This window comes from Gobio gobio (assembly GCF_949357685.1).
Source record: "Gobio gobio genome assembly, chromosome: 1".
Taxonomy (NCBI): Eukaryota; Metazoa; Chordata; class Actinopteri; order Cypriniformes; family Gobionidae; genus Gobio; species Gobio gobio.
This window is the reverse complement of record NC_137097.1, coordinates 79318261-79462439: the sequence shown is the minus strand read 5'-3', so window position 1 is coordinate 79462439 and position 144179 is coordinate 79318261. Positions and strand designations below refer to the sequence as shown.

General features: G+C 42.8%; 2 protein-coding genes and 1 long non-coding RNA gene across 10 annotated transcripts; 1 reads left to right on the top strand and 2 right to left on the bottom strand.

The window, feature by feature from the left end:
- Positions 1 to 25698: 25698 nt before the first annotated feature.
- Positions 25699 to 33390, bottom strand: LOC307126125 (uncharacterized protein). The gene is made up of 2 exons (XM_079816512.1): positions 33245 to 33390; positions 25699 to 33095 (listed from the first exon to the last, which is right to left on the bottom strand). Exon 2 carries the CDS (start codon positions 32396 to 32398, stop codon positions 26417 to 26419), a length of 5982 nt encoding a protein of 1993 aa, XP_079672638.1. The 5' UTR covers positions 32399 to 33095; positions 33245 to 33390; the 3' UTR covers positions 25699 to 26416.
- Positions 33391 to 36749: 3359 nt separating this feature from the next.
- LOC307126136 (uncharacterized protein) lies at positions 36750 to 123720 on the top strand. 8 transcript variants are annotated; one of them, XM_079816525.1, is made up of 10 exons: positions 36760 to 36819; positions 37153 to 37206; positions 64744 to 64859; positions 70743 to 70784; positions 80741 to 81292; positions 82380 to 83042; positions 83513 to 83548; positions 90247 to 90906; positions 101411 to 102082; positions 120095 to 123720. In XM_079816525.1, the coding sequence occupies exons 3-10, from the start codon at positions 64820 to 64822 to the stop codon at positions 122170 to 122172; spliced, it is 4743 nt and encodes a 1580-aa protein (XP_079672651.1). In that variant the 5' UTR covers positions 36760 to 36819; positions 37153 to 37206; positions 64744 to 64819; the 3' UTR covers positions 122173 to 123720. The 8 variants fall into 8 exon arrangements, with proteins under 8 accessions (XP_079672653.1, XP_079672652.1, XP_079672651.1 ...); XM_079816523.1 differs by lacking the exon at positions 64744 to 64859 and adding an exon at positions 63099 to 63464 and having other exon boundaries at positions 36764 to 36819; XM_079816526.1 differs by lacking the exon at positions 37153 to 37206 and having other exon boundaries at positions 36755 to 36819.
- LOC307126416 lies at positions 40733 to 41194 on the bottom strand. The gene is made up of 3 exons (XR_013816486.1): positions 41075 to 41194; positions 40879 to 40967; positions 40733 to 40786 (listed from the first exon to the last, which is right to left on the bottom strand). It is a non-coding gene; the product is annotated as an uncharacterized lncRNA (long non-coding RNA).
- Positions 123721 to 144179: the final 20459 nt, after the last annotated feature.

Below are 144179 nucleotides of genomic sequence, written 5' to 3'. Positions count from 1 at the left end.
AGGAGTACGCCCATTATTGCTTATTGGAGCTGACAATACTAATCTCATTACCCCCATATCGCCTGTTCATCTGGGTCCCTCTGGAGGTCCTGCAGCTATTCAGACAAGGCTTGGGTGGACAATGCAGGGGCCTGTAAGACTCTTGAAAGATCAGTTGTCGCCACAACAGTGCTTCTTCTTGTCCCTCACTCCTGTTGAACTAGAGTTGAAGAGGGATGTTGAAAGGCTGTGGCAGATTGATGTCTTACCTAACCGCTGTGAGAAGCGAGCTACCCGATCCAAAGAGGATCAAGAAGCTATCAGTCTCTTGGAGGCCAGGACTACTCGGGTCGAGGTTGATGGAATCCTCCGCTATGCAACACCCTTATTGCGCAGGAAGGATTTTCCCTTCTTTTGTGCTCCGAAGGAAGCAGTGATGCCTAATCTCAGAGGCATGGAGCGTAGGCTCGCTCGGTCACCAGGGAAGGCAGATGTGTATAAGTCTGAGATTAAGAAGCTGGAGGTGACTGGTGCTGCCATCAAGCTGCAGAATGAAGGAGAGGGAGCCACAGGAGAGAAATGGTATATCCCACACCACATGGTCACTCACAATGGTAAAAACCGCCTAGTGTTCAACTGTTCCTACGAGTATGGAGGGCTGAACCTTAATAACTCCTTACTACCTGGTCCAGTCCTAAGTCCCTCTCTTCTGGGTGTCCTCCTGCGGTTCAGGGAGCATTGTGTGGCCATAAGTGGGGATATACGCGGGATGTTCCATCAGGTCCTGCTACTACCTGAGGACAGCCCACTCTTACGTTTCCTATGGCGTGACCTGCGTCGAGATGACCCTCCAGATACTTATGAGTGGCAAGTCCTTCCCTTCGGGACTACGTGCAGCCCCTGCTGTGCATCCTTCGCCCTTCAGCGACATGTGGCACTGCACAGTACTCCTGACGAGGATGTAAGATTCTCAGTGGACAGATGCTTCTACGTGGACAACTGTCTACAGAGTTTGAGTTCTGTCCATGAAGCGCGACTGTTGGTGGATAAGTTACGTGCCCTCTTATCCTCTGGTGGTTTCGACATCCGGCAGTGGGCCAGTAATGCAATGGAAGTTGTCAGTCACCTGCCTCCAGAAGCCAGGTCCTCTAAGCTGGAGTTGTGGCTCTCTCAAGACAAAGCTGACCCAAGAGAGTCGACCTTGGGCCTAAGCTGGCACTGTGAGCTGGATCATCTTGGCTTTAAACACAGACCTGTCCCGTACAATGCCTTGACGATGCGGAGCATCTACCGGGTGCTGGCGAGTCAATATGACCCCCTTGGAGTCATTCTGCCATATACTACCCGAGCCAAGGTAATTGTGCAGCAGCTTTGGGTAAACCACCGGGACTGGGACGATCCACAACTCCCTGGTGAGCTTCGGCAAGCATGGATAGACTGGGAAGAGGAACTTCGATTTCTACCGCAGGTAACACTTCCTAGGTGCTATAACCCCCCCTATGTGGATCATTTAGATGTAAGCCGGGAGATTCACATTTTCAGTGATGCCTCCGAGAAGGCATATGGGGCTGTTGCTTACCTGCGGTCAGAAGGTTGCCTGGGGGAACTCCACCTTGCCTTTCTTCTAGCCCGATCTAAAGTGGCCCCACGAAAGCAGCAGTCAATACCGAGGCTTGAGCTCTGCGCCGCCTTGATGGGTGCACAATTGGCGAAGTTCCTTATCTCTGAGCTCACTCTGAAGATAGACAAGGTCACCTACTGGACTGACGCTACTATTGTCCTCCACTGGCTCCTTTCTGAGTCCTGCCGGTACAAGGTCTTTGTAGGCACCCGGGTAGCGGAGATTCAGGAGTTGACCAACCGGTCGGAATGGCGATACATCAACTCTGAAGGAAACCCTGCTGATGACCTGACTCGGGGCAAGAAACTGCAAGACTTTATTGGCCCCAACAGATGGCTTCACGGTCCAAAGTTCCTATTACAACCTCAGGAAAAGTGGCCCTCTCACCCCGCCTCACGCCTTCCTGACTCTGAAGACACAGCTGAGCTTAAAAGAGGAGTTTTCTGTGGTATAACCACCACTGTGTCTTCAACTTCAGATGGAAAGAAATACAACAGCTGGAAGGATTTGGTGGAGGCAGTTGTACAGGAGCTGCATGAGGCGGCCGCGCAGAATGAACCCCCTTTGGCCAGTATCTACCAAGAGGCAGAGATGGTTACTCTGAGGAAGATACAGATGGATTGTTTCCCTGAGGATTTCCAGCTGTTGAAATCCAACAAGCCAGTCCACTCTAGCAGTCGGTTGTTGTGTCTTGCACCCGAATTTGACTCAGAGAACCAGCTCATCCGAGTCGGAGGACGACTGAGGCGAGTAGAAGACCTTGATCCAGCTACACTGCACCCTATCGTGCTTGACTCTCATCATCCTAACACTCAGCTACTTATCAAGGACTATGACACTCGACTCGAGCGAGTGTTTGCTGAGCTCCGCAGGAGAGTGTGGATTCTGAGAGGCAGAGAGGCAATCAGGAAGCACCAAAGGGCATGCATTGAGTGTTGTAAGTGGAGGTCTAAGCCAGCGACACAGCAGATGGTTGATCTTCCCCCTCCGAGACTGAGATTGTTTAAGCCCGCGTTTTATTCAGCAGGAATGGACTGTTTTGGGCCATTGGTGGTGAAATTAGAACGCCGGACAGAAAAGAGATGGGGTCTCCTATTCAAGTGTCTCACCACCCGTGCTGTGCACATAGAACTGCTAACCTCCATGAACAGTGATGCCTTCCTGATGGCACTAAGAAGGTTCATTGGTCGACGTGGCCAGCCTGCAGAGCTGTACTCCGACCAGGGCACAAACTTCCGAGGTGGAGAGACAGAACTTCGGGAAACCTTCAGCCAACTCAGTCCGGATTTACGACAGCTGTTAGCCAAACAAAGGATCAGTTTCCACTTCAATCCTCCGGCCTCCCCGCACTTTGGTGGTGTATGGGAGAGGGAGATCCGGTCAATAAAGACGGCCCTTCGTACAACGCTAGGCTCAGAGACAGTGTCCGAAGAAGTGCTTCAGACAGTTTTGATTGAGATTGAAGCCATCCTAAATTCTAAGCCTCTAGGATATGTTTCAGCAGATCTGGCCGATCTAGACGCAGTTACACCAAATTGCTTGTTGATGGGGCGGCCGGATAGTTCCTTACCTCAAGTGGTGTATCCGGAGTCTGAACTCCTCACAAAGCGAAGATGGAGGCACTCCCAGGTATTGGCCGACAGGTTCTGGACGGCATTCATACGGCACTACCTACCTGCAATGCAGACAAGAGGAAAGTGGCAAAGACCATCACCTGACATTGAACCCGGCACTGTAGCCATGTTAGTTGACCCCCAATTACCTCGTTCCCTGTGGCAGATTGGAAGGGTTACGAAAGTCTTCCCAGGAGCAGATGGCCATGTCAGAACAGTGGAGATACAGATAAAAGACAGAACATATACTCGGCCCATAGTTCGTCTGATCGTGCTTCCCGAAATCCCTGAAGACATTGAACATCCGGGAAGTGAAGACCAGGAACAGAAACCCTGAAATAGTTTCCAACGGAACAAATTTACTAAATAAATTTTGGGGCGGCAATGTTGGAAAGGCGGGACTTAGCGCACCTGTCAATCACCGCCAGGACGCAACCGAATGAAGAGAGAGAGAGAGAGGCTTGCCCGCGATCGGGAGAAATAACTTCAATTTGTTTATTATAGTGTGCGTCTATGACTGATTAACCACACAACAACCTCCCACCTATGTACCTCTGTATAAGCCTCTGCAGTGTTTAATAAACCCTTTGATTGCATCCTATCGCCTTGATCCATTCCTGTGTCCTGATCGACACACCAAGAGGAAGGCTAGATACATTTGAACCACCTTAGAATGCAATCCTAGTTCACCTCCTTAACACTCTGTGTGTCTAAACAGCCAAGTAGTTCAAACCATCTTGTGTAGACTCTCATACTGTAAAGTTATAGTGGTGCTATAATCAATATTGTAAAAATAACACATCACCCACATAATCAGCAATTAGGTTCTGAATGCTACAATTGATTCAGGCCACCACATGGTGCTATAACCTTAAAAACCCAATTAAAGCAAATAATAATAATACGAATAATAGTAATATTAAAACATCAAGGTCACTGATCTCCATAATGGTGACTTAAAATTGTTTCTCTTTCGTCAGTGATTCTACTTGTTAACAGCAGGTGTTCATCACTAATGGTTGATCCTCAGTCAATTAATCACTTAATTATCTAATTAACTTATCACTCTTGACTATGGACTATGGATAGCAGAGTTCATTTAACACTGGGTATTTGCTGTGTAGAAATCTGATTCAGGTCATCAGCTCATTAGTAGAAACTGGGTTGGAGCTAAACTCTGCAGGACTCCAGGAGCAGGATTGGGCAGCCCCATCTTGGAGTCTCTACTAATGAGCTGATGACCTGAATTAGGTGTGTTGTTTAAGGAGACATGGAAGGCTCCAGGAATGTGGTTGGGAACCCCAGGTCTAAAGTAAATGTGGTCTACAATTTACAAATGTTTTTACTTCTTCTATCCATATTTTATATTAACTGCAGGTATAAAGTAAAGATTTACCCAGTGTTTTACCCTTTTTTTTTCAACTGGTCTTGATTCATCAGAAATTTTCAGGTGATGGCCTCCATTTTCTTTCACCATATTCTCAATGCTCTCCAGGAGTTGATGCACCTGTGATTTGTTTTCTTTCATCTTTAGATGGTGGTGTGGTTGTCTGCAAGTCTGCAGTAGAAACTTCACTGATTCAGTGTCTTCTATGCTGACATGCTCCTCATGCATGAAGACCACAATCACATACTTAGATGCACCTGCACCAAAAATGATATTAATGAGTTTGAGAGCATCCTTCTCTAGATCTGTAAATGTTCCAGTTTTGAGGACCAGCAGCAGGGCATGAGGTCCAGGACCAGATAGATGGTAGCTCTTCAGGTCTTGTTCTTCAGGAGAGAGAGCATTATTGGGCAGGTCAGGAGTGTTGATGATCACCACATGTCTCCCCAGCACCATCTCATCATGCTTCTCAGAGAAATGCAGGGGGGGCGGTGACTCTGAGAACACCTTTCTTCCAAAGATTAGGTTCCCACAGGAGGCTTGAACATCTGCGTGTGACCCCAGCAGAACTATTCTCAGCTCCTCTTTAATCACAGACACTGAAATTACACGAACAGGTTTTGTTTAAGCAGAAAGTAATCTTGTATATTCAACAGAAATAATGTGTCATTTTTCACAATCTGACCTGATTTGTTTAATTAAAGATACTGTAAATATTAAAGTTGGTAACTATTGCTGTTAGCCTCATCTTAAAGGAAAGATAAACTATACAGTATGTGCATTATGCAATTAAAGAACCAGTAAAACCCAGAGTACATATTGTAAAAATCTGCTGTATTTCTTGGGAGCTGTAGCAACACATAATGTAATAGGTATTACATTATTAATGTAATAAAATGTTTATGATTAAATCATTTTTGTTGAAATGTAATAAAATATTAAGATGATAATGTAATAACGAGTTTCCAATGTAATAATGATTTTTTTACATAATGTAATAGGTTATTGTATAATAAATGTTACATTTTGAACACACTGTAGCAAGTTGTAATGTAATCACAGTTCATATATAATACAAGCACATAATATGAGTGAAACAATGTTTACAATAAAATAATTATCTTTCAATGTAATACATTTGAGCATAACATGTAATAGTATATTTATTTAAAATAAGCTATTACAATAGGCCTGGTTTCACACACTGCACTGTAAAACCTTACTGTAAAAAATGGCAAAATTCTGACAGTATCATGTTATTTTCAATGAAAACAGTAATATGCCATAGAAACAATGCATTCTAGGTAATATTTGTTTTTGAGAAAACATAATAAAGGAATATACTGTGAGTTAGTAGTGCTCAAAGTTGACAGTTAGAGGCTGCGTTCTGAATCACACCCTATATCCTCATTCACTATTTCTATAGTCCACATGAAAAGAGTGAATGAAAAGAAGTGAGTGAATTCAGACACTGATGAACAACTGAAAAGCAGAATCACAGAAGGACAGAGAAACAAGAACAGAAAAAAGAGAAGATACGAGCAGAAACACAAGAACTTCAACTGACTTCAACGACATTGTCAGTTTGACATTATTTCTTTCAAACATGTACAAACGTTCTTGTTGATAAACAATATTAGTCACCATTATGGTGATCAATGTTTGATTTAGTTGGACTCTTGACCCTTGAGTCTTTAACATTAGTTTTTATCTGGCTGCCATGAAAGTGAGTTTATAATGCACATTTGTTATGACAAGTAAAAGCCAAGCGAAAGCTAATCATGTGTTTTTGACTGTTGTGACGATATTTATTGATTATAGTATTTCTCTGATTCTGCAGCATGATATCCAGCAATGTTTCAGTAATTAGTTATTTTGAAGAATATTAAATTAATACCGTGCTTAAACATTTTGAACTTCTGCTGTACTTGGACACACACAGACATCAAAAATCAGCATATGAATCTCAATAATGGTGACAATCAAAGGTTTCATGTTACAATGACGCCAGCAAAATACAAAACTCCCACCATGCATTTCAGATTGAATAAATTATGCAGTTGATGATCTTTTGTTATTGCCACCATTGTTGTGATTCATGTGCTGATTTTTGATATCTATGAATAATGCAACAAAATGTTGCTTGTTTATATTCTTCATTATAACTGATTGCTGCAGGAGCTCTTGCTGTAGTTTCACAGTGGTGGTAGTGTGACGTATACGTTTGTTAATAATGTAACACTTTTGATGCAGGATTGAACACTGTATGAGATCAGTGAATCAAGAGACTATTTGATAGTTGTATCATCAATGCATACCAATCAATCAATTGTTTCTCTTTTACTATAACAAATGTGGTTTGCAAAAACACAGTTACTGCAGCCAGAGAAAAAATGATGCTAAATAGTCAAGGGTCTAGAGTGCCACTAAAGCAAACACTCATCTCCATCATGGTGACATAAAACTAAACCTTTTCGATTAAACATCAACATCTAAACCTCTGTTAATTCTCAACAAGAGCTTCTGTAGATGTGTGACAGAAATAAAAGCAAACTGGTTAGTAATAAGTGTAATAATGTGTAATGACTGGAAGTCAGTTGTAGTTGTTGTCAATTTTTTTGTTTTTCTTGTTTCTCTTTCCTTCACTTATTCTGCTTCTTAACAGCAGGTGTTCATCCATAATGCTCAATCATCACTTAATGAATCACTTAATTATCTCATTAACTTTAACTGATTCAGTGTTACTTTAACTTTTTGTAGTGTGGATGTTCCTGTGGGGTTTAAAGGGTTAAAGATTTAAGATAAAACAACACACCCACAAAATGTATTTTCACAGTAATAAACTGTAAGTTAAAAAACAGTTATATAATGGCAACATTGTTGCCAGTAGTTTACTGTAAAATGTAATTGTGTGTGTCACCATTGTGCTGAAGAGTAGGGCCTGTGCTTCAGTCCAGCAGAAGGCCAGAAACACTGATGATATGCTGCATGTTGCGTTATTTAATGTCAGTAACTCTGTAGTTGCTGATTGAGTGAAAATTTGTTCATATAAAATATTTTTGTGGACTCAAATGAAATAAATTCACAGTAATAATATGCTCACATTACTAGCGCATTATAAATACTAGCTTATACATTTAAATTGCAGTTGGCCAATTTAAGGTTTCTGCAAATAAATGAGTTAACTCGTTTTAATTTAATGCATGGTATTTTTTACAGTAACATATTGTACAATAGATTACATTAAGGTAACACTTTATTTTAAGGGTCCAGAATAATGCATTAGTTAAGCATTAATTAAGGGTTAACTTGTTCACAACTAAGCATTAGTTAAGCATGAACACACTAGTAATTAATGATTAACTTTACATTTTTAGGGCCCCGTATTATGCATTGGTTAAGTGTAAATAAATTAGTAATTACTCATTAACTTGTTTACAATTATGAATTAGTAAAGCACGAACACACTAGTAATTAATTATTAACTCAACATATAGTAAGGACTTATTAGCCATTATTTATAATTTATTAACATTTGAATGATACACATTTATGGTCTAAATAAACTAAAAATAAACTATAAATTAATTATTAACTGAATGCACATTAAGTGACTTTTAGCCACTATTTACCACAGGATTAGCCATATATTATTTTTGTGTATTGCTGTAATTATATTTCTGATGCACCATCTATCAAGTTAAATGAACAATAAGCTAGTAATTATGTTTAATTAGCACTGGTTTTGCAGTTATACATTGCTAAAATAGTGTAATAAAGGCCATTTGACCCCCTATTCTAAAGTGAAAGTTTTATCCTCATTAATTATGGCACTTATTGAGTGATATTCAACTTTATTTACCAGAATAAGCCAATAATTAAGCCTAACTACCCTTAATACAGTACTAAAAAAGGCAATTTGACCCCCTATTCTAAAGTGAAAGTTTTATCCACATTAATTATGGCACTTATTCAGTGATATTCAACTTTATTAACCAGAATAAGCCAATAATTAAGCCTAACTACCCTTAATACAGTACTTATAAAGGCAATTTGACCCCCTATTCTAAAGTGACAGTTTTATTCTCATTAATTATGGCACTTATTCAGTGATATTCAACTTTATTAACCAGAATAAGCCAATAATTAAGCCTAACTACCCTTAATACAGTACTTATAAAGGCAATTTGACCCCCTATTCTAAAGTGACAGTTTTATCCACATTAATTATGGCACTTATTGAGTGATATTCAACTTTATTAAACAGAATAAGTCAATAATTAAGCCTAACTACCATTAATACAGTACTTATAAAGGCAATTTGACCCCCTATTCTAAAGTGACAGTTTTATCCTCATTAATTATGACACTTAAGGTGATATTCAACTTTATTAACCAGAATAAGCCAATAATTAAGGCTAACTGCCACCAATACAGTACTAATACAGGAAACCTGTCCCTTCTTTCTAGTCTTTAGTAGTCATTTTGTATTATAGTTTCAGAAGAAAAAAATGATACAAACAAAAAGTTGGACTATATAACATTTAGAAAAACATATAATACATTAAATCAATTCTTCATATATGTTTCTTTCTTCACAACCAAAAGAATAAATCCTTTGCCCTAAGATGCAGAGAATCTGTATTTTTTCCGAATATCATGGAACAGCATTCCAAGAGGGCCATCTCTGTGTGCTTTTCCTCTCCAGTAGGCCCATTGAATAACATGGAGATGGTCTTTGAATGTTGCTGAATTCCTGTTCCCCCTCAGTCTCCAGACTTCACTTTTACAAGCTGCCCACAGTCTTTCGATGTGTTGTGTGTGAGCCCCTGTTGCGGGATCTACGAACCACAACTGATGGTTCACAGGCAAATGATTGAACCCGTGATCTTTGAGACAGTTATATGCTCGCCAGTGGTCACTTGCAATCGTGGACCCACATTTCACATACTGCTTAATGTGTGGAAGGAGTTGGAGTCGAGACCTTTTTTTCACAAGTTTTAAGACCGGTCTTCTGCGTTTTCCACGGATTCCCAGCATTCCGAAAACCCAGGATGGTCGATTGTTTGACCTTGGGAACCTTCCTCTGTTGTACTAAACACACAGAAAGAGAGAGAGTAATGGAGTACTTTATCACTACTAAACAAACTGTCAAATTACTTTTATATATACAGTAGTTATGTGACAGAATAACACTTACTTTTCTTTTGTGCCTAAATTTACTTTCATCAATTTCCACAAGTTCTCTGTTACCACCAATTTTTAAAGCACCACTTTTTTTCCAGACGGTTGATGGCCGATCTGCAAACTCTTCTCAACTTGTGAGCAAATTTTGTTAGTGTAGTAGAACTACCACTGACCTCCTCTTTGATCATATCAAGTTGTCTGAGTCTCAAACCTTGGGCAAATCCAAATAAAAAAACAAAAACAAATTATATATATATATATATATATATATATATATATATATATATATATATATATATATATATATATATATATATATATATATATATATATATATATATATATATATGTGTGTGTATTTCAGTGGCGAGTGGTGACTTTTTTAACTGGGTATGCTGCCTGATGTGTCATGTAAAGAAAATGTGACCGACGCAGTTTTGGTTTACAGCTAATAATCGAGACCCTCGCGTAGACAGTTTACTTATTTGCTTGCTCATGACAATTAGCAAGACATTTTATTGAGAGTAGCCCATATTTACCTGTTAAGACGTGCCTTCACAAGCACCTGTAAGAGCTTTTGTGACGCTTGAGTCGATGGAGGCGCAACATGCGAAAGGTGCGTTTGCAAAATACGCTGTATTTGGGTAATCTGCTTGGTGTCACAGAAACTACTTCACCTTTAAACATATCAGTTTAGGACAAGGATCTAAATCAGACACGACAAATAAAAAACACCATGGTGTCAATTTTAATGTATGCCAAAAGTACTTTTTAAATTAATAATTAAAAATAAGTACAAAATAATTAGTATAAAATATTATAGTAAATATAAGTAGGCTATAATAAATAAAAATTGCAAACTGATGACTTTAACAAATGCAAAAACTATCGATTAACATCCTCTGATATGCCTAGTTACAGTAGGACTGCCATAAACAATTGATAAGCTTTCCTAAAAAATTCCCTATGGAGAAAATTAAATAATATGATAGTTTGTTATGATTTGCCCCCAAAAGATGATGACGTTCCATAAGAAAAGCGCGAAGGCGCAAAAGCTGCTGAAGATCAGCTTACCCGGAAGTGTCCGTAACTGGCAGATTTAAAGAAAATTATCGTCGTTTGGCAAATAAATTAATTACGGACAGTTACATATGCATTACAAATCATATAGGCTTTAGAACTCAAACAAGGGATTTAATAGTAATTTATAATGTTAATATTAATTGCCGAGTCCACAAAAGGCTTGGTGGGTATGCAGAGCATTCGCAGCTTGTATGGACCGCACGCCACTGATTTATATATATATATATATTATTAGAAACACTTTTATACATGTATTTTAATTTAAAATATGGTTTACTGTAAATAGCTAACCTGTACATGAATAACATCCATGACTTAAGAGGTGCATGTGAATTTGCAAAAATGGATCCTTTTAGAAGTGACTTTGTTATTTTTTTCCCTTTGTGACAAGAATCCCGACACAACCTGTTGGAGAGAAAAAAGCTGAGTTAATTTTCTCAAATAATTAAAAAGTTGTAATATAGTACAACTTTTTTGCGTAATATCCCCCATCGCACGCACACATACACACACACACACACACACACACACACACACACACACACACACACACACACCAATATGAACTTATAGTAACTTACCAGACAAGTTGTTTCACACTCTTTTTGCAGAGTTTCATTGGATGTTTACATTTTGAGCAGATCCTTTTTCTTTTAAGGAGTCCATTCTTCATCATCCATTTTACAAGTTTTTCTTGTTTTTTTGGTGACCACTTGCCATACAGTAGGTTGATAACTTTGTTTTCTAGACTCATGATCTTGTTCAAACTATTTTTTCTCCGCAAATTAATTTCGTCCCGCCTTTCATTTCGTCCGCACTTGCCCAATGAAAATCAACTTCCTGTTCAAACGCGCGCTTTGTAATATCAGAACCGTCCACAAGCTACGCAGAAGCATCGTCATCTACATTACTACAGTCCTAGAGAAGTTTCCGGACCAACAATGGTAAGAATAATGTATTATCAATTTGCTTTTCTTTAGCGTAATGCACTTTTGAAAAAAATATATACATTTATATCGTAAGCTGGTACAACTGTCATCACTGAAATAGTAGTGCATTACAACAGACACATTTCATTATTGGCCCAAGCTGACGGTTAACTTTCGTAGATCAACGAGTCGCTTGTGACAAGCAATATGAGAAAATTTTAACATGAGTAGTGTCCTCATACTTAATAAGGACTCATCTAGGCCATTCATCTATTAAATGTGTGTGTGGACTGGTAATCCCTACGTTATGGGGACAAAATGTCCCCACAAAGATGGCAATATCCAAAATCCTCGTCCTTGTGGGGACATTTTCTGGTCCCCATGAGAAAAACATCTTATAAATCAGACTATGTGATGTTTTTTGAAAATGTAAAGATGCAGAATGTCTCCTGTGATGGGTAGGTTTAGGGGCAGGGGCAGTGTAGGGGGATAGAATATACAGTTTATACAGTATAAAAACCATTACGCCTATGGAAAGTCCCTATAAAACATGAAAACCCAACATGTGTGTGTGTGTGTGTGTGTGTTGGGTGAATTCAAGTTGGGACTCATCTCAATGGCAAAAAGTGTCCCAATCACCCTGATTTCCCCCTACACATACATACAATAATTAATACATATACTTATTTATTATATACATATATATATATATATATATATATATATATATATATATATATATATATATATATATATATATATATATATATATATATATATATATACTTGCATCTTTTTAAATTGAGTGCACTTACAAAAGGTAACCCTTGTGAAAAAAAAGTGCTCTTTAGTGTACTTTTTTAAAGTGTACTTATTGCACAAATAATATACTTTAAAGGTATACACTTAAGTGTGAATTAAATGCAATGTTTTCGGCGCACTGAATGCACATTAAGTGTAATTGATTTCAAATGTATCACATATTAAGTTGAAATAAAATGTAATAAGTTGCCATTAAGAGTGATTTTTTGGCACAACTTAAGTGGGACTTTAATACAACTTTATATGTACTTTCATAATTGCTTCTAATGTCTTCAAAATATAGTTAAAGTGCACTGCTCAATCTATTGAAAGCAATTAATGTGAACTAAAATATACTTTAATGTCAGCTAAATATACACTTAAGTGTGAATTAAATGTAATTTTTCACCGCTTAAGTGCATTTGATTTGTAATTAATTTCAAATTTATCACAGCTTAAGTTCATGTTAAAATGCAATTAGTTGAGACTTTAGTATATTTTTATATGTACTTTAAAATATGGTAAAAGTGTACTTCTGAATGTACTGACAAGCAATTAATGTGAACTAAAATATATTTTAATGTCAGCTAAAAATACACTTAAGTGGGAATTAAATGCAATGTTTTTGGCGCACTGAATGCACATTAGGTGTAATTGATTTCAAATGTATCACATATTAAGGTGAAATAAAATGTAATAAGTTGCCATTAAGAGTGATTTTTTGGAACAACTTAAGTGGGACTTTAATACAACTTTATATATACTTTCATAATTGCTTCTAATATCTTCAAAATATAGTTAAAGTGCACTGCTCAATATATTGAAAGCAATTAATGTGAACTAAAGTAAACTTTAACGTAATTTACATATACACTATTATATAATTAAATACATTTGTAATTACATTTTTCTAATAATACAGCTGCAATTTATTATAATAAACAAATCCAAATTGAAACCCTCTACATTTATTGACAAAACAATCTGTAAAACAAATACACAAACCTTTTTGTTGATGCACAAGAAAATCCCAAGAAACAATTCACAAAAACACAAATTCATTTAGAAAGCGTCTGGAGGACAATGAGGATTATATGCACAATCTTCCTCATACAATGGTACTTAAATCTGCCCATCACAGAAAACATTCTGCCTTTTTACATTTTCAGAAAACATTATTCTGTATGATTTATAAGATTGTTTCCTCATGGGGACCTAAAAAAATGTCCCCACAAGGTCAAAATTTACTGGTATTACTATACTTTTGGGGTCAATTGGTCCCAATAACATAGGGATTACCAGTACACACACAGAAGCAAACACACAGTACCTCACACACACACAACACATGAATTAATACAAACAAAATGTAAAGAAAAGTATCATTCCATGTACAACACTAAGATTCAAAACTTTGGGTAACGCTTTACAATAACGTTTAATTAGTTAACTACTTCATTTAACATAAACTTAGAATGACTAATACTTTAAACAATTATTAATCTTAGTTAATGTTTATTTCAACATTTACTAAATAGCGGTGTAACGGCAAACGTATTCGTAATTTCGTACGGAACCGTTTCGGTACAGGACTTCCGGTGTGGTGCACGTGTGTACCGAACAGTATGATGGCAATCTTTAACAGTTGGCTTGTTTTACGCACAGAACACACTTCAATCCAAATTCCTACACAAACATATTAAGTATTCAGTCCATTTTATCATGAAATTCGAGTGATAAATGCCATTTTGATGCTCTTTAATGTGACGTGACAGATCACTGTACAGGCAGGTCAGTTCAAGCGGCAGCGCAGAGCGAGTGAATGCAATCATCTCATTATAGTCAAAGAATAAACATGAATTAACATCAGAAGGTGTGTTGAGGATACATTACAACTTACTGAAAGATATCACATGTTGTGTAATCGCTCAATCAGTGTTTCAACGGCGGAAAGACGTCAGTAAAACAGCTTGTAAACAATGTCACGCAGCATAGTATTTACTAGAAGTCTTTCAGTGTCCACAGCTGTTAGTTCACTAGAAAAATCTACTTTTTCACTAAATATATGACCTATATTAGCCTTTATATTCATTATAGTCTACTGAACCTGTTAGTGATGTCTTGATTATTTAATGTATTGGAGTAATGTACGTAATGTTTAAATAAATCTGTCATGAAAATGACAGCCACTGTGTATAAATGATTATGTTTGTGTACTGTGCAAGTGCAAGTGCAAGTAAGGGCTTCCTATATAGTCTTGCAGAGATAATTTGTATGTCTTTAAGAAACTTTTAGATATAATTGAATTAATTTAAGGACAATGACAATTTGTTCAGTAAACCACTTTTTAATTGAAAAAAAAAGCAATTTTATATTTAGTTTTCTCTCCCTGCTGTACCGAGCCGTCAGTTTTGTGTACCGTTTCACCCCTATTACTAATGCAATCTTAAAATCAAAAGCTGTATATGTTAATTAGTTAATGCACTGGTAACGTACATGAACAATGGCTATAAATGTAATTAACTAGCTTTGAACTATATTTGATTAACTAAGGTCAACAAATATTAATAAACACTGTAAAAAAATATTGCTCATCACTGTTAGATCATGTTGGCTAATACATTAAATAATGTTAACAAATAAGATCTTATTCTAAAGTGTTACCAAACTTTTAAGCTCTTAAACCTTGACTAGCACCAAAGTTAGGACCAAAAGGTTTATTCTAAAATCTTATTCCAGCATTACGGTGAATGAAAGTAAAAAATAAAAATAAATAAATAACCTGAAGAACTCCAAAGGCACAATTATTATTTTTTTTAATTGTTCATCACCAACTATTTTGAAGTTGTTGGAAAGTGCTGTTTATGTCAATGTTCCAGAAGCTCTCCATCGGCAGAAAACTTGCGCACCATCTCTCCACAGTAGATGAGAATGGACATGTTCCAAAGCAGGAAAGCAAAAAATATATACCTTGAGAAAAGAAAAAGAAAACAGAAAGAAAACAATTGTTTATAAATCAGATCTATCGATTATTATAATTGGCTCAATTAAATGAAAGCGATAGATGTACAGTTGCGCTCCAAAGTTTATATTCACACTGCTGTATCTGTTAAAAAAAAAATATTTTAGCAATAAGAGGGATCATAAAAATTAGCATGTTGTCTTTTTATTTAGGACTGCCCTGATGAAGCAGTTTATTCTGCAAGGTGTGTGTAAACTTTTGACCGCAACTGCATCACCTATGTGATGAATTACCTCAGTCATCAGGGCAACATCACAGTAGAAGCTGGGAGAGGTTCCTTCACGTTTCCCACAAACACCAGATCCCACGCACCACATCATCTTCACGGACACTGGGCCTTAAAAATAGAGGACATTTTAATAATTGTTTTTATTCCCACTTTACAGGGAATTAAACATAACTTAAATATATATAAATAACCCAAGAACCATGCAAATTGAGAAAGCTATTCTTCCATTTGTCCTCATCTTGCCTTGCAAGTTTCATCTGACCATCTCCATGAAGGATGCTCCTGTATTTGCCACGGCTGGCACAGCAATGCTGAGGCCCCATTCCTTTGGGTTGTTACCAGTAAAATATATAATGATTCGGGGTGTAAATGCACAGGTGGGAATTTATTACTTACAAATGGACAAGATGCAAAGCATTTAAAAGCTAAAGCTTAAAAGACTTGATAGCAGTGTTTTAGCTTGTAGTGTGTGGTCAGTGTCATGGCTGGGAATAAATTCATAATTAACAATAACTTCACCTCATCAATACGGCTCTGTGATTCCACACAGCTTGCACTGGATCTCCAATAACACATCTATACTGATCCTACAAAATAAAAAAAATTAAATAACTCCAGATAAGCACAAAATATTACAAAAACACAAATAGTAACTTAACATCGTACTCTCCAAATGCAAAAAAATAATAATAAATAAATACATTACAAGCATTATTTCTAGAGGTGGGTGATATATTGAATATTACTGGTCGTTATAATATGGATTAATTGTATATAAATGTCTAATGTTACTATAACTTTAAGTCATTTAGTTCATTTAAAAATTCTGAGTTCGATTAAAATATTGTATTTTCAGCAGCCAAATTCCTCGAACACGCCCACACACGAGATCACATTCCGAAATAATAAATTATTATAATGCAATCATAGATACATGATGATAGGAAACATGATTCATTCACCTCCCGAGTCCATATTGCGTCTATCTGCGATTAAACTAAATACACTCTTGACCGCAATAAGAACTGCCATGTTATGGTGAAAATTAAAAATCAAGAAAGCTTAAATCAAGATATACTTACTTGACACGTTTGCAGCACATAACGTCTCATCTGTAATCATCCAATGATCCAAAAGGTTCACTCCGTTGTTCTCGTTGAAATAATGACGTAGTATTTTTGGCGCATGCGCATTAAAATATTAAATAGAAATATTTTGTGCATTGTTAAATGTTGATTATAAATGTTTTCCATTTCTGTTCAAGTTGAAGATGTTCTAACTCACTGTGTAGTTGGACTGTAAGTTAAAATAACTTGACTCATTGACCTAACTAAAAGTCAATTATGTTTACAGTGTAGTGTAGTCTGATTAAAATTAAATGTTTTTTAACTGAATTTGAATGCAGATTAATTTTGTTTAGATTTGTTCAACTTTTGCTTGCAATTAAATGTGTGTTTAATCGGCGTAGAACAACATAATGATATTGAAATTAATCTGTACACACAGTACTACATTGCTATTACATTAAGCACAAATTAGCTAAGCTACTCCTCTCATAAATTACACTTTATGTCAAATATTATGTAAAAAACTGACACTTGTAGTTGAGTTCATAGAGCAGGAGCTAGTGATACAAATTTTAAAAAGTGTATTGAAGCTAGAAGAAATTTATTAATACACGCAGTATACATTATAGACTAAACACATTTAGAATACATTAACAAATGTAATTTTGGACATTTTTTTTCCATGTGCTTTAGTATGTCAATATAAAAATAAGTGTACTTTATAAAATGTAAATAACAATAATTATTTTAAATATGTTTAAGTAAAATATAGGTAGACATTATTACAAGGTGCATTTTAAAAAAGTGCACTTAAGTGTGCTTATAAATATTGTCATGAAAGTGTACTTTTTAAAGTAAAAATTAATGACATATTATTACAAAGTGCACTTATTAAAAGTGCTCATAAGTGTGTTTATAAATATTGTCATGAAAGTATACTTTTCTTAAGTAAAAATTAAATACATATTATTACAAAGTGCACTTATTAAAAGTGCTCTTAAGTGTGTTTATAAATATTGTCATGAAAGTATACTTTCCTTAAGTAAAAATTAATTAGATATTATTACAAAGTGCACTTATTAAAAGTGCACTTAAGTGTGTTTATAAATATTGTCATGAAAGTATACTTTCCTTAAGTAAAAATTAATTAGATATTATTACAAAGTGCACTTATTAAAAGTGCACTTAAGTGTGTTTATAAATATTGTCATGAAAGTATACTTTATTTAAGTAAAAATTAATTAGATATTATTACAAAGTGCATTTTAAAAAAGTGCACTTAAGTGTGCTTATAAATATTGTCATTAAAGTGTATTCTCTTTAAGTATACTTAAGTGGCCTTTAATTTTAATTATATCATATGATCTGCAAGTGCACTTTTTAAAAAGTATACTTTTAAGATTTTAAGTACACAAAAAGTACACTTTCAATACAATTAAGCACACTACTTTTTCACAAGGGCAAATAAAATGTAAAGGTCAGTAATATACAGTACCTACATCTCCTATGGATCTAATGCATCCATTTAAGCTATTATATCCTGTATTTAATGGTTAAACATGAATGGGATTATCATTACTTATTGGTTGTAGCAAATAAACAGTTTGAAAGAATAATATATACAGTGAAATCCCCAGTGTTAAATTAACATTCCTCAAGGGCTGTTTTGACAGCTGGAGAGAGTGAGCACCTTCAACGAGAGTGGCTTGCACCTTTCGTCCTGTTTGTGTGTCGCGGTCATCCCTTGCGTGCTTCGGCACTAGAGAGAGCAAGATCTCTAAAAGAGCAACACTGGTGTGAGCTTGTGTCTTTTTCAAGATGACATTCCGGCCGTGTGTTTCTGGGTGCGTTCAATATCTGCCTCCGGTTGATGGCCACGTTCGCTGTCTCTCGTGTTTGGCCGTTAAGCACACTGAGGCAGAGTTTGGGCAATGGTGGGAACATGACCATAGCGGTGTTGAGATCGAGACTTAAATCCCTTAAATGAGGGGAAGTCCCTCTGTCTATTCCCTGACTTTGTTCCTCCTCTGGGGGTCATAAGAGGCCTACTTCGGTTAAGGATCACAGTGCTGGCTTCCCCAACAAGTGAAAGTCCTCCTCGGGTTTCACCGCAGCCAGTGGAGCTTCCGCAGGAGCGCGCTAGCCTGATGATGGGTACCAGCTGTTTCCTTCGGAGCTCTGCCAGTAGACAGCATGTCCATCCCTGCATCGAAGGATGAACGTATGTCATCTGAGAATGAAGGTGAGGCTGAGTTGCCCCCTTCGGGTGTGGTAGCGATGCCCGTGTCAGACTCAGAATTGACTGTGATGCTTTCCCGGGCCACTGCGAGTGTCTGGTTCAAATGGAACCCTCCACCATGTCCTGAACCCTCAAGGCTGGATGACTGGTTTCTTGGGGTGTTCCAGGCCCTGGCAAAACCTGCCGGTAAGATGAAGAGCAAGTGGCCCTGAAACGGGTGACCCAGATGTAGAAGAGACTGCTCTACGTAAAATGGTGACAGTGTGCAACACTATGCCTCGCCGCTCTCATTCCCTTCTCCTCACGAGGCTCTCATCCTCTCCTTCGGACAGGGACAGCAGCATGTGGCTCTATCCAACTGTGGAAGCAGGTGGGTGCTGCTTTGTGCACTCACACCCCACTTCGGGACACTATGCCTATCGAGTCAGGTCCCTTACCACCACCTCGCTTCTACTGGTGAAGGACGCGATCGAGCTGTTCCCTCCAGCCGATATGAAGGCAGGGTTCTACAGCCCCTGCTTCATTGTACCCAAGAAAAGGCTGTGGGTTACGGCCTATCTTAGATTTGTGAACCTTGAATCGGGCCCGTCACAAGCTCCCGTTCAAGATGTTAACGCAGAAATGCATTTTCAAATGCATCCGTCTCCGAGATGGGTTTGCAGCGATCGACCTGAAGAACTCATACGTTCATGTTTCGCATCAGCAAAATAATGCTGACATCACAGTAATTTACTGGTCTTGTTTTACTGTGATTTCACATTATAAAGTTGTCTTTAATCATGTCATTGTAAGAAATTATATTGTTTAGTACCGTAATTTTTTGAAGTCACCATAATCGTGATCAGTGTTCCATTTGCTTGGGATCTTGGACCTTGTATATTCATATTCAAATTTCTTCTAGCCAAGTCAGAAGCGTGACAAATGAAAACATTTGTTAAAACCAGGGCCGTGCACAGGGGGGTGTCCCGGTGGCTAGAGCCACTGCCCCTCTGCCCTCATAGCTGAGGTGCCCCTCTCGCAGTCTATGGTCGCTACCCATCCCCACTAAAAGTGTTCTGTTTTCCCTCCGCTAAAGATCCACTGATTCCGCGAATCCGCTCCCGTGTTTTCTAGAGTCTGTGTGCGGAAATCTGGAAAGCGGAGACGACAGTTCCAGGATGTCGTCGCATTAACAATATACATTACAATCCATGGAATCAGTAATTTGGTAGTTTGTTTTGTATTTCTGTCGGTATTATTTTGCTCCTGATCTTCTAATAGTGCTAACAACTTATACAAAATACACATTCTTGGAAGAGAATTATAATTCTTGTCTAATCAAGTTTTTGTACCTGAACTGACTGTCGATGGCACACTTTGTAGAATATATAGGCCTAATTTCATATAATAACCCATAAACTGTTACAGAATGTATAAATTACTTTTGATATAATTCTTATTACTATTTATATATCTTTTAAAGTGTCATTAATGTAAAATATAAAACATATTCTCCTTAAAATCTTATTTTGACAATTTAGTAGAATAATTTAATAACTGATAACAGAAAAATCTGAATCCCATTAAGATATTTTTTATGGCTTAAGTACAAGCATATCAATATTTACTTATTTAATTGCCCATGTTTTAATTGAAGATATGTCATAAAAAAACAATAGATTTTGTCATAATAGAATTCACTCAATTAACGTATAGGTTTTAATGAAAGTGAAGATGCCTGAAATGAACATCTAATTCATGAAAATATTAAATAATGGCCCCATTAATTACAATAAGTATTACATTTAAAAACAATAACACCAGTAACAACATGCCACTTGGGGCCTGTGCCAAATATAGCTGGGTCATCTTACCCCAAGAGTCTAATTTTATCTTTTTACTTAAAATAAATGCTATAACATTTACTCCACAAAGCCAAAAACATTGTGTCCACAAATCCCTCATTAACAAATAGACACAAAAACTTTGATATTCAACATAATATATGTCATATATCACTATTTTCGACTTAAAAACTGTTTTGACTAACTAGTAAGAGTAATATGGATAATTGTATGGACAAGCACCCAATCCTCGCCCCAATGCCACCCCACCCCAGCGCCCCTTTTTTTAGTTTGGGCCACTGCCCCTCAAAATGTCTGTGCACGGCCCTGGTTAAAACGATAAGCTAGAATATAAAATAAGATAAGTGGGTGATTTTAAGTTAGTCAAGCTCTTCTTAGCATGAATATGACGCATGTCATAGTGTTATAATTTTAGCATAAAGATTTACCAATAACTTATTTCAAATTCATAACATTGTTTGTAGATTGATCTTTTACAATAGTGAAGCAACTGCTGAGATTTATCTTTGAATGGTGTGACATCATCTTGCAACACAAGACTTTTTTCTTCTTCTTATAAGCATCCCCTAATGATGCACAGACATCAATATGTAAAAACTACATAACACAACAATGGTGATTAAAACCAAGCTTTTTTTAAAGTATAATTGTAAAATCTTTAAAGTGAAATTAAGCAATAAAGTTGAAGATTTTAAAATGTATTTTTGAGAGGGCAGATACAAGAGAAGTCCAACTGTGAAAGGACAAACACAATATTTTAGAAAATTAATCAACATTTTATTATATCAGTACATTGTTTTTGATGTTTACAGCAATAACTTATTCATCAAGTTTTTTTCCCCCTTCATTTCCTGGTTTGAAAGACACTATTAAATGGGAAATGGAATCTACAAACCTACAAACTCAAAAACCCTTATGATGACAAAAAGAAGGAGGACCGTGACGTCGCCCGGTATGGCGCAGCCGGGGCCCCACCCTGGAGCCAGGCCTGGGGTTGGGGCTCGTATGCGAGCGCCTGGTGGCCGGGCCTTCCCCCACGGGGTCCGGCCGGGCTCAGCCCGAAGGAGCGACGTGGGGACACCTTCCCGTGGGCCCACCACTCACGGGAGGGACCGTAAGGGGCCGGTGCAAAGCGAATCGGGCAGCAGTCGAAGGCGGGGGCCTAGACGACCCGATCCCTGGACACGGAAACTGGGTCTTGGGACATGGAATGTCACCTCGCTGGCGGGGAAAGAGCCTGAGCTTGTGCGTGAGGTTGAGAGGTTCCGACTAGAGATAGTCGGAATCACCTCCACGCATGGCTTGGGCTCTGGAACCACACTCCTCGAGAGGGGATGGACTCTTTACCACTCTGGAGTTGCCCATGGTGAGAGGCGGCGGGCTGGTGTGGGTTTGCTTATAGCCCCCCAGCTCTGCTGCCATGTGTTGGAGTTTACCCCGGTGAACGAGAGGGTCGTTTCCCTGCGGCTTCGGCTCGGGGATAGGTCTCTCACTGTTGTGTGTGCCTACGGGCCGAACGGCAGTGCAGAGTACCCGACCTTCTTGGAGTCTCTGGGAGGGGTGCTGGAGAGTGCTCCGACTGGGGACTCCGTCGTTCTACTGGGGGACTTCAACGCCCACGTGGGCAATGACAGTGAAACCTGGAGGGGCGTGATTGGGAGGAACGGCCCCCCTGATCTGAACCCGAGTGGTGTTCAGTTATTGGACTTCTGTGCTAGTTACAGTTTGTCCATAACGAACACCATGTTCAAGCATAAGGGTGTCCATCAGTGCACATGGCACCAGGACACCCTAGGTCGTAGGTCAATGATCGACTTTGTGGTCGTTTCATCTGATCTGCGGCCGTATGTCTTGGACACTCGGGTGAAGAGAGGGGCGGAGCTGTCAACTGATCACCACCTGGTGGTGAGTTGGATCCGATGGCGTGGGAGGAAGCTGGATAGACTCGGTAGACCCAAACGTACTGTGAGGGTCTGCTGGGAACGTTTGGCCGAGTCTCCTGTCAGAGAGATCTTCAACTCCTGCCTCCGGCACAGCTTCGACCGGATCCCGAGGGAGGCTGGAGATATTGAGTCCGAGTGGACCATGTTCTCCACCTCCATTGTCAAAGCGGCTGCTCGGAGCTGTGGACGCAAGGTCTCCGGTGCCTGTCGAGGCGGCAATCCCCGAACCCGGTGGTGGACACCGGAAGTAAGGGATGCCGTCAAGCTGAAGAAGGAGTCCTATCGGGCCTGGATGGCTTGTGGGACTCCTGAGGCAGCTGACAGGTACCGACAGGCTAAACGGACTGCAGCCCGGGTGGTCGTGGAGGCAAAAACTCGGGCCTGGGAGGAGTTCGGTGAGGCCATGGAAAAAGACTATCGGCTGGCCTCGAAGAGATTCTGGCAAACCGTCCGGCGCCTCAGGAGGGGGAAGCAGTGCCCTACCAACACTGTTTACAGTGGCGATGTGCGGCTGTTGACCTCGACTGGGGATGTTGTCGGACGGTGGAAGGAATACTTCGAGGATCTCCTCAATCCCGCCGTCACGTCTTCCATTGAGGAAGCAGAGGCTGGGGGCTCAGAGGAGGACTCGTCCATCACCCGGGCTGAAGTCACCGAGGTGGTCAAGAAACTCCTCGGTGGCAAGGCACCGGGGGTGGATGAGATCCGCCCTGAGTACCTCAAGTCTCTGGATGTTGTGGGGCTGTCTTGGCTGACACGCCTCTGCAGCATCGCGTGGCGGTCGGGGACAGTGCCTCTGGGATGGCAGACCGGGGTGGTGGTCCCTCTTTTTAAGAAGGGGGACCGGAGGGTGTGTTCCAACTATAGGGGGATCACACTTCTCAGCCTCCCCGGGAAAGTCTATGCCAGGGTACTGGAGAAGAGAATCCGGCCGATAGTGGAACCTCGGATTCAGGAGGAACAGTGTGGTTTTCGTCCTGGTCGCGGAACACTGGACCAGCTCTATACCCTCTACAGGGTGCTGGAGGGTTCATGGGAGTTTGCCCAACCAGTCCACATTTGTTTTGTGGATTTGGAGAAGGCATTCGACTGTGTCCCTCGCGGTGTCCTGTGGAGGGTGCTGGGGGAATATGGGGTCCGGGGTCCTTTGCTGAGGGCTGTCCGGTCCCTGTATGACCGAAGCAGGAGTTTGGTCCGCATTGCCGGCAGTAAGTCAGACTTGTTCCCGGTGCATGTTGGACTCCGGCAGGGCTGCCCTTTGTCGCCGGTTCTGTTCATAATTTTTATGGACAGAATTTCTAGGCGCAGCCAAGGGCCGGAGGGTGTCAGGTTTGGGGACCACACGGTTTCGTCTCTGCTCTTTGCAGATGACGTTGTCGTGTTGGCCCCTTCTAACCAGGACCTTCAGCATGCATTGGGACGGTTTGCAGCCGAGTGTGAAGCGGCTGGGATGGGGATCAGCACCTCCAAATCCGAGGCCATGGTCCTCAGTCGGAAAAGGGTGGCTTGCCCACTCCAGGTTGGTGGAGAGTTCCTGCCCCAAGTGGAGGAGTTTAAGTATCTAGGGGTTTTGTTCACGAGTGAGGGGAGGATGGAACGGGAGATTGACAGACGGATCGGTGCAGCTTCTGCAGTAATGTGGTCGATGTACCGGTCTGTCGTGGTGAAGAAAGAGCTAAGCCGTAAGGCGAAGCTCTCGATTTACCGGTCAATCTATGTTCCTACTCTCACCTATGGTCATGAGCTTTGGGTCATGACCGAAAGGACAAGATCCCGGATACAGGCGGCCGAAATGAGCTTTCTCCGTAGGGTGGCTGGGTGCTCCCTTAGAGATAGGGTGAGAAGCTCAGTCACTCGGGAGGAACTCGGAGTAGAGCCGCTGCTCCTCCACATCGAGAGGGGACAGCTGAGGTGGCTCGGGCATCTGTTCCGGATGCCTCCTGAACGCCTTCCCGGGAAGGTGTTTCGGGCATGTCCAACCGGGAGGAGGCCCCGGGGAAGACCGAGGACACGCTGGAGGGACTATGTCTCCCGGCTGGCCTTGGAACGCCTCGGTGTCCCCCCGGAAGAGCTAGAGGAAGTGTCTAGGGAGAGGGAAGTCTGGGCATCTCTGCTTAGACTGCTGCCCCCGCGACCCGGCCCCGGATAAGCGGAAGAAGATGGATGGATGGATGGAATCTACAAACATTAAAAATAAACGAAAACGAAAACATAAGAGGTTCTGTTAATTGTTGCCCTTAGTAGGATTTCAAAAAGAAAAATCAGGGAAGAAACAACAAACTAGCATTTTAAATGTTTTGTGAATTCTTACCTGTACTGTCCGCCATTTCATGTGTCGAGTGAAGCACTTGCTGAAACACCTGGAACTTTGAACTCTAAAACACCTAGAGATAAACACCCGCTTATGGAAACATTGTATAAGGGCACATTTTTCTTTCATTTCATGACTGCTTACCAGACACTCTAACTATTGCATTTTATTTCTGAACATGCACGAACAAAACTACAAACATAACATGATCTGATTTTACAAAATAAAAAAAGTTTTAATTATTGTTTTAATGGTATTTTCCTTCTACATCTATAGCATCTAACCAAACACGATTAAATATCCTTTATTATGTACATAACTAGATTTCCATATTTTGTTCATCAATAATCCTCAGTTGATTGCCTCTGTTTTCCATCATCTCTATAACGGCTCCTGAATGTTTTCTCCAGACCAGAAAAACCACGCTTCAACTGATGCCTTAGATGTCTTCAATATTTAATGTCTTCAGGACAATCAACATCAGACACATCAAATGGACACCGTGAAAAAACTGAAAATAAATAAAATTACAATCAAATTCGTGATGAAATTGTTTTTCCATGACGTTGTTCGATTAAGCCCATAGCTTATTAAACTGAAATAAATACACATAGTACCTTAAATTATTAACAAACAATAACCAAGATATAAACAACGTACCGTGTGCTTTCCAATCAGGATTCAGGAGACATTAGGAGACATTAGGAGACATCTTATTATCAAACAGTCTTTTCAATCTTCGCAGCTCTCAATTCGTGTGCGCAACACCTCATGTTTTTTCCGTGTTCATTCTTATCAAGTCACATGACTGGTACGTCTTATGTTACTCATTTTCTCCTGTAGGTGTCACTATTGCCAGACTATAATTCAAAGCAAATATACAATTCTCAAACAAGTATTCATGAATTACAACATTTAAAACAAACAAAAAACAAAACATTCAAGAAGTCACCAAAATATTCAGAAAGAAAAAATTATTTATCTACGACAGCTACACTGCCACCAAAATTACAAGGATTTATGTAAGCATTCAGCAATATTTTGATAAACTCAATAAAGCCTGTAATTTTCCTTTAAGCTGTTACTTAACTTTCATTTAGACACTATTTTAGATGTCAAGACTAATTTGTCTAACCCCATTTTGTGGTTACTCTCATAAGTTTAGGAGTTTTTCTCAACTATTACTACTACCTTTTGGATTGGACGCTCCAAAAGGGACATTTGTGTCAATCGCTCTCCCTTTTTTCCTAACTTACTTTGTCCCATTTGGAGTTTAACCTTTCGCACAAGCCCATCATCATCTGCACTTGTCTCCACGACTCTAGCTAGCCTCCATTCATTTCTGGGAACATTGTCCTCTTTGACAATTACTACATCTTCAACGTGAACATTTCTTCTAGGCATGTGCCACTGCTGTCTGAGGCTTATGTTGGCCAGGTATTCTTTGCGCCATCTGCTCCAAAACTGCTCCGACAAGTACTGTACTCTTCTCCACCTTTTCCTAGCGTACAGATCTTCACGGACAAATTTGCCTGGAGGAGGAAGAGGCACTGAAGTCTTCATTGTGAGCAGATGATTAGGCGTCAAGGGCTCAACACTCTTTGGGTCATTTATTGTGTTAGTGGTAAGCGGACGACTATTTACAATTGACATTGCCTCGTAGAAAAATGTCCTTAATGAGCTGTCATCTAGTCTTCCTTTAGCTTGTGCCAGAACAGTGTTCATTACACTCCTAACGGTCCTTATTTGGCGTTCCCACACGCCTCCCATGTGGCTTACTTCAGGAACATTCATAAGGAAGTCACATTGTTTACTTGCAAGATAGGTAGAGATCCTCTCTTGGTCCAGATCCTTCAAACCTTTCTCCAGCTCATTCTTCGCCCCCACGAAATTCGTGCCTTGGTCGGATCTAATCTGTCGAACGGCTCCTCTGATTGCTATGAAACATCTTAGAGCATTCAGAAATGCATCGGTAGTGAGATCCTCTAACATTTCTAAATGTACAGCCCTGGAGCTTAAGCATGTAAACAACAGACCATACCTTTTGAATTCCTTTCGACCTTGTTTTGTGTAGAAGGGCCCGAAACAGTCAATGCCAGAATAAGAGAATGGGGGTGAGGGTTCCACTCTGTCAGCTGGAAGGTCAGCCATTCGTTGTTCTTCAACTGGTCTACGCAGTTTTCTGCAAGTAACACAATTTTTGATGTACTTGGCCACTACATTGCTTGCACCTAATATCCAATATCCACTGGCTCTGAGTTCATTCAAGGTCTGACCTCGGCCTTGATGTTGAGTTTTCTTGTGACAATGGTCAAGTATCAGCTGTGTGACAATGCTTTCCTTAGGAAGAATTACTGGATGTTTCACCTCAAATGCTGCATTAGATTTTCTTAAGCGTCCACCAACTCTGAGCAGTTCATTCTGGAGGATAGGATCAAGTTGGTATAACTTGTTATTCTTTGGCAGTTTAGCAGGGTTTTGACTGAGCCATTTCAGTTCTTCTTCGAAGGCTTCTCTTTGTGCTGCTCTGATGAGCACAAGAGCTGCTCTCTCTCTCTCCTCTACACTAATGAACCCTGAACTGTCTCTGTTTACCAGTCTTTTGATCCTTGCAATCGTATTGAGGGCTGTATTCCAATCTGAGAATCTTGACAGTCTTTCAAGAAAGCTGCTTCTTACACAAGCATCTATTTTCAAGACCTTAACCTCAGGGTCACCTACAAGAAGCTCTGGGGGATTTTCATGAGTGATAATCTCTCGTTCCCATAAGAACTTGGGACCTATCAACCAACTTGAGTCCATCAGGTCTGCCACCTTGAGACCCCTAGACGCGCAGTCTGCAGGATTTTGACTTGTTTCCACATAGAACCATTGCCTTGGATCCGTAGAGTCTCTAATCTTCTGGACACGATTAGCTACAAAGACATGAAAACGCCGGGCTTCATTCTTGATATACCCCAGGACTACTTGGGAATCAGTCCAGAAAAACTCCTCATTTACCTTCAGATCAAGCTCTTCTCTAAGAACATGACTTACTGCCGCAGAAACAGTGGCTGCGGTCAGCTCAAGACGTGGTATGCTGAAAACCTTCGTAGGCGCTACTCTAGCCTTACCCATAACCAGCGCACAATGCACCTGTTCATCAGCCACAACCCTAATGTATGAACACTGCCCATAACCCTCACTGCTGGCATCTGAAAAATGATGCAATTCTATTTTCTGGATTCTGCCCATATTTTCAGGAATGAAGCATCTTGGTATTTGAACCCTTTGGAGATTCTCCAAGTCATGGAGCCATGTATCCCACTTTGGCTTCAGATCAGAGGGAAGAGGTTCATCCCATCCTACCCCTTGTTTGCACATCTCTTGGAGCACTCTTTTCCCAATCAAGACATAGGGAGCAATAAAACCTAATGGGTCGTACACACTTGCAACTACTGACAGAATTCCTCGCCGAGTGGCAGCTCTTTCAGGAAGGTCAACTTTGAATGAGAACGTATCAGTCTCTGTATTCCACTTTACTCCCAGTACACTCTGCATTGGAAGCTCATTGTAGTTCAGATCTACATCCTTCACAACACCGGCACGTTCGCTCTCTGAAACTGCACTCAAGACTTCTCTGACATTGGACACAAACTTGTGCAAACGCAGTTTTCCTTTTGCCAAGACTTCTTGCGCTTCACTAACCAACTTGTTGGCCTTCTCGATGGAATCAACACTAACAAGTCCATCATCCACGTAGAAATTTTTGCGAATGAAGCTTGCTGCCAGTGGGAAGTCCTTTTCATATTTGCTGACAAGATATTTCATGCCGTAGTTCGCACAACCCGGAGAAGATGACGCTCCAAAAATATGTACTCGCATGCGGTATTCCTTGGGTTCCTTTTCGGTGTTCCCTTCTTCCCACCATAGGAATCTCAAGAAATCACGATCTTCTGGACTGACATGAAAGCGGTGAAACATCTTCTCCACGTCGCAAACAATCGCAATCTGATGCTCACGAAATCTACACAACACTCCAGTCAGAGCATTTGTTAAGTCTGGACCTGTGAGTAAGTGGTCATTAAGAGACGTACCTTCAAATTTGGCTGAGCAGTCAAATACCACTCTTATTTTTTCTGGCTTCCTGGGATGATACACCCCGTGGTGCGGAATGTACCATGTATTGCCTTCCTTTGGTGTGGCCTCTGCTTCCTCTGCATCCCCATCTCTAAAGACACTTTCCATAAATCTCACATAGTCCTCTCTGTACTTGGGATTTCTCTCCAGTTTTCTTTTCAAATGTTTCAATCGAACCGTAGCAAGCTGCTTATTGTTCGGTAATTGAGGATGTTCTCTGAAAGGCAAGGGCATTTCCACATGTCCTTCTCTGTTGTGTTGAGTTTTTTCATCCAAATGTTGAAGAAACTGAATGTCTTCCTGAGATATTGTCTTTTCTCTTGAGTCTGTATCCCGAAAGTCTGCTTCTAACGCCCTGATTACAGAGGCAGGCGTTATGGCTGGGAGTTCCTTCACAGAAATGCGATGACAGAAGCCCACTACATTTCTAGAGCAAGTATTGGGTGTTATGGATCCCACTATACTCCAGCCTAAGTCCGTCTTGACTGCGTATGGTTCGTGATCCTTCCCTGATATCACTTGGGTTGGTTTCAGAGCCCTTGGACAATCATAGCCAATTAGAAGCCCTACAGGACAATCCAACAAATCTGGCATCTTGTCTGCAACACTGAGCAGGTGAATCCATCTCTGAGCCTTTTTGCAAGTAGGAATGCAATCTCGTTCCAAGGGAATGTATTCTCGAGTGTATACGGGTGGCAACTCAATGTACTCTTGCAGATTATAACCTCTCACTCTTAACCCAATTGCTCTCTGACAATTCTCAATCGAAGCTCTATCAGTCATTGTGGACAGTTTTAATTTAACAGATTCTTTGTTTGCTTGCAGTTTGTCACAGATGTCCTGATTGATAAATGTATTACTGCTCTGCGTGTCCAGTAATGCGTAGGATAGAATTTCCGGGCTGTCCTTTGTTGCACAAGAGAGCCACACTGGAACGATCATCGAAGTATGATTGCCATTGTCTATCTCCACACTGCATAAACTAGTGGAAGCCCTTTCCTCAGGTGAAGCTTCTGGTTTTACTCCTTGAGAGCGTTCTTCATGAAGAGGAGAGGGGTGACTCTGCCTACAAATGTTGCAAGTAGCTCGCTTTTTACAGTTTTTGGAGATATGACCGATTCTGAGGCAACCAAAGCACATCTTGTTGATGATGACAAACTTTTTCTTTTCCTCAAGAGGCATAGCTGCAAACTTTTCACATTTGTATATAAAGTGATTTTGCTGACAGCAGACACATTCTATTTGTCTCTTATCCTGATTGGAAAAAGGGCTGGGTTTGGAGCCTTTCTCTCTTTCCAATGCACTCAAGCTCTTTGCAATGGGTTTAACATTTTGCACCAAAGAGCTGGCCTTGAGACGTTTCTGCTCCTTCCCAGGCTTTTCATCCGCATGTTTTAAAGCAAGGAGTGAGGAAACAGGATTACATGCAATACGTGCCTCCTCTGCCACAAAGTCTGAAAACTCAGTGAAATTTGGGTATGGCTTCTCTTCATCTAGTGCTTTCGTGACATACCTATTCCAGCGAGTTGTTATCCAGTCAGGAAGTTTCTGCAGCAATTTCTGGTTTTCTTCACAATCGTCCAAAACCCCCAAACCATGTACATGAGGCATTGCATTTTTGCAAGAGACGAGAAAATCACTAAATTCCCTTAATTTCAGTGATTCTTTAGGTCCAATATTTGGCCAGTTACTCAACTTTGCCCTAAATGCCCTTTGAACTACAAAGGGGTGCCCATAACGTTTGTTCAGGGCATCCCAAGCTTGCATGTATGCATCCTCATCACTCCTATAAAATGTTCCCTCTAGTACACTAAGCGCATCTCCACTTATGTACCTTTTCAGATAGAACAGCCTATGTGCGGGAGTTGTACAGTTCGTTTCGATCAAAGCTTTAAAGCAAGTGCGCCATTCAGTGAACTTGAGTGGATCACCTGTAAACGTGAATGGCTCTGGAGCTGGAAGTTTAGTCATTGCCAGGGATTCTTTTAGTGCTTTCACTAACAAGACCTCATCTACTCTTTTCTCTAGCTCATTTTCAGAGCAAGGTTGAGCTAAAGTTTCTGGGGAAACCTTGGCGCATGAAGGGTAATTGTGCTGCAGTAGATGCTGATGTGGAGGCAAAGTGCTTCTTTCTTTACTATCTCCTATTTCAGCATTCAATCTTGATTCCTCTTCTGCATACACAATGTATTCAGCTTCCATGACTTCAAAATCCCTTTGCTCCTCCAGCATTTTCAACCTCTCTTGTTGGGCTAGCACCTCTTTTCTTTGAGCTGAGATTTCTTTTTCTCTCTTTAGTTCAGCACGCTTTGCAGCTAAGCGTGCCGCTGCTTCCGCCCTTTTTACTGACATATGACTTCCATGCTGACTATCTCTTTCAGCTCTCGACACAGTTGATCCATAAATTGACCTGGCGTCATCTCTTTGCAATAACTGGACGAGTGTTTCTTTTACAGCTTCAGCATCAAACTCCTTAGTGCCAACTTCTGCGCAACGTCTTTTCAGTAGTGCAGTTATTTCACTAGTAACTGAAGTACAGCTATCCATTCTCCTTCTGATATCTTGAGATGGGACGTTCAATGCACGGATACTCTCATATATTTGTTTTAACTCTGCTTCACGTTTCTCTGCCGTTACCATCATGTCATCTAACGCATTTTTAGAGCACTCTTCTTTCAGTTTAGATCGGATTAACTGAGCTTCGGCTTTAAAGTTTAAGTATGTGAACATAAACTTCCGTTCTTTCTTTGCTAACTCGTCACGTCTCAACTCAAGCATTTTTTCTGTTGGACGCCTTTCTCTTTCTGATCGCCTAACTTCTTGCTCAACTCGTGATGATGGTTCCTGGAGTCTCGTCTTATTAACTTCCAGATCTGCATTAATTTCAGCTAAGCGTTCCTCATAGTTTTGTCTGTCTAAGACATCAATTTCAGTTTCTAATTTCCCCTCTAATTGTGCCTTTTCATCTTCAAGAGCTTGAATCACGTGGTCTAAGACATAACTCTCTGATCTATTTTGATCCATGTTGGTAATTTGCTTTACACCACACTATTATTCAGCTTTAAACCCTGATAACAAGCTGTAATACCATGTGGAAATTGCAAAATGTCAATTATTAAACAAGTTACACTCTTCTATCAACTTAGAAAAGTATCAAATGCAAATATTTGTGTCAACCATTTGCATACAATTTAAACTAGAATAAATGTTAAGGCAACATCCACCAAGAAATGAGATTTCAAACTGAAAAGATACAGTCTGACCTGTAAATCCAAAGATAGCAACTCTTATAGACAACTGAATTGTCCAACACGTCGCAACGTTGCCGCCTTGTGGCTATCAGTCGTCACTGCAGCACTATATTCTTGCGTTGCTTTTCTGCGCGGCAAGGAATGCAGACACGTGAAACGCAATGGAGTTTCAATGCAACGAAATCGCGTAGGTTACTTGAATGGCGACGTCTTCACTTCCACCAATGGCAACATTTTTCCACCGGCGTTGACTCTTCACATCAAGGACTGGCAACGATCTTTCCTTTTCCATGATGAACTCTTGCACTCTTCCAAGGGGTTGTGAATACACGTTTTTTCACTATAACGGCTCCTGAATGTTTTCTCCAGACCAGAAAAACCACGCTTCAACTGATGCCTTAGATGTCTTCAATATTTAATGTCTTCAGGACAATCAACATCAGACACATCAAATGGACACCGTGAAAAAACTGAAAATAAATAAAATTACAATCAAATTCGTGATGAAATTGTTTTTCCATGACGTTGTTCGATTAAGCCCATAGCTTATTAAACTGAAATAAATACACATAGTACCTTAAATTATTAACAAACAATAACCAAGATATAAACAACGTACCGTGTGCTTTCCAATCAGGATTCAGGAGACATTAGGAGACATTAGGAGACATCTTATTATCAAACAGTCTTTTCAATCTTCGCAGCTCTCAATTCGTGTGCGCAACACCTCATGTTTTTTCCGTGTTCATTCTTATCAAGTCACATGACTGGTACGTCTTATGTTACTCATTTTCTCCTGTAGGTGTCACTATTGCCAGACTATAATTCAAAGCAAATATACAATTCTCAAACAAGTATTCATGAATTACAACATTTAAAACAAACAAAAAACAAAACATTCAAGAAGTCACCAAAATATTCAGAAAGAAAAAATTATTTATCTACGACAGCTACAATCTCAGTGTCATAATTTTTAGGTAAACTATTAAGCCTGTTTAGCAAGTAGGCCTTAGTATGAAAGCCTTTTTGAAAAGTTTAAAATCTGGAAAAATGAAAAAAAAAAAAAAAAATCCCAAATAGCAAAAAAAAAATTATACAGCACAGAAACACTGACTGGTCTTATAACATTATTAAAGAGAGCCCATTTACAGGCTACATATTTCATAATTCTTACAAAATGTATCTGCAGGTTTATTCATCTAAAATGTGGTTTGTGTTTTAGTATCTTTCTTTTTCAACATATCAATTATATTTATACCAATATTATATTCTGATGGTTCACTAAAGAAACATTCAACACAATACATATCTGGTGGTTAATCTTGCATGCAATATTTGCCATTATATCACCAACACTTAAAAGCTCTCAAATTCAAAGGTCACATTCGATTGACATGGCACTAAAACAACCACATGACTCTTGGTCATGGTACATCTATGCTGGTTTTGATATTGGCAATACTGTCTGTATTTGGAATCTGAGAGGTGATTACAGTTTTTCTCATTTGCTAAGACACACACACTAAGAGCTTTCACACTGCACACGGATGCGGCCCAGCAGTCGTTCCAGGAGTGGTGCATCTGCAGCAGTGCGGCGATCGTTTCTGTTTAAGGGATAGTTCACCCAAAAATGAAAATTGTCGTCATTTACTCACCCTCATGTTTCAAACCTGTATACCTTTCTATGTTCTGCTGAACATAAAGATGTTTAACCCTTGTACGGTCTTCGTTTGGGAATTACACTCAGGGTCTTTGGGGTCTCCACAGACCCCAGGCAACAAAATTTAATTTTGTAACAAAACTTTTTTTTTTTTAGAACAAATGTAATTTTACTCTGTTTATTAATGGTTTTACTCAACATCTGTGCAGTTTTTGGAGTATTTATAATAATTGTTAAATTTATATAAATAAATTAAAACAGTTTTTTTATGGATTTTCACAAAAAATCAGTTAATGTAAAATGCACTTTATAAAAGACCCAAATTTCTAACTTTCATTCGTTGGGATAACATGGATAATTTGACATTGTTTAGTGTAAGATTTTTGCCCATCTTTTGGAAAATACAGTTTTATAATAATAATAATAATAATAATAATAATAATAATAATAATAAAGACTTTTACCAGTAAATGGCTCCACTATTTGCTATATGCTATTTGACTGACTGAAAGACATCTTTCACAAGTATTTTTCAGTTGGATTCATATCTAAATGTTATGAAATCACAATTATAACAATTAAAATTAATTAATTTTGTCAAAGTTTAGTATTTTTTTTGTACTGAAAAAAAATCTTTTTTTTCAATGTTACATTATGATTAGAATCAAACCAGAGTCTTTAGAGTTTATCATTTATTTAAAACATCTGATTTTCTTATAATTCTACAAATGTAATGTACACTTCAGTTACTAACTGTAACAGAACAACAATTAACAGAAATTAACAGTTATTTTACATATTGAGTAAAAAATACACAACATGAACATCAAAATGCTATGAACTGAACAGCAATAACAAATTGAACAGATATTCCCGTGTGTGTGTGTGTGTGTGTGTGTGTGAGCATGATCATTTTGCATTGTGGATGTTTTATGCATTGTTGGAAGTGTGCCACTTCATTTCTGTATGTGTGTTCTGTGTTGTTTTTGAGGATGAATTTTGTCCATTTTCTAAGCGGCCTGAGTGTGACTTTTTTTGTCACACGAACATAAAAACAGATATCAATCCAATAAATTTTTTTTATTTGTAGATTTAGAGAGTGTTGACAACCGTACAAAGTCTCATGCCATTTGGACAAAGGGAAAAAAATTTTTTTATTTGAGCAAACGTCCCTTGGGGTCAGAAAAGACCCTAGAACAATGTTTGTAACCAAGCAGTTCTCACCTCCCATTAACTACCATAATAATTTTTCCTTTCAATGGTAGTTAATGGGAGGCGAAACCATGGTTACAAACATTTTTTTAAACATCTTTGTGTTCAGCAGAACATAGAAATGTGGAATTCATAGGTTTGAAACGTGAGGATGAACTATCCATTTATATAATGATAATTCAGTATTTTGTTATTGTTATTTTAGTTTGGTTAATGGATGTTAAACATTAATGAAAGAAGCAAATCTGTGGCTGTTCAAAAACAATCAAATGTTTTGCTAAATCAGAACAGGCTTCTTTTTGCTTATGTCCACAAATGTGTTCTTGTTTGTGATGAACACGTGATTAAAACGTTTCATCGATGTTCAGGTCTGACTGGACCGATTTTGAACCTTTTTAGAACCTGTCAAGATGTGTAAACCAATACATAATTGATTGCATTTCACAATGGATGTTACACAATGGATGTGTGATTATTTTATATGCAGGCTAATATATACACACTTAAATTATGCAGCAACATATTTAAACATCCAGAAGACTACGCATTTAGACGTCCAAGGGACACGCAGAAAAGACGTGGTATTCACGGCCAGATGACGTTGAAGACGTCCGTTCAACTTTCATTTTGGAACTATTTTTCAACCATGACGGGACGTGTCGGAGGGACGTCTTTTCAATGGTCATTGGGTCTCCCCTATTCGGTTTCGAACGCAGCCAGTGTCGCAACTCTCTCTACCCACACATGGAATCCAAATATGGTCATGCTAAGCCTACAGACTATGGCAAGCCGAGTTGAATTTTATTCTTGATATCAGTAATTGTATTTTCACTTGTGAAATTTCACCATAGGTTGCCATTCAAATTAAATTGTTGATATCAGCAATTGAATTGCTACTAAAAAAATTATTTTTTATATTAACGATTCAATTGCCACAAATAAGTTACAATGTTAATTTCTGATATCATGAATGTGATTGTTACTAGTAAGAAAGTCATGTTAGATATAATTTTAGATAATATCTATTATATTGACACCAACAAATACATTGTTGATATCAGGAATTTAATTGTTAATAGTAAGAAAGTCATTTTATATATCATTTTAGATAATATCTATTATTGACATCAACAAATACATTGTTGATATCAGGAATTTAATTTGAATGGTAGCCTATGGTGACATTTCACTAGTTGAAATGAAATTGTTGATATCAAGAATTCATATCCTGTGAATGAATAAAAGACAAAACGGCTTGCCATAACCAGTGGAGATTTCGATTGGAAAACAAGACGTTGGTGATAAAATGGCGCACATCTCGGGTACGATGTTAAACATATTTAATACAACTCAAACCAATGTTTTGAAAGGATAAAAAGTGTAGATTGTTTTTAATGTTTCGCTGTCTATACGGACTTATTTTTTAAACATACTTTGTGCCTGTCGACACTGTGCTACTGCTGTGCTGCATGGTTTTATTATTTTGAAATATTTATTATTTTGAAATAATTTAATAGGATAGCATTTATGGATGGCCAACTTTGATAGTGAGATTTGAATGACATGAGCTGAATCAAACGTAGCTATTTCAGGATTTTTAAGCGTGTACTAGATGCACTTAGCATGGTTTTCTCTCCTTCGCTTTTTTTCCTCAGTCAAATTTTCACTTTGACTTTGAAACGTGGAAGCAGAGATGGCAAATACCCTTGGTAGGTATCAAATTAGAAATGTTTTATTCAAATACATGTGCTAATATAAACAATTGTATAAACAATTGTTTTCGTTTAGTGTATTACATATAGCTAGTAAATAAGGCCTATAGGCTTACTACATTTGTGAGTCCAACGCTTTAGAACATGTACAAATCAATAAGTCGCGCATCAACTGTAACCTCAAATGGATGACTAAAACCACAATCCTCGTAAGATTTTACGTAAATCTGCTGCTTTATTCAACATTATGAAGCTGCAGACTCAGAGCCTGCTGCAGCTGCCAAATCAGATCAGAGTAGCCTACTGTCAAAAAAGTTTGCGTTTGGAGCGCTCAACAACACCATTAATGAACTCGGTCAATGCTTTGGCAAGGTAACACTATTTTTAACCATACAATAAAGCTAAATTCAAACTAAAGGTACAAATCTGTATTTTGTTAGGGCAGTATTTGTGGCAGTCTAGAAATCACGCTGTGAATGGGCAGATAGCATTGCTCGGTGAGAGGCAAAATATACACACTCAGCATTTCATGATGAAGTGAGTGTGCAGTTATATTTAGACTCTATAAAGCTTTCTTCTCTTACTTACACCTCCAAAAGGTTTTTGCGCCAATGCATTGTTAAAGGAATCAGTGTGTTTTGTAATTGTCCGATATAAAACTTTAGCGGCTAATTTAAAAATGGTATAATAAAATGTGCAAATTCACAACATGAAAACATCCTTTATTAAATCACGTTGATTAATATAACTTATCTTTACGGATGGTGTTGAATCGATTCATTCAATTCTAATAGTGCTTAATGCAAGCAGTGTCGTACAGACAGAGGGCAAAGTGTTACGTTATTTAAAGGGGAAGTTCACGCATCAATGAGTAACAAAAACCACACTGAATCAGTATTTACTCTTATTACTTTCATGTGAAATGTACTAATAACACATAATAATTATGTAGTTATGTCTGAGAACAATTTCTTAGCAACTAGGGACTGCACAAATATAGGCTAGGGGAGAGCGGGGCACAACCTAACGCTTTTTGACTTTCTCAGTTTGTGTAAATCCACTTGGGGTTCAGAGTATTTATTTTTCCCACATTAATGTCACACATGTCTAGTACAATTATGTGGTTTTGTTTCATTAATACAGTGTATACTTTTTTCTTGATTTACCCCGAAAGAATGGAAGTGAAATGTGACAACATGCCCCAAAGGTGGGGTACATTATAACATGTGGTGGGGCACAATGTAACACGACCAAATAACAGCTTAAAATGTTACCTGATATAATCAAAAAAATATACAAGACAAACTAAAATATTTTGTCAACAAAATACAATTATTAACTTTTTTAAATAAAATAATGGCATTTTTTAATCATTAAAAATATAAGCATTTTTGAGTTTGACTACAAACACATCTCTAAATACAGCTATACAGCATAGTTCAAAACATAATAATAATTAATAATTTCTGAACATTAACTCAGTCATTATTCACCCTTTTCTCATGGTTTCTCAAAAGAATTAATAAAAGTATAGAATATAATATCATATTTCTAATAGGGGCTCATTGTAACGCAGTGTTAACACACACCCCGCCTGCACAACTAGGATTGATATCGCGGCTCGTGTCTTCTGCTGTTAGATCCGCATTAAAGAACATCTCAACTGTTAAATAACAGATATAAGATTAAAATAATATCGGATTTGTCTTATTTTAAATAAACACAAAAAACAGAGATGAAAACTAAACTTAAGTAAGAAATTTACTTTTGCTATGGTTAAATACATGTTCAGTAATATCTTCGAGAGATTTTTTAATTTTGGCGCTATTTTTTTCTCTAAATAATGTTGATATGGCAACTAGTAAATACAGAGCCCAATCTCACGAAAATGCGTATAAATAATACGAGTGTGCAATCTCGTGGAATGTATACGGAAAAATGAGTTTTGGCGTGCATATGGTACGCCGTTTTTCGCGTGCATATGATACGCACTTTATGGCGTATTATACGTACGAATTTGAATCCTTATTAACAAATATATACAAATATCATTTGGTATGTATTTGTTAATTAATACCAGTAATACCAATGTTGATTTTTAAAATTTGACTGGGGGCACCAATAAGGATTTTGCCTAGGGCGTCAGAATGGCTAGAAACGGCCCTGTTTACAACAGAAATAAACAAAGTCAATCCAACATAGCCTTCTAAGAAAAGCGCTATATGTGCGTGTCTTCAGATTTATATTTCAAGTTCACAATTTCATAGCCTGTTTAGATCGTGTTTAGATTAGTCTTAGCTGTTTCATTTTGTGACGAACGCATGATGATGCATCACTAGTTTTCATTAGTCTAGAATAGTGCACTGCACTGCACACAGCTGGGCAAAATAGTGCCGTTTTATTGTATTGCATAAATCTTAAACCAAGGCAATGCATAGGCCTAAATATGTTTATGTACTCTAACTGTTCAGTACTTGAGAGCCACGGCGAGTTTACGAAACGTAGGCTGGTCAGATTTGTACTCCCAAGTTCACATGTTCGTCACAAAATGACCCCAAACAGCTAAGACTAATCTAAACATGATCTAAACAGGCTATGAAATTGTGAACTTGAAATATAAATCTGAAGACACGCACATATAGCACTTTTCTTAGTAGGCTATGTTGGATTGACTTCGTTTACTTCTGTTGTAGAGACGAGCAAAACAGACTAGCTGACAGCCTGCCATGAACGTGAGATATATAACCAATCGGAGGAGAGCCCTTCTAGCCAATCATAGATGAAAAAGGCGGTACCTTCCCCTACCATCCTGGGAAAAAAAATATCGCTTCCCGCACCCAGAGTCCAGCATTCTCAGACCCCTTGTTCTTCGAGACAGCGCCTCCTGCTGTTCGGAAGATCGTATAACACAGATAGAGCACATAGTCCCGCATTCTCAGACTCCGGATGCAATATTACGGACTCGCTTCTTTTAAAGTTTTCCAAATAAATTCACACAAAATAATGACAAAATAACATATTTGCGTTCCCTGCTCAGTGCATGGGCCAAAAAACACACTGTGTTCTCTGTCTAACAAATTACGCAGTAGTTATTTTTTGAGTGTGGGTGGTAGCCTAATTGAAAGAAAATTACTGATGGAAGAGATACAATTACAGATTGAACTATCTTATTATTCATATTAATATTATGTGATATTATATTGCCTCAATGTTTTTTAAATTCAAATTCCAATGTTTCTTTCAGTTCAACCTATGCTAATTGTCTAATTAACATACCATGCTAACATTACAAAACCTGTTTTTTGATATTTTGAATGCAATGCAAAGCTTAACTCAAATAAGGATAGAGTAGACAAAACACCAATAATAAACAATTCTGTACTTTATTTAACGACCACCTAAACATCATCTTGCTGTAAAAAGGACAAAGCAAAAAAAAAAAAAAAAGGAAGAAAGAAAGATTTTTGTTAGTGACTTCACTTTTCATCGTCAATTGTATAAGGTAAAATAATAACTTTACTTTCTGGTAGGTTTTTTCATTCATTTGGCAATCGCTCTGTCAAATTCCTCGACTTCACTAAAATAATTGTAGAATAATTGCCATTGTCAAAAATATTGTGTAGTAATAATAAATTATATATTTTTTGCAAATGCAAATTACAAGCATACCTAGGGTTATAAGTAAGGCCACGGAGGAACACTTTCTCAGCCTCCTGCCAGGACAATGCCTGCATCTCACAAAGGCCATGAATGATGGCCTGTCCATATAAATAAATAAATAAATAAATAAATAAATTAACATATAAAACATTGCATATATGGCAATAATAGAAACAATCCAATTGACAAACATGTTTGGGCCCACCTCAGGAAAAAGAAAACTACAAATTAACTCCACTTCATCTGTGAAGTTCAGTTGAGTTTTAGTCTTATCCAGCAGAGCTTTGAGGTGCAGAATGGCTGCATTGCTGCTGCTCATTGTCCATGTAGACTGGCACACGTGGCTTTAGGGGGAACTACTTTGATGGTATTCCATTGAGAACATCCTGTGGGGCAAACAAAAAGTGTTATTTTATATACATTATTTCATATTCATATTATATATATATATATTCAGATGGGTAGTTGACAAATGACCAAGAAAAAGTACTTTTTTTTTGGAAAACATAACTTTTTAAGAAAAAATACATATATTTGTGGAGTATGAAAACTGCAGTTTCAGAAAATAGTAGTGGTCACTCATTTTGTCAATGACTTCACATATTTTTTTCACGTTTTCACTCAGCAGTACTGTAAATGTGTCCTATGGTGTGACATTTAAAAAGTACTAAGAAATTATATTAAATAACGTAAAAAAAATACTTGAGACAGAATTGTTCACATTATTAAAACATTATTTTCTTAAAGTGATATTTATTTTAAATGAAAGTACTAATTAGAATCATTTTCACCATGAATAGATGACGTTGATAAACTTTTCCCTACGAATTCCCTACATTTCAAAACAATACTGTGACATTGTCAAACTGCAATTCAGTCTTCTTAATTCAGTTTGTCTCTTCCTTCCTAGTGCTTTAATGTTGAATGTATCCAATTCCCAGAGAGCCTTCTTTTCATGATATCTGTTTAAAATAATGATAGAATATTGATGAATTGATCAACAGAGAAATTAATGTAATGTATACTCAATTATGAACTCATGACCTACTGTGTTTTCCCTACAAATGTAACCACTTACTTGTCAATTTCTTATAAAGCACAATATAGATTATTATTCTGTAATAACAAGCTTATTATGTAACTATTGTTGAACCTGAACCTCACACAGGTCTATTCTGATACTGAATAATAAGCTGTCATTCACTCCCACAGCAAAATCCCTGAATTATTTTAAGATGTATATGGCAACATTTCAGTTTGATTTACTTTCTCCGTCGTTCTCTTAGGATCGCCTCCTTTCACCTCCGATCGCTCCCTATACTGTCTGGTCCTCTCTTTTGCACTCATCTCTCCCTCAGTTCTTTCTGTTCTAAAAAAAAAAAAAGTTAAGTAGCATTATAAGTAGTAGCACTGTATATATGTACTTTCTATTTGTTTATAGTTGTTACATTATACATTATAGTTGTTTTAGTAACACTTCAGAACATTTTATGTAGTCTCCAAAAAACGGCAATAAACATTAAAATGTATGTCATTATTTAATTTAAATTCATCAAAACTGGTCAAAAAAGAATGAAAAGTATGTAAACAAACTTTATCTATTTGCTTTAATAGCTTCTTAAGGAGGTCTTGTCCTATTGTGTGATATCTGTGTCCTATGGTGTGACAGGCCAAAGTGTCACACCAAAGGACATTTCCTGTGACATTTGAGCTTTTGTGGCAGTTCATAACAATGCTAATACTAGCTGAACTGTCATTAGCAATTAGCATGATACATTTGCATAATATTACATAGTCCTGCTATGTAATATTATGCAAATTTGAATTAAAAAATAAAATGTAGGGGTGTCACACCAAAGGACAAAAAAACTTAACAACTTCAGTGGTCTGAAAATATAGTTAAATATTTAAACAATTCGGAGAGAAATACTTACCATGTGCACTGCTCATGGCCTTCATATGGGTCTTCAGTCACATGACCTTGAATGGGGTCTTTCAACTAAATGTAGTTGTCCATGATATTGCCCAAATTAATATCAGGTTTTTGCATAACACAAAAGGACATTTTTTTATGTGACAAACTTTATGAAATTCCTACACTTTTAGAAATGTATGTATAGGAAAAGTGATGGCCACTTAGTGAAATAGACACTTGCACAATTATGCCAGGAGTGTTCATTAAGATTTTTAAACATTATTTTCTTTATTTATAAAATTTTATATTTATGAAATAATGTCTACCGTCACACCATAGGACAATGTTGAGATCTGGCTCAAAGTTGTAAAAAACCTAAAAATAACTTGGGTATTAAAACAACAGATTCATGTAAAACAAGAAAATGTTTAACCATTTACAGTATTCTAAATGATGAAAATGTGAAATAAATTATGTTTTATCTTCTGTGACAGTGAAAAAGCCACGTCACGTCAACTATCCAGATACAGTTATTTCACATAATATCTTACATTTGCAGGATCCTTCATATCAACAAATTCATATCACAGTTTAATTAACATGGATTCATTTTAATATGTACGTTTTATAAGTACTAATTTAAGTAGGCTACATTAATTATATAAAGTAAAATAATTACTCCATCTGACATTAATTATTTACATTTATGGTTTTAAGATAAAAGGTTTGGTAATTTAAAAAAAAAAGGTCAAACTGTAAATCTGATTAAATAATTAATGATGACATTCTTTGATATTAACACAATCAATGTATTTAATTGGTCTACCTTAATTTTAATCAGATTTTACAATGGCTTGTCTACAAAAAGTCCAAGGTCAAAGGCTAACGTTAGCTAAGCTATTAAAATATTTTCTTTACAAATATTAAATTAACTATTCATGTTGGTGTATCGATGAGCTATTAGGTGGTTTGATTAAAAAATAAATGTGTTAAATAAAATTGACGATACTCATGTTTCGGCTTAAGTCCTTCACATTGCAACAATGTTTACCCGATCCAATTTGATAGGAGGCGCTGTCTCGAAAAAACGAGGGGTCTGAGAATGCGGGACTCTTGGTGCGGGACTGTAGCTGCAGGCTCAGAGTATTCATTCTACTCGCTTTATTGATGTTGTGTATTATGCGGAAGTAACATTGATTTGATGGCTTTATATTGTATTGCAAAACACCTTTGCTGATATTGAGGTGGGATACGGGTAGGGTTAGGGACAGGTGTGGTGGTATGGGTAAGTTTAAGGGTAAAGTTAGGGACAAGTGTGGTGGTATGGGTAAGTTTAAGGGTAGGGTTAGGGACAGGTGTGGTGGTGTGGGTAAGTTTAAGGGTAAAGTTAGGGACAAGTGTGGTGGTGTGGGTAAGTTTAAGGGTAAAGTTAGGGACAAGTGTGGTGGTATGGGTAAGTTTAAGGGTAAAGTTAGGGACAAGTGTGGTGGTGTGGGTAAGTTTAAGGGTAGGGTTAGGGACAGGTGTGGTGGTGTGGGTAAGTTTAAGGGTAGGGTTAGCGACAGGTGTGGTGGTATGGGTAAGTTTAAGGGTAGGGTTAGGGACAGGTGTGGTGGTGTGGGTAAGTTTAAGGGTAGGGTTAGCGACAGGTGTGGTGGTATGGGTAAGTTTAAGGGTAGGGTTAGGGACAGGTGTGGTGGTGTGGGTAAGTTTAAGGGTAGGGTTAGGGACAGGTGTGGTGGTGTGGGTAAGTTTAAGGGTAGGGTTAGCGACAGGTGTGGTGGTATGGGTAAGTTTAAAGGCCCGGGTATACTTCACTTACCACGCCCGGACGCGTCACGCGCGCAGCCCTGTCCGCGCGTCTTTCAAAGTATACTACACAACGGATGCGCGCGGAGGATCGCGTTCGACACATGCGCAGTAAAAAAGTGTCTATGCTCCACCAGACATCGGAGGGCAGCACTGAGTCCTGTCATCAACGGGACATTCGCTGGGCATGATCGGAGAAGAAATGTAGTGGATCCACCATTGCCACATAGTTTGGAAGAAACACTGAAGAATCAAAAATTCTCTCTTTTTTTTCCAAGCGTGTTGTTTTTAAACCGGTCTTTGCACACTCTTCTTCGACGGCTGAACACTGTGCTCAATACTGTGTTTATTGCCACCTAGTGGACTCTTCTGTCCTGCTGGCGCATGCGCTGTTGCACGCGGACCGTCCGCGCGGTCACAAAATTTGGGCTGCGCGCGGACGGGGTGTGCGGCCGGCCGCGAGCCCTCCGAGTGACGAAAATTACGTCATGCGGGCGGTGCACGAACGCGGACGGCCGAAGTATACCCGGGCCTTAAGGGTAAAGTTAGGGACAGGTGTGGTGGTGTGGGTCAGTTTAAGGGTAGGGTTAGGGACAGGTGTGGTGGTGTGGGTAAGTTTAAGGGTAGGGTCAGGGACAGGTGTGGTGGTCTGGGTAAGTTTAAGGGTAGGGTTAGGGACAGGTGTGGTGGTGTGGGTCAGTTTAAGGGTAAAGTTAGGGACAGGTGTGGTGGTGTGGGTAAGTTTAAGGGTAGGGTCAGGGACAGGTGTGGTGGTCTGGGTAAGTTTAAGGGTAGGGTTATGGACAAGTGTGGTGGTATGGGTAAGTTTAAGGGTAGGGTTAGGGACAGGTGTGGTGGTGTGGGTAAGTTTAAGGGGAGGGTTAGGGACAGGTGTGGTGGTATGGGTAAGTTTAAGGGTAAAGTTAGGGACAGGTGTGGTGGTGTGGGTAAGTTTAAGGGTAAAGTTAGGGACAGGTGTGGTGGTGTGGGTAAGTTTAAGGGTAAAGTTAGGGACAGGTGTGGTGGTGTGGGTAAGTTTAAGGGTAGGGTTAGGGACAGGTGTGGTGGTCTGGGTAAGTTTAAGGGTAAAGTTAGGGACAGGTATGGTAGTGCTGGGCGGTATACCGGTTCATACCGAATACCGGTATTAATTTTCTTTATGATATGAATTTTGATGATACCGCAATACCGGTATATGTCGCTTAAACAACGTTCGGAACGCGGCGCAGCGCGTCATTGTTTGAGAGGGGACCCATTTCATTGATGCACTGTAGTAAGAGCAGTCAGAGCACAGTTGAGATCGCATTACAGCACAGCCTATGGCTGTATCCTATACTCTCATTCACTATTCCCTACGTTATCACTTTATTTGAAGGAGTGAATGAAAACGTGCGTGAAGTCGGACAACCGTTGTGTGTACATCGGCTGTACACTCGTTATTGCGGTGCAATGGGATAGAATGAGTGCACTCAATAACGTCCACTAAGGTTTCGGACACCACTACAAAGCGCTGTGCCCTCCAAATAATGCTATATTTGAGGTTATGGGAGCGATGTCGGATTCAGCCCTTGATTATTGTTGAGAATTCAAACTACACGCGGCGCGTGAGAGAGCGCGGTTTCTGCACGGAGCGCTGCGATGAGTTTAACAACGCTCACCACATGGATCATATAGCACTGATATAGACCGGAGCGAGTGCGTTTAAAATTTTTATGGACATATTTCAAAAACTCTAGTGCTCTAGACATGAACTAGAAGCGTGTATGCGCGCATATTTCATCACGTCTTATTAAAATGAAATGTATGCACTGATTACACTGATAACCTATGTCTGATCACGAGCGCGCTGACACGATGGATTATTCAAAAGACGATGTAAGTTAATAAATAAACTGACAATTCAAAGAAGAATGGGCCAAAAAGTAACTGCTTTATTCTTTCTGTGTTAAACTGATGTGTGTCATTCGTTCCGAGAGTCCTGTTAAATGTATTGCTAATATCCTCATTTCTCCTCGTTTTGGCAGTTTGTTGTTATAGAGGGTTAGATTTTTAAAATGCTTAAGGTGCCCTCAACTCAACTTTTAATATTCAGGTGTCTGTAAGTATGATTCTGAGCGTGTTGCAGGTCTGTGTTTTATTGTTTGTTGTCTCTCCACAGCATCATTTTGTTAACCTGTAGACCTATTAACTCTAGTGTGGAATTTTTCTACAATATTCACTCGTCATGACAGTAAAACAGGGCATTCTTGTCAATCTCCTGCAGTATTTCCTCTCTCAATCAGTAGAAAATGTGATTAACACCCTGTCATGCATAGGGGACAAAATACCGTCATATACCGTGAAACCGATATAATTTAGAAAAATACCGTGATATACATTTTTGGTCATACCGCCCAGCACTAAGGTATGGTGGTATGGGTAAGTTTAAGGGTAAAGTTAGGGACAGGTGTGGTGGTGTGGGTAAGTTTAAGGGTAAAGTTAGGGACAGGTGTGGTGGTATGGGTAAGTTTAAGGGTAAAGTTAGGGACAGGTGTGGTGGTGTGGGTAAGTTTAAGGGTAGGGTTAGGGACAGGTGTGGTGGTATGGGTAAGTTAAAGGGTAGGGTTAGGGACAGGTGTGGTGGTGTGGGTAAGTTTAAGGGTAAAGTTAGGGACAGGTGTGGTGGTGTGGGTAAGTTTAAGGGTAGGGTTAGGGACAGGTGTGGTGGTATGGGTAAGTTTAAGGGTGGGGTTAGGGACAGGTGTGGTGGTGTGGGTAAGTTTAAGGGTAGGGTTAGGGACAGGTGTGGTGGTATGGCTAAGTTTAAGGGTAAAGTTAGGGACAGGTGTGGTGGTGTGGGTAAATTTAAGGGTAGGGTTAGGGACAGGTGTGGTGGTGTGGGTAAGTTTAAGGGTAGGGTTAGGGACAGGTGTGGTGGTGTGGGTAAGTTTAAGGGTAGGGTTAGGGAGAGGTGTGGTGGTGTGGGTAAGTTTAAGGGTAAAGTTAGGGACAGGTGTGGTGGTGTGGGTAAGTTTAAGGGTAGGGTTAGGGACAGGTGTGGTGGTGTGGGTAAGTTTAAGGGTAGGGTTAGGGAGAGGTGTGGTGGTGTGGGTAAGTTTAAGGGTAAAGTTAGGGACAGGTGTGGTGGTGTGGGTAAGTTTAAGGGTAAAGTTAGGGACAGGTGTGGTGGTGTGGGTAAGTTTAAGGGTAGGGTTAGGGACAGGTGTGGTGGTGTGGGTAAGTTTAAGGGTAGGGTTAGGGAGAGGTGTGGTGGTGTGGGTAAGTTTAAGGGTAAAGTTAGGGACAGGTGTGGTGGTGTGGGTAAGTTTAAGGGTAAAGTTAGGGACAGGTGTGGTGGTGTGGGTAAGTTTAAGGGTAGGGTTAGGGACAGGTGTGGTGGTAAGGGTAAGTTTCAGGGTAAAGTTAGGGACAGGTATGGTGGTATGAGTAAGTTTAAGGGTAAAGTTAGGGACAAGTGTGGTGGTATGGGTAAGTTTAAGGGTAAAGTTAGGGACAGGTATGGTGGTATGGGTAAGTTTAAGGGTAAAGTTAGGGACAGGTGTGGTGGTGTGGGTAAGTTTAAGGGTAAAGTTAGGGACAGGTGTGGTGGTATGGGTAAGTTTAAGGGTAAAGTTAGGGACAGGTGTGGTGGTGTGGGTAAGTTTAAGGGTAGGGTTAGGGACAGGTGTGGTGGTGTGGGTAAGTTTAAAGGTAAAGTTAGGGACAGGTGTGGTGGTGTGGGTAAGTTTAAGGGTAGGGTTAGGGACAGGTGTGGTGGTATGGGTAAGTTTAAGGGTAGGGTTAGGGACAGGTGTGGTGGTGTGGGTAAGTTTAAGGGTAAAGTTAGGGACAGGTGTGGTGGTGTGGTTAAGTTTAAGGGTAGGGTTAGGGACAGGTGTGGTGGTATGGGTAAGTTTAAGGGTAGGGGTAGGGACAGGTGTGGTGGTATGGGTAAGTTTAAGGGTAAAGTTAGGGACAGGTATGGTGGTATGGGTAAGTTTAAGGGTAAAGTTAGGGACAGGTGTGGTGGTGTGGGTAAGTTTAAGGGTAAAGTTAGGGACAGGTGTGGTGGTATGGGTAAGTTTAAGGGTAAAGTTAGGGACAGGTGTGGTGGTATGGGTAAGTTTAAGGGTAGGGTTAGGGACAGGTGTGGTGGTGTGGGTAAGTTTAAGGGTAGGGTCAGGGACAGGTGTGGTGGTGTGGGTAAGTTTAAGGGTAAAGTTAGGGACAGGTGTGGTGGTGTGGGTAAGTTTAAGGGTAGGGTTAGGGACAGGTGTGGTGGTAAGGGTAAGTTTAAGGGTAGGGTTAGTAGGGCTGCTCGATTATGGAAAAAATCATAATCACGATTATTTTGGTCAATATTGAAATCACGATTATGTAACACGATTATTTCACATGAATTTGGGAATGTGTTGCATTTATTAAAAATACACCTTTCAACAATTCAATTGAAATTGTAACATTTGTTGTACTTTTTGAACTATTAAAATAAATAATATAACATATATTCAAATCAAAGTATAAAAGTATTCACGTAAAAATGATAACCACAAATAAATAAGATCAACAATATGGTTCGGCTAGATATGCTTTTCAGGTATGTCTAACATTAGTTCTCTTACGAGAGGTTCTCTCGTATTGCGTAAGTTCCTTACGCTACGGGAAAGTATTCTTTCTTCGAGATTTCTGAAAAACCCAAAATTATCCTTAATTTTGTAACATTGTCAACGCAGTGCGGCAGCCTGGCAGACCATAGCAGGCTATTCCAGCGTGCTATTGGCTGCTCTGCTGGCAACTGCAGCAGCCTATCGGTGAGCCCGCGTGACGTGGCGACCAATGAGGGCGCTTCGCGCCCACCTGGCTTCATTTGCCTACAGGTGGGGCGTGGCCACGTGTATATAAGCAGGGCTCACGGGCTGCATATTCGATTTTCTTTTCTTCAGCGAAGCCCTTCGCATCGCTGGATCTGGAACCCGCCGCCGTGACCGCGCAGACAAGCAAGCAGAGGACAGCGCCTGAGGAAGCCGGCAGCATCGCGCCACCTTCAGCCTTCCGTGCCTGCTCTGCTATCCGGCAGCCCCATATCCTTTTACGCTCAAAGTGTTGTCGCCGCTGCGTCACACTTTTCACAAAAAGAGCCGAGCGTTGATACAAATGTCTCGTTCCACCTGCGGCTCGTGTCACGCGCAGCTCAGCTCCGGGGACCGCCATGTGATCTGCGCTCTCTGCCTGGGCCGTGATCACGCCGCCGCCGCACTCCACGCTGGCGGATGCCAAGAGTGCGAAGAACTGACGATGTCGACCCTGCGGGCTCGACTCGTCCTGTTCGAAGATGATATCCCTCCAGTCCCTGCCACGCCGCGCAAGAAGAAGCGCCGCTCGCAGCGGACTCCGGAGCTCGCAGAGAGAAGCTCGCCGGAACCTTTCCCGCCCGCTTCACTCTCGCCTTCCCCGCCCCCACCCCAGGCCGCCATTTCTGTTGCCGCCTCCGGGGATGAGGCGGATGCGGCCGCGGAACGCGCCGACAGCTGCTCCATCATGGCTTCCGACAGCGAGGACTGGTCTTCCGCGTCCTCTTCAGTCCGGGGCTCCGGACGCTCTCGAGCGGGTGAGGACGCCGAACTCTTGCGCCTTCTCACCCGGGCTGTCGAGCAGCTAGGCCTCGAATGGGCCCCGCCCAAGGTGGCAGCGCCGAACCGACTTGACGGATGCTTCCTAAACAGTCGCCGCCGTGCGCCCACCTCCAGGACTGCACCCTTTTTGCCGGAGCTTCACGAGGAGCTCGCAAAGTCCTGGAATGCGCCATTCTCCGCGAGGGTCTCGTCTCAGGCTTCTTCGACGCTCTCACAAGTTGACGGCGCGGCCGAGAAAGGATACAACGCTATCCCTCCGGTGGAAGAGGCGGTCGCAGCGCACCTTTGCCCGCCTTCTGGTTGGCGCTCAAAGGCTGCCCTCCCGTCTAAGGCCTGCAGAGTGACGTCATCGCTGATCGGCCGCGCTTTCGCTGCCTCCGGTCAAGCTGCGTCCGCTCTGCACTCTATGGCCGTGCTGCAAATCCTCCAAGCTAATCTCCTCCGCGACATGGACGAGAAATGCTGTGACGCTGAGTTAATCACGGATTTGCGAAGCGCGACGGATCTCTCCCTTCGCGCCACCAAGACCGCAGCACAGGCCCTCGGACGCTCTATGGCCTCCCTCACGGTAGCTGAGCGCCACCTCTGGCTCACGCTCGCGGACATGCGAGAAACAGAGCGCGCGGCCTTCCTAAACGCCCCGCTCTCTCCGTCTGGGCTTTTCGGACCAGCGGTCAAGGGGATCGTCGACCGTTTCTCCGAAGTGCAGAAAACGACGCAGGCCATGAACCTTTTCCTGCCTCGACGCCCCGGCGCTAGCAATAGCTCCGCTGCTCGCCGTCCTCGTGACCAACCAGCAACGAGCTCCGCGCAGCGCCCAGCGCGGCCCCCTTCGTCTCAGAGAAGACCGAGCGGCTGCCCCAGATCGCGCTCTTCCAGCCGTGGTAAGCCGCCTCCACCTCGGGGCCCCCGGCCTAGGATCACGCTGAAGCCCGAGCCTCCAAAGTCCTCCTAGCAAGAGGCGAGAAACGACGGTTAAGTCCCGCCGCGGCCGGACCACCGTCAAAACTCTTTTTCCTGTCAGCCCCCACCACTGTGGCTGCTGCAGATGGATTTCACGCAGCCAACGAGCCGGCAAAAATGCCTTCTCGCCTGTCAATAACCGCCGTTTTTACGGCGAACCAGAGAAATCACAAAAGTTGCATTATTTCTGGTCGCACGGCTCGCGCCGTATGTGTTTCAAATGCAGTAAATGTGCCCACTTTTCTGTGTTCACCCCTGCACACAAGCACTATAAACCCTGTGTCCCCCACTCACATAAAGCGGCCACCGGCCGCTCGAGTGCTAGAGTTAGGTCACGTGTCCGCTTGTTTGCGTCCACGACTAACCACCACACGCGCTGTCACACAGCCACTCTTAACCGGTCATGTTCCACGCGTAAGAGTTGTGCCCGCTCAAACGCGCTCACACATTTTCGCGAACATTATGCCTCAGGCGCCACGCGCCACGCCACACACCATTTATTTTCCGCCCAGGGTGGCCGGAGCGATGAGTGTAGGGCCGCACACAAGCCACTCCCCGCTCGAAGCGGCAGAGATGCAGTGTGTAGGGCGGCCAGCCATCGCGAGCGATCGGCTGGCCCACAGCACAGAGAGCGCGCGCACTGCGCCCGCCCCTCCTATACGGGCCGTCAAACCCGCGAAGCGCGGCGTTTCGAGCCCGGAGGCCGTTCTATCCCGTGTGGCGCACGCGAGAGCGTGGGAAGCCATTCCAGGTGTATCAGAATGGGTGCTGAAAACAGTGAAGCACGGCTACACTCTGCAGTTCGCTCGCCGCCCTCCGCGCTTCTGTGCGCGTACAGAGACGAGAGTGAGCGAGGAAGTAGCACATCTACTTCGAGCAGAAATAGCCACGCTGCTGTGCAAAGGGGCTATAGAACCGGTTCCCCACTCTATGAGCGAGTCAGGCTTTTACAGCCGGTATTTTCTCGTGCCAAAAAGGGATGGGTCGCTCAGACCGATTCTGGATCTGAGGCGTCTGAACAAAGCTCTTATGAAAAGATCGTTCAAGATGCTCACGACCAAGCAGATCCTCGCGCATATTCGCCCGAGAGACTGGCTAATCTCCCTAGATTTGAAAGATGCATATTTTCAAATCAAGATAACGCCGCGTCACAGGCCATTCTTACGATTCGCCTTCGACGGCCAGGCTTATCAATACACCGTCCTTCCGTTCGGCCTGTCACTAGCACCCCGTACATTTACGAAGTGCATGGACGCGGCCCTCGCTCCTCTGAGAAATCGAGGGATGCGAGTATTGAACTATCTGGACGATTGGCTCATCCTGGCGCAGTCGGAGGCTGAGCTCCTCGCCCACAGGGCAATGCTGCTCAGCCATCTGGACAGCCTAGGGCTCACGGTCAATTGGACCAAGAGCTCATTAGTGCCCACGCAATCAACCTCATTTCTGGGTTTGAATCTGGACACTGTGGCAATGTCAGCCCGCCTGTCACCCCATCGCGCGCGCCAAGTTCGGCGCATGGCTGCGTACTTTCGGCCAGGCAAAATCGCACCTCTCAAGCTGTTTCAGAGGATGCTGGGACGTATGGCCTCAGCTGCAGCTGTGCTCCAGCTGGGCTTAATGCGCATGCGCCCGCTGCAATGCTGGTTAAACGCCCGAGTGCCTCACAGGGCCTGGGCGTCCGGTGGCTTCAGGATCAGAGTGACTCAGGGCTGCGTGTCAGCCCTAGAGCCCTGGTTAGTAGCCGACTGGTACCAGAGGGGAGTGACGATGGGAGCCATCTCACACCGCAAGGTCATCTCGACGGACGCCCCCACCATGGGTTGGGGCGCCGTTTTCGAGGGCAGATCAGCCTCGGGCCTTTGGTCGAGCGAGGAAAAACTCCTACACATAAACTGTTTGGAGATGATAGCGGTAGAGAACGCGCTCAAGCAGTTTCTCCCGCTTATACGAGGACACCATGTGTTAGTCCGGTCGGACAACACCACAGTGGTGTCCTACGTGAACCGGCAGGGCGGTGTCAGGTCCAGAGGTCTGGGCAATCTGACAGAACGCCTGCTCGTGTGGGCACACAGCTCGCTGCGCTCGTTGAGAGCTGCGCACGTGCCGGGCCACCTCAATGTGGGCCCGGACAAGCTGTCCAGGGGCCTCATTCTCCCAGGAGAATGGTCCCTGCACCCCCAGACAGTCCAGCTGGTATGGCGCCTGTTCGGCAGAGCGGAGCTCGACCTCTTTGCAACAAAAGAGAACGCCCGCTGCCCGACGTTTCTGTCCAAAAGCGAGGATGCGCTGTCCCAAACTTGGCCCAGCCTCCCGCTGTATGCTTTCCCGCCGATCTCCCTATTGCCCCAGGTCATAGCGAAAATCAGGGAAACGCGCCGTCCGGTGCTCCTTATAGCACCGCGCTGGGAGAACCAGATTTGGTACCCAGAGCTGGTGAAGCTGTCGCACTCACCCCCCTGGCCAGTTCCGCTGAGAGCAGACCTTCTCTCTCAAGCAGGAGGCTCAGTTTGGCATCCCCATCCAGAGCGATGGTCTCTGCATGTATGGGTGACCAACGGATACCCGTTGACCTGCCCGAAGGGGTTATGAACACGATTTCACACTCTAGAGCCCCCTCGACGAGGCGGTTATATAGTTCTAAGTGGTCGGTGTTCACTGAGTGGTGTGTTTCCAAGGGATTGGACCCACAGCAATGTGGGGTCCAGCGGGTGCTCTCCTTCCTCCAAGAGCTTTTGGAATTGGGCAGGTCCCCTTCCACGCTCAAAGTGTATGTGGCGGCTATAGCAGCGTTCGCTCAGACGACGCTAGGTAGCACGCTAGGAAGGAACGAGCTCATCGTCCGTTTCCTCAGAGGAGCCAGACGGATGAATCCCCCGCGGCCCCCGTCGGTTCCTATATGGGATCTGGCCTTGGTCCTAGAGGCCCTGAAGGCTCATCCCTTTGAACCGCTCGAGACTGTGGAACCAAGGTTCCTTTCGCTGAAAACCACGTTTCTGATAGCTCTGGCTTCAGTGAAACGCGTGGGGGATCTACACGCGCTCTCAGTGAGCCCGACGTGTATGGAGTTCGGTCCTAATGACTCTAAGGTCATTCTCAGACCGAGGCATGGTTATGTCCCCAAAGCGATCGGCACTCCCTTCAGGGCGCAGATTATCTCCCTCTCGGCTCTGCCAGCATCCGATGAGGGGGACGGTGGCAATTTCCTCTGCCCTGTCAGGGCATTGAGGGTTTATGTCACACGCTCCGCCGCCTTCAGGCGTTCTGAGCAGCTATTTGTTTCGTTTGGTGGGCGCACTAAAGGTCTCGCCTCCTCGAAACAGACCCTGTCCAGGTGGATAGTGGACGCGATTGCAACTGCATACGCTTCCAAACACCTGCAGTGCCCGCTAGGTGTCAGAGCACACTCCACCAGAGGCATGGCCTCTTCGTGGGCTTGGGCCAGAGGGATTTCCATCCACGATATCTGTATGGCGGCAGGCTGGGCCTCCCCGTCTACGTTCGTGAGATTTTACAATCTGGAAGTTCCTGCCTTACAGGCGAAAGTGATATCAGTTCAATAGGGCCGTTGGTTCTGCCCAGTGATTCTGCGCAGACATAGCTCACATACTGGTAGTAAGTTCGGTACTAGGCTCATGTGAATTTGAAGGAGACCGGCGGTGCCGTTCCCTCATTTACGAGACTAGCTGTTGTGAGTTTGAAGGTGACCGGCGGTGCCGTTACCTCACTCATATAACAAGATATTGTGAATTTGAAGGCGACCGGCGTTGCCGCTCCCTCATTCATGAGACAAGGTGTGGTGAATTTGAAGGAGACCGGCAGGTGCCGTTCCCTCATTCATGGGACAGGGTGTTGTAACCACCCGTCGTAAACCACCCGTCAGTTCGAATGAAGTGTCTGTATATGTGGTGGCCCGTTTTTTCTTTACCGGCCACCCTGCCCGAGCAGTGTTATGGTCCCCGGTTCCCTGGGATACATATGCTGTATGCGAGGCGCGCACGGCGTTGACAATATGTTCCCGTAGCGTAAGGAACTTACGCAATACGAGAGAACCTCTCGTAAGAGAACGATACTCGGTTACTTAACGTAACCTCGGTTCTCTCTAGAAGAGGGAACGAGTATTGCGTTCCTTGCCGTGCGCCCCGCTGGCTTTTACGCTTCAGAACTAAGAAAACCGAATATGCAGCCCGTGAGCCCTGCTTATATACACGTGGCCACGCCCCACCTGTAGGCAAATGAAGCCAGGTGGGCGCGAAGCGCCCTCATTGGTCGCCACGTCACGCGGGCTCACCGATAGGCTGCTGCAGTTGCCAGCAGAGCAGCCAATAGCACGCTGGAATAGCCTGCTATGGTCTGCCAGGCTGCCGCACTGCGTTGACAATGTTACAAAATTAAGGATAATTTTGGGTTTTTCAGAAATCTCGAAGAAAGAATACTTTCCCGTAGCGTAAGGAACTTACGCAATACTCGTTCCCTCTTCTAGAGAGAACCGAGGTTACGTTAAGTAACCGAGTATCGTTTTCAGGTACAGAAATGTATCAAATGTACAATAACATTGCATATTTAAGTGCATAAATTAAAGATTAATCCTATTAAACTTACAAAAGCTATTCAATCAAGAGCGGTGAGTGATGTCCTTGTCTTTTGTTGTTTGACATTAAACAGACAGCAGTAAAGGCTACTGCCCCTTTAATACCTAAAGCTCGGATATATGTTGTCTTTCTCGACTGTATAAAGTTCACTTAAGGCATATTCAGACTATATGTCTGCTAGGATACTCATCAAGATGGACATGTTGACATACGTTTTGTGTGAGTTTGTCCGTTCAAGAGCAAGACTTGAAAGAGAACTCAATATTTGCGCGCTGGGAGACGCACATTTTCTCACAGCGCGCGCGTCTTCTCATTCGCGTCTTCTGGCACTAAACCCGGGTGAAGACGGCGAAATGGCAGCACTCGCATGCATTGAACAAAGTTTACAAAGAGAGAATTATTTGAAAAATATGAAGGGAAAAAAGGACGTTTACACGGCATCCCTGCTCTCGTCAGTTTTTGTTTCTATATTAGATTGTCATGGGTCACTCTGTGTTTAATTTTCAAGTGGTTAAACAAATTCGTGATGTTCCCTTGCGTTGCAGCCACTACCATGTGGCAAATCTTGCAGCATGTTTCTGCTGGTCGTCTGATTCCTCGAAGCCAAACTGTTCCCAGACAACGGAGTTGGTTTTGCCTTTTTTGCTCACCAAACGCTGCTGTAACTGCCCTCCTTCTGCCATCTTTACTCGCGCCGAGTTTTTACATTCCAGCGAATGATATGCACACGAGTCACGAGACTCGCGACCTGAGAGAGTTTGTGGCTTCAGGAGGGGCGGATGTGCGCGTTTCATTCAGAACGCAAGACAAAATGAGTGTTCTTGCAAAACTGCTCGGGTTATGTATATAACCCTTGTTCCCTGAGAAGGGGAACGAGCACTGCATCGGGACGACGCTTTGGGGATGCTCCCTTAGCATCAGCGAATCTGAAACCAGAATGCCAACTAGGCCAATCCGATTGGCGTGCGTGATGACGTCATTGTGACGGCATACCCGGAAGTATAAAAGGGGAGCTGGAACGTAATGGCGGTAGTAATTGCTCTGAAGCATGCGCTCCAGGCGCGCCGAGGTGTGGCGTCGGGATGCAGTGCTCGTTCCCCTTCTCAGGGAACAAGGGTTATATACATAACCCGAGCAGTTCCCTTTCGAGGGAACTCGCACTGCATCGGGACGACGCTTTGGGGAACGAGTACCCACTAGGCCACACCGAAGGGTAGCGCCTGCCCTAGTGTGAAGCCGGAAACCGGGCACAGCTAGGACTGGAGCACCCTAGCACCAGGCGTCGTAGGGAGATCCAGGCTATAAAACCTGATAAAAGTGTGTGGGGTAGCCCACCCGGCCGCCTCGCAGATATCCTGCAAGGGGACCCCAGAAAGAAGGGCCACCGAAGAGGCCATGCCTCTGGTGGAATGAGCCCTCACGGCCACAGGTGAAGGCAAACTGCGCACCTGATAGGCCATGGTAATCGCCTGGACAATCCAATTACTGATTGTCTGAGTAGACGCAGGCAATCCCTTCTTAGGTGAGCCAAAACACACCAACAGTTGTTGTGATCTCCTCCACTGTGCAGACTTCGCCAAATAAACTCTGAGCGCCCTAACCGGGCAGAGTAGGTGAAGTCTCCCCTCTTCCGCCGTCACATGAGGCGGAGGATGAAATGCCTGCAGGACCAATGACCTGACCACCCTTGATGGCACCTTAGGCACGTAGCCCGGCCTAGGGTGTAAGATGGCTTTTACTCCTCCCGGGGCAAACTCCAGGCAGGTCGGCGTTACCGCCAAGGCCTGGAGATCTCCCACTCTCCTGAGAGAGGTATTGGCAAGGAGAAAAGCCACCTTAAGGGTCAGATCCTTTGGTCCAGCCGACTCCAATGGTTCGAAGGGGGCCTCAGCCAATCCTTCGAGAACCACTGCCAGGTCCCAGGTTGGAACTCTGGACCGAGCCGCAGGCCTCATCCTCCGAGCCCCACGGAGGAATTGTACAACCAGCTGGTGCCTACCCAGAGGCCCATCACCCAAAGGAGTGTGGAAAGCCGCAATGGCAGCCACGTACACCTTGAGTGTGGACGGGGTAAGCCCTGCAGAGAAACGATCTTGGAGGAACTCCAGCACTGAAGCCACTGGGCAGTTAACTGGGTCCACCTCACGTTCTCTGCACCAAGTGGAAAATACATTCCACTTGAAGCTGTACAGTCTCCTCGTAGACGGAGCCCTGGAGCTGAGTAAGGTCTCTATCACGTCTGCCGATAGGCCAGCCTCTATGAACCTGGTCCCCTCAGGGGCCAGACCCACAGGTTCCAAATCTCCGGGCGGGGGTAAAATATCGTACCCGCCGCCTGAGATAGGAGATCCCTCCTCAGAGGAATCTCCCACGGCTGACCTGCTAGCAGAGCTATGATATCCGAGAACCAAACTCGAGTCGGCCAACGGGGTGCTACCAGAAGTAGACTGACCCCCTGTCGACAGACCCTTTCCAGGACTCCCGGGAGCAGAGCAATCGGGGGAAATGCGTACAGACGCAGCCTCGGCCACGTCTGCACCATGGCATCCAGCCCCAGCGGAGCTGGATGCGTGAGGGAAAACCACAGTGGACAGTGGGACGTCTCTCGAGACGCAAACAGATCCACTTCCACTGGGCCGAACCTCTTGCATATGGCCTCCACCACCTCTGGGTGGAGTCGCCACTCCCCGGGCCTCAGCCCCTGCCTCGACAGGATGTCTGCTCCCTGATTTTGGACCCCCGGGACATACATTGCCCTGATGGACAACAGTTTCCCTTGGGTCCACAGGAGGACTCGGCGTGCTATCCTGTACAGAAAGCGCGACCTCAGTCCCCCCTGGCGGTTGATGTACGCTACGACAGACGTATTGTCTGTCCGTACCAGGACATGCTGGCCGCGGAGGTGCGGGAGAAAGCTCCTGAGAGCTTTGTAGACCGCCATCATCTCCAGGCAATTTATGTGCCAGGAGGAATGACGGCCCTCCCATGGGCCCCTTGCAAAGCGGCCGTCCATGACCGCGCCCCAGCCAGTGAGGGAGGCGTCTGTTGAAACGGATTTCCGGCAACAGGACGCTCCCAACACTGGCCCTTGGGACAGAAACCAAGGTTTCTTCCATATGACTAGGGAACGAAGGCCACTGCGCGTTACCCTGATCATACAGAATGGATTTCCCCTCAAGGAAAGCCACCTGGTTTACTTCCATATCAGGACATGGTGGCTGCGGAGGTCCGGGAAAAAGCTCCTCAGAGCTTTGTAGACCGCCAGCATTTCCAGGCAGTAGATGTGCCAGGAGAAATGCCTGGTCTCCCACAGACCTCTCGCAAAGCGGCCGCCATGACCACGTCCCAGCCAGTGAGGGAGGCGTCTGTTGAAACGGATTCCCGGCAACAGAACGCTCCCAACACTGGCCCTTGGGACAGAAACCAAGGTTTCTTCCATATGACTAGGGAACGAAGGCCACTGCGCGTTACCCTGATCATACAGAATGGATTTCCCCTCAAGGAAAGCCACCTGGTTTACTTCCCATAACCACGTCCCAGCCAGTGAGGGAGGCGTCTGTTGAAACGGATTCCCGGCAACAGAACGCTCCCAACACTGGCCCCTGGGACAGAAACCAAGGTTTCTTCCATATGACTAGGGAACGAAGGCATCTGCGCGTTACCCTGATCATACAGAATGGTTTTCCCCAGAGGAAAACCCCTTGATTCCCCGCTACCACTGTAAGGGTCTCATGCAGCAGGCCAAGAGATATTCTGTTGGACGCAGCCGCAATGAGCCCCAGCAGACCTTAAACTGCTTCACAGTGATGCTGTGGCCTAGCTTCATTTTAGAGACCAGGCCGCCTGGAAGAACCCGATATTGGTACGCTTTGCCCCAAAAAGCGAACCTCAGGAACTTCCTGTGACACAGAAGGATGGATACAGGGAAGTATGCGTCCTCTTCAGACCCATCGTGACAGACCAGTCCTCAGACTGGATCTGAATCACAATGGAGGAAATGCTAAGCATCTTGAATCTGAATCTCCTCAGAGAACGATTCAAGTACCTCCGGTCTAAAGTTGGATGCAACTCGCCATCCCTCTTAGGAACTATGAAGTACTGGCTGTAGAACCCGGACTCCCTGTCTGGCGGAGGAGCACATTCTGTGGCCTCCTTACCAACAGGGAGTGAACTTCCTGTTCCATTACCCGAACCTGCCCAGGGACCACTGCCGTCCAGACCACCCCACTGAACTTCAGGGGAAGGTAACCGGACTGCAGTCTGTATGCCCCTTCCTACAGTCGCAGGCCCCAAGCTGATATATTCGGAGGCATAACCATGCGCCGAGATAATCTGCTAAGGGAACCAGCCTCTCGAGGCCGGTCTTGGGTGTCAACCGAGCCTCCTCCCCGACCCCCTGAAGCGGCTTACCGGCAGGGCGAAATCGAGGAAGATTTTCGGTGTGCGTACGCGTTTGCTGGACCACCGCAAGTCTTGCTAGAGGCGGCTGGTGCAGCACGCGTGCACGGGGAAACGATGTGGCCCGAAGCGTACTAGACGGCGGGAACACAGCGTCGATTCCCGAAAACTCCACAGGGGAGGCGACCTCGATCGCTCCTACCCGGGAGAGGGGGCTGGCCAGCAGGGGGCCTCATCTAAGGGAGCAGCTCAACAGGGCCACAACCCTAGAGCGGACACTGCGATTAGCAATTGCCTGAAACTGATGTGTCCCGCAGGCCACAAGGCGGCGAGAACGACATCAACTTCAGGAGGGCTCCATCTTAGATGAATATCCAGTTCACAAGTTAAACACGCTTGGGTGACAGAATTTAAAGTATCCAACTTATCAAAGTCGGATAACATGACACTCAATTCCTCGGAATTAAATGCCATCATAATCACCAAACCCGTGCAACCTGATCTGAATAACAGGCTGAATAAAAAATATATCTAACTCCTCAAAGTCAGATAATATTTTAATTTAATTCCTCAGAATTAAATGCAGCCACAATAAGGTGAAACGTAGTCTGAATGATAGGCTGAATATCTAACTCCTCAAAGTTAGATTATATTTCATTTTAATTCCTTAAAATTAAATGTAGCCGTAATTAATCAGACGACACTGTTTTATTTGTATTTATACGGACTCATAGACCCCGCGTTGCCTCAGCAACGTGGTTCAAGCCGTCATAATACAATTGGCTTTCATCCCTCGAGAAAAAAAGCCAAACAGTGTCACACAATACAGTGAAACATGGTCTGAAATGACTGAATATCTAACTCCTCAGAGTCAGATAATATCTCATTTAAATCCTCAGACTTAAATGCAGCCATATCAGACAAATACTGATTTATTTTACTATACGGACTCGTCCGTTAAGCCAACCAGTATCTCATGCACACCGATCGCGTGTGTTCACATTAATTGCAGACCCATAACCTGCGCGCTGCCTTTTTTTTCTTTTTTCCCAGCAATCGCGTGGATGGAATCTTGCATATTTAAGAAGTGCTTATGACTTTGACTGCCTCGATGCTGAGTACGTCTAATTCCTCAGAATCAGACCTCTCACACATCGCGTCCTCCGCCCCGGGGGAAGAAGCCGCAGCGCGGGCTTCCACACGGGGAAGGAGAACATCTGAACTGTCAGATAAAGACTGGGAAAATGCCTCAGCAGTCCCAGTCCCGCTGACAGTCCATCCGTGAGCCCCATGACCAGCCTCGCCGCACCGCCTCGGCGGATGCGGGACCGATCCACGGGGCTCACGCCGAGAGCGGAGCACTCTGAGCGTCAGCTTTCATAATGCTCACAAGCGGCTCCCTCGAGAGCCGCTCGAGCATGCTGAACGCCCAGGCAGTGCACACACAGCAGGTGTGTATCCGAGCCCGACATGTAGCGAGGGCAAGGATGCACACACTGCTTGAACTCTCTCACTTTTTCACACTTCATTTCAATCACACACTTTCACTGACATACAACAGTAAATAGACAGACAGTTTGACAGATAGCGCTTGCTGAAGAGCATTAACTACCGCCATTACGTTCCAGCTCCCCTTTTATACTTCCGGGTATGCCGTCACAATGACGTCATCACGCACGCCAATCGGATTGGCCTAGTTGGCATTCTGGTTTCAGATTCGCTGATGCTAAGGGAGCATCCCCAAAGCGTCGTCCCGATGCAGTGCGAGTTCCCTCGAAAGGGAACTGAACATGGCAAAATAATCGTTTTTTCTCGATTGTACTATTTTGGTGATCGTTGGGAGGCAAAATCGAAATCGAAATTCGATTAATTGCACAGCCCTAAGGGTTAGGGAAAGGTGTGGTGGTGTGGGTAAGGTTAAGGGTAGGGTTAGGGACAGGTGTGGTGGTGTGGGTAAGTTTAAGGGTAGGGTTAGGGACAGGTGTGGTGGTGTGGGTGAGTTTAAGGGTAGGGTTAGGGACAGGTGTGGTGGTGTGGGTCAGTTTAAGGGTAGGGTTAGGGACAGGTGTGGTGGTGTGGGTAAGTTTAAGGGTAGGGTTAGGGACAGGTGTGGTGGTATGGGTAAGTTTAAGGGTAGGGTTAGGGACAGGTGTGGTGGTCTGGGTAAGTTTAAGGGTAGGGTTAGGGACAGGTGTGTTGGTGTGGGTAAGTTTAAGGGTAGGGTTAGGGACAGGTGTGGGGGTATGGGTAAGTTTAAGGGCAGGGTTGTGGACAGGTGTGGTGGTGTGTGTAAGTTTAAGGGTAGGGTTAGGGACAGGTGTGTTGGTGTGGGTAAGTTTAAGGGCAGGATTGTGGACAGGTGTGGTGGTGTGTGTAAGTTTAATGGTAGGGTTAGGGACAGGTGTGGTGGTCTGAGTAAGTTTAAGGGTAGGGTTAGGTGTAAGGGAAGTGTCAACTGTGTAATTGCAAATGTAACTACAGAAATTAATTACAGATGTAATTACATACAGATAGATTTAAAAATGTAAGTACAATGTAAAAACATGTATGTACACAATAAGTGCAATGTATCAAATTATTAATTAAAATGTTAGTACATAGTAGTTAAGGACATCTAATATACAGTGGGTCAGATTTTTTTTTTTTTTAGTAAGTAAGTAAGTAAGTAATCCTTTATTTGTCCCGCAGTGGGGAAATTGCATTTAGCAACAGCAGGGGTACAATGGAAAAATAGTATCACAAACATTAAGAAAAAGAAAATCCTAAAATAAACTAGTAATAAATAAAGTAATAAATAAAAAAATAAAAAAATGCTAACAAATATTGCACCGTTTCGGGAATTACACAGTTAAATGGCCCATTACTAAAATATTATAAAAATATAAAAATAAAAATATTGCTACAGTAGAAAAGAGTTTCATGCTAACAGTGTTCATTGTGCAGTCTGACTGCAGCAGGAAGAAAAGACCTTCGGAATCTCTCCTTCACACACCGAGGGTGGAGCAGTCTGTGACTGAAGCTGCTCTCCAGAGCTGACAGAGTGTCCTGCAGGGGGTGTGATTCATGGCCCCGCATAGATGACAATTTTGCCAGGACCCTTCTGTCACCCACCTCCCTCACTGAGTCCAGAGGACAGCCCAGGACAGAGCTGCACTTCCTGATGACCTTGTCCAGCTTCCTCCTCTCCTTCTCAGTGATACTGCTGCTCCAGCAGACCACACCGTACAGGATAGCTGATGCCACCACAGAGACATAGAAAGTCTTCAGGAGTGCCCCCTGCACTCCAAAAGACCTCAGTCTCCTCAGGAGGTAGAGCCTGCTCTGTCCCTTCCTGTATAATGATTCTGTATTGAGAGTCCAGTCCAGTTTATGGTTCAAGTGAACACCCAGGTACTTGTAAGAGTCCACTCTCTCAATGTCAATTCCCTGGATGTTCACTGGTGGGGGAGCAGACCGGTGTCTGCGGAAATCCACCACCATCTCCTTAGTCTTCCCTGTATTTATAAGGAGGTGGTTTGGCCGACACCAGTCCACAAAGTCCTGCGTCACTCCTCTATACTCTGTGTCGTCGTCGTCACTGATCAAGCCAACGACGGCAGAGTCATCAGAGAACTTAATCAGGACACAGCCGTCAGTGTTGTGTCTGAAATCTGCCGTGTAGAGGGAGAAGAGGAAGGGCGCGAATCTAAACATCTTTTATTTGTGAAATAGTTTAAACAACACTTTGTGCACTTATGACCTCAACTGTACTTACATTTAATTTTCCTTTTCTAATTACCTTTTGATGCAATAAACAATTCTAAGTAGTTTGTGTAATTTTTCTTTCTCAAGAGTCGACACATGAGAGAACGTATTTTAAAAATCCTTTAAATGTATTCAATTATAATTAAGTCATCACAATTCTGAATTAATTGTTCTGAATTTGCAAAAAAATGCTTTTGAATAAAAAAAAAACCTGTAAATCATGAATCTCAAAGGTAACATTATAAGTAATCTGCTTTAAATTAAAAAATGATCAATTTTCTGAATCACACAGCAGAATGAACTCCATTTGGTGAAACAGTATTTTTCTCCTCTTACATATGTGCTGTAGCTAGGCATTATTTGAGTATTTTTTAGGACATTCACAACAAGATGACACTAAATTTAGGTGCAAAATGTTTGCATTACTATCTAAAAACTATTCACTCAAAGCACCATCCCCTCTAGAAACGTTATGCTCCCAGAACATTCTCAGAACGCCCCCGCTGGTGTCAACGACATTCCCAGAGCGTTCAGCGACGTCACAATGTGGAGTTCTTTTAAGGGTCGGGGGGTGCGTTATTTGGCGGAACTTCACAGAACATTCAGGACGTTCTCTGAACATTTTGGGAACCTTATTTTATTTGAAAATGTGATGTTCCCAGAACATTTTCAGAATGTCCCTGCTGCCCTTGTCAATTTTTTTTTTTAATTAGAGCTAAACTGACTAACCTACTTGAAACCTACTTTATTTTCAACTTTTTCTTAAATGTCATTCAAAAAAAGCACTTTTATTTTCTTGATTATCGTCACCTTCTTAAAATAATTGTCCAAATAATTTTTTCAGGTTTCTCAGAAAACAAACTAAAATGGCCGAAGTCACACTCTTGACATAAGGCATTATACTACAGGAGTAGAATTGCATGATCTGTTCAACTGAGGATGTGGCTGATTTTACCAGAGGTAAGACTTTTACCAGACTTATGATAAGTCAGTATCATGAGGAGATGACTTATGCAAAAAAAGCCTTTTTGTCAAAAAATTATTATTCTGAAATATTTTCTATAAAATGCAAATCTTTTGCAGGTAACCATTAGCTAACAACAACACAAGTATGAGCTAATGTAATTGTAACCAGTCACTGCCTGAAAAATAAAGCCAAATGCAGCATAACATCAGTGTTCAAGGCCCATCCTGGACTGAAGCACAGGCTCTACTTAACACAACGATAACCTCACAAAACTCAGACAATAGAAACAGAGCAGAGCTTAACATCTGTACTTATTACAAACCAGTCTGAATGTATGTCCTTCATACTGTGGGATTACAAATTTTAGAAAGTACATTGCATTTAGCATTTTAGGTAAAAATGATGATATCAGATGAATTAGTCTGCTACGCAAATCTCCCAGACCTCTTTTACTGACTTCAAAGGCTCTAACAAGAGTCTCCTTTCCTGCCAGACCTGTTATTCTCTATTGTGTTTTAAATGAGTCAAAGCCCACCTTTGGGAGCCCAGCCCAGACATTGATCTTTTATGGCTCTTTGGCCTGGCTAGTATCAGCATGCGAATAGCTATGCTGATTCAATGGGACTGGTAGGGATTTCATAGTAGGGTGTGTCTTTTACCTACACAACATATGCATTGCCTTTGTTTGAATGTCTCCCCCTCTGCTGTATAACCACTCCCCCTAACATGTAGATAAATTGCCTTATTTTGTACTGTTAAAATCAGACTGTTTTCGGACGACCTGCAGCACAGAAGGTTCTCATTAAAAGAATAATTCTGTCTTGATCCGACGTCTCCTGGTCTATTCTTCAACAAACAACTGAAGTTCACAACAGATGGTGCCGTGACCCGGATATAGTTTCCAGCTTCCTCACCTAAAATCCAGATTGAAACTTCAAGCTCAAAGAAAAAGATCTGCCTACGTTCCAGACTGGAATCCAGAGCGAAACTTCCAGCTGAACAAAGATTTTCCAGACTGAATCTTTCAACCAAGGGTTGTGGTGAGTGCTGCTCTATCCAAAAGAACCTTAAAAGACCAGTACAAATTTGTTTATCCTCTGGCTGCCAGGGAAGAGTTAACAGACGGCTGTAGGGTTTGGTTAACTAAGTTATCCTCTGTTATCAAACAGAAAAGATTAGCCTCACAAACTAATAATTGTTCTGTTTGAAATAGGGAAGATTAGCATTTAGCTAATATTTGTGTTTTGTGTTACCCTCTAATTCTGTTTGAAATAGGGAAGATTAGCATTTAGCTAATATTTGTGTTACCCTCTAAAAAGTGTTTTTTAGGGATGAGTTATCCTCTGTTTGTCAAATAGGGAAGTTATTAGCCTCACAAACTAATAATTGTTCTGTTTTAAATAGGGAAGATTAGCATAGCTAATATTTGTGTTACCCTCTAAAAAACGTGTTTTTTTAGGGATGAGTTATCCTCTGTTTTTCAAGCAGGGAAGATTAACATTTAGTTAATATTTGTGTTGTCCTCTGTTTTTGTCAAGGAAGTTAACAATAGTTGAGCTGTGTTAACAAAGAAATGATCAGAGAAGTGAGTGTTTGGGTGTGTGGTACCAAAGAAATTCAAAAATGTTTAGGAAGAATCCTAGACTGACCCCCACAACTGAAAAAGGTGGTCTCGCAGCTCCTCTGTGGACAAGCAGTGATTTCATATCACAGTTAGGAGTGCAGATGAATTTAATTGTCACCGAGAAAGTTAGACAAAAACTAACTCAGAAATATGAGATCCATCCGGACAAGAATTGGTCGATTGATGAATGTAAAAAAGTTTTAGGAGCATGTATTCGCAAGAACAATGTGAAAGGCATTATTTGTTGTCACAGAGAATTTGGTTTAGCGCTAGCTAGACAACAGTCTCAGCAGATCTCAGAGCTAGAGAAACAGAACGAAGAACTCTGTGCTAGAGTAGCTTCTTTGACTAAGAAATTGAACCTCAACAAAGCTGAAGAGAAAACTGATGTGAATGAAGTTAGTCAGACTGATAACGCTAATCCTGACTTGCAAGCTTTCTTTGAAACAGATGTAGCCATTCAATCAGTATCTGATGTGCCTGTTGATTCAGTGAAATTTAGCGTCACAGCCCCGAACATTGTTCTACAGAGTCCACCAGTCACAAACCCATCCTCATGTATGATGTCAGCAATGACTGAAGTTTTGTTAGAGGATGAAATGACTCATGATTGTGTTACGGTTACAAACGCAACTACGAATGAAATAGCAGAAACTCCCATTGAGAATGCAGAATTGGAGTTGTTTGTTGAGGGTTCAGCTCAAGTGATTGAAGGTAACATTACAGCAGCTGCAGTTTTGTGTCAGGGAAGGAAAACCTGGAGTCATGTGTCACACTATGAAGTTGTTCCCCCACCAACAGGGATAGGGTAGGACACGAATCAGTGAGGAGCCCAGGAAAGAACTGAATGCAACAGGCATTCGGGGGCCAAACCTGCGGCGAAGATTCCCTTGTAGGCATCCCCATCCACTAGTCCATCCTTACCTCACTGTTTCTTTAGGTGTCACAGGAATTAACAAATAGGGAAAGAAGGAACAACAATAGCAGACTCCAATTGAACAGATGAGACAACCCTGATGTTTGCTGTCTTTTAGAACAAATACTGCTCTGTTGTCTTTTGTTTTTCTTTGTGCAGATACCTATTGATGGCTGTCCCCAGACCCATATGCACCGATTCTCACCTGCCTATGAAGCCACAACCTCTGAAGGACAACGAGACCAACTACTGAGTCAACTGTCAAGAAGAAGAATAGGAAAAAAAAAAAAAAAATACACAACGCAGAGAATAATCTACGGGAACTTCAGTCTTCCATCAACATGATCAAGATTGCCTTGCTACTAATCATCATGGCCATCGCACAAAGTGTAGACTCCAGAAACAACATATTCTTAGAGCTGATGAATATGTCAAGAAACACCTTGTTTGCTGGAAAGAACGTTTGCATGCCACAGCTGCCTTCAGTAGGAGCAGGAATCCCATGGGTGGCACATGATGGGAGGAACGTCTGTATATAACATCCTGCTCAGCCAAGTCAATGGCAGGTGCACCCTGGTTCTCTCCTACCACCAACACAGAAGATGGCTGCATTCAAGGACTCACTTATGCGCAAACATGGTGGTCAAGGACAAACTTGAACAAAAATCCAACAAGACATTCTTGATCTTTCAGCAAAAATTACATCAGATGACTGAAGATAATTCTTCATGGTTCGGAAACCTGTAAGGTCAACAAAGAACTCACAAGGACTGTTCCAACCACAAAAGAATATTGCCCGTAATGAACTTCACGGACCCTAGTGGCATGTTTGTTTCTGTGGCAGCATGTCATTCGTCACTACAGACAATCAACACAGAGTAAGTGAAATGTGCCTGTAACTTTTTCCAAGTTACATGACTAGAAGATGGGGCTTATGTTCAAAAACATAAGCTATAGAATGGACTGATGAAGATTTAAATTTGTATTATGTGGGAGTTATTAGAACTCCCAAAGGGGGGAATTGTGGGATTACAAATTTTAGAAAGTACATTGCATTTAGCATTTTAGGTAAAAATTATGATATCAGATGAATTAGTCTGCTACGCAAATCTCCCAGACCTCTTTTACTGACTTCAAAGGCTCTAACAAGAGTCTCCTTTCCTGCCAGACCTGTTATTCTCTATTGTGTTTTAAATTAGTCAAAGCCCACCTTTGGGAGCCCAGCCCAGACATTGATCTTTTATGGCTCTTTGGCCTGGCTAGTATCAGCATGCGAATAGCTATGCTGATTCAATGGGACTGGTAGGGATTTCATAGTAGGGTGTGTCTTTTACCTACACAACATATGCATTGCCTTTGTTTGAATGTCTCCCCCTCTGCTGTATAACCACTCCCCCTAACATGTAGATAAATTGCCTTATTTTGTACTGTTAAAATCAGACTGTTTTCGGACGACCTGCAGCACAGAAGGTTCTCATTAAAAGAATAATTCTGTCTTGATCCGACGTCTCCTGGTCTATTCTTCAACAAACAACTGAAGTTCACAACAGATACAAAACTTCTTCATGAGAAGGTGCTGATGTTTTATTGAACATAATAAAGTTTGAAGTCACCCTTATGGAGGTGAGCGTTTGCTTTAGTTGGGCTCTTGACCCTTGACTTTTTAACTTTAGTTTTTCTATTATTGTTGTAATTGTGTGTTTGTAAAGCACATTTGTTATAACAAAAACTGTGAAAAAAAGTACTTGATCGGATGATTTTGGTTTCTTATATTTATATATTTATATTTATGCATTTGGCAGACGCTTTTATCCAAAGCGACTTACAGTGCCCTTAATACAGGGACAATCCCCCTGGAGCAACATGGAGTAAAGTGCCTTGCTCAAGGACACACTGGTGGTGACCGCTGGGATCGAACCAGCAACCTTCTGCGTATCAGTTCCATGGTTTAACTCACTGGACCACAATCTCACATGGTGGTCCAGTGGGTTTATTGATAATGATTTAATCATCTTGTGGCCTGATTCACTGATCTCTAATATAGTATTCCTCTCTCGTTTATAGCTCCATAATAACTTCATAAAATCCTGTCTTGCTTTGAAAAAATTGAAAGTGTTTTTTGTCATTATGCTGAAATTATTCAGAAAGGATCATGTAGACACAGACATCAAGAATCAGCGTATGAACCTCGACAATGGTGACCAAATATTCAGCTCAACAGAACTCTGAGCATCACAAAACAAGCTAAAGTCACAAAAAAGCATTTTGTTGATTGTCACCATTGTTGAGGTTCATGCGATCATTCTCAATGTCTGTGTGAGTCTAAAAGACACTGCTCAAAACACTTTCTGCATAATGAATTTTAAAATCAGAATAGTTAACACTCTCAGAGTCCAGACTCAGGAGAGGAGCAGTAACTCAGGCCACTCCATGATGATTGTATCACCATCAATGATTAAGCAAATTCATTTTATCAGAATTTTTCTTAAATTTTTTGCTGTAACAAACATGTTTTGGAAACACTGTTACAGTATCCAGAGATGATCTAATGTGAAAATGACAAGACTCAAGAGCCCAACTAAAGCAAACGCTGATCTCCATAATAGCGACTTCAAACGTTATTATTTTCAATGAAACACCAGCATTTAAAACTTTGTTAATTCTCATTAACTATCTTAGTTGGAAGACCAATTCTTTTTGAGAAGGTGTTAGTGATTTTAAGGAGCTTGTTTCTATTGGTGAGAGAGAGCATGGTAAAGTAGCAGGTGGCACAGTACATGAGGCTGGGTTCAATGATACTTTTGGCAGCTTTGTTGGCAGCGTCTATGAATGTCTGAACGTCCCAAATATCCTCTTTGTAACATTGCTATGTGACCATAAAATAACCAAAATGGAACGTCCCCCTATAGTCATAATAGGAACATTATTATATGACGAACAGAGGACTATGTGGGAAAGTTCTGTTATCGTCCCAAATGTCCTCTTTGTAATGTTGCTATGTGACCATAAAATGACCAAAATGGAACACCACCCTAAAGTCATATCAGGAACCTTGAACTGCTGCAGCACTTCCATTACCAAAAGAGGACATTTTAGGAACATCCCTAATGTTCTGTCAAGGTTCAGGATTTCCGTCACCTTTAGAGAACTTTAAGGGAACGTTGTGCAAGATTGTGAGGACGCCCCCTCCTATGTGGGTTTTGAGTACAAATACATCATGTTTAGAATGTGTACAATTTTAAATTGCAGATACAAAATGACTGTAATCTGTGAGAACAAGAATCATCATGCAGATATAGCCTACTTAATTTGATTTATTTTTAATTTTTGTTGCAGAAAGCAAGAGAGACCAAAGTCCAAGTGGTGATCGTCCGAACAGTAAGTCCAAAAAAGATAACATACCAGTATATATAGACAGTGTTGGGGAGTAACGGAATAAATGTACCGGCGTTACGTATTCAGAATACAAATTATGAGTAACTGTATTCTAGGGCTGTGCGATATTGAAAAAAAATGCGATATCCTTGTTAAATAATGCGATATTCAATATGCGATACGATATTGCTTTAAGTGTGTAAAATCTATTTCTGCCAGAAAGACTCGGGAGAATTAATGCTGTAACAATGACATTTATTTAGGAGCTCAGCAAGCAATCAAGTTCTTTGGCGTAGGCCCTATTCGTAATTCGCATTCCGAGGGTACGGAATCTGCGCATCCTGCCTGAAGACGAAGGCAGGGGCGCAGCTCACCCCCCGCGAAGTAAGGAAGGGGGCCATCTGGTGGTGATGTGGTAGATGGAGGAAGAGAACATCCTGAAGTCTTTGGGGTAGAGGGGAGAGCTCATCTGGTGGTTGAGGATGATAGGAAGGCCCGATTGGTGGTGTAGGGTGGGATGGAGGAAAGGTCCCATCTTGGTGGTGGTGGGGAGGATGGTGGTGCTGAAGCGACAGTATCTGCGAACTCAGACACGAGTAATTACTACCTTTATATGCTACAGGAAAGGATATGATTGGATAGATGAGCAGGTAATTAGTGACGTGACGATTGAGTCTTCCTGGCAGAACTTGCGCTGGCTTCATTTCTGCCAGAAAGACTCGGGAGAATTAATGCTGTAACAATGACATTTATTTAGGAGCTCAGCAAGCAATCAAGTTCTTTGGCGTAGGCCCCATTCGTAATTCGCATTCCGAGGGTACGGAATCTGCGCATCCTGCCTGAAGACGAATGCAGGGGCACAGCTCACCCCCAAAGATAGGTGGAGGAGGATCCACCGGGAACGGGGCCCACCCCCAAAGAACGGCTTATGAAGTACACTCACGGGTCCTGAATCTTGAAGTTCCTAATGGAGAGAGAAGAGAAAAATAGATTTTAGACCATGTAATATTTTGGGTTAAGATGCGAAACCACCGGCCATCTTTAATTCCTAACGCGATATTCACAGCTACCATGACATACGGACATAAGGGCCACGGTCATCTGTTAAAAGGACGCGTTGCCCACAGGCCATCTTTTGATAGGGCACATGGGTCACAGACCATCTTTTGATAGGCCACATGGGTCACAGACCATCTTTTGATGGCCACATGGGTCACAGACCATCTTTTGATAGGGCACATGGGTCACAGACCATCTTTTGATAGCACATGGACCACAGGCCATATTTTGATAGGCCACATGGGTCACAGACCATCTTTTGATAAGCCACAAGGGTCACGGACCATCTTTTGATAGGGCACATGGGTCACAGACTATCTTTTGATAGCACATGGTTCACAGACCATCTTTTGATAGCACATGGGCCACAGACCATCTTTTGATAGGCCACATGGGTCACAGACCATCTTTTGATAGGGCACATGGGTCACAGATAGGGTTAGGTATCGTTTGGGTTTTTTTCGATTCCGGTGCCAAACCGATACTTTTAAAACGGTTCCGGTGCCTAAACGGTGCCTAAACCGATACTTTTTTTTTTTTAAAGGCCACAAAACGAGGTGGATGACATTAAATGGCTTTTTATTTTTTTATTTAAATTGAACCATTTATTAAAACTTTAATGTATACTTAAATGTATGAATATAAATAAATTCAAAACACAATTTACTTATTTACAAATTATAATTGACTTATTTACAAATTCACAGTAAAACCTAATAGCCACCTAACCCAACTACAACAAGCCTAATATAACTCTAAATAACAGTTACAGTAATAACAGCAGTAGTCTGTATTCTTGGTATGCTACTAACCAGCTTCGAGCTTCAGCTTTATTTTGAAATATGATCATATTCTCTGGCTCAATATTTTAGAACGCATCGCCTTAATGTTTCCATGACGACGCGTCATGTTTCTCACATGACACACAGCAGCCGCATTAGCGCTGACAGCTCAGCTGTATCGGGTTTATTTCGTTTTTTCTTTTTATTCAAAATATTCACAAACTTCTTAACTGTGTCACAAACTATCTAATGTTCAAATGTGTGAGTCAATGTGTGTTAGTTGATCTATAAAGCGCAATGGGCGGCGCCATGTTAGTTTGCGCCTCAGAATCGGATCTGTCGGATTTACAACACTTGAGTTCATTCTCGTCTTACAAAATACATGAAAGTAAGTGACCAGTGAACTGGAGGAAGAATAGAGTAAACGATATAGCTACTATATAATGTGCATGTATCTGATGTGAATAAAACACGTAACGTTAGTCAAATTATAACCGCCTGAAAGGATTGTCATTGCCGCTTTCATAGACATCAGTGTGTGTTTTTTGCTAGTAGCCTAACGTACTTATGAGCATTTAAATGTCTGAAACCTGGAATAAACATGATGTGGTTGAAAACACTGAATAGTTGTCATGAGTTGTGATGTGACCAGCGCTGAGCGTCTGTCTCTGGCTCGGTGCCAGCCAAAGCACGCGAAAGCACGTTTGAATTTTGGCACCGAAATGAGGAACTGAAATCTGCGTTCTGTTTCGGTCCGGTACATACCGGTTATATAAGTACCGGTGCCATATTGGAACCGGATTTCGGTACCCAACCCTAGTCACAGACCATCTTTTGATAGGGCACATGGGTCACAGACCATCTTTTGATAGCACATGGTTCACAGACCATCTTTTGATAGGGCACATGGGTCACAGACCATCTTTTGATAGCACATGGTTCACAGACCATCTTTTGATAGGGCACATGGGTCACAGACCATCTTTTGATAGCACATGGTTCGCAGACCATCTTTTGATAGGGAACATGGGTCACAGACCATCTTTTATTGGGCACATGGGTCACAGACCATCTTTTGATTGGGCACATGGGTCACAGACCATCTTTTGATTGGGCACATGGGTCACAGACCATCTTTTGATTGGGCACATGGGTCACAGACCATCTTTTGATTGGGCACATGGGTCACAGACCATCTTTTGATAGGGAATATGGGTCACAGACCATCTTTTATTGGGCACATGGGTCACAGACCATCTTTTGATTGGGCACATGGGTCACAGACCATCTTTTGATTGGGCACATGGTTCTCAGACCATCTTTTGATAGCACATGGTTCGCAGACCATCTTTTGATAGGGAACATGGGTCACAGACCATCTTTTTATAGCACATGGTTCACAGACCATCTTTTGATAGGGAACATGGGTCACAGACCATCTTTTGATAGGGAACATGGGTCACAGACCATCTTTTATTGGGCACATGGGTCACAGACCATCTTTTGATTGGGCACATGGGTCACAGACCATCTTTTGATTGGGCACATGGGTCACAGACCATCTTTTGATTGGGCACATGGTTCTCAGACCATCTTTTGATAGCACATGGTTCGCAGACCATCTTTTGATAGGGAACATGGGTCACAGACCATCTTTTTATAGGGAACATGGGTCACAGACCATCTTTTGATTGGGCACATGGGTCACAGACCATCTTTTGATTGGGCACATGGGTCACAGACCATCTTTTGATTGGGCAAATGGGTCACAGACCATCTTTTGATAGGGAACATGGGTCACAGACCATCTTTTGATAGGGAACATGGGTCACAGACCATCTTTTGATTGGGCACATGGGTCACAGACCATCTTTTGATAGGGCACATGGGTCACAGACCATCTTTTGATAGCACATGGTTCACAGACCATCTTTGGATAGGGAACATGGGTCACAGACCATCTTTTGATTGGGCACATGGGTCACAGAACATCTTTTGATAGGGCACATGGGTCACAGACCATCTTTGATAGGACGCATGGTTCACAGACCATCTTTAGATAGGACACATGGCTACAGGCCATCTTTTGATATAGAAGAAGACCACGCTATCATAACATACTGCCGGATTGGCAGGAACACCACCACCAGTAGTTAAATAAGGATTTACCTTGACCATTACTGGAGAGCTTGCTGAGCTTCGAGGATGATTTTTGAATCAGGTTTTATGTAAGACTCGAATGCAGAAGAACGCCATCTCCCCAGTAGCTTGAATGCTGGCCTGGAAATTCCGCGTTCTTAGCTGTAGGAAAGTCCGTTACGAAGAGAAGGAGGTAGACTGCAGATTTTAAGGTCAGTATAGAAGTGAGTCTGAACCAGGCCTTAGAGAGAGGTGCTCCATTAGATAAATAAATAGGGGGGAGTGGTCGGAAGTCTTAGGACGAACGTGAAGATGAAACCATGGAAGTGAGGGACGGATTATTCTTCATCTTAGATTTTGTTAATGTGATACCAGAACCTTTAGAGTCATGCTAGAATGCTTAAGGAAAAGAGTAAAGAAATTGAGTGAGAAGTGAAGATCAGAATAGAAAAGAGAGTAGGATCAAACTGATTCGTTTCTAAAGTGGATTCCCTGGACACATGAAGCCGAAAAAGGCTGATAAAACACGGCTTCTAGCAGAATATAGGTGTAAGTGGAAGAGCGACCTTAATGATTTAAGTGTTAGGAGTTAAATTAAAAGCTTTGAAATTACCTGATGCTTGCTAAAACAAATAGGTAATCTTAGTTTTACCTTTGGAATTATGGGAGAGTTTACTGAACATGCCTGATGGTTTGAGCATTGCTGAAGAAAACCATCTTGACCATCATGGAATCCCGCATTCAGATGCTTCTTGATTGGGGAGACCTTGGTAGAGGATGCCAACTCAACACATTGAGCTATGTTCGTAGCAACACCAATCTGAAAGAATGGCCCATGCACGGGTGAGTTGGAGAACACATTTCTTCCCATCTGCAGTTAGGAGGATTCTAAACCCCTGGGCGTAGCTCCCGCTCACAGCTTGATAGGCGCCATCTAACCGCCAAACCTGTTGAAAGAACCCCCAAAAGAACTTAAACCAGATCAGCATGACAGATACGTAACATGCGCTTGTGATTGAGAACACCGGACGATGCCCTTGCAAAAGAAAAGAATGTTTAATATGGTTAAGCTTTACTAGCTAATAAAACCATAACTAGCTGTATAGAACCCGACTCAGTTACCGAACCTATGAAAGAGATCAATGCGAGATTCATCATTTGATAGCCTAAGCAGGGTAATACTGTGATTTTGGCCGTGTTTGCAGTATGAGACAAATATCGCAATCCTAAAAATTCTTTTGACCCTGGAATAAAATCTGATGTCTTTAATAGTTAGTTTGACATGCTCACCAACGCCGTGATACAATTTTGGCCTGAATAATTTCACTAAGGTGAATGGGTTGATGTAAAACTCCGGACAAGTCCTCGTGCATCTGATTAACGTACAGCCTGCCAATAATGCACTGAGATCCCACAGTATGACATCAGAATCATAGTCTGAAAAGCAACGAATCACAATGACGCCAGCTTAAGTGAAGAGAAAAAGCTCACTGCGAGAGAGCTCATCGTTTGTGGTGCAGCCAGGAATCAATACGCATGTGCAGACTGTGTCGACAGTCAACGCTAAATTTACTCCCCTGTATATTGTGTTAGTCTCGATAGAATTAAAAAGTTGATGTTTACAATTGAGTGTAGCCGATTACAGACATGTATTTTCTGTATCTCAAACAGTAGAGCGTGGCACCAGCAACGCCAAGCCGCGGGTTCCCTTCCCAGGGAAAGCAAGGCCCGAAATGCTAAATGTGTACCCTGAATGCAACTCAAGTCGCCCTGGACAAAACCGTCCGCCGAATGCATAAACGCAAATGTAAACGTCTGTTGAGCGCTTGAATGCAATGCCTAATTGGAGGAGTTAACATGACGCAGTATATGCGCAATCAGGATTGAATAGTTCAGCGATTGTTCACTGGCTAATTCTGCCTTCTAGTGCATACGTTTGACCAACGAAGAGTAGAACATGCAATAGATTCATGATTCGGTGTAGTCAGATTGACCACAGCAGTTTCCGCTGTTGTAGGAGTTAATCTGAACTGAAGCATTTGACAGTTTCATGCGTTTATAAAGGAGCGCACTTTGCTCGCTTACTGTATTCATAAAGATTTGAATAATTGTGTTCCCTTGCTGTGATTTAGAATCTGTACGATGCAATCTTTATGTAAATGAGTCGGATTGAGTACAGAATTCAATTAGTGCTACTATCGAATATCGAGTCAAACCTTGTTTTGTATGCAAACCTTACCCAACATATGGTGCTGAGAGTACAAGCGAGATACACACTTTTTTTTATTTTTTATTCATAATTGTAGCCATGGCGTCCTAGCACGGAAGGACCGAGTGAGACGTAACACTAAATTCTAAAGTTCCTAAAAATAGAAGAGGTATCCATATATCAGAGGCTGAATAGAACACGAATAGAGTCAAATTAACTGGAGTAAAGCAAAGACAAAAGCACACAATTACTTATATATATGAGGTGTTTGTTTTAATTAACTAATTTATTAATATGTAGCACATATCCCATTATTATTTTTATTTATTTATTTTTTTATGTGGTAAATGTATGTTGTAAACAGTGAAAAATATTCGAAGTTGGATGAAATCTATATACCAAAATATATTTCAAAATGTATTTCAGCAGCAAGAAAATACAATTTTCAATCGCCTACTACATAGACAAAAATGCAAATGTGGATGGAACATAGCATATTAGTGATCAAAACCTAAACTAGATTTTGTATCCATCATTTAAAATGTGTTAGAAGTATTTTAAACCCTTACAAGAAAGACGCATGAATTATCTGGTTTTCCACATGTTATCCACTCTTGTCCACATATGATTTTCCCAAAATACAGAGTGATTGATCACGGTGCAGTCAGATGCAATAAGCAAAGCACCTTTATATAAGCACAGAACGCTACAGTTCTTCCTCATAGGGAAGGAAGCCATGTCGAATCACGAAAGGAAGCCATTCCAACACTGGTTGCCCCCGTTGCCCCGTATGTTTCAGCAAATCTGTACTCTGCTGATGACGGGCCAAAACACTTCTAAGCTTGACTATGTTGTGTCAGTTTAATTGCATGTAGTATGTGACAAACTCACATTGCTTGGAAGATTAATCTAACACATTGAATCGGAATGGCTCAAAGCACTTAATAATATGTCGGTGCTATACTTAGATAATTTGCTCGGCATAGGTTTTTAAATCAATTTTAGCGATCTGATAACACTGAACCCATTCACGATTTCAGCTCAGCTTCAGTACATCATGAAGCCCCGATTAAATGGGTGCATGTTGCTTTAAAACCCGTGTTGTTGTCCCTGCTTTCGTGGGGAGAATGATAGAGTCTAATATGCTGTGCCATCTGTTCTGTTTCAGCTTTTCTAAACAAAAAATGACGGTAACCGGTGTCACGCGAATCATTTACGAGCACTATGGATAGTTACGACACAACAAGCCGCAACGAGCGATCACGTTGCACGAGCAGACCGGCAGACACCTGTGCGCGTCTCATACAATGCATGTGTCTGCTCTATACAGACATGCTTGCGACAAAGTTGAGAAAGAGTAAGATACTACACCCAATCGGCATCAGAATGCATAACCATATCACTGTGATGAATGCTGATGTAGTGATGACGCCAGAATGGTGATGAAGATCACAGCCGTGTCTTTGATAACATGCCCAGATAGTCCTCCATGATAGTGATTGTTCTGAATCTGAACGTGCGATTTTGCTCTTGTTAGTGAAGGCACTCGCGTCTGTTGCCGCGGCAGCCCAGCGAACAGCATGATAGGCTGACATGGACTTAGAACGCCACTGTATGCACATTATTAACTTTATAATAGGACCAGCGACCGCTACTGAACGTCCGGGTCGTCAACCGCTGAAGCGACAGTATCTGCGAACTCAGACACGAGTAATTACTGCCTTTATATGCTACAGGAAAGGATATGATTGGATAGATGAGCAGGTAATTAGTGACGTGAAGATTGAGTCTTCCTGGCAGAACTTGCGCTGGCTTCATTTCTTTCCCCAACTGATATCTTTCACTTAAAGCATAAGCGACTGTGTTTACATGAATACTCATCAAGACTCATTTTGACTCAACTGTGTGTGTATTTGACAGTTCGAGTGTGTAACAAGACAAGAAAAAAAGAACGGCTTGTGCGCACGTTTCGGTGTGTGTGTCAGACAGAGCGAGACTGCAAGGAGTTGTTTTCCGCAAGTTATTACGTTTAATAACTCTTTTTAACGTCAAGCAAGTCACATGAGTAACAGTCGTGTGCTCAGTCTATTCTCTGCTATATGCGTCGACCAAAAACGTAAACTTTTCACAATGTTGAAGTAGCCTATTAAAATCGTTCAGATAGTGCGTGCCCTTGCGATATGCACATTTGCGAAATTTCGATAATTTTGATATATTGCGCAGCCCTACTGTATTCCGTTACAGTTAAAATTGAAAGTTGGTATGTAGAATACACTTACATTGTTGAAATCAATAGATCACTGTGTGTGTGCTCAGGGACGACACATGTTGTGTAGATTTTAACACATGTAGTGTGTGTGCTCAGGGACGACACATGTTGTTTAGATTTTAACACATGTAGTGTGTGTGTGCTCAGGGACGACACATGTTGTGTAGATTTTAACACATGTAGTGTGTGTGTGCTCAGGGACGACACATGTTGTGTAGATTTTAACACATGTAGTGTGTGTGCTCAGGGACAACACATGTTGTGTAGATTTTAACACATGTAGTGTGTGTGCTCAGGGACGACACATGTTGTGTAGATTTTAACATATGTAGTGTGTGTGCTCAGGGACGACACATGTTGTGTAGATTTTAACACATGTAGTGTGTGTGCTCAGGGATGACACATGTTGTGTAGATTTTAACACATGTAGTGTGTGTGCTCAGGGACAACACATGTTGTGTCAAATTTAACTCACAACCCGTGTTGTTTCTTTAACACATCTCTGTGTTTACCTGTAACTCAACTTGTGGCAGATGTGACTGTATGTGTTTGGATGAACACTGAAGCGTATTGTTCACATGTTTTCAAGAGTTTGTTTGAACATTTTATCATCTGGATGTTTTAGACTTCATGAATCTACACAGACAAGCTCTTATTGAGATTATCAGAGGTTTAGATGTTGATGTTTCATTTGAAGTCTCCAGAATCTTATTACTGGCTCCTTTATTTGAGCTCTTGATCCTTGACTTCTCTTTCAATTCCTCTCTGGCTGCTGTAACTGTATTTTAAAAGGTTTTCAGAAAGGTTTGACTCTTGACAAACACACACATCAAGAATCATCTCATGACTCTCAACAATGGTGACAAACCAAACGCTTCATGCCGCAATGCATGCTGGGAGTCATGGATGAGTTTTGTACTATGGTGGCACCCAGCAGGCATTGCGGCATGAAGCTTTTGGTTTGTCACCATATTTTTCTCAAGGTCCTTCAAATGTGCAAAACAAACACACAGTCAGAGCAAACAGAGAAAAACTGATGTGAACGAGTCAAAGTTCAAGAGCTTAAATGAAGGAGCCACTAATCCTGATTCTGGAGACTTCAGATGAAACATTCAATAAAACATCAACATCTAAACTCAATAAGAGCTTCTGTCTGACAGAGATAAAGTCAGTCTGGTTAGTGATAACAAGTGAAGAACGCTGAAAGCAGACATTGTTTGTTGAATCTACACAACATGTTTTAAAATACCATCAACATACTGTGTTGTTTTTAACACGTCTCTTTTTAGAATGTAATTAAGTATTAAATTATATTCAATATGAAACGTAGTGCAGTACAAAGTACAATATTATGCTTTAGAATGTAGTAAAGTAAAAGTATTCCCAAAGAAGAACTCTCTACTCAAGTACATCTTTCAAGTGTCTGTACTTTATCAAAGTAAAAATACTTCACTACTGTCCGCCTGTGCATTTGACAACATTGTGTATGTGTGTGTTTCAGTGAGTGATCTGAGGATTGTCCTGCTGGGGAAGAACGCATCAGAAAACAACAAAGTGGGAAATATAATCTTAGATAAACAAGTGTTTGGCAAGAAAAAAACCCTACCTGATGTAGAGGAGCACAGTAGAAATGTGGTGGGGAGAAACATCACAGTCATCAGCACAATTCACCTGCTCAGCTCACAACTCAATCTAGAGAAAATAGCACAGAAAGTGTCAGAGTTTTCTCCTCCAGAACCTCATGTGATCATTCTGGTGCTACAGCATGAGGATTTTAGTCAGAAGAAGAGAGTCAGATTGCCTTCAGTGTTGAACTGCTTTGGTGAGCAGGCGATGAAGCGCACAATGATTCTGACTACAGATGATGAGAAACGCACCACTAATCAGAAACCTGGAAATGAATTTATTCAACAAATAACTAAAGAATGTGGAGGAGGACACCTTCAACTTCAAAACACACAACGCTCTCAAATACTTCCGAAAGTGGATGAAATAATCACTCGCACTGGTATTAAGGGGACACAACAGAGCTCAGCATTGGATCAAGTGGACCGTAAGTATTTATTTGCTACCAGACTGCTGTCAGTAGAGTTTACATAGACCAATTTAATTTACTATGAAGCATTAAAAAAAATCTTTAAATCATAAAAAAGCCTTATTTGCTGATCTGGCAGAACCTGGAAATGAGAAGCATTTAGCATAATTTAGGTTGATAATTAAAGGTCCCGTTTTTCCTGTGTTTTTGAAGCTTTGATTGTGTTTACAGTGTGCAATATAACATGTGTTCATGTTTCACGTGTAAAAAAACTTTTTCACACAATTTGCTTATCTGTATACCGCTGTTTTCACTGTCCTAAAAACGGCTTGAGGATTTCCCTGTTCTATGAAGTCCCTCCTTCAGAAATACGTATCGAGTTCTGATTGTGCCAGCGGTTCCCGTGTTGTGATTGGACAGCAGCTTAGCGCACGTTGCCCGGAAAGGTCACGCCTCTCACCATAACGGGGAGATGAACGCGCTCAAACTACAGCCCCTGAAGGCCAAACAAAGGTGATTTGACTCCAGGATGAAAATAACAGCGTCTGGACGACATGGCGACAAACTCACTCTACAAACGCAACCGAACGCAACACTTCCTCTTCTCCACGTGGGAGAGCAACAAGACCACGCCCCCTTTTTCGCGTATTCTTGTGGGCGGAGATTAGTCCACAAACTGTTCTACTGACGTCATTAAAGAAGGAAGTAGAGGGATGTAGAACAAACCAGCCGTTCGCTGTAGGCTTTGAAAGGGAACTTCTGTTAAATAAAATTTCTCGCTTGGCATTGAACTTAGAGCTTTATAATTTTACAGGTATTATTTATGCTCTAACAGCAACATTACACACTAACTAAAGTTTGAACAATGGGATCACGAAGAACAGGACCTTTAAAACAAGTAAAATGATTCAGTGGGGTTAGAGTGATACATTTATTATATATTTATAGCTAATAGTCTTGCTTCTCAGATACATTTCTTGTTTTAAGTATCCTCTGTCATTTTTGCTAAAAGAAAAAAATGAATGAATGGTAAAATGTTTTTAATGACAAATTATATCCGGTACAAAACGCTAATTTATATGTCTGACTATTTTTTGTTTTTCAGCACCAAGTGCATTTAGCATGTCTAAAAATCAAAAGCTGATCTTGGCAGTGTGTGGATGTAATGAGGAAATGAAAGCCTCCATGTCAAAGCTTTTACTGGGGAAACACACACCCATATCAGCTCAAGTGTCCACATCAGTGTGTGTGTGGAGTGATGTGGAGCTTCATGGACGTCTGGTCAGTCTGGTGGATCTTCCAGCTCTCAGTCAGCTCTCAGAGGAGGAAGTGATGCGCCAGACTCTCCGCTGTGTGTCTCTCTGTGATCCTGGAGTTCATGTTTTCCTCCTCATTGTTACAGTTGGGCCTCTGAGTGATGGAGAAAGATCAGAAATTGAGAAGATCCAGAGGATATTTGACTCCAGAGAGCATTTAATTGTGCTCTTCACCTCATATAGGACTAAAGAACGTGCACAAGATTTTATTAAATCCAGCCCAGATTCTCAGAGGTTAATCAGTCGTTGTGGAGGTCAGTACAGAGTGATGGGGTTAAAGGAACCTGAAGACTCAAGACAGATCCCAGAACTGCTGGATTATATAGAGAATATGAACACTGAACCATATTCACTTCAGATGTTTGTGAAAGCTCAAGAGAACAGAGTCAGACGTGAAATAAAGGAAGAACTGAGGAAAATGGAGATTGAAAAGCAGCATCTTATTCCAGAGGGTGAATTAATTTTACTCTTAAAATGTTTCTGAATGTTGCAACATCTTTTTACATTTATGTTTTAGCAACAAGACCTTGAAGCTTGGAGCAGATGATCAGTAACATCAGTATCAGGATTGTAGCTTAGAATACACAGCAAAATCCCCAGTGTTAAATCAGTCAGTTGTGTTTCTCTGTCCTTCAGTGATTTTGCTCATTATCATCAGGTGTTCATCCCTAAAGCTCAATCATTACTTAATTAATCACTTGATTATCTCATTAACTTTAACACTGATTCAGTGTTCATTTAACACCCTGTAGAGTGGGACCAGATGTACTCTGATGTTTCAGTATTATGTGCTTGCTTAATATTGTCTATCAAAACTACTAAGTTGGATCAAATTTATGAGCTATATTTTTTTGTCATTATGAATCATACATGTAGCCTTGTGTATAATTAAAATCCACTGGTTTGTGTTCTTGTTTTGCAGTGGGCAGAAGTTGTCCAGATATTGATCGTCCCATCAGTAAGTCTGAATGATATGACAGCAACATAACAATGTGAATTTTGAAGGAGACAGTGTCTGTTACTGTGATCAGTAATGTAACAAAGACAATAGTCAATTCTTAAAGGTGCACACTGTAACCTTTTGCTCAAAATGATCAAAATGTAAATTAGTCAATACATCAATCCCTATTCAAAAGATGTTTTTTTCTTACCCTGGTTCACTGTGGAAAGACTGTCACAAGTGTTTATTTTTTAGACCTGACAGGGTGGTTTTTGTGGGAAATTGCATACATACGTCACTTGCCCATGCATGTTTTGTTATATCTGTAAATAGAGAACTATTTTGTTCTCTAGAACTTTTTTGCCGTGTGTATGGTGTGGGAGTGGCACAACGAGCGAGAAAGGTTGACATGAAGCAGCTAAATCTCCAACCTCTGGAGAATCACCCGTTTTAAAGAAATACAGAATATTGCTGGCAAACAAAAAACGTAACAGACAGACAGCAAGCAACCATCGAAACAATGTTAAATCAATGTTAAAGTGTTTGCACCTGCAATTAATATTGAAATTGTTTTGAAAATAAAATGGTTATGGCATTGAATCACTAAGCACATTTACATGCACACCAGTAAACTGATAACTCACAAATATCAGCTTATTGAAATAACCAGTTTTCCTAGTTCACATGCAAACCAGTAACCTGTCAACGCAAGTAAACCGCGTTTACATGACTTTATTAATAAATCGGATTATTTCCTTGTAGTGATGTCAAAAATAATAATTTCCGTATCTGACTCCAAGTATTCCATATGTTTTGTCAGTGCAACCCCTCCTGTTCGAACCGCCTCGCTCCAAGCGGGACTCGAACCGGGTCCGCCGGCATGAGAGTCGGACGCTCTAACAAGGAGGCTAAAGGCTGCAACCTCTAGCGTCAGTCGCTAGAGCGTCACTTGAGATCAGAGGAGTGAGGTTTACTCGCACAGAGACTACTAGCTGGCCTTTGTTACACTCACCCCCCTAAACCTCACTCCCATCCGGGTCACGGCACCATTGTAACCCCCTTTTTTTGGTTCACTCTTTTCATGAAAATGACCACACGGGAGACGTAGACTGAGCTCACTCGTGTTTACTGAACTGAAATGCATGAAATGACACCACACAAATGTGATATAAAGCTCATCCGGTCACACAACGTTCTCCTCAACAGCTTAATGCGACTCAAACAACAGTTCAATAAGCAATAAACCAAGTTAACTTAAGAGCTCAATTTCATTTTTTTTCTCTGAACATATAAATGTAACATCATACAAACATAAGTGCATCATACCTGAAATGCATGAAATGACACCACACAAATGTGATATAAAGCTCATCCGGTCACACAACTGCCAGAAACAAATGCACAAGTGAAAATAAACAACGAGAAAATACAGAGAAAGATTATCAGTCCATCCTATATTGCTTATAACTCAAATATTACATACACTTTTGAAAGAACAATTTTGACCTTGAAAGATAAATAACATCATCTCTGACGATATTTTATTTGTTAAACCGGAGAGAGATTTTACACCTACCGTTCTCCTCAACAGCTTAATGCGACTGAGGAGAAAATGTCCGACACCATAATTTACCCTAGTCACCTGTAGGTGTCCCCATATCCCTGTAGGTGTCCTCATATCGCTGGATGCACTTAAATATGATATTCATGGAAATTATAAAATGAACAAACATTTTGGCACAATTCATAACAATTTTCTTTTCCCTGTTACATCAGTTGTGATGTTAAATAAAGCTTAGCTACAACATGTCAGAGGGAAACTTGCGGCTCATATATTACTCTCTCATGCAGTTACAGATGCAGCGTTTTGACTGAACCACTTCTCCTGCACGAGAGATGAGAACAGTGTTTACCAAAACACATATTTTTTTGCATAAAATAAAGCCAGAACTACAAATGATCATGTGATATAGTTTTCAGTAGCATAAAGTATAATAATTCACTAATCTTATAACTGACCAAAAGTAACTATTTGTTATTAATAAATAATATTCACCAACAATGCTTTCTTTTGTGCAAAAAATATGTGTTTTGGCAAACACTGTTACAAAGACGACAAACTCACATAAAAGCCAAGGGTCAAACTGCCCCTAAAAAAACTAAAGCAAACACCATATCACCATAATTTTAAAAACATTTTCAATAAAACCAAAATCAAAAAATCTACATCTAAACCTCAGTAAGAATCTTGAGGGATTTATTGTTGTCTTTTATTTGCAGTTGATTTCATTCTGTGTGGATGTTGATTCAATGCAGTTAACGTTGACACATTAAATGGATAGTTCACCAAAAAATGAAAATTAGCCCATGCTTTACTCAAGTCATCTTAGGTGTGTATGACATTCTTCTTTCAGATGAATAAAATTTGAGTTATATTACCAAAGTCCTGGCTAATCCAAGCTTTATAATGGCAGTAATTGTTGCTCTGTTTTTGAAGTCCATAAAAAATGCATCTGTCCATCAAATAACGTGCTCCACGTGGCTCCGGGGTGTTAATAAAGGCCTTCCGAAGTGAATCGATGCGTTTGTGTAAGAAAAATATCCATATTTAAAACTTTATAGAGTAAAGTTTCTGCCGATCGCCTTCCGTATTCAATTTATGGAAAAAGTGTTGAAAGTGCCTCTGCCGATCGAAAGACTAAAGCGACCAGTTACGCTCGTCTTGAATTGCGAGAAGGCACTTTCAACACTTTTCCACGAAAGCCGATCGGCCGGAACTTTACTTGATAAAGTTTTAAATATGAATATTTTTCTTACACAAACGTGTCGATTCGCTTCAGAAGGCCTTTATTAACACCCCGGAGCCGTGTGGAGCACATTATTTGACTGACAGATGTATTTTTTATGGACTTCAAAAACAGAGCAACTATTACTGCTATTATAATGCTTGGATTAGCCAGAACCTTTTTAATATAACTCAGATTTTATTCGTCTGAAAGAAGAATGTCATATACACCTAGGATGACTTGAGGGTGAGTAAATCATGGGCTAATTTTAATTTTTGGGTGAACTAACCATTTAACACTGATTTAAAGAGCACCTACCATGGAATTTTGAAATGTACCTTTCATGTAGTGTGTAACATAGATCTAAGTGAACAAAAACATCCTGCAAAGTTTTGAAATATGACAGTACACCGTATATATAGTTATTTTCTTTCAAAAGTAAGAGTCGACTCTGAGTCATTTTTAAGAATCGTTAGAAGACCGAAGCTTTTTCTCTGACTAGATGACGTCAACTTGTCAAGTTATTTGAATACGATACGCCCACTTATTGCTCTCCAAGACGCCAGTGAAAACTAGAAAACATCATGGAGACGAGACGCTGTGTTCTGAAGTGCGACTCAAAAGCAAACTTCTTTCATCTGCCCAAGGATGAGCATTTGAAGACTAAGTGGCTTGAAGACAAACCATACATTGTCGCGATTGTGTGTTTATTTAATCGTCAAATGTCTCTATTTGCATGTTTCGCGATCTCAGGAAGCTTTTATTATGGACTTCTATTATGGCACATGGTATCTTCTTCGTCTATCTGTACCATAAATGGATTACACGTGCACAGAGCGCCCTCCAGCTGGCAGTATGAATTGAAAACAACACATAAGAGACATCTGCGCATTTTGAGGAAGTATTGAATAAAAAATACTCCTCTGTTTAGAAATTTGACACAGACATATGAGAATCTATCAATATGTCTCCTCATCTGCACACTTTTGAACTAAAAGCCCTGAGGGATGTTGATTTGTCGCGAGTCTTCGTGAGGAGAATAGAGGAGTTTTTTTATGAATGAGATCAGCTGAGGCTCATATTACAATCAAACGGTACCGACGCGGCTTTCATATTCATAACTCCTGACACATATTAACAAATTACTGTCACTATAAGACTTTGATGGGCGTTCCGTTTCCGAAAATATCTGCACAGACTATACCAATCACAGCTGACTGGGTCATCGGACCAATCACCGCAGATTAGCGTCACGTAAAGGCGGGGTTTTGAAAAGTGAATCACTAAAGGAATCATTTGAGAATCGCTGTCAAAACAGGTAAAAATAAATGCATATTATAAGAAAACTAAAGTCTTTTTTGTCATTGCATGCATGCAAAACTGTTGTTGGGGACTTCTAAAACAATATTTGGAACATTTTAAATGCCATGATAGGTGCTCTTTAACATTGTTTTGATGGTTGCTTGGTTGCATGCAGAGGTGGGTAGTAACAAATTACATTTACTTCGTTACATTTACTTGAGTAAATTTTTTGGGTAACTTGTCCTTTTAGAGTAGATTTAAAGATGGGTACTTGAGGCCACAGGCAGATTGCCCGTGGCCTCAAGTTCAGTCTATGTTTTCACTCCAAGATGTCAAAAAGAATAGTTTCATAATGCGATGCATGTTGTGTGCACCAAAACAAACTGACATCGCTCAGCATACAAGAATTCTACCCTGAAAAGAACATGTAGCGGTAAGTGTCACAATGATGCCTATATTTGAACACTATTAACGGTCATTTGTTAACTATGGGAAATTTTCCCTTATTATAATACTATTTCACACACTGTCCGAGTGTTTTCCTCATATGCGCTCTTGTGCAAGCATTGACAAATCGTTTGAATCCTCCAAACAACACACGTCCACGAACAAACGTTCACATCTGCACATTTACATATCCTTTTCTTCACAAAACGAAACAAATTGAATAGCCTAATGTGACGTCTTGCATAGGCTATACACAAATCCGGACAGACACCTGTCTGAAGTGTAGAAAATACATACAAATAAAAACGGTATTGTATTTTATTCCTACCTAAAGAATAGCCTATACTTATAAAAATATAAGAACAAAGTATGTTTTAAGAAGAGCTCTAGTTAGCCCAGCACACCATTAATTTACACTGTTGAACCATTAATCACACACACACACACACACACACACACACACACACACACACACACACACACACACACACACACACACACACTGTCCCTGCCCCTAAACCTAGCCCTCACAGGAGACTGTGCAGTTCACTTTCTGTGAAAAAAACCTTGTTCTGTGTGATTTATAAGCATTTTGAAAAGTTAGAACATGGGGAACGTCCTCATATTTCACCCTCTTTTTGTAATACCTATGTCATACCCATGTCATTATACACATTTGTGTCCTGATATTTCACAAAAACATGCCCACACACACACACACACACACACACACACACACACACACACACACACACACACACACACACACACACACACACATATATATATATAAGGTTCATTAGCTTACGTTAGTTAACATGAACTAATAATGAACTGCACTTATAAAGCACTTTATGTTTATGCACTTTATCTTTATGTTAATTTAAACATTTACTAATGCATTATTCAAATATTGTTAACATTAGTTTTCGCTTCTTATCAATCAGATCGAAAGTAACTAGTAACTAACTACTTGAGTAGTTTTCTCATTGAATACTTTTTTACTCTTACTCAAGTAAATATTACGATTGTTACTTTTACTTTTACTTGAGTAAATATTTCCGTAAGTACTTGTACTTTTACTTGAGTACAGATTTTGGCTACTCTACCCACCTCTGGTTGCATGGAATGTCATAATTAGCCAGCTATTTATTATTAGGTATGTCAATTATTGTGCCTTTAGTCCCAGCAGCAGGGCCACTTTTTTATTACCCCTAATACCAAATTCTTCAGTTAAAAAATAAAACCTCTTTGTAAGTGCAGAAAATGTTTGTCTTTTATTTTGTATTTTGAGTAGGTGTTTCCAGGGTAGTTGGTCACGTGTGTATGTGGGTATTTACCTGAGAGTGTTTCCTGCTTTTGTGTAGACCATGTAGAGAGGGGGTGAGTGGGGAGGAATGCTCACTTTTGTTGACCGTTTGTAACGTTTATAGTACTATTACATCATGACAATAAAACGTTCCTGTTTCATGTTTTAAAATGCATGGAAACGCATCACAAATCTTTCCTGTTGCTTAGCCTCTCAGCGGCTGTAGGCTGCCTGTTGATTCTTGATTTCTGGACACTAAATTTTTCTAAATTTTTCAACTAAATATCAAAGTAAATCTAATTATTAAACTAAATTAACCATATAAACTAAATTACTGATCTAATTACTGATCGAAAGCCCACACTGCCACTGTATGATAATTGAAATGAACTGATGACATCAGCGTTTTCTCCAGAATGGCTGTACGGCTGAATAAAATTATTCTGCATTATTTTCCTGTTTAACACTGTAAGCTGCTTTGAAACAATCTGCATTGTTAAAAGCGCTATATAAATAAAGTTGACTTGACTTGACTTGACTTAAGTACCTTGAACAATTTCAAACCAACAACAACAAATATGTCCAAGTGTTTTTCATGCCGATCTGTTATTGTAGGAAAAGCGACTTTACATTTACAAACACCTAAACATGGTGCTGTACAAAACGAAGTGAGATTGGATGGTTTACTTGTCAGCCAGACTGCCTCCTGAGTCCAGACCTTCTGCTGCCAGTCTGAAGCTCTGGCTATGCAAGACCGATTTTACCCTACCGTTAACCCCCGGTTGTACCATATATCTGTGTATATTTAGAGAAATTATGAAGTTATGTAAAAGAAGCATCAGGCTGATGTGGTTGTCTCTTGTGTGTTTCAGATTGTGAGCTGAGGATTGTTCTACTAGAGAAGAATGTGTCTGAAAGCAGTCGAGTGAGAAACCTAATCTTAGGGGAAGATACATTTGAGAGTGAAGCTTCTTCAACTGAGAGGCAGCTCCAGCATCACAGGCAGCGAGTCGGAGGAAGACTCGTGAGCATCGTTAACTGTTCTCAGCTGCTCCAGACAAACATCTCAGACCATCACATCACACAGACAGTGAGAGAGTGTGTGACTCTGTCTGATCCAGGACCTCATGCGTTCATACTCGTACTGCAGTACAATGACTTCACTGAGGAGGACATGAGAAGAGTATATTATGTGCTGAAAAAATTCAGTGAGGAGGCGATTAAACGCACCATCGTGCTCACGACTGATAAAGAGACATACGTGTCAATGTTTAGTTATAATAATAAAAATAACGCAATCCGTGAGTTAATAACGCAGTGTGGAGGAGGACATCTGCAGCTTAATGAAAGCAATTCAGAAAGATCTGAGATATTTGAGATGGTTGATAAGACACTCAAGGAAAACCAGGAAGAATATCTGACATGTGAGATATTTCAGGATGTTTTAGGAACACCAGTGGATGAAGAGCAAAACCGATCAGAGGAAGAAAATGACCACAGAGATGATGGAAAATCCGATGAGAGTTATGAAGGTAGTTAAAAGAGTATCTTCAAAATGTTTGTGAATTACTAGGGGTGTAACGATCCTGTTACGATACAAAACTACTGCAATACAAAACTCACAATACAATATTTATTGCGATATTTTAAGCCAAAATAAAGAAGAGATGTTTATTTGTATTATTCATTTTTTATTATTTAAATTATATTATTATCAGGGCACACAAATATTCCCAGATTGCATTACTATAGACTATCCAACATTATATATAGTTGTTCCGCCCTTTATCTCAAACGCCTTGCTTGAGTATGCAGTCAGATAACGCCTCCCAAAGACAACAGACGCAAGGATTGATTTCCAAAACTTTACTGTTGCCCAAGGAATAACGTAAAACTGTAGAAATACAAAATTCAGAATTCTACTGTAAGTGTACAGCATCTACATGTGCAAATATTACAACAAAGTTTCTTTATATCACAAAGTTAGCTTCAACTTTGTCAGAAATCAATCATACAATTAACAAAATAAAGAATAAATCTACATTTGTCATTTAAGATAACAATTTAAAGTAAATATGCATAGAAATTATGAAAGTAGCAATATTTACATACCGAAAGTGCCTTCAAACCAACTTAAATCAAGGAGCAATAGTAGCCATGACCGCATGCTCTTCCTTGCTGCTGCTGAAACTAGGCTCACATTTGTGATGTCATCATAGAAGGACTCAAATAATATTAAATGCAATACTTAACTCTGAACAGAAGGGGTCACTTTACTACAACTTATTAAAAGAATCATAAAATAAATGCAGAATGTTCATAGAGAACAGCACACTCCCCGTCTGGTATTCCGGGAATATCAAACTTTCTTACTTGAGTTCAGACCTGAATAGTCTATTCAGAATCTTCCTGAAGGAGGAGTACTATCTCATTAATCGGTCTCAGAAACAGTTTCGGTCCATCCTTCCCAATGATTTTCACTTGTACTTTTCGTACTCGCCCATCTTGGCTGGGGTAAGTTTCCGTTATGATGCCCAGGGGCCAATCGTTCCGTTGAGACTGAGAGTCCTTGAGCAGAACTATGCATCCTTTGGAAATGTTGGGCTTTTGATGTTGCCATTTTCGTCGATGCTGAAGGGTTACAAGGTACTGTTTACGCCATCTGTCCCAAAAAGTATTTGCGAGGCTTTGCACTGTACGCCACTGTTGTTTGTACAGGTCAGGCTTTCCAAAGTCCCCAGGTGGAACTGAGCTAGTACCAGTCTTTTGGGTAAGTAATGTGGCAGGTGTGAGGATGAAAGGATCTGTTGGATCGGTTGGCACAGGTATCAGTGGTCTGTTGTTTATAATGGCAGTGACCTCAGCCATGAAGGTGGAGAGTACCTCATGCGTGAGTTTGGAGGATGTCATCTGAAAAAGCATAGAATCCAAGATCCTGCGAGCAATGCCAATCATCCTTTCCCATGCACCACCCATATGCGACGCATGCGGAGGGTTGAACGTCCATAAGCAGCTGTGATCTGACAAGAATTGTTTGACTGCCTTTTCATCAATGTTGGAAGGAATTTGCAAGTCCTTACAAGCTCCAATGAAATTGGTCCCTCTGTCGGAGCGAATGTGTTTCACTGGACCCCGGATCGCCAGAAACCTCCTTAAAGCATTAATGAAGCTGGAGTTATCCATGGACTCAATCACTTCTATATGAATGGCTCTGATATTTAGACACGTGAATAGCACTGCCCATCTTTTGCTTTCTGCATAGCCGCCTCTTGTCCTACGAGCAGATACTGACCAGGGGCCAAACACATCTAATCCCACATGTGTGAAGGGAGGTTCTGCGTTGAGCCTGTCAGCGGGCAGATCTGCCATCTTCTGAGTCTCGCAGCATATAACGCAGGAATGGATGAGACCGTTCACACGTCTTTTGCCTCCTATTATCCAGTAGCCCGCAGATCTTATCGCTCCCTCTGTGAAGTGGCGACCCTGATGATGCGTTTGCTCATGAAAGTGTCATGTTAGAAGTAATGCTACGTGGTTCCTACCAGGTATGATGAGGGGTCTCTTTTCTTCAGAACCTAGATCCGCTTTAACCAGTCGACCTCCGACCCTCAACAGTCCGCTCTGATCAATGAAGGGGTCTAGTTTCCGAAGTGTGCTGGTTTTGGGAAGTGGTTTGTTTCGTTTGAGGCAATGCAGCTCGTCAGAGTACGTTTCCTGCTGTACTGTTCGTATGACAACTTCTGTGCTCTGAAGTATTGTGTCAGCACTGAGAGGCAGTTTACAACAGTGCCATCCTTTGCATGTCTGAGAGGTGTCGTTTTGGCCCTGCTTATAAGAGCGAGCAATATGAATCAGCTTTCCAACAGCTCTGATCAGTCGGCTCCAGTCCGAAAAGCGTTCAAAGCGTTTTGAGACCCTGGTATACAACACTGTTACTTCTGGACGAACTTCTGAATCTCGATCAGGATCAACAAGTGCAAAGGGTTCTCTAGGGAATGTTTCTGTTTTTGGGTGTTGCAAGAATGCCGGTCCACTGAACCATATGGTGTCCTGCAATTTGGTTGGAGCTATTGGTCGTGTTGCAACATCAGCTGGATTATGCTCTGAGCTCACATAATGCCATTGTTCAGGATTGGTGCTGTTCCGGATTCTCTGTACACGATTGCTTACATAGACATGAAATCTATGTTTCTCATTGTAGATATAACCAAGAACCACTCTACTATCTGTGTAGAAGTTAATCTCATTGAATTTGACAGCAATCTCTGCAGTGATTGTTTCCATCATGTTCACGGCCAAGACAGCCGCACAGAGTTCCAGACGAGGTATAGTGTGCTCTGGTTGTGGCGCTAGCCTTGCTTTGCCTGTGATGAACCCCATTTGCCAGTTACCATCTGAGTCAACAGTTTTGAGGTAAGCAACTGCTGCAATTACTTTCTCGGAAGCGTCAGAAAACACACAGAGCTCCTTGTACTTGGCACCTGACATTGATGTGGGCCCATAGCTTCTTGGGACTTGTACATGTTGCAGTTCTACCAGAGAATCTCTCCATTCCTCCCACACCTTTTGTCTGTTCACAGGTAAGGGCGCATCCCAGTCAGTAGCGTTCTCAGTCAGTTCCCTCAGTAGTACTTTGCCTTGGACTGTGATAGGGGCCACAAATCCCAGTGGGTCATCCAAACTGTTTATTACAGACAGTAGTCCACATCCAGTATAAGGCCTTTTATCCTTCTGGACATGGAAGTTGAAGCATTCTGTGTCCAGATTCCAAAGCAAGCCGAGACTGCGTTGCATAGGAAGTTAGCTGACACCTAAATCCAGTTCTTTCAGCGAGTTGGCGTAATCCTCAGATGGGAAAGCTCTCATAACTTCTTTGCTGTTCGAAGCCAATTTATGCAACTTCAAATTAGATCCAGCCAGCATGTCCTGTGTCCTTCTTAACAGGTCGATTGCCATCTCTGGGGAGGGTAAAGATTTCAATCCATCATCCATATAAAAGTCTTGCTCCACAAACTGGCGGGCGTCTTGACCGAATTCCTCTTCTCCTTCTTGAGCTGCCCGACGGAGACAGTAAATGGCCACTGCTGGAGAGGGACTGTTCCCAAACACGTGTACCTTCATACGGTATTCCGCAACCTCATCCTCTGGGTTATTTTCATGAAACCAGAGGAACCTGAGGTGGTTTCTGTCTGCAGGTCGAACTTTAAAGCAGTGGAACATTTGTTCAATGTCTACCATGAAGGCGACAGGCTCTTTGCGAAAACGCATGAGGACTCCGAGGAGGCTGTTGTTGAGGTCAGGACCCGTCAAGAGAACCTTGTTCAGTGACACACCTTTGCATTGAGCGCTCGAGTCAAAGACCACTCGGATCTGGGATGGCTTTTTTGGATGGTATACGCCAAAAGAAGGTAAATACCAACACTGTTCATTGGTACCAAGTGAAGGAGCTATTTCTGCATGGTCATTTTGGAACAGCTTATCCATAAAGGCTACAAAGTCTTTTTTCATCTCAGGCTTCCTCCTGAAAGATCGTAAAAGTGAATTGAAGCGTTCCACGTGTGGGGAGCGTGTGGACGATTGTTTGGCAGATATTGCCTTGGCAGCTTGAATGGGAGTGGAGCAACCCATGAATTTTCCTCATCTTTATAGACTTCTCTGTCCATGATCTGCAGAAAGAGTCTGTCCTCGATAGACGGAGCGGTTTTCTCATCATCTTTTGTTCTCTGAAATACATCCCATTCTGCTAGACTTTGAGTCCTCTCCTTGATAAGTGGCAACCTTTGGGATCTATTCTTTACAGTGTAATTGTTAGGACATGGGTGAAAGTATGTAGACCGACCATTCTCCATAATGTTGGTGTGGTAAGTTTGAACGGAGGTAGGTTTATGAACTTTCCCAAGACACATGTCTCCAATGATTACCCATCCTAAGTCCAACTTTTGTGCGAAGGGAGCATTTGGTGGCCCATTCACTCGCTAATGGGCTTTGTGGACTCTGATTATATCTCTGCCTAACAGGAGAAGAATGGGAATGTGATGATCGGGCTCCGGAATGTACCTTGCAAGATGTTTTAGGTGCCTGTGGTTACTGACCACTTCTGGAGTGGGGATTTCAGAGCGGTTGTCTGGAATTTCGTTACACTCAAGCAGCACTGGTAAGGGTAAGATTACGCTTCCGTCAAAGGATTCCACTTGAAAGCCTAGTGCTAGCCTGCCTTCTGTTTCGACTGTGCCTGCGCATGTTTTGAGAGTGTAGGCTACATTACCCTCGGTAATGCCAAACAGATCGAAGAATTCTGATCTTGCAAGTGATCTGTTGCTTTGATCGTCTAATATCACATATGTTTTGACTGCTTTCTCTGGGTGGCCTCCAGGAAATACTTTCACGAGACATACCTTGGAGCATGAACGTGGAAGTTGACTGTCTCCACATACCTCTGTACAAGCTGAGGAAACCTCAGATTCCAAGGGTACGTCCTCACTCACTTTGTGATCCTCCGGTGTCAAGGATTTTGGTTCTTTCACCCATGGTGCTGGGCCTGGATGGAGCACTGCTGTGTGGGTAACACTGCCACATTCTGAACACTTAACATCCTGATCACAGTTCTTTTCCATGTGTAATACAGAGTTGCAACATTTGAAGCATATGCCTTGTTGTTTGAGCAATGACTTTCTCTCTTCCATAGGTTTCATCCTGAATCCTCTACATCTGGACAAAGGGTGAGGCTTATTGTGTAGAAAGCACTGTTTTGCTGGGTTTACCTTATTTTTGAGTTCACTGGAAGCCAATGAATTTTCAGAGGAGACCTGAATCTTGTGTGTGGTGACAGCTCTGGGAAACACAGGTTTGTTTAACTGTCTGTTTGGTTTGCGGGATTCTTCCTGTACAGTTGTGAGAAAGAAACTTGGATCGTTGCGCATTTTAGCTTGCTGACATACAAAGTCTACTAGGAACTTGAAGGGTGGAAAGGAAACCCTGTAGTCCTCTTTGTACTTACACCCCACTGAGAGCCACTTTTCTTGTAAGCTGAACGGCAATTTCTGTCTTATCGGATTTACTCCCCGTGGAGTGTCTAGATAGGAAAGACCCATCAGATCGCCATCCTGCTTAGCTGCTTGAATCTCCATAAGCAAATCTCCTAGCTCGCGCAGTCTGTGACTTTCTCTGTTTGATATTTTTGGGAAATTCTCCAATTTCCTGAATAGAGCACTTTCTATCATTTCCGGCGAGCCATATGTTTGATAAAGTTTGTCCCAAATCAGACTGAGCCCTTGTAGTGGATGGTTAATATGCACTGCTCTGATTCGTTTTGCATGCTCAGCTGACTCGCACCCCAGCCATTTTACTAGCAAGTCCATCTCCTCGCTAGGTGAGAGGTTAAGGTCTTTAGTGGCATTTATGAAGGATGCTCTCCATGCTCTGAAAGTCTCTGGCTGATCGTTAAACTGCGTAAGGCCGGTGGATACCAATTCACGTCTTGCAATAAACTTGACAACGTCAGACATTTGATTATTTGCATAGAGATTACCTTGATACTGCCCAGCTTGTAAGGGTGAAGCTGACTGAGTCTGAAAATAGTAATGCGGCATCTGCCTGTTCACGCTCCTTTCCTCACTGCCTTGGAATGCTGCAGATCGTTGGTGATACACATCGTGGGGTGACCTGGAGAACACCTCATGCTGAACCGGACGTGCAAACTGTACATCCATGGATTGCGAGATGGTAGGATACTGCACGCACACTGCATCAGCAGGCTGAGACTTGGGTGGTGTGGCGTAAAAACTATGCTGACCCTCCTGCTGCAAGTAGGATTCAGTATTCTGTGTTTGTTGCACTTCTGAAACGTTTTTATCATAAAACGGCCCATCCAGTACTGGTATTTGTGAATCCACGACACTATCCACCTGTTCTGCTAAGTAAGCCTGTGTGCGTTCTGTTGTATCTTCTATAGGTAACTCTATCACACTCGAATTCCCTCTACTTTCTTGCTCTGCTGCGGTCTCTAAAGCCTCTGCCTTCGCTTGTATTGCTGCAACTCTCTTTTCCAGTCTTAAAGTCTCTAGTGATACCTCAAGCTGGGCTTTTTGTATTTTCAATTCACTTTCTTTCTTAGCAAATGCTATTTCTGCTTTGGCCGCTTCGGCCTCTGCTCTAGCCATTGCAGCGGCTGTGGTTACAGCTGATGAGCCTCTTGAATGCCGTGACGAACATGATGCATTGGATGCTCGCCTCAGTGATCCAGATTTGGTGCTTGACTTCGACATTGTAGAAGGAAGATCACCTAGTGAGCTTACTTGCTCCACGCCGTGGAGTTAGAAACTAGAAGTTGGTCATCGAAGAGTTTTCGTTTTACTGTTCCGCCCTTTATCTCAAACGCCTTGCTTGAGTATGCAGTCAGATAACGCCTCCCAAAGACAACAGACGCAAGGATTGATTTCCAAAACTTTACTGTTGCCCAAGGAATAACGTAAAACTGTAGAAATACAAAATTCAGAATTTTACTGTAAGTGTACAGCATCTACATGTGCAAATATTACAACAAAGTTTCTTTATATCACAAAGTTAGCTTCAACTTTGTCAGAAATCAATCATACAATTAACAAAATAAAGAATAAATCTACATTTGTCATTTAAGATAACAATTTAAAGTAAATATGCATAGAAATTATGAAAGTAGCAATATTTACATACCGAAAGTGCCTTCAAACCAACTTAAATCAAGGAGCAATAGTAGCCATGACCGCATGCTCTTCCTTGCTGCTGCTGAAACTAGGCTCACATTTGTGATGTCATCATAGAAGGACTCAAATAATATTAAATGCAATACTTAACTCTGAACAGAAGGGGTCACTTTACTACAACTTATTAAAAGAATCATAAAATAAATGCAGAATGTTCATAGAGAACAGCACAATAGTAGTTTAATGTAGTAATTGCGATGCATCTTGATTCTCCAACGATTCTGGATCAATTCTGAGAATTTGAGAATCGAAGCGGAGCTTTTAACCGCATAATGGCGATGGTGCTGCGTGTGCTTTAGAAACACCCCTTTTCAGCTTGCTTCCAATTCTTTACACACACACACACACACTGCGCGTTTTGCTTGATGTTACACTCACACACAGTGTGTGACTCGCCCGCTGGTATTTTCCTTACAAATGCTCTATGAAGGCATCATTTATGTTGTTTGGGATGCAGTGGACTTACAGTATATATAAAAATATGAAACTCACTAACAGAAGCTGCTTTCAGCTTCAAATGCTCACATGTGCTTGGTGAAAAGCGCTCGCTCATGCGGCTGTGTGTGAGTCCGACTCTGTGTAGTGGTTAAATGTACTCGCATCTAAAAATGCTTTTATGACGTGAAATTAATGTAAACACAGTCAGTTGTGTCTTAAGGGATTAAACAGACAGAACAACGCACATCATTTCAAAAGAGATCTGTGCATCAGTGTGAATGCAGATTATTAGATCTCCTGCTGTCTATGATGTCATCAGTAAAACAACAGAAAAGATGAAAGAGAAAAATCACTCGGATACAAAACATTCAGATACTCTCAAATACTGACAGCACTCTTAATGTATTGCTTGTAATATGTTTATTTGTTTCTCTTTATTACCAGTTTGACTGCATATTATTTGATTACCACAGATAACTCATTCTGTAAAACCCCTTGGCTGCTATTATGAAGGTTTAATAGTTACTAATATTAACTATATATTCAGAACATTTGACTCCACATGAGATCAGTGATTCAGGCCCTGCATGATGATTCTGTCGTCATTAACGAACAGTCAACATCATCTGATCACATGTTCTCTAGGCTTTTCTTGCCATATCAAATGTGTCTTATAAACACACAGTTACAGGAGCCAGAGAAACACTTACGTTAAAGAGTCAAGAGCTCATCTAAAGCAAACACTAATCTCCATCATGGTGACATAAAACAATTATTTTCAATAAAACAGAAATAAAGTCAAACTGGCAATAAAGAGGAACAATTAAACATATTACAAGCAATAAATAAAGAGTGTTTTCAGTATTTAAGAGTATCTGAATGTTTTTTATTCATGAGCTGCAATTGATTTTTCTCTTTCTCATCTTTACTGTTGTTTTACTGATGACATCATAGACAGCAGGAGATTTAATAATCTGCATTCACACTGATGCACAGATCTCTTTTGAAATATAAGATGTGGGTTGTCCTGTCGGTTTAATCCCTTAAGATACAACTGACTGTTTACATTAATTTTGCGTCATAAAAGCATTTTGAGATGCAAGTACATTTCCTCTACACAGAGTGTGTGTGAAGAATTGGAAGTAAGCAGAAAAGGGGGGTTTCTAAAGCACACGCAGTGCCATCACACATTTGCGGTTAAAAGCTCAGAATTGATTTTCAAATTCTCAGAATTTATCCAAAATCAGCATTTAAACGTATAATATTGACATAAAACGTATAATATTGACGTATTGACTGCATTTAAACTTATAATATTGACGTATTGACAGCACTAAAATGTAAATTATTTACGTATCCAAGCGTGAACGTGTACCCAGCTCCCATGTATGAATATTAAAATCGTGGAATTAATATTTTGTTTATATTGTATTCAAATGTCACATCAAGACATGCTTTCAGTCACATTTATTAAATGCATTTTACTAATCTATTTAATATAAAATAACATTTTGCTCTGTTTGTGACTTCTGCTGCAAACTCATTTTGGATGATTCGATAATGTTAAAGAAGACTGCATTTTAAAACCTTAAGATGAATAACATTTCTGCAATTGTTTAACCATTTTGTATTATTTAGCTTGTTTGCCATAAGACAAAAAAGGCGTTTTCTCCTATTGAGCAACTGACGATCATAAGATACACCGAAACACAACATAAATTCACAAAACACATCAATTTTATTTGTTCGCTGTAATCCAAATCTTTACAATCCATATGTTTGTGAGGAACCGATCCAAATTCAGCCCTTTATCCAGTGATCTTCATCTCCATTCTCAGCAGTGACCGTAAACGTCAAATTCCGCGCTCGTTGTGATTAATTAAAATGTCAAATTCAAAAACGCTTTTAAAAGTTATATTAATACCTACGTATTAACAATGAGACCAGGCTGTAGTAGTAGTGTCACTGAAATTCCGTAAACTCTCCCGTGCTCGCTATGTTCCGCCTCTCCTGCAATTAATGCACTATACATATAAGAATAAACCATTTAAAACATTTTGAATAATCATACTACTAAAAATAAATGTGATAAGATAATTTAAATTATGTTTGAGCTTCCACTTTGAAGGATGTCATTCCAGCAGCGCATGGGCTTCAGATGATCAATGCAATCAGCCACATATCTAATCGCAAGAAAGTGTCGAAATGACTATTCCCAAGCTGTAAATGGTTAATTCTGCATTTACTCACTCTCATGTTGTTTCCGTGCGTCACGTCACATTTGAATGTTCATGTACAGAATGTCTGTCTACATTATGCGTGTCGTTGTAAATCTGTTTATCATATAAAGCCATTGTCTCTCTTCAAAAGACTTGAATTTGGATTAGACACTCGATTAGTTATTTTTACGATGCCTTTTATGACATTTTTGTAATCTTTCAAGTTTGAGAGGAATGGACTTAAAATGGAGGAACAGAAATCTTTCTCTGGTTTATTGAAAAATATTTTCATTTGCGTTTTGAAGTTAAATGAAAATCTTATAGGTTTGAAGCGACATGAGGGTGAATACCTTATAAATACAGTATGCTGAGTAATTATCTCAGAATTTTAAAGAACCGTGTCATGACAAGGAACTAGAATATAAGAATTAATTGAGAAAAAGTTAACACTGTGGTCCAAACACAAACTGAAAAATGCAACAAAGCATTAAAAAACACCAGACACATGATTCTAGTTGTCACTGAAAAAGACCCCAACCATTACACTTGTATTAAATGAAAACACAGAGAGATTTAAATTTGTAATGAAAGGACACAGCATGAGTTTAAACATTCTATTGTCTCAATGTGTTTTTCAGTGGCACTGAATGTCTCTGGAAAACAGAAGCTGAACCTGGTGCTGTGTGGAAGTGATACAGCACTTAAGGTCTCTGTGGCCAATTTTTTCAGAGGAAAAAAGATAAAACCTTTACATGAGGGAGAGAGTGTGAAGAAAGAGAAGCTACATGGACATCTGATCAGTCTGGTGGATCTTCCAGCTCTCAATCAGCTCTCAGAGGAGGAAGTGAGATGTCAGACTCTCCGCTGTGTGTCTCTCTGTGATCCTGGAGTTCATGTTTTCCTCCTCATTGTTCCAGTTGGTCCTCTTACTGATGAACACAAAGCAGAAATAGAGAAGATCCAGAAGATATTTTATCTCAAAGAGCACTTCATACTGCTCTTCACCACAGAGCTCACTGCTGTCGGATTTGCAACAGAGTTTGTCAAATCCAGCCCAGATTCTCAGAGGTTAATCAGTCGTTGTGGAGGTCAGTACAGAGTGATGGGGTTAAAGGAACCTGAAAACTCAAGACAGATCCCAGAACTGCTGGATTATATAGAGAACATGAACACGGAACCATATTCACTTCAGACATATGTGAAAGCTCAAGAGAATAGAGCGACACAGGAGCTTGAGGAACAACATAAGAAAAAACTGAGTGAAATGGAGAACAAAATCAAAGAGTTGGAGCAGAAGATTCAGTCAGATGGTGAGTGCATTTTTTCTGTTTTGTTCTGTGCATCTTCAAAAATGAATTCCTCTCATTTAGTTACACTATATAATATAAAAAATAACTTGTGTTGAACCAGTGAAATTTAAGTCAAACTAAACAACTTGTTTGGTCAACTAAAATAGAGTTATTGAGAAAATGAGTTCCACTGTAGCCCTGATGGACTTGGATTGGACCTCGTGCTAATTTTAATATCTAGAGTTAACTCTATGGGGTCTGAGGGTGTTTTGGGCCCTGAAGAATTTTTGACATAACCTGACATAAATGTGCTGTTTATCTAGATCTTGTAGCCTAAAGTTTTTTTCTTCAAAACGATGTGAAAATCATCCTGCCTACAATTTCACATAAAACAATATATTGATTTAAATTTTGTAAGACACTTTATGTTTAGAAAGGTCATATTAATAATCATTTGAAACATAGCAAACTGGCAGATCCAGTAGTAATGAAAAGATTTATCTTGAACTCTGAACTCATGGAAACCAGTATGTATAAACCTTAAATAAACAATTTAAAAATCAATTAAAAGGAAGTTATACCTGTATGATGTATACGCTGGACTCGCGTGGTTTGGAAAATGGATGGATGATTGATTCGGGTGCAGGAATTCATTCGGTACCACCGTCAAAGTGCATTATGGGTTTTCTCTAGTCGCTAAGCCTACATCAGTTGTACACTTGTTATTGTGGTGCATTGTGGGATTGAAGGATTTAATGTCCACATGGTTTCAGACACCACTACAAATGGCTGTGCCCTCAAATAGTGCCCTATTTAAGGGTATAGGGGTGATTTCAGACAGAAATTGTCACGGCTGCTGGTGCAGTGAGGAGGCGAGGACTCAAACGCAAGAAGAAAGGGTGGTTTTATTTAAATAATAAAATAAACACAAACAAAATACCCACGAGGGGGAAAACTAAACAAACTGAAAAACATACAAGGAATCAGGAACACAAGACATACCAATGATAACATGACGTGAAGATGACAATGAACCAGCACCGGACTGAAGACGCTAGGAGATTAAATAGAGGACAAACAAGGCAGGTAATGGGGAACAACAGGTGGGGCAAATAATCAATAATCAGATAACAAGGGGGATGGGGTCAAGACTGAAGACAGGAACGCACATGACAGAAATAACCCAAAACTGCAATGTATATAACCCTTGTTCCCTGAGAAGGGGAACGAGCACTGCATCGAGACAACACTTTGGGGATGCTCCCTTAGCATCAGCGAATCTGAAACCAGAATGCCAACTAGGCCAATCCGATTGGCGTGCGTGATGACGTAACCGTGGCGGCATACCCGGAAGTACAAAAGGGGAGCTGGAACGTAATGTCGGCAGTAATCGCTCTGAAGCATGCGCTCCAGGCGCGCCGAGGTGTGGCATCGGGATGCAGTGCTCGTTCCCCTTCTCAGGGAACAAGGGTTATATACATAACCCGAGCAGTTCCCTTTCGAGGGAACTCACACTGCATCGAGACGACACTTTGGGGAACGAATCCCAACTAGGCCACACCGAAGGGTAACACCTGCCCTAGTGTGAAGCCGGAGACCGGGCACAGCTAGGACTGGAGCACCCTAGCACCAGGGGCGTTGTAGGGAGATCCAGGCTATAGAACCTGATAAATGTGTGTGGGGTAGCCCACCCGGCCGCCTCGCAGATATCCTGCAAGGGGACCCCAGAAAGAAGGGCCACCGAAGAGGCCATGCCTCTGGTGGAATGAGCCCTCCGGGCGGGGGTAAAATATCGTACCCGCCGCCTGAGATAGGAGATCCCTCCTCAGAGGAATCTCCCACGGCTGACCTGCTAGCAGAGCTATGATATCCGAGAACCAAACTCGAGTCGGCCAACGGGGTGCTACCAGAAGTAGACTGACCCCCTGTCGCCGGACCCTCTCCAGGACTCCCGGGAGCAGAGCAATCGGGGGAAATGCATACAGACGCAGCCTCGGCCACGTCTGAACCATGGCATCCAGCCCCAGCGGGGGTGGACAGTGGACAGTGGGACGTCTCTCGAGACGCAAACAAATCCACTTCCACTGGGCCGAACCTCTTGCATATGGCCTCCACCACCTCTGGGTGGAGTCGCCACTCCCCGGGCCTCAGCCCCTGCCTCGACAGGATGTCTACTCCCTGATTTTGGACCCCCGGGACATACATTGCCCTGATGGACAACAGTTTCCCTTGGGACCACAGGAGGATTTGACGCGCCAGTCTGTAAAGAGGGCGCAACCTCAAACCCCCCTGGCGGTTGATGTACACTACGACAGACATATTGTCTGTCCGTACCAGGACATGTTGGCCGCGGAGGTCCGGGAAAAAGCTCCTGAGAGGTTTGAGCTTTGTAGACCACCATCATCTCCAGGCAATTTATGTGCCAGGAGGAATGACGGCCCTCCCACGGGCCCCTCGCAAAGCGGCCTTCCATGACCGTGCCCCAACCAGTGAGGGAGGCGTCTGTTGAAACGGATTTCCGGCAACAAGACGCTCCCAACACTGGCCCCTGGGACAGGAACCAAGGATTGTTCCATGTGACTAGGGAACGAAGGCATTTTCGCGTTACCCTGATCATACGGAAGGGATTCCCTCTGGGGGAAAACCCCTTGGTTTTCAGCCACCACTGGAGGGGTCTCATGTTCAGCAGGCCAGAAGGTATTACGCTGGACGCTGCTGCCATGTGCCCCAGCATCCTCTGAAAGTGCTTCACAGTGATGTTGTGGCCTAGCCTTATTCCTGAGACCATCGCCAGTATGGTCTCGACTCGCGCGGGAGACAATTGTGCCCGCATCGTCGTCGAATCCCATACGACCCCGAGGAACATTGTCCTCTGGGACGGCGTCAACACGCTCTTTTTCATGTTGAGTCTCAGCCCCAAGCACCTTATGTGGGCCAGAACGACATCTCGATGCTGGACCGCCATATCGTACGACTGGGCCAGTATGAGCCAGTCGTCGATATAATTCAGCACACGGATGCCCTGAAGTCTCATTGGAGCCAGAGCTGCATCCATGCACTTCGTGAAGGTGCGTGGGGAGAGGGCTAGGCCGAAGGGAAGCGCTCGATATTGGTACGCTTCGCCCCCGAAAGCGAACCTCAGATACTTCCTCTGACATGGGAGGATGGAGATGTGGAAATATGCGTCCTTCAGATCTATCGTGACGAACCAGTCCTCGGACTGGATCTGACTCACGATCATGGGAATGGTGAGCATTTTGAATCTGAAGCTCCTCAGAGACAGATTCAAAAACCTCAGATCTATTATCGGACGCAACCCTCCATCCTTTTTGGGAACTATAAAGTACCGGCTGTAGAACCCGGACTCCCTTTCCAGCGGAGGAACATGCTCTATGGCTTCCTTCGCTAACAAGGTTTTTACTTCTAGTTCCATTACCTCTCGAGGCTGGCGTCGGGTGTTACACGGTTCCCGTCCCCAACCCCCTGAAGCGGCTGACCGGCAGGAAGTAGTTGGGGACGGTTCTCCATGTGCGGAAGCGCGAGCTGCCCAGCCGCAGGTCTTTCCAGAGGCGGCAGGTGCAGCATGCGTTCGCGGGAAATCGATGTGGCCCGAAGCGTCATAGACGGCGGGATTACCACATCCATTTCCCCAGAGCGCCACAGAGGAAACAACCTCGGTTGTTCCTCTGCGGGAGGGACCACTCTTAGAAGCCCTGCCGCAGCTAGGACTTCTTCCCAGCAGCCTTCCGCGCCTGAAGGACGTTCCGTAGATCGCCCTTAGGAGCGGAAGACTGCTGCTGAGAGCGTCGCCTCTGTTGCCAGGCTCCCGGGGGAGGGGCTCTAGATGCAACGCTCTCTTTTTGCACCTTTCGGTGCGAGGAGCTGGATGACGGCTGAGGCTGTCCGCTAGGGCCAGCCTTCCCAGGTTTTGAGCGACGAGGGAGATACTGGTGGAAGGCTGCTGACTGCTTCTTCGCCTCCTGGTGTCTGGAAACGACGGCGTTAACCGCGTCTCCAAACAACCCAGAAGGCGAAATCAGGGAGTCCAGGAGGAAGGATCTATCCTTCTCCTTTATCCCAGACAGATTCAGCCAGAGATGCCTCCCCACAGTCACCATTGAAGCCATGGAGCGGCCGATAGCACGGGCCGTCTCCTTGGTGACGCGGAGAGACAAATCTGCAGCCTTCCTTAGCTCCAGTATATCCTCCGGAGAGGGACCATCTCCCTCGTCTAACTCTTTAAGGAGATCGGCCTGGTAGGCCTGCAGAATGGAGAGTGTGTGCAGGGAACTACCAGCCCGACCAGCCGCCATATAAGCCTTGCCCACCAATGATGAGGTGTCCCGACAGGGTTTGGTGGGCAAAACCGGAGCCTTAAGGGACGATGCAGAATCGGGTGAAAGGTAGCTCGCGAGAGCCTCCTCCACCCGAGGCATCGCCTCATAGCCCGCCTCACGTGCCCCCAGAACATTGGAATAATCCAACACCGGGGGATTTGAGACACGCGAGGAGTAGGGCTTTTTCCAAGATCTGCACACCTCAGTGTGTAGATCCGGGGAAAAAGGCAGGCCCCGGTGAGGTGTTTGAACCCGGTGCGAGAGGAACCGGTCATCCAGCCTGCTGGGTGGCTGAATTTCCAGAGCCTCTTGTGGCCAGTTTATGTTTAATTTGGCCACAGCCCGGGTCAACACCTCTACCAACTCCTCTTGGGCGGGTGGATGAAGCGCTGAAACAATTTCTGCTTCATCCCCCGCCTCGGTGCCTATTTCCTCCGGCTCCTCGGAACCGGAGAGAACGAGCACCGGACCTTCCACACCAGAGCGGGCTTCCACACGGGGAGGAAGATCCTCGGAACTGTCAGAGGAGGATCGGGCTCCCTCGAGAGCCGCTCGAGCATGCTGAACGCCCAGACAGTGCACACACAGCAGGTGTGTATCCGAGCCCGACATGTAACGAGGGCAAGGATGCACACACTGCTTAAACTCTCTAGTTTTCACACACTCCATCATTCACACACTTTTTCACTGACGTACAACAATAAATAGACAGTTTTGACACAGAGCGCTATGCTGAGGAGCGATAACTGCCGACATTACGTTCCAGCTCCCCTTTTATACTTCCGGGTATGCCGTCACGGTTACGTCATCACGCACGCCAATCGGATTGGCCTAGTTGGCATTCTGGTTTCAGATTCGCTGATGCTGAGGGAGCATCCCCAAAGTGTCGTCTCGATGCAGTGCGAGTTCCCTCGAAAGGGAACACCACATGTGCAGCACAGGACGAGACAGACATGTGACAGAGATAGCTTACTAAACATTGCTGTTTTACTGCTGTTTAACCACACCTGTACAAGGTCAATAAGTGAAGTTTTAGTAACTAATTTCGGGAGGAGCACGTCCAGATAATTAAACCTATCTAAACAATGGAGCACGCCAGATAATGTAACCTAATCAAACCCAAGTGGAGCACCCTCAGATAATTAAACCTAATTAAACACATGTGGAGCACATCAAGCCAATCGATTTAATCAATGATAAGAGGTGTGTGTATATATACAGCATATTCACCTTCTTTCGTTGACCGTTTTTATTTTTAGCATGGACTGCTAGCAAGGTCGCCCCACCCGCCCACGCTGTATAGCCTAAAATAGCTCAAACAGCTCGAAGCAATTCTACAATGCTAAAATCTTTTCCTTACAGATTTCTAAACCATTTCGGCCGCTTCCATCAGCATTCATTGTAAAATACATTCAGCTTTTCCCGGATGTAACTGTTAATCGCGTTTGCCACAATTCACAATTTTGCGATTATGACTTCTAAATTCTAATCGTTGTTCTAAATGCATGTTAATAGCGTGTTGTTTTAGAAAAATGACGACAGCGTCAACCACGAAAGTGCTCGGACAGTGTAAAGAGTGCACTCCGCAGACTCGCAACAGGGGAAACGTCTCGGTTACGTATGTAACCCTCGTTCCCTGAGGAGGGAACGGAGACGTACGTTAGTGACTAACGAATGGGGGTTTCGCTTAGAAGCCAATCATCTTCTAGTATTCAACAGCGCCCAATGGCAGTGCCAATGCCATGGGCATGCGGAATTTGCATGCGTAACTCCGCCCCAACTCGTGGGTATATAAGGAAGTACGCTGGCAACATCGCATTATGTTACTGCTACAGGAGCCAAGACTGAACTCCGCGTTCCAGGCAGCACAGCTGACGTGGCAAAGGAAACGTACGTCTCAGTTCCCTCCTCAGGGAACGAGGGTTACATACGTAACCGAGACGTTCCCTTTCGTTCAGTCACTACGACGTACGTTAGTGACTAACGAATGGGGGTTCCAATTCAACAACGCCACTCAGCTGTCGTCCAGTGCCCTGCGTAAGTGTGAGTACCCTGTCGTAAGACTAGTACGGACGAAGGACTCCCACTTATCACAGGATTACCAAGGTACACTGGGAAGCATATCCCAGTGAGGGAATGCCAAGATGCCTACCCGTAGGGAGGGCTTAAGAACACACATATGACCCGCTAAGGGCTGCATATGGAAGATCTCTAGGGTACCAGCCGAAGGTGGATTTTTAACCCTAGGGGCGGCAGGGACTTGCCAAGGGAAAGACACCTGCTCGCTGAGGAGGCTTACGGTGGAAATACTCGTGTGGGGGTCGCCGGAGGGGAACCATGCACACGGAGCACCTGGCCGGACATGAGGGTCTGGGCTCGAAAGAGCAGACTGAACTGATGTCGGCGTAAGCAGTGCTGGAGGAGCTCAGGGCTCTCGGGGAGCTCACCTGAGGAAAATAATCGCACGTATCCAGTCCTTGGAGTGGAATGGCGAGCAAGCGAAGACACCTGAGCCTGGCCCATTACCGGCCACCTGTAGGGGCGAGTACAAAGTCGGACACTGGCTCCACTTGGAGATTGTAGAATCTGGCGAATGTGTTGGGTGTCGCCCAGCCTGCAGCTCTGCAGATGTCTGTTAGCGAGGCGCCATGCGCTAGAGCCCAAGAGGAGGCCACACTCCGGGTGGAGTGTGCCCTCACACCAAGGGGACATGGTCGACCTTGCTGCTGGTAAGCCAAAACAATGGTGTCCACTATCCAGTGAGACAACCTCTGCTTTGAGAGAGCACTTCCCTTCCGCTCTCCACCATAACAGACAAAGAGCTGGTCTGAGGTCCTGAAACACTGCGTCATGTCTACGTAAGCGCGGAGAGCGCGTACTGGACAGAGCAATGCCAAGGCTGGGTCTGCCTCCTCCAAAGGCAGCGCTTGCAGGTTCACCACCTGATCTCGGAACGGAGTGGTAGGAACCTTGGGCACATATCCGGGCCGGGGTCTCAGGATCACGTGAGAGTTAGCCGGCCCGAACTCAAGGCACGCTTTGTCAACCGAAAATGCTTGCAGGTCCCCGACCCTCTTAAGCGAGGCCAATGCGGTCAGCAGAGCCGTCTTCATAGACAAGAACTTAATCTCAGCCGACCGCAAAGGCTCAAAGGGAGGCCTCTGCAGAGCACTTAAGACTACTGAGAGGTCCCAAGAGGGAACGAGAGGAGAGCGAGGAGGATTCAGTCTCCTCGCCCCCCTCAGGAACCTGATGATCAGGTCGTGCTGACTTACCTTTTTGTCTCCCAGGAGATCGTGGTAGGCAGATATTACGGCCACATACACTTTAAGGGTGGAAGGAGACAGCCTTCGCTCCACCCCCTCTTGGAGAAACGATAGCACGGACCCGATCGGGCATTTCCAGGGGTCTTCTTGGCGGGAAGAACACCATGTGACGAAGAGGTTCCACTTCAACGCGTAGAGACGTCGCGTAGACTCAGCTCTAGCGGAAGTGATGGTAGCGACCACCGCAGGTGGAAGGCTACTCAAACCTGCCGCGTCCCGTCCAGAAGCCACACGTGGAGCTTCCAGAGCGCTGGACACGGGTGCCAAGAGGTGCCCCGTCTCTGAGTGAGGAGGTCCGGTCTCAGAGGAATAGGCCAGGGAGGGGCTGTCGCAAGGAGTAGAAGTTCTGGGAACCAGGTCTGGCCGTGCCAATACGGGGCGACCAACATGACCTGCTCCTTGTCCTCCCTGATCTTGCACAGTACCCGTGCAAGAAGGCTCACTGGGGGAAACGCATACTTGCGTAGCCCTGACGGCCAGCTGTGCGCCAGTGCATCCGTGCCAAGGGTGCCCTTGGTCAGGGAATAATACAGGGAGCAATGGGAAGAGTCCTGGGAGGCAAACAGATCTACCTGTGTTCATCAGATCACCAGTTCAGGTCTTCGGGGATGTGGACAGCACGAAGGGACCTCAGGTGCTTCTGACTCCACAAAACGAGATGGCGGGCGAGTTGAGACATATGGCGGGAGCGTAGACCGCCCTGGTGGTTGATGTACGCTACTACGGCCGTGTTGTCTGTCCTGACTAGTACATGTTGACCCCTCAGCAACGCTCGGAAGCGGTGCAGGGCGAACCGTACTGCCAGTAACTCGAGGCAATTGACATGCAGAAGGCGCTGGGGTCCTGTCCAGGAGCCCGCGGCTGCTTGTCCATTGCACATGGCACCCCAGCCCGTGGATGATGCATCTGTTGTCACAACAACATGCCTGGAAACTCGTTCTAAGGACACTCCGGTCCGTAGAAAACTGAGGTTCGACCACGGGGTGAGTGTCTGTAAGCAGGCCCGAGTCACTTGTACCCGGAGCGTGCCAGACCGCCATGCCCATCTCGGGACTCGATCGCGTAGCCAGTGCTGAAGCGGTCTCATATGAAGCAATCCGAGCGGCGTTACCGCGGCTGCAGATGCCATATGCCCCAGGAGCCTCTGAAAAAGTTTCAGTGGAACCGCACTCTTGCCCTCGATTTGTCGGAGACTGCGCGCGCTCGCTCGAAAGCTGCGCGCACATGGCGACCGAGTCGATATCCATACCGAGAAAAGAGATCCTCTGCGCGGGGCAAAGTTTGCTCTTCTCCCAGTTGACCCGAAGGCCCAGACGGGCTAGGTGATGGAGCACCAAATCTCTGTGTCCGCAAACCTGCTCTCGAGAGTGACCCAGTATGAGCCAGTCGTCGAGGTAGTTCAGGATGCGAACCCCGTGCTGCCGAAGGGGCGCAAGGGCTGCCTCGGCAATCTTCGTAAAGACGCGAGGGGACAGAGATAGCCCGAATGGTAGAACTGCGTACTGATATGCCCGCCCCTCGAAAGCAAACCCTAGGAACGGTCTGTGTCGAGGTAGAATGGAGACATGGAAGTAGGCGTCCTTCAGGTCGATCGCTGCAAACCAATCGTCTGGACGAACGCATTCGAAAAGGCGTTTCGCTGTCAACATCTTGAACGGAAACCGGTGAAGGTAACGGTTCAAGACGCGCAGGTCCAGGATTGGTCGTAACCCACCGGTCTTTTTGGGTACAATGAAGTACGGGCTGTAAAACCCGTAATTCATCTCGGCTGGAGGGACAGGTTCGATCGCACCCTTCGCCAGTAGGGTGGCAATCTCCGCTCGCATGACGGGGGCATTGGCCCCGATCATAGTGGAACGGACTCCCCGGAAGCAGGGAGGAACCTGCGCAAACTGAATCGCGTAGCCGCGCCTGATGGTCCGCTGGACCCAGCGGGACAGCCCTGGAAGCTGAAGCCAGACTCCCAGAAACTGTGCCAGCGGGGTCATACGGAGTACAGACGTACCCGGTGTGGGTTTGCAGCGATGCAGCGTCACCGGCCCGGACATGGGAGGCTGTGGGGCGTCCCGGTGCGGGGGCACGGTTGACTGCTGCGTCCTGACAGAGGAGACCAGGGAAGGACGCACGTTCCACTGGGGTCTGCTCTGCCAGGAGGCTGGCGACAGAGTGGGATGCGAGTGGCGGGACCCGTGGGTGGCGCGCACCGTCATCACCGGACTCTGTGGGCTCAGGGATGGGAGTGTTAATTCTTTCTTTGACCAACATAGGGTGCTGCTGACCCGGGGGCCAGCAGCTGAACAAAGGATTCTCCCCCGGCCCTCCACCGGGGGAAGGAGTGGTCCTGCTACCATCTCCTCGAAAGAATTTCCCATCCCTGAGCCGTCCGTCTCAGGAGCGCCGCTTGGCCTGGCGTTTAGCGGGGCGCGGGGCGGCCTGAGGGGACTTGGACGCCTTCCTACGGCTTCCTCCGCGACCCGGCCCGGGTGAAGGCTGCTGCTTGGACCGGGTGGGAGGGGCGGGAGCCTTAGGAGGGCGTCCTCGGCGTGGAGCAGACTGAGGCGACTGTGCCGGCGGCTGGGTGGAGGCAGCAGCTGGCCGCCGGGGCAGTACGTGTTTTATAGCCTCAGTCTGCTTCTGGGCGATTGAGAACTGTTGGGCGAAGTCCTCAACCGCCCCGCCGAAGAGGCCGGCCTGGGATATGGGGGCATCGAGGAACCGGGTCCGCTCGGTGTCCCGCATATCGGCCAGGTTCAGCCATAAGTGACGCTCCTGGACCACATTTGTGGACATCACTTGACCCAGGGAGCGTGCGGTCACCTTCGTCGCCCGGAGAGCGAGGTCGGTGGCGGCACGCAGCTCATTTAAGAGCCCCGGATCAACTCCACCCTTGTGCATGTCCTTGAGGATCCTGGCCTGGTAGACCTGGAGGATCGCCATGGCATGCAACGAAGCGGCAGCCTGCCCCGCGGCTCTGTGCGATTTCGCCACCAAGGTTGATGTGAATCGACAGGCTTTGGAGGGGTGCTTAGGATCACCACGCCAGGTTGAAGCGCTCTGAGGACACAGTTGCATCGCAACAGAACGCTCAACTGGAGGGATCCCAGTGTACCCTTTAGCTGCCGCCCCATCGAGGACGGAGAAGGCGGAGGAAGTCACCGAACGGTCGCGGGAAGACAACGGGGACTTCCACGACCGCGTGAGTTCCTCATGCAGCTCGGGAAAGAAAGGTATTGGGGGCGGGGACTGACGGGTGTCAGCGCGGGCTCCCAAAAACCAATCATCGAGCCTTGAACGTTCGGGACAGGGTGGAGGGTTCCACTCTATCCCTAAGCTCGCGGCTGCCCGAGACAACATGGCTGTCAGCTCTGGATCTGACTCGGGCAATGCTGGCGCGCCCGAAGGCGGCAGCACAGCCGAGTCATCATCTCCAGAGGACTCGAGCCCACCTTGTGATGCGGTGATCGACATCGCATCTTCCTCCGGAGCGCCAAACGAGATGCGCGGGGGGGCCGGAGCCGGGGGTGTGGCCCGAGGCATGAGCGTCGGGGCTTTGTTCCACACCGTAACCGTCAAGTCACCCTGACCACCAGCCGAAGTACTGGGCCTCTGGGACTCAGTAGATCGGGGTGTGGTAGAGGGGACTCTCACTTCATTACAAAGGTCTTGGAGTCTTGACCGCAACACTGCGATGGTCATGTTCCCGCAGTGAGAACATGACTCATCCACGAACGCTGTCTGGGCATGCTGAAAGCCCAAACATACCAGACAGTGTTCGTGCCCATCAGAGGGAGAAAGCAACCGACCACACCCATAAGTACACGGACGAGACATCCTGAAAAGGACGCGCCACGTGTAAGCTCTTTTAGGAGAGGAAAGCCTCGCAGAGAACGCCGAAGCGCCCAGGGACCACACACCAGCTGTCTAGCGGACCACTGCGCAGATCAGCAGGCAGGCAGTATGATGATCACTGGAACGCGCCGTAACACCAACGCCTCTGGAAAGCTGCTCATCTCGAAAAGCTGTCGAAGACTCAGATCAGGCTTGTAGGAGTGAAGAGATCCTCTTGGCTCCAAAGCAGAAAAACATAATGCGATGTTGCCAGCGTACTTCCTTATATACCCACGAGGTGGGGCGGAGTTACGCATGCAAATTCCGCATGCCCATGGCATTGGCACTGCCATTGGGCGCTGTTGAATACTAGAAGATGATTGGCTTCTAAGCGAAACCCCCATTCGTTAGTCACTAACGTACGTCGTAGTGACTGAACGAAAGGGAACTACAACAAGCCTTTCTTGCGATCTTGCCGCCTCTGTGTAGCCTATACAGACATAATTTTCACACGCGAGAAGTAGCCTACGTTCATCATGGACACGCATGCGGTAATGAACTATAAATATACTTGCTGGTAAAGCTAAATCACTAAAATGATGACAGTACAAAACGGCATATTATGCCAACGATCAGCCACTTGTTGGAACCAGCTGATAATCACTGCTTTGATTCAATACTTCTCAACTTGATGCTCGCTCACATAAGCTCGGTCACACAGGGCTCGACAGTGCGACCATATAGCTATTCACATTTGCGACAAAAAATAGACGTGTGCGAACTAGTACACTGTATCTTGGAGCACCCATTTCCTTAAATGTAGCATCAATACCTTACAGTAGGCTATATTGTATACCATGCTATTAATGATTATTTTATGGCATCTTATATTTTGGGTATAGAAAAACATATCAGGTTACTGCAAACTTCAAAGGCTTTTTCAATAAATACATGTGAAACTCACGTTTTAGATTCAGAGCGTTGTACGGGCTTGCACAACTATGCTTCAGTTCACAGCAGTTCACAATCAATGAATGGCGCACATCTAACGTTATGCCAAGCGAATATTTATGAACAATGACAATTGTTTTCTTTATTGTGATTTAATATTGTTTGTTGTATACATGCATAGCTCTTCACACAGAGAGGCCGGAGAGCTGGCCTGAATGGTCGTTGCCGAGTGTAAGCAATCTCACATATCTGACATTCCATGGGGTTTATTATCCGCGTCGATCCCACGCACACATGGGGCAGTTCGCATACACTTCTGACTGACAACTGCGTTACTGAACAGAAAAAATTTACGGCAAGAGCAACAGAATTTAGAATGCATGCAACGTTCACAGCTCGCGCTCCATCTACGGACTGCCCACTCATCAGCGAGTGAGTGAGAGAATGTGTTCCGCCTTAAAGGAGCAGTTTTCAGCGAAGTAAAGTATCCGCCTAGACTGCTTTAGGGACCGTCTGCAAATTCACCACACAGTGCAAAGCGAATCTCAACAAACCATTCAAATTAATTTTTACAGGGCCATGGTAAATGCCTAGCGAGCAAAATTATTTGGCTTTCATGATCCAAAGGTTGTGAATTCCTAAAGGTTGTGAATTCCTACTGGCCAGACTGACCTACAGGTGAAATGAACTGGAGTAAGCTCCATGACATTGGACATTCGATATCCGCGGTTTTAGGGACTGTCTCTAAAGTTACACATGTTTCTAACTTCAATAGTATTGAAGAGAATGGCTTTGTCATAAAACCAACTGTAAAGTGTTCATCCAGGTGTCAGGTTGATGCACACATTTTAGATTTGTATTATTAGATTTAATAAAATAAACTGTCAAATTACATGAAAATATGGAAAATTATTTCACTAGGCTACTGTATGGGCTCATGCATAAAATATGCTAGATTTAAATGTCATAGCTGTTTCCCTAATATGAATGTGGTTCTCCATTTGTCCGTCTAACCTTTTCTCCAGTGCAGCAGTGGTGCTGTTCCCTCTGCTCCCGCAGGAATTCAGTTTCTCTGGCTAGCTTCTCCCTCTGCTCCCGCAGGAGCTGAGTTTCTCTGGCTAATTTCTCCACTGCCATAGCAGTGCTTCTCCCTCTGCTCCCGCAGGAGCTGAGTTTCTCCGGCTAATTTCTCCACTGCCATAGCAATGCTTCTCCCTCTGCTCCCGCAGGAGCTGAGTTTCTCTGGCTAATTTCTCCACTGCCACAGCAGTGCTTCTCCCTCTGCTCCCGCAGGAGCTGAGTTTCTCTGGCTAATTTCTCCTCTGCCACAGCAGTGCTTCTCCCTCTGCTCCCGCAGGAGCCGAGTTTCTCTGGCTAATTTCTCCTCTGCCACAGCAGTGCTTCTCCCTCTGCTCCCACAGGAGCTCAGTTTCTCTGGCTAATTTCTCCTCTGCCACAGCAGTGCTTCTCTCTCTGCTCCCACAGGAGCCGAGTTTCTCTGGCTAATTTCTCCTCTGCCACAGCAGTGCTGTTCCCTCTGCTCCCACAGGAGCTCAGTTTCTCTGGCTATTTTCTCCACTGCCACAGCAGTGCTTCTCCCTCTGCTCCCGCAGGAGCTCAGTTTCTTTGGATATTTTCTCCACTGCCACAGCAGTGCTGTTCCCTCTGCTCTCGCAGGAGCTCAGTTTCTCTGGCTAATTTCTCCACTTCTGCAGCAGTGCTGTTCTCTCCCAGAACCTTCCAATCCTATGTGACCGCTTGGAGATGTTTAAAGCATTCCACTTCTCTTATAACATGCATACCCTCAAATTTTCTCTCCTTTCAATCAACTCGTTTCCTATCTTAATACCGTTAAGGGCCTCCAAGTTGGGTCCATCAAATGCTACCCGAGTGGAATAAAAAAATTAAAAAATTATAATAATTTGATCTACTTTTTCAACATCCTGTCTCCAATCCAACCATACCAAACCCTTCTTGCGTACCTCCAAATTAGGAAATTTCAGGCTACATCTCCTTCTGAACCCCTTGTTATAGACGCTTCCAACAAACCCATTACACGCTTCTGGTTCCAAAAACATCTCAAATCTGTTCATCTTTTCTTTCTCTGTCCGGCGAGGTTTCCTTTTCCGATTGCAGTGAGTATTGATCTCCCTTCGGATGCCGCGAGGGCCCTCCCGGTCACTATCCAACATTTTCTTTTTCTCACCCAGCGAGGCTTACTCGTCCGATACTGTGAGTCTTGTTCTCCTTTCGGATGCTGCAAGATGCTGCAAGAGCTCTCCTGGTCAAATGCTTATCTTTCCTCTTTTTCTGTCCAGCGAGGGCTCTCCTGGACAAACCTCTACGTTTACCTTCCACCCGTCTGCCAGCGAGGCTTACCCATCCGATTGCAGTGAGTCTCGATCTCCCGTCGGATGCTGTGAGAGCTCTCCTGCCGGGTGTTTCACATCTTTCACTGTACCGTTGACCGATAGGACCCACTCACCTTATGCCAGGAAGCCGCTCCAGACAGAGGCTGGGTGGGCCCCCTCAGTCAGTCATCCTCTTTAATTAGGACGCTCCGTTTATCGGTTGGTAGGGCTCACCCATCTGAGTCTAATCTCCCGCCAGATGTGGCTTGAACCCTCCCGAGGCCGTTTCCAAAAAAAAAAAAAAAATTACACGCACGTTAAATCTCGTTGCTCCGTCTTTTCCGGCCGGTAGGGTTTTTTTCTCGTCTGTTGCAGTGAGCCAGGCCCCCCTCAGACGTTGCAAGAGCCTTCCCAATCTGTAATTTTTGAGGATGCTCCTCATTTATCAGCCGTGTAAGAATCGGTTTTGGTGCTAAGACAAAAGCTGAGATACACACCTCAGCAATTGAACAATAAAAGTCACTAATCTTGAGAGAAAGATCTCACAGAAACTGTGGCAACACCCTGACAAACATTCCTCCCCCCTCCCCATTTTGCCCTCTCCTTGTCCTGGTTTCAAGTCACCAAATGCAGATATACCAGTGATGATGTATTTTGTAAATCTATTGTTTTACCCCTTTCATGTTTGATGTCTTTTTAAAGGTCTCAGTGCGAATGGTAAAATGGTCTCAGTTTCACTGCAGTCACTGGTAGTAGAAAGATTGGAAAACTAATGAGAATTCAGTTCTCCTTTGAGTAGTCTCTTCAAAGATATCTGATCCACTCCCCCAAAAACAGGTGGGGGTGTTGCAAATATTTACAACCCTTTTGTTCTAGCTGGAGTATTTAAGCCTGGATGTTCTAACTCTCTGGGGGAATATTCTGTAGTCAGAACCCCCCGTGCAAACTGCATGTAGATGTGTCAGACATGATGACTCTTTAAAAAAAATTCATATTGCTTTGCAATTGTGTTTTATGTTTTTACGCTGATCAGTTGTGTACCATGGATTCTTGTTTACTTATTTACTTTTCCTGTCTGGCCAAAATAAATGTTAATCTTGATTTCTCTTGTATGGTTCCGAAATCATTATTCTAGTATGGATCGATGTATACTCCTTTATTACCGCAAAATCTAGGGTTATGATAGATCACACCGATGACGCCACGACTGAAGCATGGAGCGCAGCGTGCGCGATATTCCGATTCCTGACTATCGCTGGGTTAGCACGTTGTAGTCCGTGAATATTACTAAAATTACACTTTTTGTTGAGTGAGCATGTGCAACCACTTAAAGGTAAAATATTCACTCTGCACCCTCTGACTAATTACAGAAGTAATCATTTTGTGTCCGTGAGCGCGCGGTCCGGACGCGTCTGTCTCTCTGCGATTTTGGGTCTCTCGATGAACGAATATGAAAACTAGGAAGATACAAAGAAAATCAACGATCTAAATTAAATCGCAACTAATCGTAAAATCATCTGATAAACTCTAAATGTAGCACACTTTATGGAGTCACTTAGAATTGGAGTCAGATAAAATTATTAATGGAGTCAGATTTAAAATGAGATATAAATAAATTAAGAGAACTTCACCGAAAGGCTGAAAAGGCTTACACGCAGAATTCCTTTTGACCAAGTCATTAGTATCCGGTTTTTGGGCTAATGGATGGAAATTTACAGCCGGTAGGATTGTTTCTCGTCTGTTGCAGTGAGCCTGGCCCCCCTCAGACGTTGCAAGGACCTTCCCGATCGGTCATTCTAATTCAAGGCTGCTCCTCATTTATCGGTCAGTAGGGTTGTTTCTCGTCTGTTGCAGTGAGCCTGGCCCCCCTCAGACGTTGCACGAGCCTTCCCAATCGGTCATTTTGAGGATGCTCCTCATTTATCAGCCGGTAGGGAGGTTTCTCGTCTGTTGCAGTGAGCCGGGCCCCCCTCAGATGTTGCAAGAGCCTTCCCGATCGGTAATTTTAATTTAAGACTGCTCCTCGTTTATTGGCCGGTAGGGTTGTTTCTCGTCTGTTGCAGTGAGCCTGGCCCCCCTCAGACGTCGCACGAGCCTTCCCAATCGGTCATTTTGAGGATGCTCCTCATTTATCAGCCGGTAGGGAGGTTTCTCGTCTGTTGCAGTGAGCCGGGCCCCCCTCAGATGTTGTAAGAGCCTTCCCGATCGGTAATTTTAACTTAAGGCCGCTCCTTTGTTTATCGGTCGGTAGGGTTGTTTTCTCGTCTGTCGCAGTGAGCTTGGCCCCCCTCAGACGTGGCAAGAGCCTTCCCGATCGATCGTTCCAAATCAAGGTTGCTCCCAGTACATCGGCCAGTAGGACCCGTCCGCCCGACGCTGTGAGCTGCTCCCATCAGAGGCAACACGGGCCCTCCTGGTCTAGCAACCAGGCTTATCAAAACACCAGGCCACCAATTATCTGCGTATTTGGGGGTTTTCTGGTGGCTGTCCGTTTCTTTGCCTTTTGGGGGATACTCTGGGTTCGGGCCAAATTCCGAGCCCGGAGCCCTCCCCTGGACAGCACGCCAAATACGCAGAATCTTTACTCCATTTAATTTGATGTACGTGTGAACTCGTGAAGTGAAGTTTTAGTAACTAATTTCGGGAGGAGCACGTCCAGATAATTAAACCTATCTAAACAATGGAGCACGCCAGATAATGTAACCTAATCAAACCCAAGTGGAGCACCCTCAGATAATTAAACCTAATTAAACACATGTGGAGCACATCAAGCCAATCGATTTTAATCAACGATAAGAGGTGTGTGTATATATACAGCATATTCACCTTCTTTCGTTGACCGTTTTTATTTTTAGCATCCCTCCACCACCCCATCTCCTCACTCTGATTTAATAAACTCATTAGTCGTCAACACAATCCATAATAAAATACAGTCTAGTTCTAGACTATCTTTATCATGGGGGGGATACTCTGGGTTCGGGCCAAATTCCGAGCCCGGAGCCCTCCCCCGGACAGCACGCCAAATACACATAATCTTTACTCCATTTAATTTGATGTATGTGTGAACTCGTGAATTGCTAAAAATAGCCGAACATTCATGTGCTTTTGCTAATACAGACAAACCATTTGAACATGATAACAGAATTTTGGGATGTTAAAAGCTAAAAATGAATTTTTCTTTTTATGATTTAAAATAGTAGAAAAAACTGACTAATGCACTGATTGTCGCATGATTTTCAGGTGCTGAAGGTGAAGCAGATGATCAGGAGTGTCTGAGGATTGTGTTGATCGGCAGGACAGGAAATGGAAAGAGTGCAACAGGAAACACTGTTCTGGGAAAAAAGGAGTTTCAGAGCCAATTAAACACAGATTCAGTGACAACTGTTTGTCAGAAGGGAGTTGGTGAAGTTGATGGTCGATCAGTCGCTGTTGTTGATACTCCAGGACTCTTTGACACAACACTGACAAATGAACAAGTGGTGGAAGAAATAGTGAAATGTGTTTCACTCTCGTCACCTGGACCTCATGTGTTCGTCATTGTGTTGAGTTTGGGAAGAATCACTAAGGAAGAAACAGACACTATAGATCTGATAAAGAAGATCTTTGGTCATAAATCTGCTCAGTTCAGCATCGTTCTGTTTACTGGAGGAGACAATCTTGAGGATGAATCTATAGAGGATTATATGAAGAGAAGTAACAATCAAGAACTGAAGAAACTGATCAGAGATTGTGGAAACAGATTCCTGGTTTTCAATAACAGAGAAAAACAAGACAGAACTCAAGTGATTCAACTGTTTAACATGATAGAAGAAGTGAAGAATAGTAATCAGGGGCGATACTTCACTAGCAGAATGTTTGAGGAGGCAGAGATGTCCATTAAAAAGAAAATGGAGGAAATAATGAAAGAGAGAGAGAGAGAGATTCAGACTCAGAGAGAAGAATTACAAGCCAAATATGAGATGGACATGAAAAACATGATGAAGAGACTCGAAGATGAGAAACAAAGAGCAGAAGAGGAGAGAATGAAAATGGAGAATCAAATCAGTGAAAAAGAGGAAAAACTCAGAAAAGAATTTGAAGAGAAAGAGAAAACGGAACAAATGAAACGAGAGAGTGAAAACCAGAAACGATCAGAAGAGGAAAAACAGCAAAGAGCTGAATATCATCAGAAAATAGAAGAGATGAAGAGAGAGACTGAAAATCAGAAATCACAGTATGAAAAACAGCAAAAAGAAAGAGAAGAAGAAGATAGAAAGAAAGAAGAGAAATACAGGCAAGATCAAGAAAAGATGAAAAATGAACAAGAGCGTATTATAGAAGAGTTACGTATGAAACAAGAAGAGGAAATAAAGAAGAGAGAATCTGAGGAGCAAAAGAGGAAGAAAGAAGAAGAGGAAGAGAGACAGAGATGGAAAATAAAAATAAAAGAGGCTGAAAATGACAGAAAAGAGACTCAAGAGGAAATTAAACGACAGCAGAAAGAATGGGAGGATGAAAAGAAACGACAGATGAGAGAGCGAGAGGAGGAAGAAAGAAAGAGAAAAGATAAACATGAGGAACAACTGAGAGAAAAACAAGAAGAACAGGAGAAAATGAGAAAGAAAATTGAAAAAGTTCGAGAAGAAGAAAAAATGAAGATGGAGGATGAGATACAGAAACAGACAAGAGAGAGAAAAGAAAAAGAGAGAGAATTTGAGGAAAAGAAAAATAATATGGAAAGACATTATGAAAGATTGGAGCAGGAGAGAAAAGCGGAGTGGGAGAGAAGAAAACGAGAAGATGATGAGAGACGAGAAGAAGAGAGAAAGAGATGGACAAAAATGATTGAAGATCTGAAGCAAGAGCAAGAAGAAGAGAAAAAGAGAAGAGAAGAAGAAGAGAAGAAGAGAAAAGAAATAGAAAAGGAAGAGAGAGATGAAATGAAACAGAAACATGAAAAGAAAATAAAAGAGATGAAGAAGAAACATGAAGATGAAGCCAGAAAACAAGCAGAAGAAATGAATGATTTCAGAGAGAGAAAAGAGCAGCACATTCAGGAGCTCAAAGAGATGCTGGAAGAACGTCAGAAACAACAAGAACTACTGGAAAAACTCTATAAACACCTGCAAGACCAGAAAGAAGGAGAAATAAAAGAGCTGCAAGAGCAGAAAGAAGGAGAAATAAAAGAGCTGCAAGAGCAGAAAGAAGGAGAAATAAAAGAGCTGCAAGAGCAGAAAGAAAAGGAAAGAAAAGAGCAACAAGACCAGAAAGAAAAAGAAAGAAAAGAGTTGTTAGAAGAAATTGAAAAACTGAAAAACAGAAAATGTGTTATTCTGTGATTGTTAACAAAGCATATGATGATGTCATTTTCTTTAAGTCTGGCATTCATTATTGTGGGAATGTTTAATAGTTTTATTTGATGAGCTATATGGTATGTCCAGTTATCTGCCAATGTTCTTAACATTTCTGGAAATAACAGATTTGGTGTCAGCCTGAGAAGGACCTAAATTTTACTTTGAGTAGCAACCCATGTGTGTAGCTCAAGAAAGCGACCATCATTTTTTTTCTTCTCTTTTTCTTTATGATTTTATGTTTTTGTATTAATTTGTTAATCATTCAAATATCCACGTATTTTCCCTGCTGTTGTTGTTTCATATGATAGTATGGGTTCATGGAATATTTGTCTTCATGTGTTAAAGAGAATCTGTTGGAAGGTGTTATGTGGTGATGCTGTGCTCAGTTTGATTAACACTTGATGAATTTGATTGAAGTTTGAATGCACATTGAAACAGATGCACCTAAGATTATTCAATAAACTGAAAAATTTTTGTCTCTCTTCATCCCCTGCTTTATGCTTTTTCATGGCTTCCTCTTCCTACAGCCACCTCTTGACTGAGAAGGCAAACACAAAACCAATATTTTGGGACTATTGGTAAAGTAAAACGATTTTGGGTTTTGTTTTTCCTTTTTTTTCAGCATGGAACAGAAACATTTAGTGAACCAGTAATTAAGATATCAAAACAGATAAAAGTTCCATCTTTACAGCAAGCTGCCAGGGTTCTGTCACTTCTGTCTAGTTTATTCATGGTTTTGTGACAGAGCCCTGACACTCCTGTATTGTTTGTCTTGTCTTGTGTGAGTGCGCAGCTTTGAGCATGCTCGAGCTGCGTGCTCTTCTGTCCTTGTGTTTTGTGTGCGGGGCGTGGTGTTCGGATCCCAGCACTTCGGTCTAGTTTGGGTTTCAGTTTTGTGTTGGGATTCGGACATTCATGCTCCGCATGTTTGTTTTGTCTCGAGCGCACAGAATGAGCATTTGCTCGTTCTTGTGCGTCTGTCTTGTCATGTGACCGTGTGCTCTTCTGTCTGTGTGTTCTGTGTAGTTCATGTTTTCATCGGCCGTGTGCTTTCATGTTATGTTGTCTTTTGTTGTGTAGCACGTGGTTGGTGTTTTTTCACTGGCTACGTGCTACGTCATGTTGTCATGTTTTGTGTGAACATGCAGCTGATGAGTTCTCATTAGCTGCATGTTCATGTCATCCCTGCAAGCAAGCCCCTGCGGGGCCTACGCTGGCTTTTTGCAGACACAGTGGGCTAGGGCTAGCCCACACCAAACCTAAAATGGCCCAGTGCGGGCTTGCCCAGGCGAGGCCCACAGCTTTGGGCCCACCGCGGGCTCTCTGTGAGCAGCCCACTCTAGCGGACTGCCCACATTAAGCCCATGGTGGCCCAGTGTGGGCCAGCCCATTCGGGCCCAGAACATCTTTTGTACCTTTGGTCCCATGCAGGTTTTGTGTAGGCTGCCCACTTCGTTTAAAAAAAAAAAAAAAAGTTTTTAATGTGAAAAGACCTTCCATTATATCTGCAAAAAATAAAAAAATATATGTATTATTTGCATTGTGTCTAATGATCCCTTAAAAACTCATGAACAAATCTTACTTTAAAAAGTCTATTATTTTTACTGGATATGATGTTTGTAATAGGGTCCAAAATTAAAAATCTGGCTGGCTCTTTTTTTTATTTATTTTTTTTAAATTCCCAACCTAGTTAATTTTGAATATTGCATATCATGAATAAAATCATAAGCTTTTAGTTTATTTGTGGAGCTCAAAATGTAAAGTGTACAGAGCTCTGCGTCACTTTGCTTGGAACTATTTTTTTGCTGAAGAACACCATATATCACTGCGCACTTGAGTCACTTGCCGCCAACGGTCGGAATCGGATCTTCCTTCATCTGACTGGATTTCTCCTGACTCTGAGGTGAGTTTTAATTGTAGGTTGTATTATCTTTGGCATTTAACAGTAAATATTTTCCATAGTGTGTGTTTTGATGGGATTGTATTTCAGTTATTTTTTTGTTAATCCATACCATTAAGTTAGCTATGTTGTTGTCGAGCGACAACGGAGTGACGCATTACGTTGCTAACTTAGCTTAAACTATAACGTTACTTAGCTCAGATAAATATAGGATACATATTGGTTAGTCCTTTTCACCCCGTTTCCCCTGTTCTGTATGTTATACGTCGGGTTGCCACAGTAAACTGCTAAAGTCTGACAAAAAAAGTTTGTTATAAAGCTAACAGCTGTGCTCGTAGCACGCGCCCAGCAAGTGCAGAGGAGAAAGACGGCGAGAAATGTATACGAATGTGTGGGATATCCCGTTTTTTTTTATTTTTTTTTGGACTATTAAAATGTCTCCACGATCTGCTTTTGAAGAAATATAGTAATGTATCAGTTCAGTTCTGGCGCCTGCGTCTCATACAGGATTCACATCTGTTAAAGCAGCGGTAGAGTAACGTTAACACTCCGGGACACTGCAATTCACAAATGTTCATTATTTGCATGTGCTAAGGGTAACCAAGTCCTAAAATATATCACTTATAAATGAATACATTCTAAATTAAAAGTAGTTATTAAGATGAATATGGTTTGGAATTGGTAAAATATGCCTGGAAAAAAATATGATCAGAAAATTGACGTGCTTAATAATGCTGCACATGACGTTACTGTACAGGGGCTTTAAAAAAATGTTTTGTCCTGAACCATTTTTTTTCCTCAATGCAAATCACTTTTTAATTTTTGTATATTTCCCTTCCTGTTAGACTGCCTATCTAGGTACCACTGGTGGGTGTAATGTCCAAGTTGCAACTAGAAGAATACTTGGTACATTGATTGGCCATTCTTTAGCCACTCAATTGAACTGGAATGGCTCAAACCAGAAGAGACCTTTTCAGAACTTGAGGCTAAGGAGGGTTGCAACAGGTAAGCCAGCATGCGGTATTAGAAATGGCATATATAAAGTACTTAACACACAGTGTTGTTTCATATAGGCCTATTTGCTTTTCACAGGCTGTAAGAAAATGCTCCTTTCAGCAAAGTCCTCCTGATTCTTGAATATGCAGGACCTGGAGGATTTTTCTGAAGAACATTGGGCAGTTTAACTGCTCAGGACATACAAGAGACTTGTGAACACACACACACACACACACACATACACACACACACAGATGTGGATCATCAGGGAACGACACACAGTATTGAGAATCAATGGTTCAGAAACTTTTTATCAGGGTTATTGTGATAAATTCAGCTTTTTTTGTCTTGTGGACTACATGTAAACATTTTTTATGTAAAATATCTTATTCAGTACAGTACTAAATAAAAAATAACATGCATTTTGTATGATCCCTGATTATGATAAAATTATTCCCATTTTCACAGATTCTGCAAGCGGTTCACATACTTTTTCATGCCACTATATAATAAAGTAACTTAATGTAAGTAAGTAATGCTATATATACAGTATTATAGTAATTAACTAGAAAGTAATAAAAGAAAGATAATAGGGTTCCCTCACACGAGGATGTTCATTTTTGGGGGTCAGGGGAATCTACAAGTTTGTAAAGCCCTGCTTTAGCACACCAAAACTGTTGTTGTTGTTTATTTTTATTATTTTTATATATAGATAACTTTGTCCCTTTCAGAATGTTAAATTTGCTGTATTAACATGAACTGATTTGCATTTAATAAATTCATTCATTTGAAATCCCTTTGACTACTGTACATTTTTGACAATACAGACATTAGTAATGTGGTGAATGCATCCATTTCAGATGAATAGAATAAAGTATATATAGTGAAACAATTTATTGTTGTAGATTAATAGTGTGGGCCCTGTGCGGGTCTAGTGAGGGCTTCCTGGGTGCTAAGTGAGGGCTGCCCGTGCAGGGCCAGCACTAAGGGGCCAACGTTTTGCCAATGAGCAAATTCTCTGGGGCCCTGCACGGGCAGCCTGCTCGGGGCCCTTAGGCTAGCCCTAAGTGGGCCCGTAAAGGGCCAGTGCAGGCTTGCTTGCAGGGATGTTTGGTGTGAGCACATGTCTTGTCAAGTGTTTCTTTGTGCCATGTGCTCGTGTCTATTGTCTAACCCCGCCCACCTTGTTTCCTGATTATTGGTTAATTTGCCCCACCTGTCTTCCCTCGTTACCCTCTTTTGTTTGTTCCCTATTTTATCTCCTTGTGTTTGCAGTCCAGTGCGGAATCGTCGTTGAATATACCTCATGTTTCCCCTGCTCCCGTCAAGTCAAGTCAAGTCAAGTCAAGTCAAGTCAAGTCATTCCCCTCGGGGTAGTTTGTTTTGTTTTGTCTTGTTTTATTTTGTTTTTATCATCATTAAAAGCCCATATTATTTCTGCATCTTTGAGTCCTCGCTCCTTTCCCTTCACCAACCCTGACAGTACGATTCCGCCAAAATGAGGACTCAGCAGAAGAAGGGCTCACCCCATCCACCAGCCTCCACTGTCTCCAGCCCTCTCTACCAGCGCATGCTCCAGTTCAGGGCCTTGAGCTCCCTCCACCAAGAGGGGGCTGATCCAAGAAGATTTGCCCTGGAATTCAGCAGCGCTGCTGAGGGTCTGGGGTTCAATGATGCTGCTCTCAAGGACCTTTTTAACTACGCCCTTGATGAGCCCCGTGACTGGTGGGTTATGAGTGCGCTGGATCACCTGACATTTGGGGAATTTGTGGAGTTTCTCTCTCACCAGGTGACTAAGTCAGCCATTGATGCTGCAGCTCCCCCGGTGGCGGCCGACGATGCCACAGCTTCCCCAGAGGCGGCCGAAGAGGCTGCAGCTCCCCCGGAGGCAGCCGTCAGCACTGCAGCTCCCCCGGAGGCGGCCGTCAGCACTGCAGCACCCCCAAAGGCAGCCGTCATCACTGCAGCACCCCCAGAGGCGGCCGTCAGCACTGCAGCACCCCCGGAGGTGGTAAGCACCCGACCACCGCCTCGTTCTCGGAGGAGGGGGAGGGGGAGGAGGAGGAAGAAGGCTTCCTCCATCCTACATGGCCCAGAGGCCATCCCAGAGCTTGCTGCCGGCCCAGAGGCGCCACCCAGGCGTCTTGCCCTGCCCGCGCCACCCAGGCGTCTTGCTCTGCCCGCGCCACCCAGGCGTCTTGCCCTGCCCGCGCCACCCAGGCGTCTTGCCCTGCCCGAGCCACCCAGTCTTCTTGTGCTGCCCACGCCACCCATTTGCTTTGCCCTGCCAGCTCCAGCCCCTGACCCGAAGCCGGTGAGGTCTCCGGCCCTTGATCAACGTCAGTTGATGACTCTGTCTCCTGTCCCGCATCCGGTCATGCCTCTGACTCCCGTCCTGATTCCTGTGAGGGGCCCAGTCAGCCATCCAGACCCGCCAGAGCCCGCCTGGCCCGTCCGTCTGGCACCACCCTGGCCTTCAGCCAGGACTCCTGACCCGCCGGAGTCTGCCTGGTCTGTCCCTCCGGTACCGCCCTGGTCATCAGCCGGGACTCCTGATCTGCTGGATCCACCCTGGTCTGTCCCTCCAGCTCCACCCTGGTCTTCTGCTGGGGTTCTAGGCCCGCCTGAGCCTCCCTGGCTCAACCCTCCCTGGTCCTTGCTGGAGACTTTCTGGACTGTCCTGCTGGTTCTGACTTGGCTCCCCTCCCTCCCTCCCCTCTTTGTCTCTGTGTTTTGATTTTCCTGTCTTGTGTTTGGTCTGTGTATCTGTCTTGTGTTGTCATGTTCCTGTCTTGTTTTTGGTGTCCCTCGTTAGGGAAGCCAGGTGGCGTCCCTTTTGATGGGGGGTAGTGTCAGGGTTCTGTCACTTCTGTCTAGTTTATTCATGGTTTTGTGACAGAGCCCTGACACTCCTGTATTGTTTGTCTTGTCTTGTGTGAGCGCGCAGCTTTGAGCATGCTCGAGCTGCGTGCTCTTCTGTCCTTGTGTTTTGTGTGCGGGGCGTGGTGTTCGGATCCCAGCACTTAGGTCTAGTTTGGGTTTCAGTTTTGTGTTGGGATTCGGACATTCATGCTCCGCATGTTTGTTTTGTCTCGAGCGCACAGAATGAGCATTCTCTCGTTCTTGTGCGCTCTGTCTTGTCATGTGAGCGTGTGCTCTTCTGTCTGTGTGTTCTGTGTAGCACACGGTTCATGTTTTCATTGGCCGTGTGCTTTCATGTTATGTTGTCTTTTGTTGTGTAGCACGTGGTTGGTGTTTTTCACTGGCTACGTGCTACGTCATGTTGTCATGTTTTGTGTGAACATGCAGCTGATGAGTTCTCATTAGCTGCATGTTCATGTCATGTTTGGTGTGATCACGTCTTGTCAAGTGTTTCTTTGTGCCATGTGCTCGTGTCTATTGTCTAACCCTGCCCACCTTGTTTCCTGATTATTGGTTAATTTGCCCCACCTGTCTTCCCTCGTTACCCTCTTTTGTTTGTTCCCTATTTTATCTCCTTGTGTTTGCAGTCCAGTGCGGAATCGTCGTCGAATGTACCTCATGTTTCCCCTGCTCCCGTCAAGTCAAGTCATTCCCCTCGGGGTAGTTTGTTTTGTTTTGTTTTGTTTTGTTTTATTTTGTTGTTATCATCATTAAAAGCCCACATTATTTCTGCATCTTTGAGTCCTCGCTCCTTTCCCTTCACCAACCCTGACACAAGCAGGATAACAAAAATATGTTTAGTGTAGGTCTAAAAACATTGCAAACTTTCCTTGATTTGCTTGGCGACAAGATGGTTGGAAGATAATCAAAAAAGGTGGGCCTTTTTGTCTCGTCGGTTGCTGCTGGTACCAACTGACTTCAGCCACAGCTTTAGATGAAATCAACTGAAGATAAAAGAAGACATTAAATCTCTGAAGATCTCAGCAGAGGAGGATTAAACAACATTCATCAGATGTCTACAGAAGTTCTTATTGGGAATTAACAGAGGATTAGAAGTTGCTGATTTATTTCATTATTGTGATCAGTGTTTTCATTTTGTTGGCCAGTTAAACTTTTGGCTTTTTATGCGAGTTGGTGGGTTTTGTTACAGTGTTTACGGAAAAACATGATTTGTTGCAAAGAAAGACAAACGAAAATGATCAGATGATATAGTTTGTATCATCATTAGGTAGAATGATTCACTGATCTCATCACTGACCTTGATTTTTAGGTTTGGTACAGTCAAATTAAGTTTAGCAAAGCAAATGTATTGTCATATGTATTAAGTAAGGGTTACTGCATGCAATGAAAAGCTTACTTTGCAGTCCTCACCTTAAACACCAATGAAAGAAAAAAAAAATATATATATATACACACATTAAATATGTACAAAACTACACATTTCTAAATAAAAGTGGAACAAAACAAACAAATTTACAGTAAAATGTACAATGACCTTGACTATTTGGGTGGTATTAAATGTCCATGACATGTCCTCACTCATATAAACCCCATGGAATTTAGGAGCATACCCTCTCCACCTCTGACCCATCTATATAAAGTGACTTGTGATGTTATCCTTGACCTGGGGCCCGTTTCAGAAAGGAGGTTCAACCAAATCGGAGTTTAAACCTGAACTCTGAGTTGACCTACTCTGAGATTGGAAACTCTTGAGTTTTCGGTTACAGAACAGCTGAAATTAGTTAGTTTAATCAACTCTAAGTAGACTGACTCTGAGTTAAGCTCGTGCACCATGACTATAAAAAGCCATCATCAATGGAGCGCAGATATTATGAGTCACCATGGAAACAGTGCCAGACAAAAAGAGGTCTGCATATTTCTCCCCAGCGGAACTCGAAGTGCTTTTGCAGGCGTACGGAGAATATGAGCACATATTTAAAAAAAAAAAGCAACACGGCTGCAGCGGCGAAGGACAGGGAGGTTGCTTGGGAAAAAATAGCTGCTCGAGTCAATGCGTAAGTTTAAAATTTAATTACTGTTACATTTTGTACAGTGTTGGGTGTAATTAATTACTAATACTAATTTAAATACTGTCCTTTAAATATTTTTTACTTGAAAAAGGATTACTCTTAATTATTCTGTAATTTAAAGTTAAATCTGAAGTAATTGCATTAAATACTGCATAGACTATAGAACAATTCTTTTTAAAATAATAGTGGATTTAACATAATTTTTTCATGTTCAAAGTTATATTTTCAATTTAACCATATGCTTCTACACACTTTGGTCAGTTTCATGTCTCTCCTTGTATTCTTCAAGTGGTTGGGGTTGATATGGGATTTAGAAAGTAATTAGTAATAATTCATCCAATTCTTTAGAGTGATCAATTATTACATTAATCTAATATCAGGGTCTTGTATTTGTAGGGCAGGGTGTTGCTCCCTTCTAATTATGGCAATATTATGGAGAACAACACATGCCACAATAATGTCACAGGCCCTCTCAGGGGTTACCCTGAGGTGACGTAGGCACTGGAAACGTGCTTTCAACAGTCCTATGGTCATCTCCACCCGGGCTCTAGTCCTGCAGTGTGCCACATTTACCCCTTTTCCACCAAAGCAGAGCCAGAGCTAGATCGGACCCAGAGCCTAGTTTCAAATCGGTTCTTTGTGTTTCCACACACAAAGCGCCAGCTCCGAGCCAGGAAAAGTGGTTCTTAAGTAGCACCAAAACATTGCTGGGCTAGAACAGGGCTAGAAGTAAGAACTGATTACGTCAGGCGCTGGGGGCGGGGTCAACAAGACCAACACACACTTGAGATCCGCCATTTTTGAAATAGCAGCTAATGGAGCTAACAGCTGCTGTTCGTTTGTAATCTCCGTCTATACAAATTACGGCGAACTACATGAATGCGTTGGATTCGCTGTGTTTGCATTGTGTTTTGATGCCGATGTAGGATCGTAAAGCCATGTGAATGAATAGTAACGCAACATTTGCATTGTTGATGGAAGGCTTGTTCGCAGCGGTGCTGTGCAGATCGATCGCCGTATGATAACGAGTCCAGCGAGAGCATATGACTCCTTATGGTTTTGATACACTCATGCGGTTTTTTTATATCATACGTGGATCGGTCTGCGCAGTGACGATGCATCTTGAACAAGCCTGGTGTTTTTATGTTTCCCGTTGCCCAGGGTTGCCAGGTTTTCATAACAAACCCGCCCAATTGCTACTCAAGAGCCCAATCACGTTCCAGGGGGGGATTCCCCAGTAAAAATCACATTTGGGGGTAAAATATGTGTTTTTTGGCATGGTTGCCTACTAAAATTCGCATTTCCGGGGCTAAATATCACATAATTGGGGTCGCTTCATCCCGCGGACATGAAAAAAAAGCCCGCGGCAAAACCACATACTTGGCAACATTGCCGCTGCCTCGCTATACAGTGACGTAAGACATGGCTCTGTTGTGGCTCTCAGCAGGTGGAAAAGCAAACCGGTTCTTAGAAAGCTCCTCAGTCGAACCAACTATGAACTGGGACTAGCTCTGGCTCTGAATTAGCTCTAGCACTGCCTTGGTGGAAAAGGGGTAATTGAAGCGCTGCTGGGGGCCTGGTTCCGGTTCTGGGTAAGGGGTAATTAGTGTTGTTGACATGGGTAACCCCTATCTCCCAGCAGAAAGCCATCAATCTCTCCTATAAGAAAGGTCACATTGATTTAGTGCTGCACAGAAGTTCCCTTGTAAGTGTGTAGTGCATACATTTACTCACCACTTTGCAGCCTGTTGCTCAGGGTTGACTCACGATATATTCGTGAATCATGAACAGAGCCGGGCCACTTGGCCTCCACATTTGTGATGATATGTGCAGCATCACATATGATCTACAGTGCAACGAATGACACCTTTTAGTTACAGTATTGTGATGTAGTCTGTGACCATTAGAAACAGTAGGCATACCTGCACATTAATACTGTGGATGGATTTCCTATTGACATAATCAGCTTCATTTTCGGAAGGTGCAATGATGGGAATATGTGTGCCATCAATGCATCCAACCACATTGGGAAAACCTAAAGGGAATTCTAATTATTAGGTTACTTCCAGAGGTTGCAGCACGATGTCCTTAACTGAACATCCTTTATCAGATTAGCCTCATTTAAAGGTCCCATGGCATGGCATTTTTCTATTATTTATAATGTTTCCTGAGGTGTACTTATATTGTTAGTATGATTTTTACATCATAAAATGTCATAATTTAGAAATAAAAGGCATTTTTTCAATATTGATGTTTGCCCTGTGGCTGAATGCCCTGCTTCAAGAGGCGTGTCTGCTGTGAGACTTCAGTAAAAACGCCCACTGTTGTGATTGGCTGACATCTTTGCATTTTAAATGAGCGGAGGGGGCGTGGTTTAACGAGGTCTACGAGGCACGAACTGCTGCCAGAGAGACGGGTGGACCTGAGTTCACTTCACATCAGTTCTGTCAGTCTCAGTTCAGTGAACTGTTTTAGTTACAGCATATACTTCAGGTTATTAGTCTATTTCTAGTCGGAGGTACACTCTAAAAAAAAAAAGGTTCTATATTGCACCAAAAATGGTTCTTGGCTCGTAATCATAGAGGAACCTTTTTTAGTGCTATATAGCACCAATTTTGGTGCTTCAGTGGTTCTTCAGCGGTTCTTCAGAGGTTCTTCAGCGGTTCTTCAGAGGTTCTTCACCGGTTCTTTGACTAAGGTGCTATATAGCACCTCTGAAGAACCGCTGAAGAACCACTGAAGCACCAAAATTGGTGCTATATAGCACTAAAAAAGGTTCCCCTATGATTACGAGCCTTTTTTTTTTAGAGTGTACTGTCACTCATGTCAGAAAGTTAGTAACTTTAGTAAATTATGGATCAGCGCTGACTGGAGACGCAAACCGTTTAGAACGATTCAGTCCGATTTGGTGAACTGGTTCGGTTCACTAAAAAGAACCAGTTCAAAAGAATGATTCGTTCACGAACCGGACATCACGGAGACGGAGCGATTGCTAACAAAGTTATTTTCAGAAATCACTGATCACAGATCAGAAGGAACTGAAAAAAGACTTCTGTTTTCATTTGTACATCCAAACACTGAGAAACTGCCAGCATTCACTCGTTCACAAGCAATGATCTCTCGAGCGTTTGCATGGGCGTGCCAGATTCTCTGGGTGGAGGAAAGGGAGGTAACCGTTCCTGCTTGGACGTCAAACCAGGAGACTTCAGGATTGGCTCGTCTGGCCTGTCCTTTTCTCAAAGGCAGAGAAAGACAGCCAGAACTCGGGTTTACACCGATCAACATTTCTATCCACTTGGGGACAATATTCAGGCTAGGGGAACTCATATTAATGTTTAAAAACCTCATAAAATTAAAATTTCATGCCATGGGACCTTTAAAACTATTTCTACACCACTGACCTGCCATCCTGTGAAACTCCTCTTTGATGGCTCTCACGGGTTTGTGGCCAGGAAACAACACAAAAACTCTCAGAAAGCGCTTAAGAGCGAGGCACACTTTCCTTACTGCTCTGCATACAGCAGCCTTACTAATATGTTCTGCATCCCCGATGTTATACAGAAAACTACCATTTGCAAAGAAACGTAAAGCAATGCAAAGCATCTGCTCAGATGTAAGTGCACGGCCATGATGGCTGATGTTACTAATGTAAGGATGGATGAGGTTATGGATGTATCTAATTGACTGTAAAGAAAAACGATACCGCTCAACTAAAAATGCATAGGGATATGACAAAAAATCCACTCCCGACGTAAATGTAACTCCTGGCAAATTAATGCAGCCTCTTCATCTACAGGATCGTCCATAAAAGGACATGCCATTTTATCACTTTGATGGTCTATGTGTGACAGAAATGTGCGCAATGAAAGAATGTATGGCGCATTTAAACACCGCTTCATCTTTAAAAAAGGGGAGGACACCGAGAGAAACTCTGGGTTTACTGAAGAAAACCTGCTCCAGACCAGGTTAGGTTCACAGAGTAAGTGACCCTGGTAACTGACTCTGAGTATAAGTTACCTCTCTTTCAGAAACAGGCTTGACTTACCCTGCTTTCTCGGGTTTGACATACCTCCCATTCTGAAACAGAAAACCCAGAGTTTCCCTTATTTCAGGGTTAACCTACTCAGAGTTTTCACTTAACCTCCTTTCTGAAACAGGCCCCTGATCTTTTGAAGTCAATAACCATCAACAACCACACTGGTTGCACCCTGCCTACATTGGATTTGTGGAGTCACCGATGGTAAATGTAAGCTCTATTCTATTTCTGACATATTCAAGGCACTTCTACTTTCAAAAACAAGACAAATGAATCCAGATTGTTCGCTTTGATGGACACATCTGGTGTCAATGTGGTTTTAGACCATATTTTTTTGCAGGTATTACAAGTTTCAGCTCCACAAGTCATTAATCTTTGGTGTAATCTCACCTTAAACAAACGTCCCCCTTTCAAAAGTGTTGCCTCCATTGGAACAACCCCTATTGAGAAATGCTGTCTCCTCTCCACCTATAAGCTGGTGTGTGGTGGGCGTTCTGGCGCAATATGGCTGCCGTCGCATCATCATCAGGTGGTGCTGCACATTGGTGGTGGATGAGGAGATTCCCCCCTTCTATATGTAAAGTGCTTTGAGTGCTTAGAAAAGTGCTATATAAATGTAACTGGTAACACTTAGAATAATGGTCATTAGTTAACATTAACTAATAATGAACTGCACTTATAAAGCGTTTATTAATCTTTGTTAATTTTGCTAAGATGCTAAGATGGCGCCGCCGTGCTCGGTCGCCGTTCAGGTCGCTCCGCTAAGACTTTGCTTTTATTTATTATTCTACTCTCTTTTACTCTCTATTTTTTCCAACGGATCATCTGCTTTGATCTGTTACGACAGCAAAACACTTCTGGAAATTGGTTACCGCTACACTGACCTGTTTCAGGACACTTTCTCCAATCTTCCATCTGAGATTCGCCGGGACGCCGAGTTGAACAATGGCCACTCGAGTCGACGGCGAAGATTCAAAAAACACCGCGGGAAACGCGCTGGGATCCGCAACAGACTGAGAAAAAGAGCATTCAGTCCTCCTCTCCCGAGCATTTTGCTCGCAAATGTCCAATCCTTGGAGAATAAGATGGACGATCTTAGAGCCAGGATAAGTTTTCAACGGGACATGAGAGACTGCAACATCTATTGTCTGTCCGAAACATGGCTCACGCCAGCGGTCCCGGATACAGCCGTGACGCCGTCCGAGAACTTCTCTGTTTTTCGGATGGACAGAACAGCCGAGGCCGGGAAATCTAAAGGCGGTGGAGTGTGTTTCATGATAAACAAGAAATGGTGCGATCCTAGGAACATCTCCATTCTTTCGCGATCCTGCTCGCCTCACTTGGAACATTTAACTCTCATGTGCCGGCCTTTCTACCTGCCGAGGGAGTTTTCCTCGGTCATCGCCACTGCCGTTTATATTCCACCACAAGCAGACACGGGGCTGGCTTTATCTGCCCTCCATGATGTGACCAGCGGCTTCATAAACAAACACCCCGACGCTGCTTTCATCGTCGCGGGTGATTTTAACAAAGCAAACCTAAAGAAAGTATTGCCAAACTTTCACCAGCATGTCTCCTGTCCCACACGAGGAGCAAACACACTGGATCATTGCTACTCTCCGTTTAAGAACGCCTACAAAGCTCGTTCACAGCCAGCTTTTGGCAAATCGGACCATGCCGCCATTTTCCTCACACCGGAATATAAACAAAGGCTCGTTCAAGAGCCCCCGGTGAGGAGGGAAGTCAAACGCTGGTCATCCCATTCAGAGATCACGCTACAGGCAGCTCTTGATGACGTCGACTGGGACATGTTCCGCGCGAGTTCTGAGGACGTCAGCGAGTTCACAGAAGTGGCGCTCTGCTTTATCAACACACTGACAGAGCAAGCCACACAAACAATAACTATAACGTCCTTCCCTAATCAGAAACCGTGGGTGGACAGTTCAATTCGCACTGCAGTAAACTCGCGCACCACCGCTTACAATGCCGGTCTCCTAACGGGGGATATGAGGGAGTACAAAGCTTCATGTTACGCCCTCCGGCGCGCCGTTAAAGCCGCAAAACTCCGCTATAAAGACCGAGTGGAATCTCATTTCCAACTCAACGACTCCCGGCGGATGTGGCAGGGACTGAGAACCATCTGTGCTTTTGGAACTAAATCCTCTGCAGAGGTGAGAGCTGATCCGTTACTGGTGAACGAGTTAAACTCTTTCTACGCTCGCTTTGATGGTAATCGCGGCAGCGCGACTCCGGCGAGTGACGCGTCAGAGAGAGTCCCTCAGAGCAGCAACGGTCACGTGATCTCTGTCTCGGAGGACGAGGTTCGGAGGGCACTCAAACGTGTGGATGTCAGGAAAGCTGCTGGGCCGGATGGTATTTCAGGTCGTGTTCTGCGGTCCTGTGCTGATCAGCTCGCAGGGCTCTTTACATCCATATTTAACGAGTCCCTTGCTACATCTGTTGTCCCCACCTCCTTCAAACGATCCTCCATCATCCCTGTACCTAAGATCAGTAAACCCTCTTGCCTAAATGACTATCGTCCAGTGGCTCTCACATCTTTAGTCATGAAGGTCTTTGAGAGACTCATTAAAAACAACATTTGCTCCTCCATTCCTGACACTTTGGACCCTCTTCAGTTTGCCTATCGTCCCAATAGATCGACTGAAGATGCCATTTCTCACGTCCTTCACTCCTGCCTCACTCACATCGACAGCAAAAGTGGGAACTATGTCAGGCTGCTATTTATTGACTATAGCTCAGCCTTTAACACCATAGTTCCCATTAAGCTAACACACAAACTCCTGGATCTAGGCCTGAATTCTTCTCTCTGCCTCTGGATTGAAGATTTCCTCACTGGCAGACCCCAGGCGGTGAGAGTAGGCCAGTTCACCTCCACCTCCATCACCCTGAGTGTTGGAGCTCCACAGGGCTGTGTGCTGAGTCCCCTGCTCTACTCTCTCTACACCCATGACTGTTTGTCCACACACAGCTCCACCTCGATCATCAAGTTTGCTGATGATACTGTTGTCCTGGGTCTCATCTCCAACAACAATGAGACGGCATACTTGGACGAAGTGGAGCAACTGACATCATGGTGCCAGGACAACTGTCTCTCTCTGAATGTTAACAAGACCAAAGAACTGATTGTGGACTTCAGGAAGAGACAGCATCGGTCATACTCCCCTCTCATGATCAGCGGGACACCGGTAGAGAGAGTGAGCAGCTTCAAATACCTGGGTGTGAACATCTCCGAGGATCTGACCTGGACTACACACATCCAGACACAGGTGAAAAAAGCCAGGCAAAGACTGTACCACCTGCGCCAGCTGAGGAAATTCAGGGTTTCACCAGCCATCCTGAAAACTTTCTATCGAGGGGCGATAGAAAGTGTCCTGACTCAGTGCATCACAGCGTGGTACGGGAACAGCACCAGTCACGACTGCAAAGCCCTGCAAAGAGTGGTGCGCTTATCCGAGCGCATCTCAGGCTCAGCTCTCCCGTCTCTGCAGGACATCTTCACCAAACGCTGCAGAGGTAGAGCTACTAAAATCATCAGAGACATTAATCACCCTGCAAACTCTCACTTCACCCTGCTGCCATCTGGTAAGCGCTTCCGTAGCCTGATGGCAAAGACTGAAAGACTCAGGAGGAGTTTCTTCCCCCAGGCCATCAGACTCCTGAACTCAGTCACGTGACTCACTTCACCCCCGCACACGCATAAACATACGGTCTTTCAACATTAACATCCACATACTGCAATTGCACTGCACTTTACGTCCCTATTGTTACTGCGTAACAACCTGTAATAAACCTTGCACATTATACTTCTTTATATATACATATTATATATTTTATGTTAACCACTTATTTTTAAGTCTACAGTTTATCTCACTTATCATATCCACATATTTTTTATATTTTTATTTTTATCTTATTTCCTATTTTTATCTTTTACTTGATTTATTTATAATTCTACTTATGTTAATACTTTTTATTCTAATTTTATTCTATTTCTATTTAATTTCTTGTAACTGTTATTTGCACTGTCCATGGAGCGGACCTGTTTACATTTCACTGCCAGTTGTATATTGTGTATATAACTGTGTATGTGACAAATAAAACTCTTGAATCTTGAATCTTGAATCTAATGTCAATTTCAACATTTACTAAGGCACTATTAAAATCTCGTTAACATTAGTTAATGCACTGTGAACTAACATGAACAAACCATGAACAGCTGTATTTATATTAACTAACGTTAACAAAGGTGAACAAATACAGTAACAAATGTACTGCTCATGGTTAGTTCATGTTAATTAATACATTAACTAATGTTAACTAATGACCATTATTCTAAAGTGTTACCATGTAACTAATTATTATTATTATTATTATTATTATAGTCTGTAGACTTCATTGGGTTCAGTGACATTTTCATTGTACATGTAAGGGATAATGTACATCCAGACGGTTGTTATTGCAGAATAAACCCAGACAGGATGATCAGGACCCTAAACTGAAGTGGAGGGGTCTTACATCACCATGAAGGGGTTTATTCTGTGATAACAACCGGCTGGATTTACATGGCTACTTGTAAATAATTAGACATGAAATGTTGATTTGAGTTATTTTATTAGCTCTTTCAGTGCAAAGCTTCCACAAAGACATGTAGTTCCTAACAAATGGCTTTGAGTTGAGATGAATTTCTGACAATATGGACATTTAAGGCATAATGTAAAGTTATATGTACAGTTGCTTTTGGTAGTGAAATTTTGTCAACTATAACCAAAAATATCTCAATAACCCTTGCATTTTAGAAAAAGTTATACAATTACATTGAACAAAAGAACCAACATTATTGCACACAGTTGAAAGACAGGAAGAAGATTCTAGTGCAGTTATGATTTGTGCCAATATACCTGAAATCAATACAAGAAAGAATTCAAAGAGAAACAATCGAACAAGCAGAGCATGAATATATAAAAAACTTGATAGTGGCAAGCATTAGCATTAGCATCAAGAAAAACAGTTTGCTATGCAGAACAACAACAGAACTTCATAAAAATCCTGGAAAAACAACAACACAACAAGAAAGAATTTTCTTAAGCAATTCAGAGATAGAAAATAGTTTAATTAAATGTAAAATAGTTTGAGAAGACTATATTGACACATATTCGTTACTGTAAATGAACGAATGTTTAACATTTTGAATGAGACCAGTTAAATGATGTAGGATGGAGTCATGAGGAAGAGCCTTGTCTTTTGGTGACTTGGTGGCCAACCTCATGATGAAGATAAGGCGGGTGGGGGGCTACGATGAGTAGCTTACACCAGACTACAGTTTAGTTGCCAGCCAAATGGTCTTTGTTTATCTCTGGTTATAAGGGAGTTTAAAGTTCAAAGTTCTTTGACTTTACACATATGCCAAAGCTCTAAAGGTTCACAATTGGCAATTGTTTGCACATGCATTACCCGTCTGATTTGATCTCTATAACTGGACAAACAATTGATTTAGTCAACAATCTAGCTAAAGTTCTTCAGGAACAAGTTGTTAAAGATGTTTATTTTCTTTCATCTGAAATAGAAAGTCTAAGTGAGATACTTGGAACGATCTGAAGCAGTTGTAGTTTCAGGATTGTTTATCATCACATCACATTGAATGTGTTGATTGGCTTTGTCAGATCACTTAACACAACAGTCTATGACAGATTCCCCCTAACAGACGCTGGTACGCGGTATGACAGAAGAGACCTGTTCTTTTCTTTTAAAGGTTATGAAGAAGGGAAGAGTATGGCCAGATCACTGCGCCTTTCAAAGTATGTTTTGATAATGATTATGAAAGTTTGCTTGCCAGTTTGTGTTTTCTCAGATTAAGAGGGGGGACTGAAGGATCTAATAATTCTGTGTGTATAGTTTCAAAAGAGCAACCATGCATTTGTTTTGTGGTTTATTTGTTTTATTCATTTATAATCATGTATCATTTAATTATCATATAACATTTTAAATAACCATTTATGTACTCATTCCACTGATACATTCATCGTTCAGTCATTTTATATTATTCTTCCATTCCTGTTTAATCTTGTTTGGTTAATGTTAGGTGCTGTTGTCTTCACAAGCAAGTAAGAGATCAGAGATTGTCTCCATTTAAAGGTTTTTAATGTCACGGGAGGCGTTTGTGAAGCAATCATTTTCCATTGCTTGTGATATAATAACATAAGGATTCATATGAAGTTTTGACTGAGCATTAAAACAGACATAAGATTGGCGCTGTGACTTCCATCCTCAAAAAACTTGACTCTGCAATATGCAAATTTCTATAACGTATCTCTAAATTGCTGTCTAAAATCTTCAAAAAAGCTGTTTTTATACAGCTGCAGAATTACCTGCCAATCAGTTCCATCTTCGACATTATATCCGACATTCAGTCCGGCTTTAAAACCCTTCATAGCACTGAATCAGCTCTTTTAAAAGTTTTCAATGATATTTTAATGTCCACAGACACTGATGATACCATGGCCTTAGTGCTCGTAGATTTGAGCTCAGCTTTTGAATTCGACTTTTGACAGCTTTTGACATTGAAATGTTTCTAATCTTTTCTGTCTAATAGAAGGTTTTATGTGAATTTATCCTCTGTGGCTCACGTCACCTGTGGTGTACCCCAGGGATCGATTTTAGCACCATTATTATTTTTGCTATGGGATCAATTATGAGTAAATTTGGGGTGTCGTACCACTGCTACTCAGACGAGTAGGAATCCCAATAAAACGAAAAGATAACTCGGCATATAAGAGACTGGAACCCTGCTTGCACAAACTCAAATTGTGGCTCACAAATAACTTCATGTTACTTAACAATAAAAAACAAATCTTTCAATTTGGGCCTAACGGGCACCCTTACTCCATATCTTTCTTCTGATGTTAAAGATCGAGGATTTTACCTAGATAATAGCCTTCAATTAGATTTTTAAAAAATCAACATCATAGTTAGTTCCAGTTTTTATCATATTCGCCAGTTAGCCAAAGTTAAACCATTCTTAAGCAGCAAAAGTTTTGAAAATGTCATTCATGCTTTTATCTCGACATGACTCGACTACTGTAATTCTTTGTATTCCGGGTTACCTCTCTCTTCCATCTCTGGCCTTCAACGGTCCAAAATGAGGCTCCTGTCTACTCACGGGTTGCTACAAACGAGACCATATTACTCCAATCGTACGTTCTTTGTATTGGCTGCCAGTCTGATATCCGATTGACTACAAGATCCATTTGTCTATAAAGCTCTTAACAATTTATTTCCCAAATATCTCTCTGATTTGATTGTTAGTTACAATCCTTCCAGATCACTCAGATCCCAAAATGGTAATCTTTTGTTGGTAACTCTGAGCCTTCGCAGTAGCAGGCCCTAAGCTGTGGAACAGCCTGCCACTACTTCTACATTCGTCGAAATTAAATCCATGTTAAAAATGCATCTTTTTTTCTTGTGCTTTTCATTCTTTGTAATTTGAATTTGTTTTATGCTTTTATTTTATTTTTTCAACTTTATGTATGGCACTTTGGCCAACTGAGGTTGATTTCAGATGTGCTTATAAATAAAATTGAATTGATTAATCAATAAACTCTGCTTATTTTACCATCACTTCGTCTCCTGTTTTCTGCTCCCTCTGTTTTCAACTGTTATACAGTTTTGGTTACTAGCCAAAATGCATTAAACATTGTTTTTGGGTCTTATTTGACAAAGTTTTGTAGACTCATAGGTAGACTGAAGGTATTGTGCTGGTCTGGATGGAGGTTTGCATAAGGTAAAGTGAAAATAACCGGTGCAGCCAATGCTATCTCACGACCAATTAATATGTATTTGTACGAATTGTACGACTTCACTCGTATGATTGTGTACGATTTGTCTATACTGCAGTGATGGGTAAGTTTTAGGGGCGGGCTCAGGGATAAGTCATTCATACAAAATCATACGAGCAGAGCCCCACCAAAATATTCATCCAAACATAGACCAAGGCAAGGCAAGGCAAGGCAAGGCAAGTTTATTTGTATAGCACATTTCATACACAGTGGTAATTCAAAGTGCTTTACACAGAAATGAAGTTAAAATAGTTATAAGTGAATAAAATAAAAATATATATAGTATAATAGTTATAATAGGAATTAAAAGGAAATTAAAAGGAAAGAAAAAAAAAAAAAAAAAAAAAAAAAGTATAATTAAAAACTAAAAAAGGGTTAAAATGAAACATAATTAAAGTGCAAGCAGTTCGGACAAAGCACAGAGCTCATTGAGTAAATGCATAAGATAAGGTGCAATCAGTCTGACGTACAGTTGCACAGCTCATTCAGTAAATGCACAGCTGAACAGATGTGTTTTGAGTCTGGATTTGAAAGTGGCTACTGTTGGAGCACATCTGATCTGTTCAGGAAGCTGGTTCCAGCTACGGCTGGCATAATAGCTAAACGTAGACTCTCCTTGCTTTGAGTGAACCCTTGGTATTTCTAATTGACTTGATCCTGATGATCTGAGTGATCTGTTGGGTTTGTATTTAATCAGCATATCTGCAATGTATTGAGGTCCTAGGTCATTTAGTGATTTATATACAAGTAATAGTACTTTAAAATCGATCCTAAATGTAACTGGAAGCCAGTGTAAAGACCTGAGGACTGGTGTGATGTGGTCATATTTTCTGGTTCTGCTCAGAATCCTGGCAGCTGCGTTCTGTATGAGCTGCAGCTGTCTAATGGTCTTTTTGGGAAGGCCAGTGAGAAGACCATTACAATAATCCACCCTGCTGGTGATAAAAGCATGAACGAGTTTCTCTAAGTCTTGCCTGGAAATAAAGCTTCTAATTCTTGCAATATTTTTCAGATGATAGTAAGCTGATTTAGTTATTGCTTTGACATGACTACTGAAACTCAGGTCTGACTCCAAAATCACACCAAGATTCCTGACTTGATTTTTTGATTTCAGGCCTTTAGCCTCAAGATATGCATTCACCTTGAGAATTTCATCATTGTTTCCTAATGTAGTGATTTCAGTTTTGTCTTTGTTTAACTGAAGAAAGTTTTGGCACATCCAACTGTTAACTTCATCAATGCATTTACATAGAGAGTCAATGGGGCTATAGTCATTTGGTGATAGGGCTAAGTAGATCTGGGTGTCGTCAGCATAGCTGTGGTAAGCCATTTTGTTATTTTTCATTATTTGGCTGAGTGGCAGCATATACAGATTGAATAGGAGTGGTGCAAGAATTGACCCTTGTGGGACTCCGCATGTCATGGATGTCCACTCAGACTTATGGTCACCTATACTCACATAATAACCTCTCCCTTCTAAGTATGACCTGAACCATTTGAGGACCATTCCAGAAAGCCCAACCCAATTTTCTAGCCTGTCAAGAAGTATGTTGTGGTCAACAGTGTCGAATGCAGCACTGAGGTCCAGTAGTACCAGAATCGACGTTTTGCCTGTATCTGTATTGAGGCGAATATCATTTATAATCTTTATGAGCGCTGTCTCTGTGCTGTGATGCGGTCGGAAACCAGATTGAAAATTGTCAAAGTATCCGTTTGAGTTCAAGAATTTGTTCAGCTGACTGAAAACAACTTTTTCAATGATCTTGCCTATGAAGGGGAGATTTGAGATTGCTCTGTAGTTGCTCAGTATGGAGTTATCCAGATTTCTCTTTTTCAGGAGAGGCTTTACTACTGCAGTTTTAAGGGAGTTTGGAAAAGTCCCAGAAAGAAGTGAGGCGTTTACCACTTCTAGGAGATCTGCTTCTAAACAGTTAAACACACTTTTGAAAAAAGAAGTGGGGAGTGTGTCAAGGGCGCAGGTTGATGTTTTAAGGTGCTGTACCGTTTCTTCTAAATTTTTACCATCGATTGCTTCAAAATCAGTCATAATAATTTTCTGAGGTTGTGGTCTGATCTGACTCACCTCAGAGCAACTCAAGGATGTGCTGATCGCATTTCTGATATTAATGATTTTCTCGGAGAAGAAGGAAGCAAACTCACTGCATTTGCTGTCTGAGAGCATTTCACTGGGAATGTGACTCGGGGGGTTTGTTAGTCTCTCAACAGTAGCAAAAAGAGTGCGCGTGTTGTTTATG

What these genes read in the sequence shown, in the direction of transcription:
- LOC307126136 (XM_079816524.1), top strand. Translation starts at nt 63,392, where the DNA reads ATGCCACCACAGAGACATAGAAAGTCTTCAGGAGTGCCCCCTGCACTC. An exon ending in AGCATTGGATCAAGTGGACC is followed by an intron (nt 81,293 to 82,379) that starts GTAAGTATTTAT and finishes TTTGTTTTTCAG; the next exon opens with CACCAAGTGCATTTAGCATG. An exon ending in GCAGCATCTTATTCCAGAGG is followed by an intron (nt 83,043 to 83,512) that starts GTGAATTAATTT and finishes CTTGTTTTGCAG; the next exon opens with TGGGCAGAAGTTGTCCAGAT.
- LOC307126125 (XM_079816512.1), bottom strand. Translation starts at nt 32,398, where the DNA reads ATGGATCAAAATAGATCAGAGAGTTATGTCTTAGACCACGTGATTCAA.